A 144,179-nucleotide genomic window follows, 5' to 3' on the forward strand; every position below is an offset into this window, starting at 1 on the left:
ACACTATCCCTTTAAAGACTTTTCCCTCTTTTTCAACGGACATTCCCCTAGGGCCACGGACCGGGTCAGCCACCGTGACAACACCATTGAGAACAGAAGGGCCCGGATCCGAGTACCCCACTGCCCTACTGGGGGGGGGGGCGATCCAATTCCACCTGCAGATGTTGCGGGCACATGTCAGCTGTATAGATCAGCTGTCATGTGCTGGAAAGGTATGGGCTCAGAGGTGGAGCCTGCACAAAACAGGAGGAGTCCGACATTGGTGTACTATTACACCCGATGTCAGAAAGGGACACTGGATTCCACCTTCTCTGTGACAATAATTTGCAAGGCAGAACCATAGTGAGACCCCTACCTAGGTCCGTGCCTATGAACACATTGGTAGGGATGGTGTCTGATACACCCACCTCCCTCAGTCCTTTCCCTGCTCCCCAGTTCAGGTACACACAGGCCATGAACACAGCAGGGCTAATTGCTAAAGTTCAGAACAGTTGCTTGTAACAAACTTTCTGACGGACAATGATTTCAATTTGTTTTCTGCACATATATTGTGTTGGTTTATTGTTTTCTAGTGTATTAAGAATGATGAAAAAACTGTATTTGTAATTCAAATGCAGCAGGACAAATGTCAGCTACACCATCTCATTGATCAGTGATACCGAGTTTGGCACTGCTGCTGTCACCGCTCCTGTCTCTCTCTAAATCAGAGGTCTCAAACTGCATTCCTCAGGATTTTCTTGTCTTGTACATGTGATAATTTAATCACCTACACACATAATGATTACAGCACCTTGTACAATGCGAAGGTAATCTTGAAAACAAGCATGGTTTGCGGCCCTGGTGGAATGCAGTTTGAGACCCCTGCTCTAAATCAACTGAATCTCCATATTATTGAAAGACTACTACACTCATTTTTTCAGGTCTGCAGTTATACAATTAATCAATGTCTGGAGAATTTGCTAAATGTTTTACGGCTTTCTCTTCCTTTATCTATTCCTAGAATATAAGCACTAACATTTTTCACTATTCCAAATCACCGTTAAATGGCTGCTGCATTACCTTCTTTGGCTTTTATATAGGCTGTAATTGTCTGTCCTGACTGGCTGCATTATATCATGTTATGATAACTGCAAGGCATTATGGGGAAGCCTACTCCTGAGGTCACATCAGCCTTCTGCAATATATAAAACAGAATCATGCATTTCTTGTGCGATAATAGCAAAATGAATTAGAGATTTTTCCTATATGCAAATTGCCTCTTCTGAGAAAAAGAGGACTTAAATTCTATAGCGCCACCTGTTGGAAGTAGCGATCCTACAAGTCACAATCAACTCTTTAACGAGTCGTGCAATATGACTTAGGATTAAAGCCAAGTCAGTATCTCAATTCGCAGACACGGTGTTTCGGGCTGTTGGCCCTCATCAGTGCGAAGCATGAGAACTGATTTGGCTAGGTGAGAGGCTCTGGACTGGGGTCTAAGGGGTATCGTTTCTCCTTGTGGAGAGTGACATACCATCTCTGGCTTGTCAAGGTAAGGAGGCTTATTCACCATGCAACGCTCCTCTGGGAAATTAAATATGCAAATTGCCTCTTCTGAGAAAAAGAGGACTTAAACTCTATAGCGCCACCTATTGGAAGTAGCGATCCCACAAGTCACAATCAACTCTTTAATTTTTCCTATTCGCCGGGATTTGTGAATTTCATAGTATTCAGCACAACTTAGGTTTGCATCAAAGTGATTTGCTCATCTCTATTTTTTAATATTAATATTATTATTATTGTTCCCAATAAGCACAATTTAATTTATTATGGAACAGTGTGTGCAATGAAAACAGAATTGCAGAGCTGCCTACGTACAAATGTCTTTGTAAAGTTTAGCAAGAAATCAGAAAGCATAAAGGTATAACATGAGCTTATGTCAAAGTCTTGTTCCAGATATAATCTTGCCATTAGCTCATGGAAAAAATGTGCATGCAGCATTCTGAGAATAAGGAGAATATTGTGCTGCTGTCCCCAGCAATTACTGACTCCGTGAGGATATTGAAGAGCTGCATTTGCACCCACAATTATTTTTAATATATGAACCAGATGGCTGCGAGTACTTTAATTAAAGTGATAATTAAATTCAGATTTAAATGATAAGGGTTTTGAACATATATAGTAAATCTAGCTAATTGTACATATTTCTGCAAGCTGCTTTACTTTGATATTTGCCAATTACAATTTAAGCATATGCTGACTGATAAACTAGGTATACCAAAATGCAATGTTAAAAGAAATCTGAAAATGCATTCAATACACAACAATGGAAAAAAGTTGTGGTAGCTTGAGTGGCCCTGATTATAAACCGAGTGGCCAAATAATAAGAAATATCTACCAGAAATAATTATTAGTCAATAAGACTTTGAATGATGGTGATCATTAGTGTTGAGCATTCCGATACCGCAAGTATCGGGTATCGGCCGATACTTGCGGTATCGGAATTCCGATACCGAGATCCGATATTTTTGTGATATCGGGTATCGGTATCGGAAGTGTAAAATAAAGAATTAAAATAAAAAATATTGTTATATTCACCTCTCCGGCGGCCCCTGGACATCAGCGGGAGGATCCGGCGTCCGGCACGGCTTCTTTCTTCAAAATGCGCGCCTTCAGGACCTGTGGAATGACGTCCCGGCTTCTGATTGGTCGCGTGCCGCCCATGTGACCGCCACGCGACCAATCAGAAGCCGCGACGTCATTCCTCAGCTAAAGTCCTAGAATGAGCGCCTTCTAGGACCTGAGGAATGACGTCGCGGCTTCTGATTGGTCGCGTGGCGGTCACATGGGCGGCACGCGACCAATCAGAAGCCGGGACGTCATTCCACAGGTCCTGAAGGCGCGCATTTTGAAGAAAGAAGCCGTGCCGGACGCCGGATCCTCCCGCTGATGTCCAGGGGCCGCCGGAGAGGTGAATATAACAATATTTTTTATTTTAATTCTTTATTTTACACTTTAATATGGATCCCAGGGCCTGAAGGAGAGTTTCCTCTCCTTCAGACCCTGGGATCCATGAGGATACATTCCGATACTTGATGTCCCATTGACTTGTATTGGTATCGGATATCGGTATCGGCGATATCCGATATTTTTCGGGTATCGGCCGATACTATCCGATACCGATACTTTCAAGTATCGGACGGTATCGCTCAACACTAGTGATCATCATGGTTCTCGGATACAGCCCCTAATGGCTGTACCTACTGTAATATTTCTTAACAAAGACAATTCACAGTTTAGTATTTAGAAGACAAGTCACTCCTAAAATATGGGGTACCTCATATCAATACATAAAGTCACACCTCAAACCATTGTAATTCCAAAGCAACCAGCCAGTAAAGTATTAATATCTTAAATACCCAATCTGTTTTTACAGCTTTAAGCAGCTGCTGCCAGAACACCATCATACTTCATTCAGTGGGGAAATCTACTTATGCAACTCTAAAGATTTGGATTTGCAGCCTACATAAATAGCTAAATCTTTGTCCAAAAATTGTAACGTAATCGTCTAAATAAATCTGCAAATACGAACTAAGCAAGGATGTAACACATTTAGATCACCATTCAAGAATGCCAAAGTGGATTAAGTTATTGGCAGCAGTTTCTACAGACATTATAAATAAGAATGCATGAGCAAAGCTCAGTGACTAACGGTGCCGTCACACTCAGCGATGCTGCAGGGATATAGACAACGAGCCGACCTAAACTAGATCGCTGCAGCGTCGCTGTTTAGGTCGCTGTAGAGACGTCAAACACAGCAACTCCAGAACGATGCAGGAGTGATCCAGTGACATAACGGCGACTCACTTCTCGTTCTCGCTAGTTGTTAGCTCCATGTCAAACAGCCAGAGTGTACTGATCCGACACACATCTAGTGGCCCTATGCTCGTTGCTGGAGTCGTTGCTTTTGATGTCAAACATGACGATACACGCCGCTCTGGCAATGAAATAAAGTTCTGGACTTCTAGCTCTGACCAGCGATGGCACAGCGGGATCCAGATCGCTGCTGCGTGTCAAACACAACGAGATCGCTATCCAGGACGCTGCAATGTCACGGATTGTTGTCGTTCTCTTTGCAAAGTTGCTGAGTGTGACGGTACCCTAAGGCTCGGTTTACTTTCATCTATGTGCCGCATTTAATGACCTCCGATTGACAACTTGTTTGCTGATTGGCGGTCATTTAATTGCTTGTTTATACAGGCAGACGGCTGTAAGATAATCGTGAAATAAGCGTTTCTAAAAATGTTCTTCCAGAATATATCTTGCAGTGTAAATGCATTTTAAGATAGTCAATTGGAGGCCCACTAGAAGCTTTCCTTAACAACCATGGCTTTGAGATATAAGAGGGTGACCAAAGAAACAATAGGCATAATTTAGCAAAGTCAGAGATGGTTTGAAACCTATTGTTTCCTTCTAAAAGTATATAAACATTAAAGAGTAACCGTTATGCTATTTTTTATTTCGAAACTCAATAGTACATGTAAAAAGTTACTCATTTTGTAATATATCTCATCAGATAAATCTGCTTCTTTCTCCGTCAGTATATAACATTCATAGTTATATAGGTTGAAAATAGACACAGGTTTCAACCTTTCTCCTCCAATTATAAATTCTTTGTCACTAAATTATCTACAACCCACAATGTTATGTGTACTGAGGAAATCATCCAGCCTTTTTATAAAGCTATAGTTTCTGCCATTGCTACCTCTTGTGGATGGCATTCCACAGTCTGACTGCTCTAACTGTAAGGAAACCTTTCTTTTTGTGCTGCCAAAATTGCTTTTCTTCCTTCTGTAGTGAGTGTGCCCTAATACTTTGTATCGTCTATAAAAGGGATAAGTCACGTACCAGTCCTTTGTATTAACCACACATACAGGTCCTTCTCAAAAAATTAGCATATAGTGTTAAATTTCATTATTTACCATTATGCAATGATTACAATTAAACGTTCATATATTATAAATTCATTATCCACCAACTGAAATTTGTCAGGTCTTTTATTGTTTCAATACTGATGATTTTGGCATACAACTCCTGATAACCCAAAAAACCTGTCTCAATAAATTAGCATATCAAGAAAAGGTTCTCTAAACGACCTATTACCCTAATCTTCTGAATCAACTAATTAACTCTAAACACATGCAAAGATACCTGAGGCTTTTATAAACTCCCTGCCTGGTTCATTACTCAAAACCCCCATCATGGGTAAGACTAGCGACCTGACAGATGTCAAGAAGGCCATCATTGACACCCTCAAGCAAGAGGGTAAGACCCAGAAAGAAATTTCTCAACAAATAGGCTGTTCCCAGAGTGCTGTATCAAGGCACCTCAATGGTAAGTCTGTTGGAAGGAAACAATGTGGCAGAAAACGCTGTACAACGAGAAGAGGAGACCGGACCCTGAGGAAGATTGTGGAGAAGGACCGATTCCAGACCTTGGGGAACCTGAGGAAGCAGTGGACTGAGTCTGGTGTGGAAACATCCAGAGCCACCGTGCACAGGCGTGTGCAGGAAATGGGCTACAGGTGCCGCATTCCCCAGGTAAAGCCACTTTTGAACCATAAACAGCGGCAGAGGCGCCTGACCTGGGCTACAGAGAAGCAGCACTGGACTGTTGCTAAGTGGTCCCAAGTACTTTTTTCTGATGAAAGCAAATTTTGCATGTCATTCGGAAATCAAGGTGCCAGAGTCTGGAGGAAGACTGGGGAGAAGGAAATGCCAAAATGCCTGAAGTCCAGTGTCAAGTACCCACAGTCAGTGATGGTGTGGGGTGCCATGTCAGCTGCTGGTGTTGGTCCACTGTGTTTCATCAAGGGCAGGGTCAATGCAGCTAGCTATCAGGAGATTTTGGAGCACTTCATGCTTCCATCAGCTGAAATGCTTTATGGAGATGAAGATTTCATTTTTCAGCACGACCTGGCACCTGCTCACAGTGCCAAAACCACTGGTAAATGGTTTACTGACCATGGTATTACTGTGCTCAATTGGCCTGCCAACTCTCCTGACCTGAACCCCATAGAGAATCTGTGGGATATTGTGAAGAGAAAGTTGAGAGACGCAAGACCCAACACTCTGGATGAGCTTAAGGCCGCTATTGAAGCATCCTGGGCCTCCATAACATCTCAGCAGTGTCACAGGCTGATTGCCTCCATGCCACGCCGCATTGAAGCAGTCATTTCTGCCAAAGGATTCCCGACCAAGTATTGAGTGCATAACTGAACATTATTATTTGTTGTTTTTTTTGTTTGTTATTAAAAAACACTTTTATTTGATTGGATGGGTGAAATATGCTAATTTATTGAGACAGGTTTTTTGGGTTATCAGGAGTTGTATGCCAAAATCATCAGTATTGAAACAATAAAAGACCTGACAAATTTCAGTTGGTGGATAATGAATCTATAATATATGAAAGTTTAATTGTAATCATTACATTATGGTAAATAATGAAATTTAACACTATATGCTAATTTTTTGAGAAGGACCTGTATATTTATACAAATAAATGAGATCTCCTCTGAGAAATCTTTTTTCTAAGCTAAACAAACCCAACTTTCACAACCTCTCATGATTTGAGAGGCCTTCCATCCCTTGTAATATTCTAGTTGCCTGCCTTTAAATTGACTCAAACTTCCCGAATATCCTTTTTAAAATGTGGAATTCAAAACTGGATCCCAGTTTCTAGATGTGGCCTCATCAGTGATTTATAAAGGGGCAACAAAACACTGGTATCACAGGATTTTATCTCTGCTTTTATTCACCCTAAAATGTTGTTTGCTTTTGCAGCTGCTGCTTGACATTGAGTACTGCTGCTCAGCTTATTTATAATCAGAATGCCAAGTTCTTCTCCTGTTCTGTAGTCTCAAGTATACTCCTATTAAATGTATATGCAGCAATAGGATTACATCCAGAATTGACATATATATTCACCCTGATCATGAAGGGGTTAAATATGTTTGGTTTTGTTTGTTTTTTTAAAGATACTCCTTTAAAAATTGTCTAGAATTTGCATATAACATTAATTATTTTTATGTATCACATATATGATAAAACGTATGTGAATTGGAAGGATTTGACAGGTTATAGTACAGTAGTGCTGTAAAAAGAATTCCCAGTCATCTAGAGGAAAACATTTACTGTATGTGGCCTCATTGTGGCATGGGCATTACTTTAATTTACTGAGCACATAGTAGAAAATATAGCATTCTAGATGGTATAAAGAACATATGGCACCGATGTCACCACATGGGCATCTGATTTAAAAAGCTTCCTAAAACTGTTTAAAATGTTTTAAATGCAAATTATGCAGCAATTAAAAGCAAAGTAGAAAATTGTATAGTTGCTGTTTCTTCAATGTTGCCCAACCATTAAATATGAATATTTAAAGGGTTTAAAAATATAAGAAATAAAATTATATTTGAAAAGCATGAGTTACAATGCACTCACACAATATAATAAACAAATGATTTCCAGTGCAAAAGAGAAGCAGAGAACAATCTTTTTAAATCAAGTTAGATGCAATCTAGATAAAACACTTTCTCATGGTACATTCCCTCTACAATCACAAAAGAGAAGAAAAGAGAAAAAATAGGTGATGCTAGATAGTGGTGGGTTTACGAAATAAATGTGCATGAATTTAAATATACTGAATAGGTGGACAAAATTATATCTAATCTAATCTAACAGGTTAGCCTTACTGTAGAGATAGTTCTACAGGGTGACCCATGTATATGGATACACCTAAATATAATTGGAATGGTTGGTTATACCAACTTCCTGTTTGTGGCACATTAGTATATGGGATGGGGAATGGCGACGATTTTGAAGTTTACGATTTTGGATCCAACTTTATTTTTTCCAATGGGAAGAGGGTTATGTGACACATCAAACTTATTGAGAATTTCATAGGAAAAACAATGGTGTGCTTGGTTTTAACGTAACTTTCATGAGTTATTTACAAGTTTCTCTTTGTTTACAGCCACTGACATGTCGCAGATGTTAACACGTGAGGAGCAGAGAAAAATTGTGTTGAAGGCTGGTGAACGCAGTACCAGGGTCATTGCAGCCGATTTCAATGCAAGACACCCTACGCAAGAAAACTGTCACCATTCCCATGTTATTTACGTGTATCCATATAAATGGCCCACCAAAAAAAGTTTTCCTCATTGCTGAACATAATGTTCTGTGTAAACTGAGGGTCCTGTTCCATTTTTTGTTTTGCCCTTTCTGCAAATTCAGCGCGCTGATCTGGGTCATCCTCGTTGAGATGCTGCAGCAGCTGGATTTTATAAGGGTGCCATTTGTGAGTAGCTAATGTCTGCCGAAGGGATGTTCGACTGATGCCAGATGGGAGCGCTGAATTTGCAGAATGGGCAAAACAAAAATTGGAACAAGACTCTTATAGTCAGCAGAGTCCTCTCTCTGTCCTGTAGACTGTAACTCTTATAATCAGCTGTCCTCTCTCTATATTCTGTAGAGTGGAAACTCTTATGGTCAACAGAATTCCTCTATGTCCCTCTTACAGAATGTAAATTTTTATGATCAGCATTGTCATCTCTCTCTCCTCTCTCTATTCTGTAGAGTGGAAGCTCTAATGGTCAGCTGGGTTCTCTCTCTTTCTCTTCTACCTCACGTGTATTTTCCTAGACATTACACGCTTTCTAGTATTGAGATTTGTGTAAATTTATTCCTCATCAATCAATTTTTGGGGAAAATTTGTCAAAGTCAGTGAGTTCGAACTTCAAAAGATCTGTTCATCTTTAGGTCCAAGTTATGACAAATATAACTTGAAATCAGGAATATATTGGCAAAATATAAAACAAACAAAGAAAACAAGAAATAAAGAAATAATCACAGGGATTGACATTGGATGGATCCGTAGAGGTCAGGAGTGGAGAGACAATAGGTTTGAGCAGGATTGCAATACCATATTAAAGAAACCTGACAAGAGGAATTTCTTCCTAAAACTAAAATTATTTATATGATTGTAAAGACGCTGTTACCCTAAGTAAAGTGATACATTTCTGGTAGAAATCCACCCTGCCATTTCTGAGAAATCTGCCATTTAAGTTTTAACAAATTTAGCTGCAAGTGCATTGGGCATATGAAAGCACTTCCACTTTTCCAGCCCTCATGTCTTATTCCCTCTCTTGCACCAGAATCCTGGCTCCTGTGTGTTAGGAGTCGAGTTTCCTCTGCTGCACAGGGGGAATATCGATCCGTGTCTGCTGCGGTCTCCCATTCTGCTTCGGCCGCAGTGGGCTCTGCTCAGCGGAGGCGTCGCTCCCAGCGTCTCGCTGGGACTGGATCTGTGCAGAGGGTTACTGCTGCCTTTTCTGGCTCTCCTGTTGTACCCTGCACTGATCTGCGGCGAGCGAGCTTCTCTGGGACTAAGTCCTTATTTGCACACACTGAGCATGCCCAGGGCAAGATCTCCCGTTGGAGATCGAGGGTCACATGCTCAGGTGCTGCAGCACATCCCATTGGTCCTCTTGGCAGGTCCTGAAAGGGCAAAACTTCTGTAGCAGCTTCCTGTGCTGCAACTATATAAACTGCGCATGACCGCACGGCCATGCGCTAGTATTGTCTTGATAATGTGTGTGTGTAGATGGATGTATGTCGAAGGATGAAAGCTCCTAAGTATCCCTCCCTAGTGTTGTTGACTGCTCGTGGATGATGGTAGCTATCTAGCGCCCGACTAGCCATCTGCACGTAACACACATGACAGCATCCAGTTGCTGTGTCCGCCTGTACGGCGCCGTGCGCTTCCTCTGCGCTTTCCTTACCCAAGCCTGGGTGGTTAGTGGCGTCCGTCAGTGCGGCACCGCACGCACTCTCGTGCCTTTATATTCTATTTATTAGTTTCCTTACACACCCAGTTGCGGTGTTGTGCCAGCAAGTGTCTAATCGGACTTCAATCCTGAGTAGGGGTTGAGTTCGCTGACTTCTTGCTCGCGCTCTATGTGCGGTACTGCAGTCCTGTGACGCAACAGGATCGCTTCCTTCACGCAGGGTGAAGTTAACCCATGTGTGTATACTTAGTACCGCCATATAGTCCGTCTTACTAGCAGCAGGGTCTTTACCTGCACGGTGGACCTCGGACTGCGAACGCACCTAGTTTCATTCCATCTATACTTGGTGCGTTCCGCCGGTCCCTAACATAATACTAGCGCCAAGGTCTGGCTAGTAATGACGGACGATCAGCGTCTACAGCGGTACATCCAGCAGCTGGAGGGAAGGTTGGTGGCTCTAGAGCGTTCAACCTCAGCTGTGGATGTTACTGCTGTCGCTGTTCAGGCTGCAAGTGTGGCTGCAGCTACCTTGTCCACTGCCGCCCCTGTACCGACGCTATCTCGCCTCCCGCTACCAGAGAAATTTTCTGGTGAAAGTAAGTCCTGTAGGGGTTTCATGAGTCAGTGCTCAATACATCTCGAGCTTCTGGCCTCTCGTTTCCCTACAGAGCGGGCTAAGGTGGGCTTTATAATTTCCTTATTGTCGGACAGGGCGTTGCAGTGGGCTGCGCCGCTGTGGGAGCGTGGCGATCATGTGGTGCAGAGTGCTCCGTTATTCCTGAGCACTCTGAAACAGGTCTTTCTAGGACCTCGTGTCACCCATGATACGGTGCTCCAACTGTTGGCACTGACTCAGGGCTCGTCCTTGGTCAGCCTTTTTGCCGTCCACTTCCGCACTCTAGCATCTGAGCTGGAGTGGTCGGATAAAGCCCTTATCCCTATATTTTGGAGGGGGCTGGCTGACCACGTTAAGGATGCTCTGGCAACTAGGGAGATTCCCGCCACACTGGAAGAGTTAATAACAGTATCTACTCGCATTGACCTCCGTTTTCACGAGCGGAGGTTAGAGCGAGCCCAGTGTAGGCAGAGGTTTCGGCTGGCTCCCACCTTCGCCAAACCTTTGGAATCTCCAGTCCAGGCTCCTGAGTTCCATAATAATAATAATCTTTATTTTTATATAGCGCTAACATATTCCGCAGCGCTTTACAGTTTTGCACACATTATCATCACTGTCCCTGATGGGGCTCACAATCTAGAATCCCTATCAGTATGTCTTTGGAATGTGGGAGGAAACCGGAGTGCCCGGAGGAAACCCACGCAAACACGGAGAGAACATACAAACTCTTTGCAGATGTTGTCCTAGGTGGGATTAGAACCCAGGACCCCAGCGCTGCAAGGCTGTAGTGCTAACCACTGCGCCACCGTGCTGCCCATGAACCTAAGGTGGTGTCACGAGCGGGATCTAAGTCCCAGACCGCTCGTGCACTCCAGGGTTGCCATGTATGCCAACAGTCAGGACATCTTGCCACCAGATGTCATTAGCGGTCGAGGAAATGTCAGCGTCTATTGGTAGTAGGTGGAGGTGCACTAGACACTGCGACGCTTGCCTCCAAATTGTCCTTTAAGGGGACAATTACCTTTGGCTCATCCTCCCACTCGGTAGACCTCTGCGTGGATTCTGGGGCGGAGGGCAATTTTATGTCTTCTGCCTTCGCCCAACGTCATGCAATACCCCTGGTTATGCTACCTCAACCAGTAACGGTATGAGTGGTGAATGGGTCGACACTCCCCGCACAGATAACACATCAGACCATCCCTTTTACTCTGTCCATGTCGCCATCCCATCAGGAGATTATTTCTCTGCTCATCATTCCTGAGGGTATTGATGAGGTCCTGTTGGGGATACCTTGGCTACGGTACCACTCTCCTCACATCGAGTGGTCCTCAGGCAGAATTCTGGGATGGGGTGAATCATGTGGGGGTAGGTGTCACCAAGAGTGCGTTCAGGTTGCTACTACTGAGGTACCCGCAGATCTATCCTCTCTCCCCAAGCAATACTGGTCTTACGCAGACGTGTTCTCCAAAAAGGCGGCGGAGACCCTTCCGCCCCATCGCCCCTATGACTGTCCTATCGATCTCTTGCCTGGTGCGGAGCCTCCCCGGGGTCGAGTTTATCCATTATCTCTCCCGGAGATGGAGGCCATGTCTCAGTACATTCAAGAGAATCTGGCAAGAGGGTTTATCAGGAAGTCAGTGTCACCTGCTGGGGCAGGGTTCTTCTTCGTGCAGAAGAAGAATGGGGAACTACTTCCATGCATAGACTACAGGGGTCTTAACGCTATCACCGTTAAGAACAAGTATCCTTTGCCCTTGATATCCGAGCTCTTCGATAGGCTTCGGGGAGCTAGAGTGTTTACTAAACTAGATCTGCGGGGTGCTTACAACTTGATTCGCATCCGTGAGGGGGACGAATGGAAAACGGCGTTTAACACCAGAGATGGGCACTATGAGTATCTGGTGATGCCCTTCGGGCTCTGTAATGCCCCAGCCGTTTTTCAAGACTTTGTCAACGACATTTTCCGGGATATGCTTTCCACCTCAGTTGTAGTCTATCTGGATGATATTCTCATCTTTTCTCCAGATATTGACTCCCACCGGAGAGATGTTGGCAGAGTCTTCGACCTCCTACGGGCAAACTCTCTTTACGCTAAGTTGGAGAAGTGTATGTTTGAGCAGGAGTCTTTACCGTTCCTGGGCTATATCATCTCCGCCCAGGGATTGGCTATGGATCCTGCCAAACTACAGGCTGTGATGGACTGGCAAGAGCCCCATTCTCTTAAAGCGGTGCAGCGCTTTATGGGGTTCATTAACTATTACCGCCAGTTCATTCCCCACTTCTCAACTCTGGTAGCTCCCTTGGTGGCCCTCACCAAGAAGGGAGCGAATCCTAAATTGTTGTCGGAAGAGGTCTCCAAGGCCTTCACTTCTATTAAGTCCCACTTTGCTAGCGCTCCCATCTTACATCGTCCCGATGTGGATAAGCCGTTCCTAATGGAGGTGGATGCCTCATCCGTTGGTGCTGGAGCAGTCCTCTATCAGAAGGATGCTCAAGGTCGGAAGCATCCATGCTTCTTCTTCTCTAAGACCTTCTCGCCAGCGGAGAGAAACTACTCCATCGGGGATAGGGAGCTGCTAGCAATGAAGTTGGCCTTTTCAGAGTGGAGACATCTTCTGGAAGGTGCGCGGTTTCCCTTCCAGGTTTACACGGACCACAAAAATTTGGTCTACTTACAAACAGCCCAGCGGCTAAATTCTCGCCAAGCCAGATGGTCCTTGTTCTTTTCCCGGTTCCACTTTTCTCTTCATTTTCTCGCCGGGGAGAAGAATATTCGTGCTGACGCTCTCTCTCGCTCCCTTATGTCAACTGAAGAGGAGGAAGAGGAGCCTCGGCTTATTGTCCCTTCTGAGAGCCTGAGAACCGTAGCGCCGGTTTCGCTGGAGTCTGTGCCTCCGGGCAAGACTTTTGTGCCCATTAATTTGCGACCGGAGGTTCTCTCTTGGGCTCATTCGTCCAGGGTGGGTGGACACTTTGGGACAAAGAGGACATCTGAGCTACTGGCGAGGACGTACTGGTGGCCACATATGGTCCGGGATGTCAGGGATTATATTCTGGCGTGTGTCTCCTGCGCCAAAAATAAATCTCCGCGTCAAAGGCCAGCTGGGTTGCTCTATCCCTTGCCGGTGGCAGATAGGCCCTGGGAGATGGTCGGGATGGACTTTGTCGTGGGTTTGCCCAAGTCTCGCGGCTGTACCATCATTTGGGTCATCACCGATCATTTCTCGAAAATGGTGCATTTGGTGCCGCTACCACGGTTACCTTCTGCACGGGCCTTGGCTGCGTTGTTCATTAAGCACATCTTCCGCCTACATGGTATGCCTGACAAAATTGTCAGTGACTGGGGTCCCCAGTTTGCGTCTTGGTTCTGGAGAGAGCTGTGTCGTCTTCTCAGTATTGAGTTGAATCTCTCTTCCGCTTATCATCCCGAGACGAATGGGTTGGTAGAGAGGGCCAACCAGACCTTGGTCACATACCTGCGACATTTTGTTTCAGCCAGGCAGGATGACTGGGCATCCTAGCTATTATGGGCAGAGTTTGCGCTGAACAACGCCGTAGCCGACTCCACTGGACAAACTCCATTCCTCCTCAACTATGGTCAGCATCCACGGGTACCTGTGCCTATGCCCGTGTCTTCCGCAGACTCCAGGGTGGCAGACTGGGCTGTGGAGGCACGGGATATTTGGGACCGCACTCAGGATGCCATTCGGGCCTCTAAGGAGAGAATGAGGTCCTCCGCCGATGCTCATCGGCGCCCCGCCCCGACCTTTGCTCCTGGCGACTTGGTGTGGCTCTCCGCCCGTAACATCAGGCTGCGAGTTTAGTCCACTAAATTTGCTCCTCGCTACTTGGGTCCCTTCAAGGTCCTTGAACAGGTTAATCCTGTGGTCTACCGTCTGGCCCTTCCTCCACGCCTTGGCATCACCGACACCTTTCATGTGTCCCTCCTTAAGCCCGTATACATGTCCCGGTTTTCTGAGTCATCTGCCGGGACATCGGGTTCGTCTACGGACGATTTCGAGGTGAACGCTATCTTGGGGTGCAAGGTGGTACGTGGCAAAAAATTTTTTTGGGTGGACTGGAAGGGTTACGGTCCTGAGGATAGGTCCTGGGAGCCTGCTGAGCACATTCGGGCTCCGCAGCTTATTGCTGCCTTCGAATGTAGCGAGGCCCCAGAAGGGGGGGGCCCTAGGAGGGGGCGTAATGTTAGGAGTCGAGTTTCCTCTGCTGCACAGGGGGAATCTCGATCCGTGTCTGCTGCGGTCTCCCATTCTGCTTCAGCCGCAGTGGGCTCTGCTCAGCGGAGGCGTCGCTCCCAGCGTCTCGCTGGGACTGATTCTGTGCAGAGGGTTACTGCTGCCTTTTCTGGCTCTCCTGTTGTACCCTGCACTGATCTGTGGCGAGCGAGCTTCTCTGGGACTAAGTCCTTATTTGCACACACTGAGCATGCCCAGGGCAAGATCTCCCGTTGGAGATCGAGGGTCACATGCTCAGGTACTGCAGCACATCCCATTGGTCCTCCTGGCAGGTCCTGAAAGGGCAAAACTTCTGTAGCAGCTTCCTGTGCTGCAACTATATAAACTGCGCATGACCGCACGGCCATGCGCTAGTATTGTCTTGATAATGTGTGTGTGTAGATGGATGTATGTCGAAGGATGAAAGCTCCTAAGTATCCCTCCCTAGTGTTGTTGACTGCTCGCGGATGATGGTAGCTATCTAGCGCCCGACTAGCCATCTGCACGTAACACACATGACAGCGTCCAGTTGCTGTGTCCGCCAGTACGGCGCCGTGCGCTTCCTCTGCGCTTTCCTTACCCAAGCCTGGGTGGTTAGTGGCGTCCGTCAGTGCGGCACCACACGCACTCTCGTGCCTTTATATTCTATTTATTAGTTTCCTTACACACCCAGTTGCGGTGTTGTGCCAGCAAGTGTCTAATCGGACTTCTATCCTGAGTAGGGGTTGAGTTCGCTGACTTCTTGCTCGCGATCTATGTGCGGTACTGCGGTCCTGTGACGCAACAGGATCGCTTCCTTCACGCAGGGTGAAGTTAACCCATGTGTGTATACTTAGTACCGCCATATAGTCCATCTTACTAGCAGCAGGGTCTTTACCTGCACGGTGGACCTCGGACTGCGAACGCACCTAGTTTCATTCCATCTATACTTGCTGCGTTCCGCCGGTCCCTAACACTGTGTTTGCGAGGTTAACTCAGCCGCTGTCATCTGCTGGACTCACACACTGACTTGCTTGGGTGTGTTTTTGATGATGATGCCAATGACAGAGGCTGGACTGAACTGTCAATCAAACATAGGAGCCAAATGTTGGGTGTGGAATAAGTGGTAAGGACTAGATAGCTAGATGTACTTTTACATGCTCCAATGAACTTGCAACTAAAACTTCAGTCATCTACCTCAACATACCCACTGTGCTCATTGCATGGCTGCAGCAGTCGCATGATGTAGACAGAAGATCTCAGCTGCAGTCCTGTGAACAAACACTAGTGGGAAAAACAGAGGGGAGCAGCAATGGCAACAATAGTAACTATTGTTTGGTTTGTTATCTTACAGAAGAAACAAAATGTATTTGCTTGCTTAAATAGCATCATTATTTCCACATATATCCATAATCACTGTCCCCCTTGGGACTTACAATCTAAATTCCCATTCAGTGTTAATCTTTGACATAGTAACATAGTAACATAGTTAGTAAGGCCGAAAAAAGACATTTGTCCATCCAGTTCAGCCTACTGTATATTCCATCATAATAAATCCCCAGATCTACGTCCTTCTACAGAACCTAATAATTGTATGATACAATATTGTTCTGCTCCAGGAAGACATCCAGGCCTCTCTTGAACCCCTCGACTGAGTTCGCCATCACCACCTCCTCAGGCAAGCAATTCCAGATTCTCACTGCCCTAACAGTAAAGAATCCTCTTCTATGTTGGTGGAAAAACCTTCTCTCCTCCAGACGCAAAGAATGCCCCCTTGTGCCCGTCACCTTCCTTGGTATAAACAGATCCTCAGCGAGATATTTGTATTGTCCCCTTATATACTTATACATGGTTATTAGATCGCCCCTCAGTCGTCTTTTTTCTAGACTAAATAATCCTAATTTCGCTAATCTATCTGGGTATTGTAGTTCTCCCATCCCCTTTATTAATTTTGTTGCCCTCCTTTGTACTCTCTCTAGTTCCATTATATCCTTCCTGAGCACCGGTGCCCAAAACTGGACACAGTACTCCATGTGCGGTCTAACTAGGGATTTGTACAGAGGCAGTATAATGCTCTCATCATGTGTATCCAGACCTCTTTTAATGCACCCCATGATCCTGTTTGCCTTGGCAGCTAGTGCCTGGCACTGGCTGCTCCAGGTAAGTTTATCATTAACTAGGATCCCCAAGTCCTTCTCCCTGTCAGATTTACCCAGTGGTTTCCCGTTCAGTGTGTAATGGTGATATTGATTCCTTCTTCCCATGTGTATAACCTTACATTTATCATTGTTAACATTGACATGTGAGAGGAAACCGGAGAACCCAGAAGAAGCACAGGGAGAACATAGAAACTCCTTGTAGATGTTGTCCTTGGTGGGATTTGATTCCAGGACCCCAGCGCTGCAAGGCTACAGTGCTATCCACTGAGCTATTTTCTGCAGTCTTTACACCAGTGGTGGGGAATCTTTTTTCTGCCAAGGGCCATTTGGATATTTATACCATCCTTTGGGGGCTACACAAACTCCACCCACAAAGTACATCCAGACTCTGGCACTGGTTTCAGGACATAATCTTTCATTGCATGCCCTTCAGTGTTCAGTAGTGAACACTATATGTGTGTGCTAACAGAGCAAGAAAAAATTAATGAGCTGGTGGTAATCAGAATACAGCTCCCTGCCCAAGAATGTTATCCCTGAGAATCTGCTTGGGGGCCTGATAAAAGGTCATTGATGGCCGTAAATGGCCATAGGGTCTGAGGCTCCCCACCCCTGCTTTACATGATTAGTGCCATTAGTCCGGACTACTCCTTTAAATCTACCTTTTATGGTTATTAAAAGGTTTTTATATTTATATAGGATAGATTTATGGTGCATTAAAAACTGCAGACTTCTAACTTAACATCTTTAAGCATCTTTTGCTAACTCAATATCTGCTTATAGCTAGTTCTGTTAATGTAAAAAATATTATGTTCACAAAATTATTTTCAAACACTAATTTTAAAAAGAAAAAACTAACTATCCCTCAAAAATATAGGAATTTATCTAAGCATCGATGGCTTTCTAAGTCAACAAGATTGAGGGCAGTTTCCTATGACAACTGATAAAATTGTACATCTCTGAGCTTTAGTGCAGTTTGATACAAGATACTATAAGAATGAGATAAGTAACAAAATATTACAAAATTAATGAAAATTGCATATGGTGTGCTCAAGAAAACATGTTCTGTGGTAATTAGACATGGAATTATGATTATCACTAAACTGATTGAAGATAAACTTGAGTAAGTCTGAGTTTGTTGCTGATAAAGCCCTTGCAGCCATATATATATATAATTACTTGGTCGAAAATGCAAGGCACCAGATGTTGTCCTACAATAAATCACTGTATACACAGAGCAGATGACATGCAACGTTTCAGCCACATAAGGCTTTTCTCAAGCAATTGATGTCCCCCCTTGTTTTGAAAAAGGCCCTATGCAGCTGAAACGTGTCATGTTATCTGCTCTGTGTTTGCTGTAATCAATAAAGTGATTTATCGGAGGAGAATATCTGGCGCCTTGGATGCAAGATCTTGTTTGATTTGACAGCTTTAAGGAGAGTTGTATCAAGACAGCATAGACTACGGAGTGGTGCATGGGAGTATATCATTTTTTAATGTATGTATACTTACTGTCAATCAGTTCAATAATTCGCATTTCAATATTAAACCCTCAAAAAATGCTATTTACTTGTATAAAATGTTTCCTGCTGGTACTAATTTGTATGACCTTCTGGTGTTTTGGAACTGGAAAAAATGTCTCTCTAATGACTGACACAGTTTGCATTTAAGAAAAAGCCTGTTCAGCAAAGATTACATTGGATTTAGTTTAGCAGCATGAAGCAACGTACACTGGTGTGAATGTCAGTCTCCAAACAGACCAAAAGCTTCCACAGAGATATGGAAATGTTTAGCAAACATGTGGTGTTTGCTTTATTCCGTTTGGTACACTTGCTTCAGTAATGCAAAGTAAATGAATACAGTTTAAGCAAACTCCGGCAATTTCATTTAACTTATATTTTTTAAACATGCACAGTTATTCAGAAACTGTGTAACAAAAATTGAATGAAAACCCCAAAAGGCTAAAAAAGTTTAATATATAAAGAGTAACTATACTCTCAAGAAAAGATACTTTCTTTTTTTTCTTAGATAATTTCATGTAACATTTCAGAATAAGCTGTTATGTGTACTGTATATGAGGCATAAAACAATTTCTGGCAAATTTATATCCTGCATATTAGAAATTTTTACCCTGTGCAGGCTGTGTCTCTTAGGCTAAGTTCACATTAACGTTCGGGGGCTTTGCAGAGGGCTGTGACCTCTGTTAAGCCCTGCCTACTTCCGCATACTTTTACATGTGTCCTGCGTACCTATCTTTAACATTGGTTACCCGGCCTTACAGGGATTTGTACAGCCTAAACTGAAAAATCTTCAGACTTCTAACAAAGAACGTGTCTGTTGCACAAATTGTCACTATTGTCTAAGTGGGTAAGCTGCCAGGTAACCACATGCTAGCAATTTGCAAACTTATGTTGAGGGAGAATCTGAAGTTACCCTTCAGGGTTGACAGTGATTTTCAAATTGATCCACAGGGCGTTGCCGGCAAGTGAAAATGGCAAGACAGAGACGTGTGTCTCTGTTTGGGGGGATTGAGCAGATCTCTAAGCCCCGTTTATTGTGTCGCACTTTTCATAATTTTAGAAATTAAGCTTCAACCAATCAACATAAGAACACGCTCACAGTTCTTAACCTATAACAATGCAGGAACAGCCTGTATGTCAAGGTCTCATAGAACAATACACCCTCAGTGTCATATCTTGTTCAGGCTGGAATAATCAAGGTCTCATAACAACTATGAACTTTTACCTAGTAACAAAAATGTATCTTAAAACATCAAGATGGAGTCAAAAAGCACAAAATGAAGCCTGCTTTAATTTTTCTTAGTTTAACCCTTCACACTTATTCTAACAGATGAAAGACTAGTCAGCATGTGACAGCGCAGGGGAAGTGGTACTGTGCAGTGTATACATGGAGGAATTAAAGGTACTGAGAATTACACCCAGTATACAGGACAGGAGACGTGGTACTATGCAGTGTGTAAATACAGAAAAATTCACATACTGAGAATCATACCCGGTAGACAGGACAGGAGAAGTGGAAATTTGCAGCGTACAAACACAGAATAAGGCCATAGTCACACTAACCTATAACACAGCTGAGTACTATATGATAACACATCTGGCACTCAGCCCAGAGTTATAATATAGGGCAACTTACATCTATGATTATTTTCTCATGCCGACTTGGCAGCCCACGGCTGTCTACCTATCTAACCAGCTGGTGATTAATTACAGGTGGACCCTACATAATTTTTTTGAGGGGTCTCCCATTTTAATAGCTAGTAGAGGCTAAATATACATCTGTGAGCTGATATTAATAGCCTGGGTAGCTCCATGGTTATTACCCCTTTCCAAAGCTATAAACATCTGCCCACAACCATCTGGTTTCCATCTGCTGGTTAAAAAAATTATGTCTGCGCCATTTTTGTCTGAAAAATTTGCTTTTAATGATTAAATACATGTACAGCAAGTTGCACACACACTGTACTAATTGTATATGTCACCAACATCTTTATATCTATCTATCTATTCTATCTGTGTAAACTGTATGTAATATATCTATTCTTTCCTGTCGAGTTCCGCTGTAATTTTACTGTATGCGACTGCTGAATTGTGGCTTTTCAAAGGACATCGGTGTGTAAAAATCGGACAGCACGGTTCGAGTGCTATGCGATTTTTTTCTCGCACCCATTGACTTCTATTGCAGAATGCTATCCGATTTCTGATTACAATCACATCATGCTGCGATTTTTTTCCAGTCCAATCGTGACCTGACCTGAGATGTAAAAAAAAATTGCAGATAAACACACAATGATAGAATAACATTGGTCTGAATGCATTCAGCCAATTTCATCGCAAGTGGAAATGAGCACTATCTGTAAAATTCGGATTCCATACTGATGGTCTGTATGTGATTTTTTTCTCGCACTGTATGGATTTCAGAGTGAAATTTAAGCATGCTGCTTTTTTCTCATGCCAAATACAGATAAGAAAAATTATGCAGATCTGCACTACCTTATTGAATAACATTGGTTCAAGTGCAAGTTGATTTTTTTTCAGATTGTTATAGTCTGATTTATACATTAGTGTGAGTGAACCCTAAGGCCGGAGTCACACATAACGTATAAAATATTGGTCCATTTTTCACTACCAAGAATCGCACAAATGTTCCCTGAACAGTGATCCATATGTTATCCATGTGCAATGCGAGGATGCAATTTTGTTGCATCTAAGCATCCGTGTGACATCTGTATGGTATCCGTATGGCGAGATTTTCTCGCCAGCTTACAAAACGGACAAAGAATAGATCCATGGACTCAAATATTCATGAAAACATATATACACTCTATATATACTATATATATGTATGTATATATATATATATACAGTACAGACCAAAAGTTTGGACACACCTTCTCATTTAAAGATGTTTCTGTATTTTCATGACTATGAAAATTGTACATTCACACTGAAGGCATCAAAACTATGAATTAACACATGTGGAATTATATACTTAACAAAAAAGCATGAAACTACTAAAATTATGTCTTATATTTTAGGTTCTTCAAAGTAGCCACCTTTTGCATCTGTAAGATGCGCCTATTCTAGCACTTAGCCTCTTTCTTCCCATTGCTGTTATGATCTGGTGGCCTAGGAGCAGCATGAGACGGACTCTGGAGAAGGTGGTCCCTGTACTGACCGCAAACCCTGAACCTAGCAGCGCAACTAGAAGCAGCCGTGGGGGGTACCTAACACTCCCTAGACCCCTCGACACAGCCTAAGTTCCAACTTCCCCTAAAGACAGAAACAGGAAACCTATCTTGCCTCAGAGAAAATCCCCAAAGGATAGATAGCCCCCCACAAATATTGACTGTGAGAGGAGAGGGAAATAACATACGCAGATATGAAATCAGATTTTAGCATAGGAGGCCATACTAGCTAAAAAGAAAGAATAGAACAGAGTACTATGCGGTCAGTATTAAAACACTAGAAAATATCCACCACAGAAAATACAAATCACCACATCTGACTAAAGACATGGAGGGTATATCTGCATCTCCAGAGACACAGCTTGGCTGCAAAAAATCCTTCACAGACAAAGCTGGACAAGACAAAAACATGAATATGCACAGAACTATAAGGTCCACAGCAGGTGGACAGCAAAAACAAAGCCAGGACTTATCTTTGTAGAAAAGCACAGCAAACTGGAGAGACCAGCAGGGAAGTGAATCCTCCAAAAACAATGGACAACTGGCAGGGACTAAAGAGTCCTGCAAAGGTATATATCCCAGTCAGTTTTGCAATTAGTAGATACTACCCTGTCCAATCCTGCATTCCAGGCACAACTGCATTACCCTCTACAACCACCGGAGGGAGCCCAAAAGCTGAATTCACAACACAATGCTCTGTGACAGTGGCATATGGGGTAATAAGGGGCTAATGTCACCTTGCTCTTGTAAGGTTAAATTAAGCCTGGTTAATAATGGAGAAGTGTCAATAAGACACCTGTACATTATTAATCCAATAATATGAAAGGGTTAAACATACACACACACATTAAGAATAAAGTCTTTAAATGAAATAATGAAACACACAGGTTTAACATCTTTATTGCATTCTCAATCCAAGCGAAGCCCTCATTCTTCTGTAAAAAAATGCAAAATAAAAAAGCGACACTATCCCATACCTGTCCGCCGTACAGTCAAGTCCCACACTGCAATCCATCTCAAAGGGTTAAATAGTTTACAACCTGGATTTTCCCACGCTGTCAAGTTCACCTCGTCAGGCGGGGATTCAGAGCAGCCTAAGTGGACGTCAGTGGTAGTCAATGAGACTGTGCAGTCTCCCTGCCTGACGCGGTGAACTTGACAGCATGGAAAAATGTTCAGAAACTTTCCCATGCTAATGAGTTCATGTCCGGTCAGGCTGGGAGGTTGCACAAGCAGCTTTTCATTCATTCCTTCGAGGTTTACAGTCCGGCCGGTAGCATTAGCACCGTTCCGGGTTGTAAACTATTTATCTTTTATTCTGACATCTGAAGGTGAAGTGAGTTCACTGGCTGTGAACTCCCGGGACCTGTCAGACTGCACTGTGAGCAGGAGAACTTTCTCATGCTCGCAGTGCCCTCAGACAGGGAATAGCAGTTCACACAGAAACACTGAACACACGGTGCTCAGTGTGTCTGCTGGATGACAGGCTGCATGGTCGCATCATGCAGTCTTCTATATAGCTGTAACAGAGCTGGACCCGTCGTGGGACAAATAGATTAAAAGCATCTATGCAAAAATGTGAGAAATACTGTTGTTTGGGTGGGGGGTATACCTCTTTTGCAGATGAAGAGGGCATCGGGGGATGGGCAAGGTCATAAGTATGGTTTAATTAAGAATATTAAAGGAGTCTGTGTCATTCTTTCATCAAAGGACTTTTTCTGGGTGGCTGTGTTTTCTTATAATGTGACTATGGGGTTATTAATGGGGGCGTCTTATTGATGCCTCTCCAATACTAACCTCGGGACTTGATGTCACCTGATGGTGACACCAACCTCACCAACTATCACCCCACTTGCCACTGCTACAGTGCCAGAATTGGCGCATCTTAAGATGCACCTTTTCTGAGGCGGCTGAGGGCTGATGTTTTTAGCCTGAGGTGCCAGTATCCATGGCCCCTTCCTAGGCTTTAATATCAGCCCGCAGATGTCTACATAGCCTTTGCTGGTTATTAATTATAGGGGGACCCTACATCATTTTTTGGGGGGTCCCCCATTTTAATAGCCAGTGAAGGCTATGCAGACATCTGCCGATCAACCAAACCGCTGCACAACCAGCTCTACCCTCACCTATTGTATCCTCACCCATCCCTTGTAGATTGTGAGCCCTCGCGGGCAGGGTCCTCTCTCCTCCTGTACCAATTGTAACTTGTATTGTTTAATATTATTGTACTTGTTTTTATTATGTATGCCCCTCCTCACATGTAAAGCGCCATGGAATAAATGACGCTATAATAATAAATAATAATAATAATTTTTATTATACAGCTGTGAGCTGATATTAATAGCCTTGGAAGCTCCATTGGTATTACCCCCTTCCCAGGCTATAAACATCTGCCCCTAGCCGTTGGCTTTCCCTCTGCTGGTTACGAAAATTGCATAGGAGTCCACGCCATTTGTTTCTGAAAAATAATCTTTTATTAAATACATGTCCAGTAATTTGCACACACTGTACTAATTGTATTTGTCACTGACATCTTTATATCTACCTATTCAATTTGTATTTACTGTATGTAATCCATCTCTTCTATCCTGTTGGCTGATTTTTCAGAACATGGCAGATGAATTACCAGCTTTTTCTTCAATAATAATAATAATAATAATAATCTTAATTTTTATATAGCGCTAACATATTCTGGAGCGCTTTACACACATTATCATCTATCTATCTATCTATCTAATATATATACATATACTGTATATACAACCCCTGGCAAAAATTATGGAATCACCGACCTTGGAGGATGATCAGTCAGTTGTTTAAATTTTGTAGAAAAAAGCAGATCACAGACATGGCACAAAACTAAAGTCATTTCAAATGGCAACTTTCTGGCTTTAAGAAACACTAAAAGAAATCAAGAACAAAAAATGTGGTAGTCAGTAATGGTTACTTTTTTAACAAAGCATAGGGGAAAAATTATGGAATCACTCAATTCTGAGAAAAAAATTATGGAATTACCCTGTAAATTTTCATACCCAAAAATAACGCCTGCATCAAATTAGATCTGTTCGTTAGTCTGCATCTAAAAAGGAGTGATCACACCTTGCTTAAAAAAAGTAACCATTACTGACTACCACATTTTTTGTTCTTGATTTCTTTTAGTATTTCTTAAAGCCAGAAAGTTGCTATTTGAAATGACTTTAGTTTTCTGCCATGTCTGTGATCTGCTTTTTTTCTATACAATTAAACAACTGAAGGAGCATCCTCCAAGGCTGGTGATTCCATAATTTTTGCCAGGGGTTGTATGTGTGCGTCACTGACATCTATATATCTATGTATTCTGTGTGTATATATCTATTCTATCTATTCTATCCTGTCAGTGTGATTTTACTATATGCGGCACATGAATTGACGGCTTTTCAAAGGACACCGGTGTGTAAAAATCGGACAGCATTTGCTTGCCCCGAGTGCTGTGTGATTTTTTTTCTCACACCCATAAGCTTGCATTTGCGAGTCTCAGACAATATACGGGTACAATCGCAGCATGCTGTGATTTTACACGCACGTCAAATATGCCTGAGAAAAAATACGGTGATGTGAGCTGCCCCATAGATTAACACTTGTCCGAGTGCTGTGTGATGTTTTCTCGCATAGCACTTGTCCGTATTCTACGCTAGTGGGACCCCGGCCTAAGAATAAATGTGGTATCATCACAGATATTTTTATGCACTATTGCTTTTTACTTACTGATTGCAAGGTATATGTTCATATTATTTCTATCTTAGGTTTCATTTGTTTAATGATCAGTGTCAACATGCTACGACACTTTTCATGTATATCAACTTATATTCCGGGTCATTTCTTTTGATTTTATTTACTACAAAAAGTTGTAACAGTGAATGAATAAGTTTGAACTGTTGAACTCTCAATAATGAATAAGTTATGAATAACTTTCATAAAATAATTCCCAATACTTTATACTCATAGCCTAGTACTTTTGTTTTCATGGTCGAGCAACCTGCATACTTAAGGCATAACTTAAATTATCGTCTACATCAGAGCAGACAAAGCACCATGGTAGACATCATACAACTGATAGTAAAGCTTTTTTGGTGTAAGATATCCCGAAAACTTTACTTCTATTGACAGTGAGAATAAAGTAATTCAGATCCATAATATCAGATTTTGAAGATTTGCAGATGCAATAGGATAAAAGGGAAGCTCTAGAGAAATTTCCTATGGATTCTCTGCAGAATGTCAGCAATAGACAGTGACACCAATTCTGCTGATGGATTATTGGATAAATCTTGCAGACTGGTTCTGACAAGAGACATATATTAAAGAATTGCTGTACATGCAATTTATTAATACATAAGTCACAAAAGGTGAACCAACACCTTGTAGGAATTTTCTGATTTTATTCAATGCTTAAATCATGCCTGTCATTACGGGTCTTTTTCCCATGAATATATGTAATATATCTTACAAATGGAAAATGGCGTCTTCTGTAAGTAAGCTGTATATAGGGGAGAGAAAAGGAAGGAAAAGGGATGCAGCTACAGTCACTTTGTCAGTTTTTGGGTAAGGTTGCAAGTTGTAAAGTAAGAAGAAAAAGCAGCAGGAGGAAAACAATGCTATGTAGGGATGTGGTCTGCCTTAAACTGATTCTGCCCCTGGAGACAACAGAGGCACTATGTGAATACCATTGTGCAGATTTATATGTGAAAAGTAACATGTGTCTAATGTAATGTGGTATAATGTATTATGGTGATGTACAGTGTTTAAAATGTTAGAGCATAATGTGAATACAACATAAGGATAAGTTAAAGACAGCAAAGGATATAGAAGAAGGTAGCACGTAGATAGGAAATGATACAGGAAAGATATATATCTTAGTACCATGATAGTGAACAAGTCATAAATAGTGTTGAGCGATACCGTCCGATACTTGAAAGTATCGGTATCGGATAGTATCGGCCGATACCCGAAAAATATCGGATATCGCCGATACCGATATCCGATACCAATACAAGTCAATGGGACATCAAGTATCGGAATGTATCCTCATGGATCCCAGGGTCTGAAGGAGAGGAAACTCTCCTTCAGGCCCTGGGATCCATATTAAAGTGTAAAATAAAGAATTAAAATAAAAAATATTGTTATATTCACCTCTCCGGCGGCCCCTGGACATCAGCGGGAGGATCCGGCGTCCGGCACGGCTTCTTTCTTCAAAATGCGCGCCTTCAGGACCTGTGGAATGACGTCCCGGCTTCTGATTGGTCGCGTGCCGCCCATGTGACCGCCACGCGACCAATCAGAAGCCGCGACGTCATTCCTCAGCTAAAGTCCTAGAATGAGCGCCTTCTAGGACCTGAGGAATGACGTCGCGGCTTCTGATTGGTCGCGTGGCGGTCACATGGGCGGCACGCGACCAATCAGAAGCCGGGACGTCATTCCACAGGTCCTGAAGGCGCGCATTTTGAAGAAAGAAGCCGTGCCGGACGCCGGATCCTCCCGCTGATGTCCAGGGGCCGCCGGAGAGGTGAATATAACAATATTTTTTATTTTAATTCTTTATTTTACACTTCCGATACCGATACCCGATATCACAAAAATATCGGATCTCGGTATCGGAATTCCGATACCGCAAGTATCGGCCGATACCCGATACTTGCGGTATCGGAATGCTCAACACTAGTCATAAACCTAACAGGCTAATTAAGGTCTGAAACATTGGTAAAAGTTAACCGAGTACACAAATCTCCAAGAGTGCACAAACTTTAGTATTGGCCCATTTTCCTATTTGTAATTTTTTAAATGAAAAAAAAAGTGTTATTTTTAACTTTAGGCCTTTTAGAGATCACTTAATCTTCCACTTGCTTAACTGTTCCCAATAATTATAATTTTGACCAAGGGTGCCCAAATTTTTTACATGCCACTGTAAGTGCTTACTCCACAAGTGTACTCTAAAGTGCACTCCACAAATACAGGCACTTCATTCCCTTCATAAACACTTCAGGGCCTGGCTGCATCCTGCAAAAATGAAAAATACAAGGTTCATATTTCCCTGACGGCCCTGCCTGCTTGCGTTACACGGCCGCTCCTGCGATGGTTCATGGGTTGCCATGGCGGCGGCGCATGTGCCGCTGTTACCGGATATCGCCGGACGTCAGCACCGGCAGTTCTGCATGAGTGGACATGCATTTGCAATTAAGATCAGTCTTTTCATTCCTATTGGCCAGACACTGTATAAATAGTTGGAACCCCCCCCCCAATGCATGCCTCCTGAGGAAGTCTCGACGAAACGTGCGTTGGGGTGGCAGGGACCATTCTGTTACCGACACCTAGCTTTTCATTTACTTAGTAAGCATATCATGCCTCCATTTCGTCAGCTTTGTACAGCATCCTACAGTTATATGAAACAGTTTGGGCACCCCTATTAATCTTAAGCTTAATGTTTTATAAAAATTGTTTTTTTGCAACAGCTATTTCAGTTTCATATATCTAATAACTGTTGGACACAGTAATGTTTCTGCCCTGAAATGAGGTTTATTGTACTAACAGAAAATGTGCAATCTGCATTCAAACAAAATTTGACAGGTGCATAAGTATGGGCACCCTTATCATTTTCTTGTTTTAAATACTCCTACATACTTTTTACTGACTTACTAAAGCACTTTTTTTGGTTTTCTATCCTCGTTGAGCTTTGAACTTCATAGCCAGGTGTATGCAATCATGAGAAAAGCTACTTAAAGTGGCCACTTGCAATTTGTTCTCCTGTTTGAATCTCCTCTGAAGAGTGGCATCATGGGCTCCTCAAAACAACTGTCTAATGATCTGAAAACAAAGATTATTCAACATAGCTGTTCATGGGAAGGATACAAAAAGCTGTCTCAGAGATTTAACCTGTCAATTTCCACTGTGAGGAACATAGTAAGGAAATGGAAGAACACAGATACAGTTCTTGTTAAGGTCAGAAGTGGCAGGCCAAGAAAAACATCAGAAAGGCAGAGAAGAAGAATGGTGAGATCAGTCAAGGACAATCCTCCGACCACCTCCAGAGAGCTGCAGCATCAACTTGCTGCAGATGGTGTCACTGTGCATCGGTCAACTATACAATGCACTTTGCACAAGGAGAAGCTGTATGGGAGAGTGATGCGAAAGAAGACGTTTCTGCAAACACGCCACAAACAGAGTCGGCTGAGATATGCAAAAGCACATTTGGAAAAGCCAATTTGGAAGCAGGTCCTATGGACTGATGAAACCAAGATTTAGTTATTTGGTCATACAAAAAGACGTTATGCATGGCGGCCAAAAAACACAGCATTCCAAGAAAAACACTTGCTACCCACAGTAAGATTTGGTGGAGGTTCCATCATGCTTTGGGGCTGTGTGGCCAATGCCGGCACCGGGAATCTTCTTAAAGTTGAGGGACACATGGATTCCTCTCAGTATCAGCAGATTCTTGACAATAATGTTCATGAATCAGTGACAAGGTTGAAGTTACGCAGGGGATGGATCTTTCAGCAAGACAATGATCCAAAACACCGCTCCAAATCTACTCAGGCATTCATGCAGAGGAACAATTACACTGTTGTGGAATGGCCATCCCAGTCCCCAGACCTGAATATCATTGAACATCTGTGGGATCATTTGAAGAGGGCTGTCCATGCTCGGCGACCATCAAACTTAACTGAACTGGAATTGTTTTGTAAAGAGGAATTGTCAAAAATACCTTCATCCAGGATCCAGGAGCTCATTAATTGTTGACTTGCCTATACACTATTCTCCTATTGACTTCCGGTGTTGTTGATGCATTTTGAGTGATCATTGACCCAAGCAGGTTGATGTCTGTTGCAACTTCCATTAAATCGTCATCAATATAAAATGTGCATATGACTACTTACCTGCATTAAATCTATACTATGTAAATCATACATTGATGTGTAAAAACAAGAGGTATAGCATTAAATCCATGCTTCACACTTACTGTGACAATTTGATGACAATTTATTTTCCAGGCATATGTAACTTATTCAGAAAAGTTTATAGACACAATTTCATTTCAATTGTAATACTGAAAGTTTAAGAAGGAATCCATTTCATAAACGTTTCAGCCCACTCTAAATGAGATTTGTGCTTTAAGGATGTGCTTCCACATAAACAGCTTGATGAATCACCCTGAAGCCCCAAAATTTTATGATAACGCTGATTGTAAAAATGCTGTTTAGACTCCAACTGGAAATGTATCTGCAAAACAGTTACTGTTCTCCTGTGATTTCCCTTTGCAGGCATTAGATATTTTTGTTGATGTATCTTAGGCTGATCTGCTGCAGATTACTGATACTGAAATGTGAAAACTCAAATGCAGTTTATATGTTTTATTGAATGCTATATGATTGAGCTGTCTATAAAAGCATACTGGTAGTGACTCAACCCCGTAACTATATTTGTCATTCCACAACTAAGAATTAGAAAATCTCAAAACTTTCTCCAAGACACTAGATCATTGAGTTGTATAGGGATTATCTACAAAACAAAGTGGACAATTTAGTTAAATTAAGCTTGTGCCTCTTCCCTCTCAAATCCCTTTAAACTCTCTGCTACAAAGGTAATCAATGGATTGGATTATAATGGAGATCTGCTTCACAGTGCACACAATTATTGCAGCAACTTTCTCCATTCATAACACAGGAAATCCTTAGTTTATCCATATATTAACTCCCAAATCTGAAATGGCATGTACATTGCATATAGAGAGCAGTTAACAAAGATAACAATGTTAATACTGAGCAGCACAAATATTTTATATTTTTCTCAGGAGATATTAGAATTCCAGATTTGTTGTAGTTGTCAGGCCCATTTTCAAAAATTGAAATGAAAGTTATTTTAGCACCTAGAGCTTAGATAACTGTGCCTTTAGATGTTATGTCACACACAGTGGAGAAAATAAGTATCATATACATTGCTGATTTTGTAAGTTTTCCTACCTACACAGAATAGAGAGGTTTGTAATTTTTATCGTAGGTACATTTTAACTCTGAGAGACAGAATCTTAACAAATTTCAGAAACTCACATTATATGATTTTTATTAATTAATTTGCATTTTATTGTGTGAAATAAGTAATTGATATGATAGAAAAACAAAGCTTAATATTTTATACAGAAACCTTTGTTTGCAATTACAGAGGTCAGATATTTCCTGTAGTTCTTGAACAATTTTGCACACACTGCAGCAGGGATTTTAGCCCTTCGTCCATACAGATATTCTCCAGATCTTTCAGGTTTCAGGGCTGTCACTGAGCAACATTGAGTTTCAGCTCCTTCCAAATATTTTCTATTGGTTTCAAGTCTGGAGACTGTCTAGGCCACTCCAGGACCTTGAAATGCTTTTTACTTAGGCCACACCTTAGTTGCCCTGGCTGTGTGTTTCAGATTATTGTCAAGCTAGAAGACCCATCAATGACTCATATTAAATGCTCTAACTGAGGGAAGGAGGTTTTTAGCTAAAATCTTGTGATTCATGACACCATCCTGTCCCCTTTGCGGAAAAGCAACTCCAAAGTATGATGTTTTCTCCACCATGCTTCACTGTTCGGATGGTGTTTTGGGGTTGTACTCATCCTTCTTCCAAACGCGGTACGTGGAGTTCATACTAAACAGTTTAATTTTGGTCTCATCTGACCACATGAACGTCTCTTATGCCTCCTCTGGAACATCCAAATGGTAATTAGTGAACTTGAAACAGGCCTGAACATGTGCTGGCATGAGCATGGGGACCTTGTGTGCCTTGTAGGATTTTAATCCATGATGGCGTAGTGGGTTACTAACAGTAATATTTGAATCTGCAATCCCAGCTCTCTTCAAGTCATTGACCAGTTCCTCCCATGAATTCTGGGCTGATTCCTTACTTTTCTCAGAATCATCCTTACCCCACGAGGCGAGAACTTGCATGGAGCTCCAGACAAAGGAAGATTGACAGTCATCTTGTGTTTCTTCTATTTTCAAATAATTGCGCCAACAGTTTTTGCCTTCTCACCAAGCTGCTTGCCTGTTGTCCTATAGCCCATCCAAGCCTTGTGCAGGTCTACAATTTTGTCTCTTGTGTCCTTAGCTCTTTGGTTTGACCATGATGGAGAGGTTGGCGTGTGATTGATTGTGTGGACAGCTGTCTTTACACAGGTGACAAGTTCAAACAGGTGCAATTAATATCTGTAATGAATGCAGAGCAGGAGGGCTTCTTAAGGTACCGTCACATTAAGCGATGCTACAGCGATATAGACAACTATGCCGATCGCTGCAGCATCGCTTGTGTGGTCGCTGGAGAGCTGTCACACAGACAGCTCTCCAGCGACCAACAATGCCGAGGTCCCCGGGTAACCAGGGTAAACATCGGGTTACTAAGCGCAGGGCCATGCTTAGTAACCCGATGTTTACCCTGGTTACCATTGTAAAAGTTAAAAAAAACAAACAGTACATACTTACATTCTGGTGTCTGTCCCCCGCCGTCACCTTCCCTGCACTGTGTCAGCGCCGGCCGGCCATAAAGCAGAGCACAGCGGTGACGTCACCGCTGTGCTCTGCTTTACGGCCGGCCGGCGCTGACACAGTGCAGGGAAGGTGACGGCGGGGGACAGACACCGGAATGTAAGTATGTACTGTTTGTTTTTTTTAACTTTTACAATGGTAACCAGGGTAAACATCAGGTTACTAAGTGCGGCCCTGCGCTTAGTAACCCGATGTTTACCCTGGTTACAAGTGAAGACATCGCTGGATCGGCGTCACACACGCTGATTCAGCGATGTCAGCGGGTGATCCAGCGACGAAACAAAGTTCTGGCCTTCTAGCTCCGACCAGCGATGTCACAGCAGGATCCAGATCGCTGCTGCGTGTCAAACACAATAATATCGCTATCCAGGATGCTGCAACATCACGCATCGCTATCGTTATCGTTCTAAAGTCGCTCAGTGTGAAGGTACCTTTAAAGAAAAACTATCAGGTCTGTGAGAGCCAGAATTCTTGCTTGCTGGTGGGTGATCAAATACTTCATGCAATAAAATGCAATTTAATTATTTAAAAATCATACAATGTGATTTTCTATTTTTTATTTTTAGATTCTCTCTCTCACCGTTGATGTGTACCTACAATAAAAAAATACAGACCTCTCCATTCTTTGTAGAGGGGGAAACTTGCTAAATCAGTAGTGAAACAAATACTTATTTCCCCCACTGTATGCAGTTAGAAATACATACCTTTTTTGGGATATGACATCATTGGTTAAAGTTTGATAATCCTCAGCAGCATACCTACCATTGTGGCAGACAATCACTTCTCAACACACAAGGTTACTCTACTCATCTCTCATGGAGAAGAATAAGATTGAGGACCCAAACATTAATGTGTGAAAATACAATTTCTAACTCAAAAAAAAGTTTTTTTATGGGCTCACCTGGTGAGGCTGATTCTCTAATTCACAGTTCAACGTGAGAAGCATGTACTGGAGGTGATAGTGCAGGATTAAAGTAGCAGGATATGCATGAAGGCAAATAAACAAGTGGAGCAGGAAACACCAGAGGAAGCAGAGCCAGGTATGTAGTTACACACAGGAACAGTAAATGTATGCAATTAAGAACCTGCTGCAGATGGTTATTAGCAGATATGCAAGCAATCAGGGATATATGAAATTAGGTATTCATAGCAGGGAAGTGATTAACCATACAAAAGCAGTTATAAATAAATTACTTGCTTGAATTGATGTAGTTACACACAGAAATAGTAGATTTATAGTAATCAGATACCTTACTTGCAAAGACATGAGAACAGAACCATTATTAGCTATTATGAGTCCAGTTACAGATAGTTGCAGATTGTTGTATTGCAGATAGGAGTTTGCTGGTGAGATGAATGGACATCTGAGTGAAGTGGATGGTGAGGAAAACTCAACTTCCTCAATACTCAGACAGAACATGGCTTTCTGAGCTGATAAAGAGAGCATGTCGCTAGAAACGGGTGAAAAGATGCTTGTACTTTCTTTATTTTGAACACACAATTTTAATCTTTACTTCATGTATCTTGGAAAATAAAATGCACTTTTTTGGACTTCATCTGTGAGCTGGATTTTTCAGCTTTCATCATTGGATGTTGCACCCTACCCGGGTGCTATCCATGCTCTAGAAATTTGGAATCACGGGTGGTGAGCTGGCTTTTCTTCTATGTTTCTGAGCTGACCTTAAAAGGCCTTGGCTAATGATGTCAGAGGTGTTTGCTTGGTTACCATACTAACCGGGCATTGACTAGCAGAGAGGGAGGTAGCAATGGGGAACGAAAGCAACTTCGGCTCTTCAGCAATAGCAAGTCACTGTTCTACTAATGTAAAAGAGCTTGTCCACTTTTCAGTGATTTTATATATTGTATCCAGTGTTTGTCCAACATACTTGTTAAAAAACATTACAGGATCAGCACTAATTGCTCCTTAGTTCATTCTTCACAAACCGCTCAGTGCTCTTGTTCTCAAAATATCAGTTGATGAAGAGACATGCGATCAGACATATTATCTTCCTCCAATTGAAAAATAACTTAATTATGTAAAGTGTTTTCCATTTGGAGGAGGATCATGGCGCCATTTTCCTGAAGACTTAAAAGAGATCAATCTGCGCAAGCCTTGTATGAGTCCAGAGTGAAATTTTAAAGAACAAAAGAAAAAGAGACACCCAGACACAGCTGAAGGAATGGAACAAAGCTGAAGGCCCTACTCACAGTCCTGCCCACATGCCAGCCCCAATGCACAAAGATGTGAATACAAGCAATCTTCAAACACATTAAAGAAAATCTGCAAAACGGATTTATTCACCTGAGGTATTATGTTAATCAGTATGACTGCACCAATGTGGCCCTTTCTGTACTTTATTTAGTAAAATGCTCCTGACAGATTCCCTTTAAATAAGGCTAAAAACCCTTTAGTGCCAAATGAAAGGTACTAAAGGGTGCAAGTTTACAATATGTAGGGGAGTTGTGACATTATATATCTGCAGGACATCTATCTATCTATCTACCTCTATCTCTCATATCTTTCTATCATCTATCTATCTATCTGTCTATCTGTATCTGTATGTAAGATTGCTTTATTAGTTTTGTAAACTAGCTTTAAGTTACATAGAGTATTATAGTATGTGAAAGATTATGTTAAAAACATATTGCCTACGAATTGCATTCGCATGTCATACGGACGTCCTACAGATGCTATTCGAGAAAAAAATTGCACACTGGCATTGCACTCACATGACATATGGAGTGACATACGCAAGACATACGCATAACACTCAGCCAACTAGTAGCAGTTCCCTGCCTCTAGAAGTGGAAATAAAGAACAAAAACAAATAAAGACATAAAGAAATAAAGAATAAAAAAAACAAATTCTGGATGAAAATAGAGGAGCTAGAGAAACCAACTACAAACCTTACAACCAAATACAAACCTTGAAGGCTACAACTTATTTATTAGAAACAGGATTGACAAGAGGGTAAGAGGTGTTGCATAGTATGATAGGAAAAAGCATATCTCCACAGAGATCCAAGCTTCAGCGACTAGTAGCTGTGTAGAAACTGGATAAGTATACAAGAAGAGAAGAACAGAAAGTACATTATTGTAGGTGTTTACTATAGTCCGCTTCGACAGAATCAAGATATGGGTGAATTCATTTTCCATCAGATATTGCTGTTCTCAAAAAAGTACGACAAAGTGATCATGGGAGATTTTAACTATCCAGATATTTGTTGGGAAACTCTCTCAGGCAAAAGTAATGGGTCCAGAAAATTCTTATCTTTTCTTGCTGACAACTTTATAGTTCAAAAGGTAGAAGATAGAACAAGAGGACCTGCAAACTGGGACCTAATTCTTACCAACAGGGAGGAAATGGTTGAGGAAGTAAAGGTGGCTGGGAATTTAGGAGGCAGTGGTCATGCTATCCTCGAATTTTGGATGACAAAAATTGGAAGACCTGCGAGGACTCAGACATTAAGGTTTGGCTTCAGAAAGGTAGAGTTTAATCGACTGAGAAAGAGGGTATGAAAGGTCCAATGGCTAAATATTCTAAAGGACTGAAAAAATAAAGAATGAAGCATTTCAAAAGAACAGGATGAATGAACACAGAGCTTAATCACTTGTTAAAAAGGAAAAAAGAAATCTATATTAAATGGAAAAAGTGGGACATATCTAAAGATCTTCACAGTGCCATTGAAGTAATAAATGAATGCACACTATCTATAAACATAGAGATGGTGAGGGAACACTTAGCTAATTTAAATTAATTTAAATCTCCTGGTCCAGATAAATTACATCCTAGGGTACTGAAAGAATTAGCAGAGGAAATTACAAAACCACTAGCTAGAATCTTAGAAAAATCTTGGAGAACAGCAAAGGCCCAGAAGGACAAGGGCAAATATTGTCCCTATCTCCAAAAAAGGGAAGAAGACAGAGGCAGGAAATTACAGGCCAGTGAGCCTTACTTCGATACCAGGAAAGATATTTGAACAAAGTATTAAACAGCATGAATGTAAGTACTTGGCTAAGAATACAGTAATTTACCAGAGCCAGCATGACTTTGTAGCAAACACTTCATGCCAGACTAATCTAATTTGCTTCTATGATGCAATTACTGACTGGGTGGATCAGAGAAATGCAGTAGGTATAGTATAGCTCAACAACAGCAAAGCATTTGATAAAGTATCTCATACTAACATTTTTTAAAAAAATGACCAAGTGTGGGATTGACAAGGCTTCAGTTAGGTGGATTCCTAACTGGCTCAGTGATCGTACTCAAAGAGGGATAGTGATAATAATAATAGAGTGTTTCAGGTTGGGTACCACAAGGCTATGTCCTGGCCCCAGTGTTGTTCAACCTTTTTATAAAAGATCTAGATAAGGGAGTTGTAAGTAAACTAATCAAATTTGTAATGCTAGCAAAGCTAGGAAGGATATCTAACACTAGAGAAGACAGAAAGGATTTAGACGGATCTATATAAGCTCAAACAATGGGCAGCGACTAATAGAATGGTATATAACAGAGAGAAATGCAGGATTATACATCTGGGCAATAAAAATTTAAATTACATACAAAGACTGGGAGGAATAGAACTAAGCAACAGCACATGTGAAAAGACCTAGGAATAGATCACAGATTGCACATGAGTCAATAGCAAAAAAGGCAAACATTTCTAGGATGTATTAAGAGAAGGATAGAGTTTATATCTTGTCCAGTAATTATCCCCCTTGGTCAGGCCTCATCTGGAATACTGTGTCCAGTTCTGGGCATCACATTTTAAAAGAGCCTTTGGAAAACTGGAGCAAGTGCAGGGAAGAGCTACCAGGATGGTTAGTGGATGGCAAAGTATGTCCGACGAGGAATGGTTAAAGCAGTGTTTCCCAAACTTCAGTCCTCCCGGACCCCAACAGGTCATATTTTCAGGATTTCCTTAGTATTGCACAGGTGATAGAAGTATCAGGAGTTCTCTCACTTGTGCAGCACTAAGGAAATCCTGAAAACATGACCTGTTGGGGTCTGTGAGGACTGGAGTTTGGGAAATACTGGGTTAAAGGATCTGAGAATTTTTAGCTTTCAAAAAAAAAAGGCTAAGAAGTGACTTAATAGATGTATACAAAATCTGAAAGAATGTCACAGTATAGAGGGATCGTTCTTATTCTCATTTGCAAATGGAAACATGAGAAGCAATGAAATGAAACTGAAAGGGAGAAGTTACAGATGAGATGTTAGAAAAAACTTTTGACAGTAAGGGTGATCAATGACTTGAACAGGCTGCCAAGAGAGGTGGTGTTTGCCCCTTCAATGAAAATATTCTACCAGAGGCTGGACAGACATGTGTCTGAGATGGTTTAGTGAATCCTGCATTGAGCAGGGGGTTGGACACAATGACCCTTAATGTCCTTTCCAACTCTAAAATTCTTTGATTCTATGATTTAACTTTTTGGGATGAACATCAAAGCAATTTTTTATGCAGATGTGAGCAAGGTCTACGGTGCAGAGTCGCAGAGTTGCATGCAGAGATAAATAAATCTGTCAAAATGCAAAAGTGGGAGATTTGCTCAAAATTGTCCAGGATGTTCTATTTAGATCAAATCTGTTTGAGTCAAATCGAAAGAGCCCCAATTGCTGCTAAAAAGAAAAACACAAACTAAACCCCAAAGCAGAATAATAATAAACAGAAGGGCTTAAAAAGAAATAAAAAAAAACTAGACCATCTTCTGATCTCACCACAGCAGTTCCCTTCCTATTCTCCTCTGGCTTCCTAGGTCCTCTTCACTTTTGACAACACTACTGCTACCTCTTAGGCCTTAACACACATTCTGACATTCATCATCCCATGCAGTCCCACCATTGAAGTTTGAAGAGGAGGCTGGTGCCTAGGAAGCTGCAGCGGCAGGGACAGATGTGGAGCTAGCCGATTATGATATTTTATTGATTTTAACATTTCCAATCCTATATGAATCCAGCAACATTGTGTCCATTTAGCTGCAATCATGTTGAATTTGTATGAATTGCATTCCCCAAAATTCGAGTTCAGAAGAATCTGTTAATTTTTACAAAATTCTAAGATAATCTGATTTATTTTGAATAGATTTGCTCATCCTGCTTGTTTTATTGTCCAATGAATAATTACACAAATGTTTAACCTTCGGCTCTTCTTTAAAACTACTTTATGAGTAATGAAAAGTTCACTTTGTAATGTGGTATTTTCTTTAGCTTTACTTAATCATGTACCAATCACATCCTTGAAGTCAGAAACTGTCAGTTTGATGAATTGTATAATCGAGGATGACATACATTATTTAATTTCTTAATTGTTTTAAACAGTATTTCTGCAAGAAGAACAATGATTATTAATGTTCGATGGCACTGTGAGTATTAAGGTTTTTAAGAAGCTCATTCATCAAACTAATTAAGGGTTTTAGTAGAAAAAGAACTCCATGTTTAAAAGATTAGCTATGTTTTCAACAGAAAGGTACATGTGGTATTTTTTTTCCACAAATAATCACTTTGCAACATATCAACTTATCAATCACAAGTGGTATTATCACAGATGGTAGTTTCCTTGTCAAATCCCAGTAATCCTTGGGTGTAAGATGATATAATGTTCGGGAGTTGAATCCCTCTTGTCTTCAATTAAGGTACACTAACTTCTCAGCATTACATTTATTCAGGGATAGTTTTAGACAAAGTGGGGCCCTTGGCATAAGTTTAAAGTGGAGCGCCAAATGCAAATATATTGCACCATCACACAAAAACATTTTGGTCGTATTTACATGCACTGAGTTCAGTCTGTTAAACAAGTGTGATCAACAAAATTGAAGTCATTCAACGCTTGCTTACTGGCCTCTTTCTATCAGCAGAGGACGAATGATGAGCACAGAACAATCACTAGTAGATCAATCTGTCCCCATACAGTATCATGTTATCAGCAGCATTTCTGCAGTTTTCACCGGACCATGTGCTGCTGAGAACAATTACTCCTTTTATAATGCACACCCCATAGTCCTTCATATAGAATAATGTGCCCCATAGTCCTCTACATAGTATAATATGCCCTATTGTACTCCATTTAGTATAATACATTCTCCATAGTCCTCCATGTAGTATAATACACTCTCCATAGTCCTCCATACAGTATAATACACTTCCCATAGTTCTCAATAAAGTATAATGCATCCCATAGCCCTCCATATAGTATAATGCATCCAATAGTCTTCCATATAGTATAATGCACCTCATAATCCTACATACATCTACATCCTACATAATAATACACTCCACATAGTCCTCAATATAGTATAATGCAAGCCATAGTCCTTCAAATAATACAATGCACTCCCCATAGTATAATGCCACTAGAGTACTTCATATAGTATAATGCATTTCACACAGTCCTCCATACAGTATAATGTAGCATAGTAACATAGTAACATAGTTAGTAAGGCCGAAAAAAGACATTTGTCCATCCAGTTCAGTCTATATTCCATCATAATAAATCCCCAGATCTATGTCCTTATACAGAACCTAATAATTGTATGATACAATATTGTTCTGCTCCAGGATGCACTATCAATTGTCCCAGATAGAGTATAATGCAACCCCCATAGAGTATAATGCAGTCTAATAGAGCATAATGCAGCTACCATAGAGTGTAACACAGCCTCAAATTGTATAATGCAACCCCCATAGCGTATAACGCAGCTCCCATAGAGTATAATGCAGCCTCATAGGGTATAATGCAGCCCCCATAGAGTATAATGCAGCCTCAGAGTATATTGTAACCCCAATAGATTATAATGCAGCCCCCATAGAGTATAATGCAGCCCCATAGAATATAACGCCGCCCACTAGATTATAATGCAGCCCCCATAGAGTATAACGCAGCCTCATAGAGTATAGTACAGCCCATATAGTGTATAACACAGCCTCATAAAGTATAATGCTGTCCCCCTAGAGTAGAATTCAGCCCCCATAGAGTATACTGCAGCTTCCATAGAATATAACGCAGCCCCTAGAGTATAATGCATTCCCCATAGACTATAATGCAGCCTCCATAGACTATAATGCAGCCTAAAATACTATAATGCAGCCCCCATAGAGCATAATGCAGCCCCATAGAGTATAATGCAGCCTCATAGAGTATAATTCAGCCCCATAGAGAATAATGCAGTCGGATATAGTATAATGCAGCCCCCTAGAGTATAATGCTGCCCCATAGAGTATCATGCAGCCCCCATAAAGTATAACACAGCCACTATCGAGTATAATGTAGCCCCATAGAGTACATAAAGTATCATGCAGCCCTCACAAAGTATAACGCAGTTCCCATCAAGTATAATGCAGCCTCACAGAGTATAAAAGAGCCCCCATAAAGTATAACACAGCCTCATATAGTATAATGCAGCCCTCATAGAGCATAATGCAGCCCCCCTAGAGTATAATGCAGCCTCACAGAGTATAATGTATTCCCCATAGAATATAATGCAGCCCCCATAGAGTATAATACAGTCACCGTAGAGTATATTGCAGCCCCATATAGCATAATGCAGCCCCATAGAATGCAATGCAGCACCACAGAGTACATAGAGTATAATGCAGTCACATTAGAATATAACACAGCTCCCACAGAGTATAATGCAGCCCCCATAGAGTATAATGCAGCCCACATATGGTACAATACAGCCCCATATAGTACAATGCAGCCCCATAGAGTATAATTCAGCCCCCATAAAGTATAATGCAGCCCACATATGGTATAATGACGCCTCAAATAGCATATTAGAGCCCTATAGTCCGTCAGTATTATGACCACCATGTACTCACTGATTTAAAAATAAATACATACTTACTTCTGCCCATTCCCTACTGCTTCAGTCTCTGCAGTGCATTTTCTCAGCAACTCTACTGATTGGCAAAGCATGACATACGATAAAGTGACGTCACTGCACCCACTGAGTCAGATACAGAGGGTGAATGATGAGAGAGGGAACATCACCTGACACTCTCTGCACCATCATTGATTTCATCCATGTCGGCATCTATGATGCTGATACAGTAGAATGCGCGAAGAGGAGTAGGCAGAGCAGGCGCTGGTACCAAGCACCCCTGACTCACGGGCCCCAGTTGTGTGCTGCTATTAGTGGTATGCCACTGGCTTGGAGCCCCTAGGGGAGTGGGGGCCCTAGGCAAATGCCTAGTTTGCCTGCCCTTAACACTGACCCTGCATTTATTTGGTTGTGGAACCAGTGGTATGGCCATTTCTCCAAGGTGTCCCAGGAACCATTTTTAAACACGACAATGGCAAGCCACATGTTGCTTGTCCTACTGTGATCAGCCAGTGTGATCTAAATGTGCTACCATGGCCTGTAGCATCTCCAGATTTGTTTCCCATCAAGTAAAAACTGAACATCAATAGTAAGCAATTGCAATGGGAGCTGCCAGCAGCAGCTTTTGATCTGTTATTTGTAGATGTGAAATTTCTGTCACTCCAGCTCTATTCCCTGCCCAGTACCACCTCCTCCTGTTTGAATGACTGCCTCTATGCTATGTGACTTCAGGCATCTGCAGCCTATTGAAGCCCTACATACACCTTTGTTTGAGGTAATTTGCAATCAGATTTACTCTGCATTACTGGGTATAGCTGGCCTGAGTTTCATGGTTTATGCTATGCAAATTGCCTGTTCAGAGAAAAAGAGGACTTGAACTCTATAGCGCCACCTGTTGGAAGTACAAGTCACAGTCAACCCTTTAACGAGTCTTGCAATATGACTTAGGATAAAGCCAAATCAAAAAGCCTTCAGCAAGGCTGGAATTGGGCAGTTTATTATTTGCGAAGAACATATGAATCAAGCCGCATACAAGGTTATCCTGGAAAAACAGTTGATTCCTTCTGCTCAGGCAATGTTTCCCAACTCCGAGGACTGTTTTTTCCAGCAGGACACACAGCTAGGTCAACCAAGGTGTGGATGAAGGACCACCACATCAAATCCCTCTCATGAAGAGCCCAATCTCCAGACCTGAACCCCATTGAAAACCTCTGGAAAGTAATCAAGAGGAAGATGGATAGTCACAAGCTATCAAACAAAGAACTGCTCATATTTTTATACCAGGAGTGGCATAAGGTAACCCAAAATCAGTTTGAAAGACTGGTGGAAAGCGTACCAAGACGCATGAAAGCTGTGATTAAAAATCATGGTTATTCCACAAAATATTGATTTCTGATCTCTTCCTGAGTTAAAACATTAGTATTGCGGGAAAGTCAAAGAGCCCTGGCACCTGAGCACTGCAGTACTTTGCTCTGACCTCAACAGGGCAGACAAAGTACGCCTGTGCCGGAGCCGCAGCGTGAATACAAGAAGAGGACGTCATCGTAAGAAGAAGGGAGGCCCCGGACTGGACCGCGACGCCCATTGGACCAGAACCGGACCGGGACCGCCCCTGGGTGAGTATAATCTAACCTCTTTTTCTCATCTTTCAGGATACATTGGGGACTTATCTTCAGCATTACAGAATGCAGTAGATAAGCCCCTGATGCTGGTGGGCTTAGCTCACCTTCAATTTTGGGGGTGACAGGTTCCCTTTAAACTACCTTCCTAACTTTAAATTAGCTTTATAATTGGCACAGGCAATCCCTTTAGTGACTAAAGTACTATATTTATATGACAGAAATGATTGCAGATACAGATGAGCCTTCCAATATGTAGTTCTTTGAGATCGCTTGCTCATCATTTGCATTAGAAAAGTAATTTGAGAGAGGAAAAAACTTACATCACAGGTTACACATGAACTAATAGCGCCATCTTGTAATGTAGCAAAGTTTAGTTCTGTCTATATCGTATATGCATTTATTTGCAGGCTAATCTTACTATTGCTGACATATGACGGCTATGAGCCATCTATTATTATTTCAGATGCCAAATTGTAAAAGGTCTTCCTGGCTCACTCTTCAAACGGCATTTGTCACTGAATCATTGCAAGAAAGAAGCTGTCAGGATTTCTTCATTGAAGTCACTGAAAAGAGCAGAAAGAGCAATATTGTGGAGTCCACAGGGAACTTAAACACCAATCTGTCTTCTATGTGTACAGTCTCAGTGAACTAAGTGCCAAAGAGATGAAAGCACTAGAAGCAAGTGTCTGATAAGGCCTTTCTGCACTTTCCCTTCTGGAGTTATTGAACTGCCCAGCTGCGAATCCCAAAGAGAGATTCAAAAACAGATTTTGACTTTAAAGACTAACTTTGCTGTAAGCTAAAACGCAAATGCTTTGTCTTTTATATTTTAATTTATTCCTAATGTTCTCTAAATGGCATCAAAAATTGGATTTCAAAGAAACGTGTTTTATGCGAGATAGCACGCGTCAGAAAAGCAGTAAAGGATTATGTAAAACATATGCCTGCCCTTTCAAACATACACCTTAGAAGCTTTTTGGCAACTACAGATTTTTTTTATCACAATGCAGATAACTGAGAAATTGACTTTGTAGACATCTGTTATCGTCTTGTTTTCTTCAGACAGAAATAGCCTTAAAGGGGATGTTATATTAAAAATGTACCCCTTGAATATTAATATGCCATCCATTATGTATTGTGTATATTTAGCGATCAGACAATCGGTATGTTCAAAGCAGGTTCAGCTACAAACCCACGCCCCCACGAAGATTGACACATGAATCTTTCATCATAAAACAACTGTATTGTTTGAGATTCCTGAATAGCAAATTAAAATTTTTTAATTCTACAGTAGATTTTGTTTCAAATTATTACAAGAAATGTAGTTTATTGTTAGGCCCTAAATGATAAAAAAAAACTGTCAGAAGACACTTGCTGTACAGGTCCTTCTCAAAAAATTAGCATATAGTGTTAAATTTCATTATTTACCATAATGTAATGATTACAATTAAACTTTCATATATTATAGATTCATTATCCACCAACTGAAATTTGTCAGGTCTTTTATTGTTTTAATACTGATGATTTTGGCATACAACTCCTGATAACCCAAAAAACCGGGGCAACACGGTGGCGCAGTGGTTAGCACTACAGCCTTGCAGCGCTGGGGTCATGGGTTCTAATCCCACCCAGGACAACATCTGCAAAGAGTTTGTATGTTCTCTCCGTGTTTGCGTGGGTTTCCTCCGGGCACTCCGGTTTCCTCCCACATTCCAAAGACATACTGATAGGGAATTTAGATTGTGAGCCCCATCGGGGACAGTGATGATAATGTGTGCAAAATGTAAAGCGCTGCGGAATATGTTAGCGCTATATAAAAATAAAATAAAGATTATTAGCATATCAAGAAAAGGTTCTCTAAACGACCTATTACCCTAATCTTCTGAATCAACTAATTAACTCTAAACACATGCAAAAGATACCTGAGGCTTTTATAAACTCCCTGCCTGGTTCATTACTCAAAACCCCCATCATGGGTAAGACTAGCGACCTGACAGATGTCAAGAAGGCCATCATTGACACCCTCAAGCAAGAGGGTAAGACCCAGAAAGAAATTTCTCAACAAATAGGCTGTTCCCAGAGTGCTGTATCAAGGCACCTCAATGGTAAGTCTGTTGGAAGGAAACAATGTGGCAGAAAACGCTGTACAACGAGAAGAGGAGACCGGACCCTGAGGAAGATTGTGGAGAAGGACCGATTCCAGACCTTGGGGAACCTGAGGAAGCAGTGGACTGAGTCTGGTGTGGAAACATCCAGAGCCACCGTGCACAGGCGTGTGCAGGAAATGGGCTACAGGTGCCGCATTCCCCAGGTAAAGCCACTTTTGAACCATAAACAGCGGCAGAGGCGCCTGACCTGGGCTACAGAGAAGCAGCACTGGACTGTTGCTAAGTGGTCCCAAGTACTTTTTTCTGATGAAAGCAAATTTTGCATGTCATTCGGAAATCAAGGTGCCAGAGTCTGGAGGAAGACTGGGGAGAAGGAAATGCCAAAATGCCTGAAGTCCAGTGTCAAGTACCCACAGTCAGTGATGGTGTGGGGTGCCATGTCAGTTGCTGGTGTTGGTCCACTGTGTTTCATCAAGGGCAGGGTCAATGCAGCTAGCTATCAGGAGATTTTGGAGCACTTCATGCTTCCATCGGCTGAAATGCTTTATGGAGATGAAGATTTCATTTTTCAGCACGACCTGGCACCTGCTCACAGTGCCAAAACCACTGGTAAATGGTTTACTGACCATGGTATTACTGTGCTCAATTGGCCTGCCAACTCTCCTGACCTGAACCCCATAGAGAATCTGTGGGATATTGTGAAGAGAAAGTTGAGAGACGCAAGACCCAACACTCTGGATGAGCTTAAGGCCGCTATTGAAGCATCCTGGGCCTCCATAACATCTCAGCAGTGTCACAGGCTGATTGCCTCCATGCCACGCCGCATTGAAGCAGTCATTTCTGCCAAAGGATTCCCGACGAAGTATTGAGTGCATAACTGAACATTATTATTTGATGGTTTTTTTGTTTGTTATTAAAAAACACTTTTATTTGATTGGATGGGTGAAATATGCTAATTTATTGAGACAGGTTTTTTGGGTTGTCAGGAGTTGTATGCCAAAATCATCAGTATTAAAACAATAAAAGACCTGACAAATTTCAGTTGGTGGATAATGAATCTATAATATATGAAAGTTTAATTGTAATCATTACATTATGGTAAATAATGAAATTTAACACTATATGCTAATTTTTTGAGAAGGACCTGTATATGTAACTGTAGAGCAACAGATGAGTCAGAGGGCCTATGCTAAAAGCACGTAAAACGAGTAAATGGAACATTGAACAATTTTAAAATGTGACCTGGTCTTATGAATCATGTTCACCTTTACCATAATATGGCTGGCTGAAAGAATGTGCATCGCCAAGTACTGTGCAAAAAAACAAAGGACCCAATTCATTAGATGGACTTAAAGTCTTCCTTCAACCTTAATAACTATGTATTAACACTGGTGATTTTCTCATCCGTAGTGCTGACGAAGCGTGGTGGAGTCACACGTCCTTGTTTCATGAAGAGGTGCACACTAGTGATGAACGAACGTGTTCAGATAGCGTGTTTTTCCGAGCATACTCAGGTGTTATCCGAATATCTTGGGCATGCTTGGATAATATGTTTGCGTTCTTTGCAGTTGCATGTTCTGCGGCTGTTAGACAGTATATACACCAAAAGCAGGAAGTAGTAGGAGAGACACGTGGGGAGACAACGTCATGGGGCTAGGACAGTGAATAAGCCAGAGTCCCTGCATGGAAGGGGACACTATGCTAGGACATCGGCAGAAGCGTTACAGTATTCCCCCTATGCCCTCTCTTCTTCAAGCCCGCAAGAACGCTCTGGTTGGAGGCCAACACCTCTTCATGGACTCCCATGACTTCTCATCAGGACCACGACTTCCGTCCACTAGAAGAAAAGTGACACCTCTCACCATATTCACAACTAGGATGCTTCTCTCCATCAAACCATGATTAGCATAGGACAAAGGCAGGCATAGTACTAGGAACAGGGCATTGGAAAGTATCTCTCCATAGGTTGATAACAGATACCACCCTGGAAAATTCAAGGACCAACTAGAGTTACTATGCCTGGTTGGTGCATTGCAAGGACTTGGCAGATGCCACCATCTTGACATTCACTTTACCAGACTTATTAGAGATTGAAGAAACCTGCTTTGGGTCCATCGTCAGCCAAGTCTCCAAGATGACACGTTCACAAGGTGGGGAGATTCTTGCAGACAGATGATTGGAACAATCATCGGCACTGTGTGGTGACATTGTCTCCGCTTCCCTTTCTTCGAAGACACCAGCATACAGTGACTTGGCGAATGGCAGACTGGGTGGAGAAGCTAGTGACACTGCTGGCTGACCTGGATGTATTGGGACAAGACAACTCTTGTGGCCCAGCTGTTCCAAATGAAGCACCACCCGGGGTTTCCAGACTAGAAAATGCACCTGAGTAATACCAGAGAGCACATGGAAGGCAATCTTCTCAGTGTATAACACTCCTATCTGGAGCTTAAGCTGTTCAGACCTGACTTGACTGTTTCTGAGTAGGGGTCATCCTTCATCTGACAACACCCTCACCGGATTCTGGAGTTGTCAGCTGGGAGTCTGACACGGACTCTTCACGGCTTGCAGCACGAACTCTCCTGCCGAATTGAAGCCTCTACTTGCCATGGATACAGTCACAGTCATCTGTGAAGAGGTAATACTCCCACGAAGGACAGCCTCTCCTACTGGCCTAAGGATTTGGTGTTTTTTAGGTTTTACTGGACAAAAACTGTCAGGATGTTCCACACAACCGCAGCAGTACCGCAATCCTATCTCACAAATGAGTTCTGGCTTCTGCTTGGCCAGCCAAACACAGGAGACCTTCACGGATTCTACATGGGTAGCTGCACCAACAGGCTGGCAAATGGGTGGTCTTTGAAAGGACAGGGCCTGAAGCGACGGTTTCCTCACACGCATCACCCGTCTGGTTGGCTCCTGGAAGCTGGGAAGGGAATTTTTTTCAGGAGATTCTGAGTTCAGCTAGCCGAAGACCATTTGGAAAGCCAACAGGAATTCGTGCAGGTCTGAGGTATAAGAGCCCATATTCTTTATTCCCATAAGGGAATGAGTCATGCCAGAGCATCTCCTGATAAGTAGGACATTAGGAATCGCACCTTGGCCCGACCTGAGTAAAATTGCAGGCTGATAATTTCAAAGTGCCATATGTACTGCTCCAGGAACCTATGGCACTGCTTCGAATCCCCATAGTATCAAGGTTGATCAGACAGGACAGGTTCCATTAAAGGAGAGCAAATTTCAGATTGTCCAGATTTCAGGGCTTCTAATCGTGCATCTAATGACATCAGATCAAACAAAAAATTTTCCTGGCTTTCTCGCTGGTAGCACAGCTGCCAATACAGTGCAGAGAGGATTGAGAATCAGTGGGGTCCAAGGCCAAGGAAACTGTTGTGGCCATGGCTGGGCTGAGCAGACTGTTACACATAGCCGTGGCGCACATGGATTTATGGACCAACTGTGCCACAGGGCTGGGCCTATCCAGGAAAGAATGTAACTAAGCGGCTATCTTGGCGTTCACTGGAGCCTCTAGTGTTCAGGTCATGTTGGTGTGGCAGGTAGCCATCAGGTACCACTCCTGGGCAGAACCTGGTACTGCAACTGCTGATCCCAGGGGTTAGGTAATGGATACTAATTTAGGGATTAGTTCAGACACACTGTTCTAGGATTCAGGAACAGGGTTAGGCCACCCATGGACCGGGAAATAGTATTTATACACTGTATGCACTAGGACCAGGGGACTTCAATAACAGGAGCCTCTAGTAGTGACGTCAGGCTTGTGTGGTAGGTATCCACCAGGTACCACTCCTGGGTAGAAACTGGTATTGCAGCTGCTGATCCCAGGGTTCAGGTAGTGGACACTTATTTAGGGCTTAGTTCAGACACACAAGTCTAGTATTCAGTATTCTAGCTACTCCTGTGCCGTGGAATAGGCACTGAACACTCCAGGAACAGGGGACAAGGTTCAGGCACTGGGTGGTCCGGCAACAGGGGACGAGGTTAAGGAACTGGCCGCTCTGGGACCAGAGGATAAGGATACAGGACTGGCCACACTGGGACCAGGGGACTACAGACACAGGTCTGGCCACCCCTATACCAGGGTATAACTTTTAGGCTCTGACCACACTGGGACAAGGGGACCTTACAACTTCCTAGCAATACACCTGACTAACTAATAATTCAATACATTGCTTGGCTACTCCCTGGGGGAGAGGGACTGTTTAATACAAGATGTCTACCAGCTATTGGCTGGGAGCCATCTTGCAAAAATACTACTTATGCTAAGCATCTCTCAGCAACAGGCTTACAGCATTTAGCATAATGTGCTCACTATCCCTTTAATAAAAGGGAAGCACAGGCATGTAAGTACTAGGAGTGCCCCGGACTGCGGTGCGCACTGTTATGACCTGGTGGTCAGGACAAAAATGGACCTGGTGGTTAAGAGCAAACGGAATGACCTGATAGTTACTGATAATAAAGGACGAGCTCTGGGACGTGGGAACTCTGCTGACCGCAATCCCTAATCTTATCAAACACACTAGAAATAGCCGTGGATTGCGCCTAACGCTCCCTATGCAACTCGGCACAGCCTAAGGAACTAGCTAGCCCTGAAGATAGAAAAATAAAGCCTACCTTGCCTCAGAGAAATTCCCCAAAGGAAAAGGCAGCCGACCAAATATAATGACTGTGAGTAAAGATGAAAATACAAACACAGAGATGAAATAGATTTAGCAAAGTGAGGCCCGACTAACTGAACAGACCGAGGATAAGAAAGGTTACTTTGCGGTCAGCACAAAAACCTACAAAAAGACCACGCAGAGGGCGCAAAAAGACCCTCCGCACCGACTCACGGTGCGGAGGCGCTCCCTCTGCGTCCCAGAGCTTCCAGCAAGCAAGACAACAATAAAATAGCAAGCTGGACCGAAAAATAGTAAACCAAAGAAATACAAGCTGGAACTTAGCTTCTGCTGGGAAGACAGGTCACAAGAACGATCCAGGAGTGAACTAGACCAATACTGGAACATTGACAGGTGGCCTGGAGCAAAGATCTAAGTGGAGTTAAATAGAGCAGCCAGCTAACGAATTAACCTCGTCACCTGAGGAAGGAAACTCAGAAACACCCACCAGAGGAAGTCCATGGACAAAACCAGCCGAAGTACCATTCATGACCACAGGAGGGAGCCCGACAACAGAATTCACAACAGTCCTCCCCCCTTGAGGAGGGGTCACCGAACCCTCACCAGAGCCCCCAGGCCGACCAGGATGAGCCAAATGAAAGGCACGAACCAGATTGGCAGCATGAACATCAGAGGCAAAAACCCAGGAATTATCTTCCTGACCATAACCCTTCCACTTGACCAGGTACTGGAGTTTCCGTCTCGAAATACGAGAATCCAAAATCTTCTCCACCACATACTCCAACTCCCCCTCAACCAACACCGGGGCAGGAGGATCAACGGATGGAACCACAGGCGCCACGTATATCCCCAATAACGACCTATGGAACACATTATGGATGGCAAAAGAAGCAGGAAGGGCCAAACGAAATGACACAGGATTGATAACCTCAGAAATCTTATACGGACCAATGAAACGAGGCTTAAACTTAGGAGAGGAAACCTTCATAGGAACATAACGAGACGACAACCAAACCAAATCCCCAACACGAAGTCGGGGACCCACACAGCGCCGGCGGTTAGCGAAACGTTGAGCCTTCTCCTGGGACAATGTCAAATTGTCCACCACATGAGTCCAAATCTGCTGCAACCTATCCACCACAGTATCCACACCAGGACAGTCCGAAGACTCAACCTGCCCTGAAGAGAAACGAGGATGGAACCCAGAATTGCAGAAAAATGGTGAAACCAAGGTAGCTGAGCTGGCCCGATTATTAAGAGCGAACTCAGCCAATGGCAAAAAGGACACCCAATCATCCTGATCAGCAGAAACAAAGCATCTCAGATATGTTTCCAAAGTTTGATTAGTTCGTTTGGTTTGGCCATTTGTCTGAGGATGGAAAGCCGAGGAAAAAGACAAATCAATGCCCATCCTAGCACAAAAGGATCGCCAAAACCTCGAAACAAACTGGGAACCTCTGTCAGAAACGATGTTCTCCGGGATACCATGTAAACGAACCACATGCTGGAAAAATAATGGCACCAAATCAGAGGAGGAAGGCAATTTAGACAAAGGTACCAAATGGACCATCTTAGAAAAGCGATCACAAACCACCCAAATGACCGACATCTTTTGAGAGACGGGGAGATCTGAAATAAAATCCATAGAAATATGCGTCCAGGGCCTCTTCGGGACCGGCAAGGGCAAAAGCAACCCACTGGCACGAGAACAGCAGGGCTTAGCCCGAGCACAAGTCCCACAGGACTGCACAAAAGAACGCACATCCCGTGACAAAGACGGCCACCAGAAGGATCTAGCCACCAAATCTCTGGTACCAAAGATTCCAGGATGCCCAGCCAACACTGAACAATGAATCTCAGAGATAACTCTACTAGTCCATCTATCAGGGACAAACAGTTTCTCCACTGGGCAACGGTCAGGTCTATCAGCCTGAAATTTTTGCAGCACCCGCCGCAAATCAGGGGAGATGGCAGACAAAATTACCCCCTCTTTGAGAATACCCGCCGGCTCAGGAACACCCGGAGAGTCAGGCACAAAACTCCTTGACAGGGCATCAGCCTTCACATTCTTAGAGCCCGGAAGGTACGAAACCACAAAATCAAAACGGGAGAAAAATAACGACCATCGAGCCTGTCTCGGATTCAACCATTTGGCAGACTCAAGATAAGTCAAATTCTTGTGATCTGTCAAGACCACCACGCGATGCTTGGCTCCTTCCAGCCAATGACGCCACTCCTCGAATGCCCATTTCATGGCCAACAACTCACGATTACCAACATCATAGTTACGCTCAGCAGGCGAAAACTTTCTAGAAAAGAAAGCACATGGCTTCATCACCGAGCCATCAGAACTTCTTTGCGACAAAACAGCCCCTGCTCCAATCTCAGAAGCATCAACCTCAACCTGAAACGGGAGCGAAACATCTGGCTGGCACAACACAGGGGCAGAAGAAAAACAACGCTTCAACTCCTGAAAAGCCTCTACAGCTGCAGAAGACCAATTGACCACATCAGCACCCTTCTTGGTCAAATCAGTCAACGGTTTAGCAACAGTAGAAAAATTAGCGATGAAGCGCCGATAAAAATTAGCAAAGCCCAGGAACTTTTGCAGGCTCTTCACAGATGTCGGCTGAGTCCAATCGTAAATGGCCTGGACTTTAACAGGGTCCATCTCGATAGTAGAAGGGGAAAAAATGAACCCCAAAAATGAAACCTTCTGAACTCCAAAGAGACACTTTGACCCCTTGACAAACAAGGAATTTGCACGAAGGACCTGGAACACCATTCTGACCTGCTTCACATGAGACTCCCAATCATCCGAAAAGACCAAAATATCATCCAAATACACAATCAGGAATTTATCCAGGTACTCTCGGAAGATGTCATGCATAAAGGACTGAAACACAGATGGAGCATTAGAAAGCCCGAATGGCATAACCAGGTACTCAAAATGGCCCTCGGGCGTATTAAATGCTGTTTTCCATTCATCGCCTTGTTTAATACGCACAAGATTATACGCCCCTCGAAGATCTATCTTGGTGAACCAACTAGCCCCTTTAATACGAGCAAACAAATCAGACAGCAATGGCAAAGGATACTGAAATTTGACTGTAATTTTATTAAGAAGGCGATAATCAATACAAGGTCTCAATGAACCATCCTTCTTGGCCACAAAAAAGAACCCTGCTCCTAACGGTGATGACGACGGGCGAATATGGCCTTTCTCCAAGGACTCCTTTATATAACTCCGCATAGCGGCGTGCTCTGGCACAGATAAATTGAACAATCGGCCCTTAGGAAATTTACTACCAGGAATCAAATTGATTGCACAATCGCAATCCCTATGAGGAGGTAGGGCACTGGCTTTGGGCTCATCAAATACATCCCGATAATCCGACAAAAACTCTGGAACTTCAGAAGGAGTGGAAGACGAAATAGACAAAAATGGAACATCACCATGTACCCCCTGGCAACCCCAGCTGGACACAGACATAGATTTCCAGTCCAATACTGGATTATGAACCTGTAGCCATGGCAACCCCAAAACGACCACATCATGCAGATTATGCAACACCAGAAAGCGGATATACTCCTGATGTGCAGGAGCCATGCACATGGTCAATTGGGTCCAGTACTGAGGCTTATTCTTGGCCAAAGGCGTAGCATCAATTCCTCTCAATGGAATAGGATACTGCAAGGGCTCCAAGAAAAAACCACAGCGCCTAGCATACTCCAAGTCCATCAAATTCATGGCAGCGCCTGAATCCACAAATGCCATTACAGAATAGGATGACAAAGAGCAAATCAGAGTAACAGACAATAGAAATTTAGACTGTACCGTACCAATGGTGGCAGACCTAGCGAACCGCTTAGTGCGCTTAGGACAATCGGAGATAGCATGAGTGGAATCACCACAGTAAAAACATAGCCCATTCCGACGTCTGTGTTCTTGCCGTTCAGCTCTGGTCAAAGTCCTATCACATTGCATAGGCTCAGGCCCATGCTCAGATAGTACCGCCAAATGGTGCACAGCTTTATTCTCACGCAAACGTCAATCGATCTGAATAGCCAAGGACATCGACTCATTCAGACCAGCAGGCATGGGAAACCCCACCATGACATCCTTAAGGGCTTCAGAGAGACCCTTTCTGAAGATTGCTGCCAGGGCACATTCATTCCACTGAGTGAGCACAGACCACTTTCTAAACTTCTGACAATATATCTCTGCTTCATCCTGACCCTGACACAGAGCCAGCAAGATTTTCTCTGCCTGATCCACTGAATTAGGTTCGTCATAAAGCAATCCAAGCGCCAGGAAAAACGCATCAACATCACGCAATGCCGGATCTCCTGGCGCAAGGGAAAATGCCCAGTCTTGAGGGTCACCACGTAACAAAGAAATAATGATCCTTACTTGTTGAACAGGGTCACCTGAGGAGCGAGGTTTCAAGGCAAGAAACAATTTACAATTATTTTTGAAATTCAAGAACTTAGATCTATCACCAAAAAACCAATCAGGAATTGGAATCCTAGGCTCTGACATCGGATTCTGAACCACAAAATCTTGAATGTTTTGCACCCTTGTAGTGAGATTATCCATCCAAGAGGACAGACCTTGAATGTCCATGTTTACACCAGTGTCCTGAACCACCCAGAGGTAAAGGGGAAAAGAGAAACAAAACACACTGCAAAGAAAAAAAATGGTCTCAGAACTTCTCTTATCCCTCTATTGAGATGCATTAGTACTTTGGGCCACCTGTACTGTTATGACCTGGTGGTCAGGACAATAATAGACCTGGTGGTTAAGAGCACACGGAATGACCTGATAGTTACTGATAATAAAGGACGAGCTCTGGGACGTGGGAACTCTGCTGACCGCAATCCCTAATCCTATCAAACACACTAGAAATAGCCGTGGATTGCGCCTAACTCTCCCTATGCAACTCAGCACAGCCTAAGGAACTAGCTAGCCCTGAAGATAGAAAAATAAAGCCTACCTTGCCTCAGAGAAATTCCCCAAAGGAAAAGGCAGCCCCCCACATATAATGACTGTGAGTAAAGATGAAAATACAAACACAGAGATGAAATAGATTTAGCAAAGTGAGGCCTGACTAACTGAACAGACCGAGGATAGGAAAGGTTACTTTGCGGTCAGCACAAAAACCTACAAAAAGACCACGCAGAGGGCGCAAAAAGACCCTCCGCACCGACTCACGGTGCGGAGGCGCTCCCTCTGCGTCCCAGAGCTTCCAGCAAGCAAGACAACAAATTAAATAGCAAGCTGGACAGAAAAATAGCAAACCAAAGAAATACAAGCTGAACTTAGCTTCTGCTGGGAAGACAGGTCACAAGAACGATCCAGGAGTGAAATAGACCAATACTGGAACATTGACAGGTGGCCTGGAGCAAAGATCTAAGTGGAGTTAAATAGAGCAGACAGCTAACCTCGCCACCTGAGGAAGGAAACTCAGAAACACCCACCAGAGGAAGTCCATGGACAGAACCAGCCGAAGTACCATTCATGACCACAGGAGGGAGCCCGACAACAGAATTTCACAACAGCGCACACACCGAATGCAGAGAGTAGCAGGAGGGACACGCCGGGAGACAACGCTGTGGGGTTGGGGCCGTGAGTAAGCCAGAGTCCCTGCATGGAAGGGGACACTATGCAGGGGTGCCAGCCGCAGCGTTGCAATTACTATATAGTGGGGCGGGGACAACACGTATGTGGTTATTGGATTTAGAATGCTAGAAGGGCTTATATATCTGAAAAATATGCGGGACAAGGTTAAAATTTTGCATCGGGACCCATCGGACTCTAGATACAAAACTGTTACCTGTTATTGTAATCCTGCCTGTGATAATAAGTCTGCATAAAATTCTTCTGAAAGAAAAGACTTCTGTAAGAAAGAGAAAGTATGTTAGCTCTAGTGGCCAGTGTGAAAATTAATTTTAACACAAAAACCTGATTTACACCATACACAATTTTTGGAGGATACATTTTCTTTAAGATAGTTTAAATTAAACAGAAAAGCCTACTTATAATCGTGCATTTAATGTAAATTGCTATTGACATGATATAACATTGAAAACTTCATCATAAAACACCTAGCAGATTACCTACATTATCAATTTTTTTTTAAATGGGTAAAAAAAAAATTTAGGTTATCCTGTGAAGGTCAGACATAGGGTGAGCCTCATAGAGAAACCATGATTATAATATACGCTACAAAACTATTACCATATATACTCGAGTATAAGCTGACCTGAGTATAAGCTGAGACTAGGGTTGAGCGAAACGGGTCGTTCATTTTCAAAAGTCGCCGACTTTTGGCAAAGTCGGGTTTCATGAAACCCGATCCGACCCCTGTACGTGGTCGGCCATGCGGTACGCGACTTTCGCGCCAAAGTCGCATTTCAATGACGCGGAAAGCGCCATTTCTCAGCCAATGAAGGTGAACGCAGAGTGTGGGCAGCGTGATGACATAGGTCCTGGTCCCCACCATCTTAGAGAAGGGCATTGCAGTGATTGGCTTGCTGTCTGCGGCGTCACAGGGGCTATAAAGGGGCGTTCCCGCCGACCGCCATCTTACTGCTGCTGATCTGAGCTTAGGGAGAGGTTGCTGCCGCTTCGTCAGAAGCAGGGATAGTGTTAGGCAGGGTCCATTAACCACCAAACCGCTTGTGCTGTAGCGATTTCCACTGTCCAACACCACCTTAGGTGTGCAGGGACAGAGGAAGCTACATTTTTTTTTTCTCAGCGCTGTAGCTCATTGGGCTGCCCTAGAAGGCTCCCTGATAGCTGCATTGCTGTGTGTACGCCGCTGTGCAAACCAACTGCTTTTTTCAAAGCACAAATCCTCTTGTTCCTTCCTTTCTGCACAGCTATCTTTTTTGTTTGTCCACACTTTTTATTTAATTTGTGCATCAGTCCACTCCTTATTGCTGCCTGCCATACCTGGCTGAGATTACTGCAGGGAGATAGTAATTGTAGGACAGTCCCTGTTTTTTTTTTTTTTTTTTTGTGGGAGATTAAGATTGGCATTTCTGCTAGAGTGCCATCCCTGTGTGTGCCATCTCTCACTCAGTGGGCCATAGAAAGCCTATTTATTTTTTTGCTTGATTTGGGTTCTAAAATCTACCTGAAAAAATCACTACATCAATCAGTGGGAGAAAAATATTGGCCTCAGGGCTTGTGTGCCACTCCTGACTCCTGTGTGTGCCATCTCTCACTCAGTGGGCCATAGAAAGCCTATTTATTTTTTTTGCTTGATTTGGGTTCTAAAATCTACCTGAAAAAATCACTACATCAATCAGTGGGAGAAAAATATTGGCCTCTGGGCTTGTGTGCCACTCCTGACTCCTGTGTGTGCCATCTCTCACTCAGTGGGCCATAGAAAGCCTATTTATTTTTTTGCTTGATTTGGGTTCTAAAATCTACCTGAAAAAATCACTACATTAATCAGTGGGAGATAAATATTGGCCTCAGGGCTTGTGTGCCACTCCTGACTCCTGTGTGTGCCATCTCTCACTCAGTGGGCCATAGGAAGCCTATTAATTTTTTTGCTTGATTTGGTTTCTAAACTCTACCTGAAAAAATCCCTACATCAATCAGTGGGAGAAAAATATTGGCCTCAGGGCTTGTGTGCCACTCCTGACTCCTGTGTGTGCCATCTCTCAGTGGGGCATAGAAAGCCTTTTTTTTTTTTTTTGGTTTCTAAATTGTCCTTGAAAAAATCATTTTATTTTATTTGGTTTCTAAATTCTTCCTGAAAAAATCATTTTATTTTATTTTGTTTCTAAAGTCTCCCTGAAAAAAAATAAATAAATAAAACAGTGGGAGATTAATATTGCCCTTTCTGCTTGTGTGCCAGTCTTGACTCCTGGGTGTGGCATCTCTCTCTCTCTCTCTCAAATTGTGGGCTATAGAAAGCCTATTTATTTTTTTGCTTGATTTGGGTTCCAAAATCTACCTTAAAAAATCACTACATCAATCAGTGGGAGAAAAATATTGGCCTCTGGGCTTGTGTGCCACTCCTGACTCCTGTGTGTGCCATCTCTCACTCAGTGGGGCATAGAAAGCCTTTTTTTTTTTTTTTGGTTTCTAAATTGTCCTTGAAAAAATAATTTTATTTTATTTGGTTTCTAAATTCTTCCTGAAAAAATCATTTTATTTTATTTTGTTTCTAAAGTCTCCCTGAAAAAAAAATAAATAAATAAAACAGTGAGAGATTAATATTGCCCTTTCTGCTTGTGTGCCAGTCTTGACTCCTGGGTGTGGCATCTCTCTCTCTCTCTCAAATTGTGGGCCATAGAAAGCCTATTTATTTTTTTGCTTGATTTGGGTTCTAAAATCTACCTGAAAAAATCACTACATCAATCAGTGGGAGAAAAATATTGGCCTCAGGGCTTGTGTGCCACTCCTGACTCCTGTGTGTGCCATCTCTCACTCAGTGGGCCATAGAAAGCCTATTTATTTTTTTGCTTGATTTTGGTTCTAAAATCTACCTGAAAAAATCACTACATCAATCAGTGGGAGAAAAATATTGGCCTTAGGGCTTGTGTGCCACTCCTGACTCCTGTGTGTGCCATCTCTCACTCAGTGGGCCATAGAAAGCCTATTGATTTTTTTGCTTGATTTGGGTTCTAAAATCTACCTGAAAAAATCACTACATCAATCAGTGGGAGAAAAATATTGGCCTCTGGGCTTGTGTGCCACTCCTGACTCCTGTGTGTGCCATCTCTCACTCAGTGGGACATAGAAAGCCTTTTTTTTTTTTTTTTTATTTGGTTTCTAAATTGTCCTTGAAAAAATCATTTTATTTGGTTTTTAAATTCTTCCTGAAAAAATCATTTTATTTTATTTTGTTTCTAAAGTCTCCCTGAAAAAAATAAATAAATAAAACAGTGGGAGATTAATATTGCCCTTTCTGCTTGTGTGCCAGTCTTGACTCCTGGGTGTGGCATCTCTCTCTCTCTCTCTCTCTCTCAAATTGTGGGCCATAGAAAGCCTATTTATTTTTTTGCTTGATTTGGGTTCCAAAATCTACCTGAAAAAATCACTACATCAATCAGTGGGAGAAAAATATTGGCCTCTGGGCTTGTGTGCCACTCCTGACTCCTGTGTGTGCCATCTCTCACTCAGTGGGGCATAGAAAGCCTTTATTTTATTTGTTTTATTTTTTTTTTTGGTTTCTAAATTGTCCTTGAAAAAATAATTTTATTTTATTTGGTTTCTAAATTCTTCCTGAAAAAATCATTTCATTTTATTTTGTTTCTAAAGTCTCCCTGAAAAACAAAATAAATAAATAAAACAGTGGGAGATTAATATTGCCCTTTCTGCTTGTGTGCCAGTCTTGACTACTGTGTGTGCCATCTCTCACTCAGTGGGGCATAGAAAGCCTTTTTTTTTTTTTTTTATTTGGTTTCTAAATTGGCCTTGAAAAAATCATTTTATTTTATTTGGCTTCTAAATTCTTCCTGAAAAAATCATTTTATTTTATTTTGTTTCTAATGTCTCCCCGGAAAAAAAAAAAAAACAGTGGGAGATTAATATTGCCCTTTCTGCTTGTGTGCCAGTCTTGACTCCTGGGTGTGGCATCTCTCTCTCTCTCTCTCTCAAATTGTGGGCCATAGAAAGCCTATTTATTTTTTTGCTTGATTTGGGTTCCAAAATCTACCTGAAAAAATCACTACATCAATCAGTGGGAGAAAAATATTGGCCTCTGGGCTTGTGTGCCACTCCTGACTCCTGTGTGTGCCATCTCTCACTCAGTGGGCCATAGAAAGCCTTTTTTTGTTTTTTTATTTGGTTTCTAAATTGTCCCTGAAAAAATCATTTTATTTTATTTGGTTTCTAAATTCTTCCTGAAAAAATCATTTTATTTTAATTTGTTTCTAAAGTCTCCCTGAAAAAAAAAAAATAGGTGGGAGATTAATATTGCCCTTTCTGCTTGTGTGCCAGTCTTGACTCCTGGGTGTGCCATCTCTCTCTCTCTCAAATTGTGGGCCATAGAAAGCCTATTTTTTTTTTTTGCTTGATTTGGGTTCCAAAATCTACCTGAAAAAATCGCTACATCAATCAGTGGAAGAAAAATATTGGCCTCTGGGCTTGTGTGCCACTCCTGACTCCTGTGTGTGCCATCTCTCACTCAGTGGGCCATAGAAAGCCTTTTTTTGTTTTTTTATTTGGTTTCTAAATTCTTCCTGAAAAAATCATTTTTTTTTATTTTGTTTCTAAAGTCTCCCTGAAAAAAAAAATAAAAAATAAAACAGTGGGAGATTAATATTGACATTTGTGCTTGAGTGACAGTCCTGCGTGTGTGGCATCTCTGTGATTTGGTGCCACAGAAAACAGAGTGTGTAACATTGTGCCTGATTTTCCTTGTGGTCTCACCAACCTGTAAAGGGATATTGAAATCATACTGAAGTTATAGGTCACCGTGTAAGTTGTTTGACAGCAACAAATAAAGTTACTTTGGTTAAGTTTTTAAAACAATGAGGAAGTCTGGTGCAAGAGGTCGTGGCCGTGGGCGTTCATTGTCAGCTGGTAATGATGGTAGTGGTAGTGGAGCATCAGGTGGTCGTGGGAAAAAAAATATTCCACCTAAGTCTGGAGCTGTGGAGCCAGGTTCGTCGTCTGGCTACACAAGGCCTCGAACGCTCTCTTTTCTGGGAGTAGGAAAACCGCTTTTAAAGCCGGAGCAGCAACAGCAAGTTTTGGCTTACCTTGCAGACTCAGCCTCTAGCTCTTTTGCCTCCTCTTCTGAAACTGGTAAATGTAAAAGCAGCGCGTCGCTTGTGGATGTTCACGGTCAGGGACAAGTCGCTTCCTTGTCCTCTTCAGCAAAAACAACAACAAGAGAGAAGGATGCAGCAGGCGACACAACGGGTTACTCCATGGAGCTCTTTACACATACCGTCCCTGGCTTAGAAAGTGAAACACTTAACAGGCCATGCCCATTACAAGTAGATTCTGACATGGAGTGCACTGATGCACAGCCATAGCCTGACTACTATGCTGGTCCTTTGACTCAGACCACAACATTGCCCTCTCAGGGTACTGATCCACAATCAGACCCTGATGAGACTATGTTGCCCAGTCATGAACGCTATACCACCGACCGACACGGTGACACAGACGAAGTTGCACACGAGCTAGAAGAGGAGGTAATAGATGACCCAGTTGTTGACCCCGATTGGCAGCCATTGGGGGAACAGGGTGCAGGCGGCAGTAGTTCAGAAGCGGAGGAGGAGGGGCCGCAGCAGGCATCAACATCGCAACAGGTTCCATCTGCCGGGCCCGTATCTGGCCCAAAACGCGTGTCAAAGCCAAAACCTGTTGGAGGACAGCGTGGTCATCCAGTTAAAGCTCAGTCTGCAATCCCTGAAAAGGGATCCGATGCTAGGAAGAGTGCAGTCTGGCATTTTTTTAAACAACATCCAATTGATCAGCGCAAAGTCATCTGTCAAATATGTTCAACTAGCTTAAGCAGAGGTCAAAATTTGAAAAGTCTCAATACAAGTTGCATGCATAGACATTTAACCACCATGCATTTTCAAGCCTGGACTAACTACCAAACGTCCCTTAAGGTTGTAGCACCCTCGGCCAATGAAGCTAGTCAGCAACGCAACATCCCTTCCGTCACTGTAAGGCCACCATTTTCCGCACCACCGGCAGTATCTGTGCAGGTTTCTTTGCCAGCCAAAAGCAGTCAGGGTCAGGGAATCACCAGTTTTGTAGGAGGAAATATTGCATCTAGGGCACCGGTGGAAACAATACGGTCTCCAACCGTCTCTCAGTCTGCCATGTCCACCGGCACACCCGCAAGTTCCACGATCTCCAGCTCTCCAGTCCAGCTCACCCTACATGAGACTCTGGTTAGAAAAAGGAAGTACTTATCCTCGCATCCGCGTACACAGGGTTTTAGCGCCCACATAGCTAGACTAATCTCGTTAGAGATGATGCCCTACCGGTTAGTTGAAAGTGAAGCTTTCAAAGCCCTGATGGAGTACGCTGAACCACGCTAAGAGCTACCCAGTCGACACTATTTTTCCAGAAAAGCCATCCCAGCCCTGCACCAGCATGTTAAACAGCGCATCGTCCATGCACTCAGGCAATCTGTGAGTACAAAGGTGCACCTGACTACAGATGCATGGACCAGTAGGCATGGCCAGGGACGTTACGTGTCCATCACGGCACACTGGGTAAATGTGGTGGATGCAGGGTCCACAGGGGACATCAATTTCGGGACAGTTGCGCCTAGCCCACGGTCTAGGAAACAGTTGGCTGTAGGCGTTCGCACCCCCTCCTCCTCCTCCTCGTTCTCCTGCAGAAGCGACAGCTCTTCCACAGACCGCAGTAGGCCAACCACTCCATCGGCAGCTGACACTGTTGCACACCAGTTGTCCCATTATGGGCCAGCTACTGGCAAGCGTCAGCAGGCTGTATTGGCTATGAAGTGTTTGGGCGACAACAGACACACCGCGGAAGTTCTGTCCGAGTTCTTGCAACAAGAAACGCAGTCGTGGCTGGGCACAGTAGATCTTGAGGCAGGCAAGGTAGTGAGTGATAACGGAAGGAATTTCATGGCTGCCATCTCCCTTTCCCAACTGAAACACATTACTTGCCTGGCTCACACCTTAAACCTGGTGGTGCAGTGCTTATTGAAAACTTATCCTGGGTTCTCCGACCTGCTCCTCAAAGTGCGTGGACTTTGCTCACATATCCGACGTTCGCCTGTACACTCCAGCCGTATGCAGACCTATCAGCGGTCTTTGAACCTTCCCCAGCATCGCCTAATCATAGACGTTGCAACAAGGTGGAACTCAACACTGCACATGCTTCACAGACTGTGCCAACAGAGGCGGGCTGTTATGTTTTTGTGGGAGGATACACATACACGGGCAGGCAGTAGGATGGCAGACATGGAGTTGTCAGGTGTGCAGTGGTCGAAGATACAAGACATGTGTCAAGTCCTTCAGTGTTTTGAGGAATGCACACGGCTGGTTAGTGCAGAAAACACCATAATAAGCATGAGCATCCCCCTAATGTGTCTGCTGATGCAAAGTTTGAAGGATCAGGCGTCTGCACCAGAGGAAGAGAAAAGCCTTGATGACAGTCAGCCATTGTCTGGTCAGGGCAGTGTACAAGACGAGGTAGCGGGCGAAGAGGAGGTGGAGGACGAGGAGGATGATGGGGATGAGTATATTTTTAATGAGGAAGCTTTCCCGGGGGCACTGGAAATTGGTTGCGTGGCAAGGCCGGGTTCTGGTTTTTTGAGGGACACAAGTGACGTAGATTTGCCTGAAACTGCCCCTCAACCAATCACAACCACAGATTTGACAACTGGAACTTTGGCCCACATGGCGGATTATGCCTTACGTATCCTCAAAAGGGACACACGCATTACTAAAATGATGAACGATGATGATTACTGGTTGGCCTGCCTCCTTGATCCTCGCTATAAAGGCAAATTGCAAAATATTATGCCACATGAGAACTTGGAACTAATATTAGCAACCAAACAATCAACTCTTGTTGACCGTTTGCTTCAGGCATTCCCAGCACACAGCGCCCGTGATCGTTCTCACACGAGCTCCAGGGGGCAGCAGACCAGGAGTGTTAGGGGTGCACACATCAGAAGTGGCGTTGGACAGAGGGGTTTTCTGACCAGGTTGTGGAGTGATTTTGCTATGACCGCAGACAGGACAGGTACTGCTGCATCAATTGAAAGTGACAGGAGACAACATTTGTCCAGTATGGTTACTAACTATTTTTCATCCCTTATCGATGTTCTCCCTCAACCGTCATTCCCATTTGATTACTGGGCATCAAAATTAGACACCTGGCCAGAATTGGCAGAATATGCATTGCAGGAGCTTGCTTGCCCGGCAGCTAGTGTCCTATCAGAAAGAGTATTCAGTGCTGCAGGTTCAATATTAACCAAAAAAAGGACTCGTCTGGCTACCCAAAATGTTGATGATCTAACATTCATTAAAATGAACCACAACTGGATTTCGAATTCTTTTGCCCCACCTTGCCCGGCAGACACCTAGCTTTCCTACAAAAAGCTCTTGCCTGTGGACTACTGTGAATTACTTTTCGAATGTCTAATTTGCTGCAGCTGATTGTCCAGCATACGACATGTTTACACCTCCCTAAATGGCCAAACTCCCCACACGGGGCCGTGGTATCGCGACTTGGTGCAAGCACCCGTGAGAGTGCTGTTTGTCTGAAGAGGTGGGTGTGCCCGCTTTTGGTCGACGGCACTGCCACTGGGTCCCTCATAGTACAATAAAGTGTCTCTGGCGGTGGTGGTGCGCACCCAACGTCAGACGCACTGTTGTAACATGAGGGGCCCTGGGCCTGTACCGCCGTCCACAAGAGAGTTCACCCAACCCCAGGTCAAACATTGCTCTACCACTTCCACAGTTATCTCTCACACTTCCACCAGTGTTTAGTCTATGCGCTGACATCCTTCCATTCCTGCCACTGACCATTGTGTTGACATGTATGATGGTACTTAACATAGTCAGGGGCAGTGTCCTCTATTTACCACAGTAAATACTTTGCGCTAAATTAGTAGGTCTGAAACTACGCAGAGGATCCCACCCCTGAACCTAATGATTGCACCCTTTAGTGTTTTCGTTTTGTTTTAATGCGAGACATTCACATTTATTTATTGTTTTGGACTACTAACTGGCAGACACTCATTACAATCGGCCTCCTCTGACCAGACCACTGCTGCCCGTCGACCCCTGGAACCAATTTTAAATTGCCTACAGCCAGCCCATTTTATTATCTTAGGCCTTCGAAGCCTGTCTGCGGCCCGTTCTTTCAACTACTACTACACTGACCATTCTACTGCTGCCCGTGTACCCCTGGAACCAATTTTAAATTGCCTACAGCCCAATTTTTTTATGTTAGGCCTTTGAAGCCTGTCTGCGGTCCCTCCTTCCACTAGGCCTCCACTGACCATTCTACTGCTGCCCGTGTACCCCTGGAACCAATTTTAAATTGCCTACAGCCAGCCCAATTTTTTTTATGTTAGGCCTTCGAAGCCTGTCTGCGGTCTCTCCGTCCACTAGGCCTCCACTGACCATTCTACTGCTGCCCGTGTACCCCTGGAACCAATTTTAAATTGCCTACAGCCAGCCCAATTTTTTTTATGTTAGGCCTTCGAAGCCTGTCTGCGGTCCCTCCTTCCACAAGGCCTCCACTGACCATTCTACTGCTGCCCGTGTACCCCTGGAACCAATTTTAAATTGCCAACAGCCCTATTTTGTTATGTTAGGCCTTCGAAGCCTGTCTGCGGTCCCTCCTTCCACAAGGCCTCCACTGACCATTCTACTGCTGCCCGTGTACCCCTGGAACCAATTTTAAATTGCCAACAGCCCTATTTTGTTATGTTAGGCTTTCGAAGCCTCTCTGCGGTCCCTTCTTTCTACTACTACTACACTGACCAGACCATTGCTGCCCGTGTACCCCTGGAACCAATTTTAAATTGCCAACAGCCCTATTTTGTTATGTTAGGCCTTCGAAGCCTGTCTGCGGTCCCTTCTTTCTACTACTACTACACTGACCAGACCATTGCTGCCCGTGTACCCCTGGAACCAAATTTAAATTGCCTACAGCCAGCCCAATTTTTTTTATGTTAGGCCTTCGAAGCCTGTCTGTGGTCCCTCCTTCCACTAGGCCTCCACTGACCATTCTACTGCTGCCCGTGTACCCCTGGAACCAATTTTAAATTGCCAACAGCCCTATTTTGTTATGTTAGGCCTTCGAAGCCTGTCTGCGGTCCCTCCTTCCACAAGGCCTCCACTGACCATTCTACTGCTGCCCGTGTACCCCTGGAACCAATTTTAAATTGCCTACAGCCAGCCCAATTTTTTTTATGTTAGGCCTTCGAAGCCTGTCTGCGGTCCCTCCTTCCACAAGGCCTCCACTGACCATTCTACTGCTGCCCGTGTACCCCTGGAACCAATTTTAAATTGCCAACAGCCCTATTTTGTTATGTTAGGCCTTCGAAGCCTGTCTGCGGTCCCTCCTTCCACAAGGCCTCCACTGACCATTCTACTGCTGCCCGTGTACCCCTGGAACCAATTTTAAATTGCCAACAGCCCTATTTTGTTATGTTAGGCTTTCGAAGCCTCTCTGCGGTCCCTTCTTTCTACTACTACTACACTGACCAGACCATTTCTGCCCGTGTACCCCTGGAACCAATTTTAAATTGCCAACAGCCCTATTTTGTTATGTTAGGCCTTCGAAGCCTGTCTGCGGTCCCTTCTTTCTACTACTACTACACTGACCAGACCATTGCTGCCCGTGTACTCCTGGAACCAAATTTAAATTGCCTACAGCCAGCCCAATTTTTTTTATGTTAGGCCTTCGAAGCCTGTCTGCGGTCCCTCCTTCCACTAGGCCTCCACTGACCATTCTACTGCTGCCCGTGTACCCCTGGAACCAATTTTAAATTGCCAACAGCCCTATTTTGTTATGTTAGGCCTTCGAAGCCTCTCTGCGGTCCCTTCTTTCTACTACTATTACACTGACCAGACCATTGCTGCCCGTGTACCCCTGGAACCAAATTTAAATTGCCTACAGCCAGCCCAATTTTTTTTATGCTAGGCCTTCGAAGCCTGTCTGCGGTCCCTCCTTCCACTAGGCCTCCACTGACCGTTCTACTGCTGCCCGTGTACCCCTGGAACCAATTTTAAATTGCCAACAGCCCTATTTTGTTATGTTAGGCCTTCGAAGCCTCTCTGCGGTCCCTTCTTTCTACTACTACTACACTGACCAGACCATTGCTGCCCGTGTACCCCTGGAACCAATTTTAAATTGCCAACAGCCCTATTTTGTTATGTTAGGCCTTCGAAGCCTGTCTGCGGTCCCTCCTTCCACAAGGCTTCCACTGACCATTCTACTGCTGCCCGTGTACCCCTGGAACCAATTTTAAATTGCCTACAGCCAGCCCAATTTTTTTTATGTTAGGCCTTCGAAGCCTATCTGCGGTCCCTCCTTCCACTAGGCCTTCACTGACCGTTCTACTGCTGCCCGTGTACCCCTGGAACCAATTTTAAATTGCCAACAGCCCTATTTTGTTATGTTAGGCCTTCGAAGCCTGTCTGCGGTCCCTCCTTCCACAAGGCCTCCACTGACCATTCTACTGCTGCCCGTGTACCCCTGGAACCAATTTTAAATTGCCTACAGCCAGCCCAATTTTTTTTATGTTAGGCCTTCGAAGCCTGTCTGCGGTCCCTCCTTCCACTAGGCCTCCACTGACCGTTCTACTGCTGCCCGTGTACCCCTGGAACCAATTTTAAATTGCCAACAGCCCTATTTTGTTATGTTAGGCCTTCGAAGCCTGTCTGCGGTCCCTCCTTCCACAAGGCCTCCACTGACCATTCTACTGCTGCCCGTGTACCCCTGGAACCAATTTTAAATTGCCTACAGCCAGCCCAATTTTTTTTATGTTAGGCCTTCGAAGCCTGTCTGCGGTCCCTCCTTCCACTAGGCCTCCACTGACCATTCTACTGCTGCCCGTGTACCCCTGGAACCAATTTTAAATTGCCAACAGCCCTATTTTGTTATGTTAGGCCTTCAAAGCCTCTCTGCGGTCCCTTCTTTCTACTACTATTACACTGACCAGACCATTGCTGCCCGTGTACCCCTGGAACCAAATTTAAATTGCCTACAGCCAGCCCAATTTTTTTTATGTTAGGCCTTCGAAGCCTGTCTGTGGTCCCTCCTTCCACTAGGCCTCCACTGACCATTCTACTGCTGCCCGTGTACCCCTGGAACCAATTTTAAATTGCCAACAGCCCTATTTTGTTATGTTAGGCCTTTGAAGCCTGTCTTCGGTCCCTCCTTCCACAAGGCCTCCACTGACCATTCTACTGCTGCCCGTGTACCCCTGGAACCAATTTTAAATTGCCAACAGCCCTATTTTGTTATGTTAGGCCTTCGAAGCCTCTCTGCGGTCCCTTCTTTCTACTACTACTACACTGACCAGACCATTGCTGCCCGTGTACCCCTGGAACCAATTTTAAATTGCCAACAGCCCTATTTTGTTATGTTAGGCCTTCGAAGCCTGTCTGCGGTCCCTTCTTTCTACTACTACTACACTGACCAGACCATTGCTGCCCGTGTACCCCTGGAACCAAATTTAAATTGCCTACAGCCAGCCCAATTTTTTTATGTTAGGCCTTCGAAGCCTGTCTGCGGTCCCTCCTTCCACTAGGCCTCCACTGACCGTTCTACTGCTGCCCGTGTACCCCTGGAACCAATTTTAAATTGCCAACAGCCCTATTTTGTTATGTTAGGCCTTCGAAGCCTGTCTGCGGTCCCTCCTTCCACAAGGCCTCCACTGACCATTCTACTGCTGCCCGTGTACCCCTGGAACCAATTTTAAATTGCCATCAGCCCTATTTTGTTATGTTAGGCCTTCAAAGCCTCTCTGCGGTCCCTTCTTTCTACTTCTACTACACTGACCAGACCATTGCTGCCCGTGTACCCCTGGAACCAATTTTAAATTGCCAACAGCCCTATTTTGTTATGTTAGGCCTTCGAAGCCTGTCTGCGGTCCCTTCTTTCTACTACTCCTACACTGGCCAGACCACTGCTGCCCGTGTACCCCTGGAACCTATTTGTTATTGCATAGAGCACCCTTTTTTTAATAGTAGGCGTACAAAGTCTGTCTGCGGTCCACTATTGAAATTGTCCTCCACTGCCCAGAGCAATGCTGCCTGTGTACCCCTGTAACCTTTTTAAGCTGCAGTGAGCCACAATTTTTGGTTTAAGGCCTACTACCTGTGTCTGTCTGCGCCACTCATTTCAGCTGTGTTCCTTTGAAAAAAGCTGAGCGTCAATAGTCTTGTTTTCAGCCTTTAGGAATTTTAAAACTGCATTGGGGGTACAACTTTGGTAGGGCCTACTAACGGTGTCTGCCGCCCCAAGGTGTGCCCCAGGTTTCGTCCACATTGCTTCGGTCTTCCGACTCTCGTTTAGTAGTTGTAGAAAACTACACTGCATTAGGCCTACAAATTGGGTATGGGGTGTAGAGACGGTGTGTTCCACTCCAAGGAGTTCTCCAGGTTGCCTTTCCTGAGCTTCTATCTTCAGGCTCTCGTTTAGTAGTTGTTGGAAACTACACTGCATTAGGCCTACAAAATGGGTATGGGGTGTAGAGAGATGGTGTGTTCCACTCCAAGGTGTTCCCCAGGTTTCCTCACCATTGCTTCGATCTTAATGCTCTCGTTTAGTAGTTGTTGGAAACTACACTGCATTAGGCCTACAAATTGGGTATGGGGTGTAGAGACGGTATGTTCCACTCCAAGGTGTTCTCCAGGTTGCCTTTCCTGAGCTTCTATCTTCAGGCTCTCGTTTAGTAGTTGTTGGAAACTACACTGCATTAGGCCTACAAAATGGGTATGGGGTGTAGAGAGCTGGTGTGTTCCACTCCAAGGTGTTCCCCAGGTTTCCTCGCCATTGCTTCCATCTTAATGCTCTCGTTTAGTAGTTGTTGGAAACTACACTGCATTAGGCCTACAAATTGGGTATGGGGTGTAGAGAGATGGTGTGTTCCACTCCAAGGTGTTCCCCAGGTTTCCTCGCCATTGCTTCGATCTTAATGCTCTCGTTTAGTAGTTGTTGGAAACTACGCTGCATTAGGCCTACAAATTGGGTATGGGGTGTAGAGAGATGGTGTGTTCCACTCCAAGGTGTTCCCCAGGTTTCCTCGCCATTGCTTCGATCTTAATGCTCTCGTTTAGTAGTTGTTGGAAACTACGCTGCATTAGGCCTACAAATTGGGTATGGGGTGTAGAGAGATGGTGTGTTCCACTCCAAGGTGTTCCCCAGGTTTCCTCGCCATTGCTTCGATCTTAATGCTCTCGTTTAGTAGTTGTTGGAAACTACACTGCATTAGGCCTACAAATTGGGTATGGGGTGTAGAGACGGTGTGTTCCACTCCAAGGTGTTCTCCAGGTTGCCTTTCCTGAGTTTCTATCTTCAGGCTCTCGTTTAGTAGTTGTTGGAAACTACACTGCATTAGGCCTACAAAATGGGTATGGGGTGTAGAGAGATGGTGTGTTCCACTCCAAGGTGTTCCCCAGGTCTCCTCGCCATTGCTTCGATCTTAATGCTCTCGTTAAGTAGTTGTTGGAAATTACACTGCATTAGGCCTACAAATTGGGTATGGGGTGTAGAGACGGTGTGTTCCACTCCAAGGTGTTCTCCAGGTTGCCTTTCCTGAGCTTCTATCTTCAGGCTCTCGTTTAGTAGTTGTTGGAAACTACACTGCATTAGGCCTACAAAATGGGTATGGGGTGTAGAGAGCTGGTGTGTTCCACTCCAAGGTGTTCCCCAGGTTTCCTCGCCATTGCTTCGATCTTAATGCTCTCATTTAGTAGTTGTTGGAAACTACACTGCATTAGGCCTACAAATTGTGTATGGGGTGTAGAGACGGTGTGTTCCACTCCAAGGTGTTCTCCAGGTTGCCTTTCCTGAGCTTCTATCTTCAGGCTCTTGTTAAATAGTGGTTAAATGGAACAACTGCATTTGGCGTACTAGATGGTTTGGGGCCTACTAACAGTGTCTGCCGCTCCTTGCTGTTCTCCTGGTTTCCTGTCCTGAAATTCCATTTTCAGGCTCTCGTTAAGTAGTTGTTAATGTTAAACTGCATTTGGCCTACTAGTTGGGTTGGGGCCTACTATCGGTGTCTGCCACTCCTTGCTGTTCTCCTCCACTGAACAAAGCTGTGCCGCCTGTTTACTACGGTTGCCAATTTTGAACTGCATTTCGACTACTTACTGATTTGGGCCTACTCTCTGTGTCAGCCTCTCATTCCAGTTGTCCTACACTGAACAAAGCAATGCCCCCTGGTTAGTCCTGTTACCAATTTTGAACTGCATTTAGCCCACTTTATTCTTTGGGCCTATATCTGTGTTTCCTCCTCATCCTGCCCATTGCCCAGCCAGTGATAGATGAGTCTGCTGGTACATTGACCCATAACGCAAAATTCCCCGTGCACGCTACACAGCAAGATTGTGACCCTGCTGAAAGTCAGGTTCCTCTTCCCGCATACCATACCACCTTACACGGGAACAAAGAGGAAGGTGCAGATGAAAGTGCAGGTTCCTTCATCAGGTGTGGGGAGGAATACTAGTTGGTGATGTCACTGGCACAGGGCCTCTCATAGTACGCAAAAGTGTTGCTGCCGGTGGGAGGCACCCCCGCCGTGCAAACACACCGCTGTACTTTGAGGGGCCCTGTGCCAGTGCCAATGCCAACGAGTGGGCCCCCCCTGCTTGCTCAGGATCTCAGCACTTGCAAAGTTGAAATACTTACCTCTCCCTGCTCCACTGCCATGACGTGTTCCAGATTTCCTGGGCCCACTAATTACTTGAACCAGCCCTACCCCCCACAACTTTAGCCAAATGACCCACAATATCAAATGCCTTCCAATTATTAAAAGGTAAATTACGATTGACAAGCTTCTGTAACAAGAATGGATGTTTTTGCCATTAAAATGGGCAGTGTAGGTGTTTTCCTGGCCTCCACTCACTGTTTCGTGTTTCGGGCGATACCCGACTTTTCGCGATAATCGGCCGATTCCACTCGACTCGACTTCTAAGATAGTCGGGTTTCGCGAAACACGGCTCGACTCTAAAAAGGTCAAGGTCGCTCAACCCTAGCTGAGACCCCTAATTTTGCCACAAAAAACTGGGAAAACTTATTGACTCGAGTATAAGCCTAGGGTGGGAAATGCAGCAGCTACTGGTAAAATTCAAAAATAAAAATAGATACCAATAAAAGTAAAATTAACTGAGACATCAGTAGGTTAAATGTTTTTAAATATCCATATTGAATCAGGAGCCTCGTGTCTACAAAAAGTAGGTATTCATCTATAGAAGGCACTCGTTACCCAGCAAGTTTTTACTACACAGACTGTGCCTACTAGTAATCGAAAGCCACCACCCAGTAATATTCAGTCAAATTATTTCACAATGTAGTACATTTGCTGCAATAATTTGAAAATATGCAAATGAAGTCTACCTTATTTCCTCTAAAGTACGGCCATTAAGACTTAATTTACATACAAATATAACTAGAGCCATCAAGAAGCCATAATGCGCTGCAATTTCACAGAAATAGCATGTAATGAAAGTGAAGTTAATTTTACAGATCTTGCATAATGTCTTTAGGAGCCGTTTTTTTAGTGTGCATAGAATCAACAGTAAGAACTTTATATTATGTATAAAAAAATTAAGCTAATTAATATTATGAAGTACCAAATATGATTTTAGCATAATAGAAGAATTATGTTGATGACTGTATTATAACAAGAGGTAACATATTATTTTAGTGTTATAGCTTGACAGCCAGTTATATAGTGATAAATGAAACCTATATTTCTGCAGCACTGGCATAGACCACATTAAGATGCCTATGTAGAGGGGTAAATGAAGGCATCCTGGCATGGAGTTAATGGTAATAGTGTTATATGATAATGCGTTATGCTATATATTTGATTAAAAGTTTTGCATTTTACCGTTATGACCAGTTTGTATCTCAGTTCTCCTAGAGGATGTGCCTCAAGGCCAAATCCTGGGAATTGGGGAGATCTGTCCACTAGTGGAACAATTACAAAACACAGGAATATAGTTTCCATCACACAGGGTAGTATACAGTTAATAGGAGGGGTTAGATCGGATAAGAAGAGGAAGCACTTCCTGCTTTAGTCAGTGTGGAGTTTAGGAGAGAGTCAAATTTAGAGTCCTGTGTGTGAGGGGCATTCAAAGGAAGTACAAAAAAGGGACAGCGTTCTACAGGTTCCAAGAAATCAGATGCAGGACAGGTGAAAGGGTTCTGTCAGTGCAAATCTCCAAACAGTATGAGGACATATCTTAAGCTTCATCAGGAATCCGGGGCAGTCTTGGGTTTAGGGCCCGGCAGAGGTATTGAGTGTCATATCTCTGTCTCATCTGTGAGGGAGATGTCAGCCAGGTCTCAGCAAAAGGGCAGGATAGTGAGCCTCATGGAAGTTGTTATGCCAGATATAAAGTTCCTGGTACCAACAAGAGCTGTTGATGCAGAGGCAGGTTGGGCAGAACAGAGTCAAGGACTGATAGTACACTGGACAAAGGGAAATTCATCTGAAGGGGATTCTGCCTCACTCTGTGTGCCACAACCTCATGTATCCAAATTGCACAGTAAAGCTGACCCTGTTGAACCGGACTTAAGGTCTCCTGTAATGTTTTTAGCTGAAAGTGGTCTCATGTATGGGGAGGTAGCAAGGACTCCCAAACAACAAGTAAGTAAAGAGAACACCCCAGAGCACATCACACTCAACTCTGATTCCTGTTTAGAAGAAAGGTTTCAGAGCAAAGAGAAATCAGTTCAGGCCCACAGCTAGCGGCCACATGCCCCTTTGTCCTTACATACCAGTTTTCATTCATTACAAAGAAACAGGGCTGCAGAAACCATGATAAATGATCCTCATAATCTGCTATTACCGCCCCAGGCTTTTTATTTAGCTTTTAAATATCATCTTTAACTTTTATAATGCGAGGTTTCATAATGAACTGCTTAATTAGCTTTACCATGAAATACCATTAAGCGTAAAATGATCTGATTGCAAACAATTTAAATGTTAAGGGTTAAGGTTCAATGTTTGCCTTTCCTTTCTGTGTGTTAGTTTGTGATTACAGGCACAAATTATTTTAAAAATTTAAGTCACTTTCTTTACTCATAAATTTCCTTACAATCAAAGCTTGCTGAGAGATTTTTTTTTTGCTCCCTTCTTGGTGAAGGCAACCAAGGGAGCTACCAAAGTTGAGAAGTGTGGAATGAACTGGCGATAGTAATTAATTAATGAACTCCATAAAGCGCTGCACCGCTTTAAGAGAATGGGGTTCCTGCCAGTTCATCACAGCCTGTAGTTTGGCAGGATCCATAGCTAATCTCTGGGCGGAGATGATATAGCCCAGGAAAGGTAAGGACTCCTGCTCAAACACACATTTCTCCAATTTTGCTTTTAGGGAATTTGCCCGTAAGAGGTCGAAGACTCTGCAAACATCTCTCCGGTGGGAGTCAATATCTGGAAAGTAGATGAGAATATAATTCAGATAGACTACGACCGAGGTGGAGAGCATATCCTGGAAGATGTCATTCACAAAGTCTTGGAAAACGGCTGGGGCATTACAGAGCCCGAAGGGCATCACCAGATATTCATAGTGCCCATCCCTGGAGTTAAAAGCCGTCTTCCATTCGGCCCCCTCACGGATGCGAATCAGGTAGTAAGCACCCCGAAGATCTAATTTTGTAAATATCCTTGCTCCCCGAAGCCTATCAAAGAGCTCAGATATCAGAGGCAAAGGATGCTTATTCTTAACGGTGATGGCGTTAAGACCCCTGTGATCTATGCATGAACTTAGTGTTAGGGGTCAAGTTCCCGCCTCTGCACAGGGGGAATCTCGGGCCATCTCCGCTGCGGTCTCCCATTCTTCTCCTGCCGCAGTGGAGCCTGCTCAGCGGAGACGTCAGTCCCAGCGTCTCGCTCAGTCTGACTCTGTACAAAGAGTTACTGCTGTTTTTCCTGCTTCTGCCATTGAAGTCAGTGCTGGGCAGCGGCGAGCAGACACTTCTGGGACTAAGTCCTGCTTTTCTCGTTCTGAGCATGCCCAGAGTAAGATTTCTCAGTGGAGATCGAGGGTCACATGTTCAGATACTGCAGCTAAAGCCATTGGTCCTTCAGGAAGGTTCTGTAGGTGCTCAGGCTCTGTGGCAGCCTCTCATTAGTCCTTCTAGGAAGGTCTTGTATGTGCTGCAACTATTTAAGGCTCGCATGGCCGCAAGGCCATGCGCTAGTATCTTTCTATGTTATGTACTTTGCGCCAGTGTGGTCATGTAAGTTTGTGTTCAGGGACCCGGCTGAAATAAGCCCCTAGAATGCTGGCACCTTTGGCGAGGAGATTGTGTGTGTATGTATTCAGGGACCTGGCTGAAATAAGCCCCTAGAATGCTGGCACCACGAGTGAGGAGTTTTGTGTGCATGCATGACCACTGACTGCTCTCAGTTGGGTAGTTAGCCTGTGCCTCTGTGAAGTCTAACAGGGCACAGAGCATTGCTTTCATGGCTACTCTGTGAAATAACAGAGTTTGTTGATACCGCCATATAGTTCTGCCGTTTGCTAGCAGCAGGTTCTCCTGCACGGTGGACCCCGGGCTGCGAAGGCATCAATTTCAATAAAACATCTATATTTACTCGGTGCGTTCCGCTAGCCCTAACAGAATACTAGCGCCAGGGTCTGGCTAGTAAATGGTGGACATTCAGCAATTCTTGCGGTATATCCAGCAGCTTGAGAGTAGGTTTGCAGCTCTCCAGAGCACAACTTCAGCTGTGGAGGTTACCACAGTTGCTGTACAGGCTGCTAGCGTGGCTGCAGCAACCTTGTCCACTGCCACCCCTGTTCCAACATTATCTCGCCTCCTGCTGCCAGAAAAATTTTCTGGAGATAGTAAATCTTGTAGGGGATTCATGAGTCAGTGCTCTATTTACCTCGAGCTCCTGGCTGCACGTTTTCTGACAGAGCGGGCAAAGGGAAGATTTATTGTGTCTCTCTTTTCGGACAGGGTGTTGGAATGGGCTACGCCGCTGTGGGAGCGTAGCGATCATGTGGTGCAGAGTGCTCCGCTGTTCCTGAGCACTCTGAAACAGGTCTTCTTAGGACCTCGAGCCACCCATGACACGGCGCTCCAGCTGCTGGCATTAACTCAGGGTTTGTCCTTGGTCAGCCATTTTGCCATCCACTTCTGCCCCTTAGCATCTGAGCTGGAGGGGTCGGATAAAGCCCTTATCCCCATATTTTGGAGGGGGCTGGCTGATCACGTGAAGGACGCTCTGGCCACTAGGGAGATTCCCGCCACACTGGAGAAGTTAATAGCTGTCTCCACTCGTATTGACCTCCGTTTTAACGGGCGGAGGTTAGAGCGAGCCCTGTGTAGGCAGAGGTTTCGGCTGGCTCCCACCTTCGCCAAACCTCTGGAATATCCGGTCCTGGTCCCTGAGTCACATGAGGCCATGGAAGTGTCACGAGCGGGATCTAAGTCCCGGACTGCTTGTGCACTCAAGGTCTGTCATGTTTGCCAGCAGTCAGATCATCTTGCCACCAGATGTCCCCAGCGGTCGAGGAAACGTCAGCGTACAGCGTAGTAGATGGAGGTACACTAGACACGGAGAAGTTTGAGTCCAAATTGTCCTTTAAGGGGACAATTACTATAGGCTCATCCTCCCACTCGGTAGAGCTCTGCGTGGATTCTGGGGCGGAGGGCAATTTTATGTCTTCTGCCTTCGCCCAACGTCATGCAATATCCCTGGTTATGCTAGCTCAACCAGTAATGGTACGAGTGGTGAATGGGTCGACACTGCCCTCACAGATAACACACCAGACCATCCCTTTTACTCAGTCCATGTCGCCATCCCATCAGGAGATTATGTCTCTGCTCATCATTCCTGAGGGAATTGATGAGGTCTTGTTGGGGATACCTTGGCTATGGTACCACTCTCCTCATATCGAGTGGTCCTCAGGCAGAATTCTGAGATGGGGTGAATCTTGTGGGGGTAGGTGTCAGAGGGAGTGCGTTCAGGTTGCTACTACAGAGGTACCCGCAGATCTATCCTCTCTCCCTAAGCAATATTGGTCCTATGCGGACATGTTCTCCAAAAAGGCGGCGAAGACCCTTCCGCCCCATTGCCCCTATGACTGTCTTATTGATCTCTTTCCTGGTGCTGAGCCTCCCCGGGGTCGAGTCTATCCGTTATCTCTCCCGGAGACGGAGGCAATGTCTCAGTACATTCAAGAGAATCTGGCAAGAGGCTTCATCAGGGAGTCAGTGTCACCTGCTGGGGCAGGGTCCTTTTTCGTGCAGAAGAAGAATGGGGAACTACGTCCATGCATAGATTATAGGGGTCTTAACGCCATCACCGTTATGAATAAGTATCCCTTGCCCCTGATATCTGAGCTTTTTCATAGGCTTCGGGGAGCAAGGGTATTTACTAAATTAGATCTGCGGGGTGCTTACTACCTGATTCGCATCCGTGAGGGGGATGAATGGAAGACGGCATTTAACACCAGGGATGGGCACTATGAATATCTGGTGATGCCCTTCGGGCTCTCTAATGCCCCAGCCGTTTTTCAAGACTTTGTGAACGACATCTTCCAGGATATGTGTTGTGAATACTGTGGCCAAGCTCCCTCCTGTGGTCGTGAGTGGTACTGCGGCTGGTTCTGTCTATAAGCTTCCTTTGGTGGATGAGAGTGGTACTGCGGCTTCTGAGTTTCCTTCCTCAGGTGATGAGGTTAAGTCGTTAGGTGCTGCTCTATTTAACTCCACCTGGTGCTTTGATCCTGGCCTCCAGTCTATGTTCTAGTATTGGTCTTGCTTCCTCCTGGATCGTTCCTGTGGCCTGTCTATCCTACATAAGCTAAGTTCTGCTTATGTTATTTTTGTTTGCTATATTTTCTGTCCAGCTTGCTATATTGGTTTTTCTTGCTTGCTGGAAGCTCTGAGACGCAGAGGGAGCACCTCCGTACCGTTAGTCGGTGCGGAGGGTCTTTTTGCCCCTCTGCGTGGTTGTTTGTAGGTTTTTGTGTTGACCGCAAAGCTATCTTTCCTATCCTCGGTCTATTCAGTAAGTCGGGCCTCACTTTGCTAAATCTATTTCATCTCTGTGTTTGTATTTCATCTTTACTCACAGTCATTATATGTGGGGGGCTGCCTTTTCCTTTGGGGAATTTCTCTGAGGCAAGGTAGGCTTATTTTTCTCTCTTCAGGACTAGTTAGTTTCTCAGGCTGTGCCGAGTTGCATAGGGAGCGTTAGGCGCAATCCACGGCTACCTCTAGTGTGGTGTGATAGGATTAGGGATTGCGGTCAGCAGAGTTTCCACGTCTCAGAGCTCGTCCTATGTTTTTGCTAAATGTCAGGTCACTTTGTGTGCTCTGAACTTCAATGTCCATTGTGGTTCTGAATTACCTGTTGATAACAGATATGCTCTCCACCTCGGTCGTAGTCTACCTGGATGATATTCTCATCTACTCTCCAGATATTGACTCCCACCAGAGAGATGTTTGCAAAGTCTTCGGCCTCCTACGGGCAAACTCCCTCTATGCCAAGTTGGAGAAGTGTGTGTTCGAGCAGGAGTGCTTACCTTTCCTGGGCTATATCATCTCTGCCCAGGGATTGGCTATGGATCCTGCCAAACTACAGACTGTGATGGACTGGCAGGAACCCAATTCTCTTAAAGCATTGCAGCGCTTTATGGGGTTCATTAACTACTATCGCCAGTTCATTCCGCAGTTCTCAACTTTGGTAGCTCCCTTGGTTGCCCTCACCAAGAAGGGAGCAAATCCCATATTGTGGTCTCAGGAGGTCTCCAAGGCCTTTAACTCCATTAAGTCACATTTCACTAGCGCCCCCATCCTACATCGCCCCGATGTAGATAAGCCATTTATAATGGAGGTGGATGCCTCATCTGTTTGTGCTGGAGCAGTCCTTTTCCAAAAGGATGCTCAAGGTCGGAAGCATCCTTGCTTCTTCTTCTCTAAGACCTTCTTTCCAGCAGAGAGGAATTATTCCATCGGGGACAGGGAGTTGCTAGCTATGAAGTTGGCTTTCTCGGCGTGGAGGCATCTCTTGGAGGGAGCTCGTTTTCCCTTCCAAGTCTTCACAGATCACAAAAATTTGGTATACCTGCAGACAGCCCAGAGGTTAAATTCTCGCCAGGCCAGATGGTCCTTGTTCTTCTCCCGCTTTCATTTTACCCTCCATTTTCTTTCTGAGGAAAAGAACATTTGTGCCGATGCTCTCTCTCGCTCCGTTGTATCATCTGTGGAGGAGGAAGAGGAGCCTCGGCTTATTGTCCCCACCGAGAGCCTGAGAACTGTGGCCCCGGTTTTGCTAGAGTCTGTGCCACCGGGCAAGACTTTTGTACCATCCAGTTTGCGACCGGAGGTTCTCTATTGGGCTCACTCATCCAGGGTGGGTGGACATTTTGGTTCCAAAAGGACATCTGAGTTACTGGCGAGGACATACTGGTGGCCGCATATGGCTCGTGATGTCGCAGACTATGTTCGGGCGTGTGTCTCTTGCGCCAAGAACAAGTCTCCTTGGCAATGGCCAGCTGGGTTGCTTTACCCCCTGCCGGTGGCGGACAGGCCCTTGGTGATGGTCGGGATGGACTTTGTGGTGGGCTTACCCAAGTCTCGTAGCTGCACCATAATCTGGGTGATCACTGACCAATTTTTCAAAATGGTTCATTTGGTGCCTCTTCCACAGCTACTTTCTGCACGGGCTCTGGCAGCGTTGTTCATCAAGCATATCTTTTGCTTACACGGTATGCTGGACAAGATTGTCAGTGACCGGGGTCCCCAGTTTGTGTCTCGATTCTGGAGAGAGCCATGTCATCTACTCAGTATTGAGTTGACTCTCTCCTCGGCTTATCATCCCGAGACGAATGGGTTGGTTGAGAGGGCCAATCAGACTCTGGTCACATGTTTACGACATTTTGTTTCTGCCAGGAAGGATGACTGGGCATCCTTGTTACCATGGGCACAGTTTGCCCTTTACAACGCTGTAGCCGACTCCACCGGTCAGACTCCTTTTCTCCTTAATTACGGCCTGCATCCGCGGGTTCCTGTGCCTATGCCCATGTCCTCTGCTGACTCCAGGGTGGCAGACTGGGCTGTGGAGGCACGGGACATTTGGGACCGCACTCAGGATGCCATCCGGGCCTTCAAGGAGAGAATGAGGTCTTCCGCCTATGCACATTGGCACCCTGCCCCGACCTTTGCTCCTGGCGACTTAGTGTGGCTCTCCGCCTGTAACATCAGGCTGCGTGTTGAGTCCACTAAGTTTGCACCTCACTACTTGGGTCCCGTCAAGGTCCCCAAACAGGTTAATCCTGTGGTCTACCGTCTAGCCCTTCCTCCACGCCTAGGTATCACCGACACCTTTCATGTGTCCCTCCTTAAGCCCGTATACATGTCCTGGTTTTCTGAGTCATCTGCCAGGACATCGGGTTCGTCTATGGACGATTACGAGGTGAACGCTATTTTGGGGTACAAGGTGGTACGTGGCAAAAAATTTTATTTGGTGGACTGGAAGGGTTACGGTCCTGAGGATAGGTCTTGGGAGCCTGCTGAGCACATTCAGGCTCCGCAGCTCATTGCTGCCTTAGAATGTAGAGAGGCCCAAGGAGGGGGGCGTAATGTTAGGGATCAAATTCCCACCTCTTCACAGGGGGAATCTCGGGCCATCTCCGCTGTAGTCTCCCATTCTTCTCCTGCCGCAGTGGAGCCTGCTCAACGGAGACGTCAGTCCCAGCGTCTCGCTCAGTCTGACTCTGTACAAAGAGTTACTGCTGCTTTTCCTGCTTCTGCCATTGAAGACAGTGCTGGGCAGCGGCGAGCAGACGCTGCTGGGACTAAGTCCTGCTTCTCTCATTCTGAGCATGCCCAGAGTAAGATCTCTCAGTGGAGATCGAGGGTCACATGTTCAGATACTGCAGCTAAAGCCATTGGTCCTTCAGGAAGGTCCTGTAGGTGCTCAGGCCCTGTGGCAGCCTCTCATTGCTCCTTCTAGGAAGGTCCTGTACGTGCTGCAACTATTTAAGGCTCGCATGGCCGCACGGCCATGCGCTAGTATCTTTCTATGTTATGTACTTTGCACCAGTGTGGTCATGTAAGTTTGTGTTCAGGGACCCGGCTGAAATAAGCCCCTAGAATGCTGGCACCTCTGGCGAGGAGATTGTGTGTGTATGTATTCAGGGACCTGGCTGAAATAAGCCCCTAGAATGCTGGCACCACCGGCGAGGAGTTTTGTGTGCATGCATGACCACTGACTGCTCTCAGTTGGGTAGTTAGCCTGTGCCTCTGTGAAGTCTAACAGGGCGCAGTGCTTGCTTTCACGGCTATTCTGTGAAATAACAGAGTTAGTTCATACCGCCATATAGTTCCGCCTTTTGCTAGCAGCAGGTTCTCCTACACGGTGGACCCCGGGCTGTGAAGACATCAATTTCAATAAAACATCTATATTTACTCGGTGTGTTCCGCTAGCCCTAATACGTAGTTCCCCATTCTTCTTCTGCGCGAAGAAGAGCCCAGCCCCTGCAGGTGACACTGACTTCCTAATGAATCCTCTTGCCAGATTTTCCTGGATGTACTGTAAGTGACATTGCTTCCATCTCCGAGAGAGATAACGGATAGACTTGACCCCGGGGAGGCTCAGCACCAGGCAAGAGGTCAATAGGACAGTCATAGGGGCGGTGAGGCGGAAGGGTCTCTGCAGCTCTTTTGGAGAGCACGTCCGCATAGGGCCAATATTGCTTGGGGAGAGAGAATAATGTAAGTCTATGGGAGGCCCGAGTATTTTTACCGCGATCCCCCGGGGATCCTTCTAAGGTCTAAAAATGTCTGAAAATGATGGGAGCACTGCTCAAATGACACAGGGACATCATGGGGATCGCCCCTGGAAGCATTCCTAACTCCTAGTTCACAGCTTTAATTATTTGTTTCCGAGATTCATGCCATTTTTCTCGGTGTTAAAAAAAACACATGAAAACAAAACTAAAATGGGTTTTGCTTGGAAATATGTCAAGGTACATCCTTTGCAGGTTAATGACTTGCCTGTAAGGCCAAATATTTCACCCCAGACCTCTCCCACTTAGGCTTAGTTCAGATGCAGCGTTTTTGAAGCGTTTTTCAACTGTAACATTGCATTCAACCTCTGCAAATGCATTCACTGAGAAATGTAATTGTAACGTTTAACACCCCTAGCTGGCCATGTGGTGTGTGACACATAAGCAGACCCATCTTGTTTCATTTATGAAGGAGGGACTCTTAAAGTCACAGAGCCTATTTTTACTGGTGCATCAGGCGGCATTAATCTTCTTAAAGGCCATTATGAAACAGTGGGTGTCCTAAGCTGTTGTAGCCTATGCTATGAGTGGATGGCCTGCCAAGAATTACGACACACCACAATACCCCTGTCATAAGATGTCCAGGGATGACTCCTGAAAAAGTGTTGCATTGAATTTAAGGCCTGCCCTGCTACCAATTCATATGCACCCCAATAGGCCTTTGAACCCACATAGTGGATGGGCCCATGAAAATACACTTCACAATATGCATTTTGTACTCCTTACTCCTTTGTTTTACACATTGGCGGCAAGGTCAGCCCTGCTGCATAGTCATATGCACTCCATTAGGCCTTGGAACCCACACAGTGGATGTGCCCTTGAAAATCCACTTCACAATATGCATTTTGTACTCCCATACACCTTTGTTTTACACATTGGCAGGAAGGCGAGCCCTGCTGCATAGTCAGTCATATGCACCCCATTAGGCCTTGGGACCCACATAGTGGATGGGCCCATGAAAATCCACTCGTATTTTGTAATGGTATGATGATTCCCTCTTTGCACAATTATTTACAGGAGAATTTGGTAATTTTATTTGCCATGTTGTTAAAACTAAGGTTCAGATGTGGCTTTAAAAAGGCTAATACTTGCAATAAAACACAATTTTATTACTAACAAAAAAATTCAAGGAATAGTATGATTGAATAGTGTGAGTGTGTACACTATTGTATATGTTAAGATACAAAGGTTAATAAGTACATATAAGGATTAAATAAATATAGTGATTACATATATATGAAGATTAACTACATACAATATAGTTATATCATCACCAAGAGGCTTTTAAACATCATCTGTCTGGAATATCAGAGACGCAACACCAAGACAGAGAACCCCTGGCAGATTACCTACACTGCATGGGCGTCCCCAATTATGCAGGTATCAGCACACTTTACATGTACAGGTACCCCAGTTTTGGCATCTGTCTTAGTCATGTTTTTCTGGTCTTATATAGTGATTTACACAGTAACTCTAGTTTCACCCAGACCTTCAAGTGGCCGCTTTTCAAGGTTGGAAACCGAATGATGCATGCACAGTTCTCAAGTCTATTTAGCCTGAGATGGTTGAAAGATGATGTATTCTGTTTAGTCCATGTCCACTTTTTGAAAGCGAGCACAAAACAAGGATGAATTAGCGGGAAGACGTGTGATTTTGGACGGTAAGGAGGTGATGTCAGGTCCAGATAGGTAGATACGCATGTCATCGGCGTACTGATGAGATTGCAAACAATGCCATTACATCAGCTGGCCAAGGCCGAAGGTGTAGATGGAGAAGAGTAGGGGTCCTAGAACGGTGCCTTGGGGAACATCAAAAGACCGGGGTCGAGGTGAGGAGGTGGTGTGGGAGAGGGAGACACTGAATGTCCCCATAACAGCCTGGCTGCTTTTTAAAGACTCTGCCGATAACCCCAAAAAGGCCATTTGCACCACCGGCCATGCCCGCATCAGCAGGGGTATCAAAACTCCCATCCTAACCATCACAAGCATGATCAGGCACATGGCAGGAAAGCACCTGACTTTGTGGGTTGAACACCAGGCTCCACGAACAATGTGTGCGGGTGATGCCACTGCTTCTTCTGATGTTGTGCGTGCAAGCCAATCCCCTATCCATGCTGCATGCAAACATGCCTCATGCCCTGCATCTGCAGTTGCACACAAACTCAACTACCACCATCAACGAGCACGTCCACGTCCTTGTCCCAGCGCACCGTTCAGTTGTCCATACCCCAGTCCTTGGAACGCAAGTGGAAATACGCAGGCAACGTCACAGTACTAAATTCACACATTTCTCGTCTGCATGCGCTCAAAATGTTGCATTTTAGGCCCATGTGAGGCCTAAGCTTTCAGCAACCTGATGGCGGTGACCATCACAAGGTACTCGCTACCCAGCCACCACAATTTTGCCCGGTCTGCCATCACATCATTACACAAGCAACGACATGTCCCACAACATTACCTGGGCCCTCAACAATGCTGTCACAGGGAAAGTGCACCTAACCACCGACACGTGGACAAATGCTTGTTGGCAGGCATGTTACATCTCACTGACGGCATGCTAGGTTAGCGGAGAGGAAGTCATGACCCAGTTGGACATTGGGAGACCATGTTATAGATGTATGGAGACAGGTTGTGGAAGGCTTTGCATGTCATAGTTAGGGTTCTGATTTTGAACTGTAGCCTCTGGGCAATTGGAAGTCAGTGAAGGGCCTAGCAGAGAGGAGAGACCGGGGGATAGTTGGATTACCCAGGCATCAGACTTTAGGATAGATTGGAGTGGTGCAAGAGTACTAGAGGGGAGGCCTGACAGTAGAAGGTTGCAACAGTGGAGGCGGGAGATCATGAGGGCGTGCACAAACACTTTTGCAGTTTCTTGGAATGTATGGATCGTAGAACTGTTTTTGAGTTGTAGTGGGCAGGAGGAGGCAAGGGCTTGGATATATATTGAAAGAGAGGGCAGAGTCAATGATCACACCAAGGCCATGGACATGCGGGACTTTTTGTGCCTGTGTGGCGTCCCGGCATTACACAGGCACGTGTCCCAAAACATTACCCGTGCCCTCCAAGATGCTGTTATTGGCAAAGTCAATCTAACGACAGACACGTGGACAAGTGGTTGTGGTCAGGGATGGTACATCACACTAACAGCACACTGGGTTAACATAGTGGAAGCCGGGACCCAGTCCGACCTTGGGATGGTGCACGTCCGACCAACCACGAGTATTGCGGGACCTTAGTCAATCTGGGTTGCCCACACAGTCTTCAGCTACACCACCTCCTCCTCTTCAGCCTCCATTTCCGCAAGTAGCACATCAGTCACAAGCTAGAAGCACTGCAGCATTGCCTCAGCCAAGCGGCAACAGGCTGTGTTGAAGTTAATATGCTTAGGTGACAACCCGCACAATGATGAAGATTTGTGGACACTGGACAGCTCTAAAAGAGCAGGCCAATCTGTGGCTGACACCGCTGAACCTACAGCCAGCCATGGTCGTGTGGGATAATGGCTGGAACCTGGTGTCTGCTCTGTGTCAAGGCAAGCTCACACACGTGCCATGCCTGGCCCATGTGCTTAATCTCATTGTCCAACATTTTATGAAAAGCGACACGGAGCTGCCAGATCTGCTAGGAAAAGTACGAGGCTCTGCGTACACATTTTAGAAAGTCAGCTAGAGCTTCATCCACCTTTGACGTGCTTCTGCAGCACTTGCAGCTTATGTCTCACCGACTGTTGTGTTATGTCCTCCCCATGCATTGGAACTCTACACTGCATATTTTGTAAAAAGGATTTGTGAGCGGTAGAGAGCAGTTGTTAACTACCAGCATCAACAAGGCCGTCAGCATTCAGTTCTGAATTCACACATAAGATCTCATGAGTGGACATGGATGTCAGACATATGTGCCATCCTCCAAAACTTTGAGGAATTCACCAAGATGGTGAGCGGCAATGACGCCATAATTAACATCTCCATCCTGCTTCTCTGTGTTCTAATATTAATATTTATAGTTATTTATATAGCGTAAACATATTTACAGTTTCAAACACAACAGTCCTAAGTAACAATGATAGCAATAATACAATAATTAAACAGAAATAAAACTACCCTGCTCGTGACAGCTTAGAATCTACACTAACTTATAACGATAACAATAATTAAAATGAAAAAAAAAAAGGTGACAATTTAAAATCTACTATGTGGTGGGGGAAATAAAAACTACAGGGGAATGTATTTAAAATGAAGTATTTACAATGATATTACTGAGGTTTGTTGAAAGTATTGGAGACCTGAAGACAAGGAGGAAAGGGAGACCATGGTCAGTTGTGCTTTTGGTGAGGACACAGAAGTATCGACTGTTTGCAGTCTATGACACATGGCTGAATTTCGGTTACGCTGCCTTTCCCGTCACCCTCGCATTCTCCAAATTTTGGGTGACAGGCAATACTGATTGGTGTTGTTGACACTTCTAGACCCACGCTACAAGGAGAACTTTATATCTCTTATTCCAGAGGCAGACAGGTGTGCTACAAGGTTGTAGGACCATAGGGCCCTTCTTGCTGAATTATTTTAAAAAATCCCATCTGAAACCACTGGCAGAAGAGGTCACAGTTCATTGGCCAAGTAAGGAGTACAGGTGAGAGAGACACAACTCCAATCCAGCAGAGGCAGTGGAACACTGGCAAAGTTCAGGGAGAGTTTTCTCAGACCCTCCCATCGCCCTGGCCCTGAGGCATGGTGGACTCTCACAAGACGTGCAAAGTTTGGGAAAATGCAGAGGCAGTACCTCTCTGACTGTACCAACGTCCTCTGTGCCCTTTAATTATTGTTTAGCAAAGCTGAACACAGAGCATGAACTGTTTCTCTCTACTGCGTACGTGCGCTGTACTCACGTTCATTGAGCGCTCGGTGCCTTGCTCTCTGGCGGTCATTGGGCACCTGTCTCCTCGCTTTATGGCAGTACCGCTTTTAGTGGTGGGAGAAAATGCCTTCATAATACAGAGACAGAGTATAACACTGCCCAAGCGTTCACACTCTGCTCCTCAGACTTTGTATGTGCGCAGTGACTGCCTGTAGGCAGAAGATGAGGATGGTGGTAGTAGTAGTTTGGAGCATTTAACACAGTCATGAAGCAGCCATAACAACTTGAAAGAGAAGTATTTTTAACCATTTTTTGAAATGTGGCCTGCATTTTTTACTTTTTTAAACTAAAATAGTGTACTGAACTAGGGTAACAGACAGCAACTTTTTACTGAGGAAAAAAAGGCCTAAAATGCGGTAACTTGGAACACGCACATATGAGTCCTGTCACAGAAATAACACACTGCCAAATAGGTGGTTTTTTTTAAATGCAAAATAGTGCTGCATATATGTAATTAGTGTATCAGACAGCAAAAAAAGTGGTCCACCGGCCAAAAATACGCTAACTTAGAGCACTCAGATATATCAGGGCTGACACGGAAATACCACACTGGCAAATCTGTGGCCTTTGAAATTTTTTTTTATGCGAAATTGTGCTGTATTGAATTTGAGTATCACACAGCCAAAAAATAAGTACACCGGCCACCAATGGCCAAACTTGGAGCACAGAGATATATGATGGCTGTAACAGAAATACCACACTGGAAAATCTGTAACCTTTCAATTTTTTTATGCTAAATAGTGCTGTATAGAATTTGAGTATCACACAGCCAAAAAAAAAAGTTTGCCGGCCTCCAATGCCCAAACTTGGAGCACAGAGATATATGACGGCTGTAACGGAAATACCACACTGGCAAATCTTTGGCCTTTCAATTTTTTTATGTTAAATAGCGCTGTATAGAATTTGAGTATCAAACAGCCAAAAAATAAGTACACCGGCCTCCAATGCCTAAACTTGGAACACAGAGATACATGACGGCTGTAACGGAAATACCACACTGGCAAATCTTTGGCCTTTCAATTTTTTTCATGCTAAATAGAGCTGTATAGAATTTGAGTATCACACAGCCAAAAAATAAGCACACCGGCCGGCAATGCCCAAACATCGAGCACAGAGCTATATGACGGCTGTAACGGAAATACCACACTGGCAAATCTGTGGCCTTTCAATTTTTTTTTATGCGAAATAGTGCTGTATAGAATTTGAGTATCAGACAGCCAAAAAATAAGTATATCAGCCTCCAATGACCAAACTTGGAGCACGTAGATATATGAGGTCTTTTTTGGTGATTTTAAAACACCAAAAAAAAAAGGGGGCACAAGGGTAGCATGCACAACTATGCTATGTATGCCTGACAACAAGCTATAACTTTTCAACAGGCCTCAGTCTGACAGAGCAGACTGTATTTTTGGGGGGGGAATTTTTGGAAAAAAAAGGTATAGAAACAGAAAATAAGCTGCAGCAGCAGGCAGTTATGGGGCTTTGGGAAGGATGCAGTGGGACCAATGGATGCACATATAGTGCCTGCAGGCCTTGCACTGATGTGGATATGCTGTGCACTGCCTACCTAGCACTGCAATATCGGGACCCAGGAATTAGCCCTAAAAAGTACTTTTGGTTTCTGAGGAGTTGTGGATGTAAGAGTTGCAGACCTACACTAACTCTAAAACCACGATTCTGACCCTATCTCGGCAGCAGCTCTCCCTACTCTCGCTGAAACAGGAACAGAATACGGAGAGCAAGGCGGCGCCAGGTCTCTTATACTCGGGATGATGCTGTACGGCCCAGCGAATCACTGCGCAACCACAACAAAGATGGCTGCAGCGTTTCATGGCCTGGCAGACAATCCCTGCACCGTGATTGGGTCTCTAAAGTCTGCCAAAACTGCTGGGTGGAGACTGTGGTTACCGCCGAATAATATCAGAAATGCTCACTGCTCGCCGAGTAAGCCGAACATAGCGATACTCGGGCGAGTAGCGAGTAGTGGCGAGCATGTTCGCTCATCACTAGTGATGACCGAATATACTCGGTACTCGAGATTTCCCGAGCAAGCTCGGGTGTCCTCCGAGTATTTGTAAGTATTCGGAGATTTAGTTTTCAGCGCCGCAGCTGAATGATTTACATCTGTTAGTTATCTGTATTTTCTTTCATATAGAGCCCTCCAAGTGACTTCAAATATGAGGTGGTCCCTAAAAAAAATAATTTGTTGAAAAAATGAAAAATCGCTGGGCAACTTTTAACCCTTATAACATCCTAACAAAAAAAAAATTGATTCCAAAATTGTGTTCATGTAAAGCAGACATGTGGGAAATGTTATTTATTAACTATTTTGTGAAATTTGACTCTTTCATTTAAGGGCATAAAAATTAAATTTTGAAAATTGCAAAATCTCCAAATTCCCGTTTTTTTGTGAAAAGTCATATCAAAGAAATGCTAGTACTATCATGAAGTACAATATGTTACAAGAAAACAAACTCAGAATCACTGGGATCCGTTGAAGCGTTCCAGAGTTATAAACTCATAAAGTGACAGTGGACAGAATTGTAAAAATTGGCCCGGTCACGATGGCAAAAACAGGCCCGGGCGCAAAAGGCTTAAAATGAAAGACTATAAGGAACCTCCTTGTCAGGAAATTGAACCCTGGACTCCTTTGTACAGACAGGGATACTAACCACTATACTAACATGGATTGGCTTTATGTTACTGTACAATTACTGTACATTACTTTATATATACTGTAAGATGCCCTTAGGCTCTCATTCACCAAACGAAGGCTAAATGTCAGGCAGGTATGTTCCTGCCTACCATTTGGCAAGTATATGTCTGCATACTATGGCTTAACTGTATATGAAGTCACAGCAAACTGTACTTTCCTATACTGAGGTCTCTGTTGGGCACATACCTCCTGAGGATATGCATACAACATTGGGCACAAATGTACCGTGTTTTTCAAACTATAAGACACACCGGACCATAAGACGCACCTCAAATTTGGGGTGAAAATTGCAGAAAAAAAAGATTTTTTATAAGATGGGGGTCCGTCTTATTGTCCGAATTTACAGTATCTTACTTGGGGGCTGGAGGTGGCAGAGCAGGGTCACAGGAGGTATGGTGTCGGCAGAGGTGCGGTGATGCAGTGGGCGATATGGTGTGCACCTGAGCAGGGTCCCTTCCTGTTTAGGTGGGCAACGCCACGGCCTGGTGTCCATGGGGGGGTTGCAGCAGTGCTGTAGTGGCGGCAGAGGTGTGGGGATGATGAGGCGCAGTGAGCGGTATGGCGTGAGCAGGGTCCCTTCCAAAGGTGAGGTGACGCAGCGGCCCGGTATCCAAGGTAAGCAGCAGAGCCAGGTGAATCATGGCCTTATCGGTGGTGACGGCCATCTTCCTGAGTTCGCAGATTTAGATCTTGGCTTCAGGAAAATGGCTGCTGCGATCCCCATCTGCGCATGCGCAGCCTCCCGTGGCCATTTTCCTGAAGCCCCTGGAAGCAGAGCACTCCATCTGCGCACACGTGGCCTCAGGAAGATGGCCGTCACCACCGATAAAGCCATGAGTCACCCGGCTCTGCTGCTTACCTTGGATACCGGGCCGCTGCGTCACCTCACCTGTGGAAGAGACCATACTCACGCCATACCGCTCACTGCGCCTCATCATCCCCGCACCTCTGCCGCTACCGGTAAGCCTGCATTCCAACTATAAGACATACCCCCATTTTCCTCACATTTTTGGGGGGGGAAAAATTGCATCTTATACGGTAATGTGTACCTTGCCAAAGTACTTTATTTATACAAAGTTTTAAAAACAATTGATCACTAGTGATGATGGAATAGTGAAACATTCGAATTCTGGAAATTCGGTCCGAATAATTTGTAATATTCAGGTAATCGTACCGAATAACGAATCCAATGCAAGCAAATGAGAATTCCAAGTATTTTTCTGCTGGAGCCAACAAACAGGTCTGGGAGCCTCAGAAAAAGCTGAAATGGATGGGAAAGTGTTAAAACCAAATGCAAACAGCGTCTGTGGAGTATATTACTCAGATTGACAGGCAGTGCTACAGAGCTCAGGTGGAGGCCTTAGCGTGGCAATTATCATGTTCTAATATGTGTAAGGCCGGCATCACACTACTGTTTAAATAAAAATTAACATTTAACTTTTTTTCACAAAAAATTTACTCTGGAACTCTCGACCACAACACATCAGACTCTCGCCTACCATCGAAACCTTCAATAAGAACCTGAAGACCTACCTCTTCCGACAAGCCTACAACCTGCAGTAACCACCGATCACCCAAACCGCTGCATGACCAGCTCTACCCTCGCCTACTGTATCCTCACCCATCCCTTGTAAATTGTGAGCCCTCGTGGACAGGGTCCTCTCTCCTCTTGTACCAGTTGTGACCTGTATTGTTCAAGATTATTGTACTTGTTTTTATTATGTATACCCCTCCTCACATGTAAAGCGCCATGGAATTAATGGGGAAATAATAATAATAATAGTAATAATAATACTTCCTATAGGTGTCACTAGAGTTCTAGTCCTCTTTCACAATTTGCATATTTCACAGAGGAGCGTTGTGGTGTAAAAGTCTCCTCATCTCGGAGTGCTTGACATGTCACTCTCTGTAAGGAGAAATGTTACCACTTAGATCCCAATCAGATGCCTCTCACACAGCCAAACCAGATCTCAGACTTTGCACTGACGAGGAGCAGTACCCCCAAACACAGTGTTTTTGTAATTTGAGATTCTGGTTTTGGCTTTTATCCTACATTATGTGACAAGGCTCACTTTTAGGATTTTTACTTCCTATAGGTGGCACTACAGTTCTAGTCATCTTCCTCTCTGAAAAGACTATTTGCACAAGTCACAGTAGAAAGCCACTGATAGTGGGGATGGGTTGGGGGCATGTTAGTAATCACAAGAAGCCCACCATAAAAGTACAATTTATTCATAGTATTCATAAAAACTACAACCAATAATCCAGTCAAAACATATACAAATGAATGCCATGGGCAGCCAATATTGCACATAAAGGGGCAGCCAAAAAAGAAGGCTGAGTAATCAATGTTGCACTAAAAGGAGCATAATAAGGAAAAACAGATTAATTAGACAAAAAAATAATATTAATATCTAGTATGTTAAAGGTATTTAAAATTGTGAGTACTCATTTTTGTGCCTCAACTATTATCGGACTGATATTGTGTATGACATCTAGATTATATACAGCTCTGGCAAAAATTAAGAGAACCCCATATCAAAACACTGTCATGGGCAGTCCAATCTCCAGACCTGAATTCTATTGAAAACCTCTGGAATGTAATCAAGAGGATGATGGATAGTCACAAGCCATCAAACAAAGAAGAACTGCTTACATTTTTTAGTCAGAAGCAGTGTGAAAGACTGGTGGAAAGCATGCCAAGACGCCTGAAAGCTGTGATTAAAAATAAATATATATCACCTTGGTACATCAGATCGAAAAGGATTCAAAGGTGACAGATCGGTTATATACAGCTCTGGCAAAAATTAAGAGACCTCTGCAAAATGTTCAGTTTGTCTGACTTTTCTCTTTCTAGGTATATTTTTTAGTAAAATGTAAATTGTTCTTTTATTCTATAAACTTCTGACAATATGTCTCCGAAGTTCCAAGTAATACATTTTGTATTTTTTTCTGACAAAGAAAAATGGTCAACATAAAAAAACAGTACTTTCAGACGTCAAATAATGCAAAGAAAATAAGTTCATAATCTTTTGCAAACAACAATACTAATGTTTTAACTCAGGAAGAGTTCAGAAATCAATATTTTGTGGAATAACCATGATTTTTAATCACAGCTTTCATGCGTCTTGGCATGTTTTCCACCAGTCTTTCACACTGCTTCTGATGCAAAAATTTAAGCAGATGGCTTGTGACAATCCATCATCCTCTTGATTACATTCCAGGGTTTTCAATAGAGTTCAGGTCTGAAGATTAGGCTGCCCATGACAGTGTTTTGATATGGTGGTCTCTTAATTTTTGCCAGAGCTGTATTTCTTCCTATCTGATAATTTTTAGAATCCTTCTAAGTTGGATCATGTGAACTCATAGTGAATGATAAGCTTTGTGCTCTCAATGGGTCACCAGATGGTCCAGTATGATGGTAGCTGCATGGACTATACTATTGATGCTCTCTTCACAGATACTGATGAACATTAGACAGCTCCTGTCATATTTAAGAAGATGAACGTTCAGTGTCCATGACCGTACAATTCTAGTCTCTTAGGCTATTTAGAAAAAAGTACATGGTAGGACAATTACACGATTACTGGTAGATATGGTGCTGGCTCTCGCTTACCATGTGATGTTATGCTCATGCGTAAAAGAAGTACAGAGTGTTTGAAACAATCAGGTGGAGGCTGCAGGAATGGAAAAAAGTGTCTCATAAAATACCTGCAAGAATGTCATCTCTAAAACACAATGGAAATTTTAAGCATACAACTCATGTGGTTTTTATTGTAATAATAACTTCCTTATTCAAGTCATTGCATAAAACTGCTGATAGGGCATGCTGGGAATCTGATTTTCAGGAGCACACTCTCAATTTTGTGAAACAATATGCAGTCATTAGAAAACGAAGTTTAATTCTATGCTCCTCAAATCTATAATCCTTAGAAAGTCTTAAAATTATGCATCTAAAACCTCAGATAAACGACACATGATAAATTACAATGTGTCATTACTTATTTACCAAAAGCTAGGCCAAGGTCCAGACCCAGTGTGTGAAAAATGTAGTTCACCCTATGAATCAACATCTTGTAGAACTACCTTTTTGCAACAACCAAGTAAATGTTTTCTGTATGTGTTTATTAGTAGAGATGGGCGTACCCCTGAATGTTCGGGTCCAGACGGTTGGGCCGAACATTTTAATAAGTTTGGGTTCGGGTACTAGATCAATACCCGGACCCGAACCAGAACCCCATTCACTTGAATGGCAGCCCAAACATCCAGTGTTTATCATGCTGTCATGTGCATGACAGTGCCACAAGCACTGCTTCAGATCGGCGGTAAAATTATTATCGTCAGTCAGACAGCCACGGTTCCCAAGCTATCAAATGACCTCCGTGACATCACCGCTAGTCACTGGGGCTGCATGCTCATTCTTCCAGTAGTTTTCAGCATGGACGGTCACATCTTGGCACAATCTAAATTGAAAAGTGTTTACACCCCAGTCATGGATTACGGCGTGGGACAGAGCGACGGACAGGTGATATGGATATGGTTGTTATTTATTTCTGTGCTACTACAGGAGATGAGAGCTTCAATGGAATGGGAGATGACAAGAGTGTGGTTTAATTTAGAATCATTAAAGGAGTCTGTTTCATTATTTCAATTAACCCCTTAGCGACCGCCGATACGCCTTTTAACGGCGGCCGCTAAGGGTACTTAAACCACAGCGCCGTTAATTAACGGCGCTGTGGAAAAAGTCCATAGCGCCCCCCAGAGGCCGATTTTCTCCAGGGTCTCGGCTGCCGAGGGTAGCCGAGACCCCAGAGAGCATGATTCGGGGGGGTTTTAACCCACCCCGCATTTGCGATCGCCGGTAATTAACCGTTTACCGGCGATCGCAAAAAAAAAAAAAAAGCGATCTCTTTTTAATTTCTCTGTCCTCCGATGTGATCGCACATCGGAGGACAGAGAAAAGGGGTCCCAGGTGGCCCCCCAATACTCACCTAGCTCCCCCGATGCTTCTCGTGTCTCCCGGTGGGCGCCGCCATCTTCAAAATGGCGGGCGCATGCCCAGTGCGCCCGCCGGCCGGCACCGGGAGAATCTTTGGGGTCTCGGCTGCCGGGGGTAGCCGAGACCCCAAAGAGCACGATCGGGGTCGGTATTACCGACCCCTGTTTTGCGATCGCCGGTAATTAACTGTTTACCGGCGACCGCAAAAAAAAAAAAAGTAAAGTGTAATTCTCTGTCCTCTGATGTGATCGCACATCAGAGGACAGAGAAATAGGGGGATTCGGGGACCCTAGCATACTCACCTAGGTCCCTGGATCCTCTTGCTGCTCCTCCTGGCCGCCGGCAGCAGAACATGGCGGACGCATGCCCAGTGCGCCCGCCATCTGTCTCCATCTGCCGGCCGGCAGGAGAACAGCAGTTGGGGCTAAAATTAGGGTTAGGGGTAGGGTTAGGGGTAGGGTTAGGGTTAGGGTTAGGGGTAGGGTTAGGGTTAGGGGTAGGGTTAGGGTTAGGGGTAGGGGTAGGGTTAGGGGTAGGGTTAGGTTAGGGTTAGGTTAGGGTTAGGTTAGGGGTAGGGTTAGGTTAGGGTTAGGGGTAGGGTTAGGGGTAGGGTTAGGGTTAGGGGTAGGGTTAGGGGTAGGGTTAGGGGTAGGGTTAGGTTAGGGTTAGGTTAGGGTTAGGTTAGGGGTAGGGTTAGGTTAGGGTTAGGGGTAGGGTTAGGGGTAGGGTTAGGGTTAGGTTAGGGGTAGGGTTAGGGGTAGGGTTAGGGGTAGGGTTAGGGGTAGGGGTAGGGTTAGGTTAGGGGTAGGGCTAGGGTTAGGGCTAGGGTTGGGGCTAAATTTAGGGTTAGGGTTGGGGCTAAATTTAGGGTTAGGGTTGGGGCTAAACTTAGGGTTAGGCTTCTTTCACACTTACGTCGGTACGGGGCCGTCGCAATGCGTCGGCCCGACATACCGACGCACGTTGTGAAAATTGTGCACAACGTGGGCAGCAGCTGTAGTTTTTCAACACATCCGCTGCCCAATCTATGTCCTGGGGAGGAGGGGGCGGAGTTATGGCCATGCATGCGCGGTCAGAAATGGCGGATGCGACGTACAAAAAAACGTTTCATTGAACGTTTTTTGTGCCGACGCTCCGCCAAAACACAACTGATCCAGTGCACGACGGACGCGACGTGTGGCCATCCGTCACGATCCGTTGGCAATACAAGTCTATGGGCAAAAAACGCATCCTGCGGGCACATTTGCAGGATCCGTTTCTTGTCCAAAACAATGGATTGCGACGGAATGCCAAACGACGCAAGTGTGAAAGTAGCCCTAGGGCTAGGGTTAGGGTTGGGGCTAAAGTTAGGGCTAGGGTTGGGGCTAAAGTTAGGGTTAGAGCTGGGATTAGGGTTAGGGTTTGGATTAGGGTTGGTATTAGGGTTAGGGTTGGCATTAGGGTTACACTTGGGATTAGGGTTAGGTTTGGGATTAGGGTTAAGGTTAGGGTTGTGATTAGGGGTGTATTGGGATTAGGGTTAGGTTTGAGGTTAGTGTTGAGATTAGGATTAGGGGTGTGTTGGATTTAGGGTTTTGATTAGGGTTATGGTTAGGGTTGACATTAGGGTTGTTTTGGGGTAAGGGTTGTGATTATGGTTAGGGTTAGTGATTAGGATTATGGATGAGGTTGGGATTAGGGTTAGGAGTGTGTTGGGGTTAGGGTTGGAGCTAGAATTGGGGGGTTTCCACTGTTTAGGTACATCAGGGGGTCTCCAAACACGACAGCCAATTTTGCGCTCAGAAAGTCAAATGGTGCTCCCTCCCTTCTGAGCTCTGCCGTGCGCCCAAACAGTGGGTTACCCCCACATATGGGGCATCAGCGTACTCGGGATAAATTGGACAACAACTTCTGGGGTCCAATTTCTCTTGTTACCCTTGTGAAAATAAAAACTTGGGGGCTACAATATCTTTTTTGTGAAAAAAAAAATATTTTTTATTTTCAAGACTCTGCATTCTAAACTTCTGTGAAGCACTTGGGCATTCAAAGTTCTCACCACACATCTAGATAAGTTCCTTGGGGGGTCTAGTTTCCAAAATGGGGTCACTTGTGGGGGGTTACTACAGTTTAGGTACATCAGGGGCTCTGCAATCGCAACATAATGCCCACAGACCATTCTATCAAAGTCTGCATTCCAAAAAGGCGCTCCTTCCCTTCCGAGCTCTGCCGTGCGCCCCAACAGTGGTTTACCCCCACATATGGCGCATCAGCGTACTCGGGATAAATTGGACAACAACTATTGCAGTCCAATTTCTCCTGTTACCCTTGTGAAAATAAAAACTTGGGGGCTACAATATCTTTTTTGTGGAAAAAAAAATATTTTTTATTTTCACGACTCTGCATTCTAAACTTCTGTGAAGCACTTGGGCATTCAAAGTTCTCACCACACATCTAGATAAGTTCCTTGGGGGGTCTAGTTTCCAAAATGGGGTCACTTGTGGAGGGTTTCTACTGGTTAGGTACATCAGGGGCTCTGCAAACGCAACATAATACCCGCAGACCATTCTATCAAAGTCTGCATTCCAAAACGGCGCTCCTTCCTTCCGAGCTCTGCCGTGCGCCCAAACAGTGGTTTACCCCCACATATGGGGTACCAGCATACTCAGGACAAATTAGACAACAACTTTTGGGGTCCAATTTCTCTTGTTACCCTTGTGAAAATAAAAATTTGGTGGCTAAAAAATCATATTTTGTGGAAAAAAAAATATTTTTTATTTTCACGGCTCTGCATTATAAACTTCTGTGAAGCACTTGGGCATTCAAGGTTCTCACCACACATCTAGATAAGTTCCATTGGGGGTCTAGTTTCCAAAATGGGGTCACTTGTGGGGGATTTCTACTGTTTAGGCACATCAGGGGCTCTTCAAACGCGACATGGCGTCCGATCTCAATTCCAGCCAATTCTACATTGAAAAAGTAAAACGGCACTCTTTCTCTTCCAAGCTCTGCGGTGCGCCCAAACAGTGGTTTACCCCCACATATTGGGTATCGACGTACTCAGGAGAAATTGCTCATCAACTTTAGTGGTCTAATTTCTCCTGTTACCCTTGTGAAAATAAAAATTTGTGGGCAAAAAGATCATTTTTGTAGAAAAAATGCAATTTTTTTTTTTCACGGCTCTACGTTATAAACTTCTGTGAAGCACATGGGGGTTCAAAGTGCTCGCCACACATCTAGATAAGTTCCTTAAGGGGTCTAGTTTCCAAAATGGTGTCACTTGTGGGGGGTTTCCACTGTTTAGGCACATCAGGGGCTCTCCAAACGCGACATGGCGTCCAATCTCAATTCCAGCCAATTCTACATTGAAAAAGTAAAACGGCACTCCTTCTCTTCCAAGCTCTGCGGTGCGCCCTAACAGTTGTTTACCCCCACATATTGGGTATCAGCGTACTCAGGAGAAATTGCACAACAACTTTTGTGGTCTAATTACTCCTGTTACCCTTGTGAAAATAAGAATTTGTGGGCGAAAAGATCATTTTTGTGTAAACAAAAGCGATTTTTTATTTTCACGGCTCTACGTTATAAACTTCTGTGAAGCACTTGGGGGTTCAAAGTGCTCACCACACATCTAGATAAGTTCCTTAAGGGGTCTAGTTTCCAAAATGGTGTCACTTGTGGGGAGTTTCCACTGTTTAGGCACATCAGGGGCTCTCTAAATGTGACATGGTGTCCGATCTCAATTCTAGCCAATTCTGCATTGAAAAAGTGAAACGACGCTCCTTCACTTCTAAGTTCTGCGGTGCACCCTAACAGTGGTTTACCCCCACATATGGGGTATTGGCGTATTCAGGAGAAATTGCATAACAAAATTTATGGTTACATTTCTGTTTTTACACTTGTGAAAATAAAATAAATGGTTCTGAATTAAGATGTTTGCAAAAAAAAGTTAAATGTTCATTTTTTCCTTCCACATTGTTTCAGTTCCTGTGAAGCACGTAAAGGGTTAATAAACTTCTTGAATGTGGTTTTGAGAACCTTGAGGGGTGTAGTTTTTACAATGGTGTCACACTTCATTATTTTCTATCATATAGACCCCTCAAAATGACTTCAAATGTGATGTGGTCCCTAAAAAACAATGGTGTTGTAAAAATGAGAAATTGCTGGTCAACTTTTAACCCTTATAACTCCCTAACAAAAAAAAATTTTGTTTCCAAAATTGTGCTGATGTAAAGTAGACATGTGGGAAATGTTATTTATTAACTATTTTTCATGACATATCTCTCTGATTTAAGGGCATAAAAATACAAAGTTTGAAAATTGCAAAATTTTAAAAATTTTCGCCATATTTCCGTTTTGTTCATAAATAATCGCAAGTAATATCGAAGAAATGTTACCACTAACATGAAGTACAATATGTCACGAAAAAACAATCTCAGAATCAGTGGGATCCGTTGAAACGTTCCAGAGTTATAACCTCATAAAGTGACAGTGGTCAGAATTGCAAAAATTGGCCTGGTCATTAAGTACCAAATTGGCTCTGTCACTAAGGGGTTAAAGGTCTTTATTCTGTCTGTGTGTTTATTTACAATATAACTATAGGATTAGTAATACAGATGTGCTCAAAAGTTTACATACCCCAGCAGACTTTTTGCTTTCTTGGCCTTTTTTTCAGAGAATACGAAGGATAGTGTTATGCTGTGCTATCAGGCAACACAGTGTGCAGTAATCAGCGCACATACAGTGATATGGCAATAACCCAAAAACAATAGAACAAGCTCTGAGACGTGGAATCTCTGCAGACTGCAATACCTGAACCTATCCTCACACAACTAAAAGCAGCAGTGGATTGCGCCTAACACTACCTATGCAACTCGGCACTGCCTGAGGAGCTGACTAGCCTGAAGATAGAAATACAAGCCTGACTTGCCTCAGAGAAATACCCCAAAGGAATAGGCAGCCCCCCACATATAATGACTGTTAGCAAGATGAAAAGACAAAACGTAGGAATGAAATAGATTCAGCAAAGTGAGGCCCGATATTCTAGACAGAGCGAGGATAGCAAAGAGAACTATGCAGTCTACAAAAAACCCTAAAGCAGAACCACGCAAAGGGGGGCAAAAAGACCCACCGTGCCGAACTAACGGCACGGCGGTGCACCCTTTGCGTCTCAGAGCTTCCAGCAAAAGAGAATAGCACAGCTGGACAGAAAAAACGGCAACAAAAACAAAGTAACACTTATCTAGCAGAGCAGCAGGCCACAGGAAAGATGCAGTAGCTCAGATCCAACACTGGAACATTGACAAGGAGCAAGGAAGACAGACTCAGGTGGAGTTAAATAGCAAGGCAGCCAACGAGCTCACCAAAACACCTGAGGGAGGAAGCCCAGAGGCTGCAATACCACTTGTGACCACAGGAGTGAATTCAGCCACAGAATTCACAACAGGATAGCACCAAAACTTTTTCTCCAGTCATGGTTAGTGGTTGGGTGAAGCCATTTATTGTCAAACTACTGTGTTTTCTCTATTTAAATTATAATGACAACCCAAAAGATCCAAATGACCCTAATCAAAAGTTCACATACCCCATTTCTTAATACCGTGTATTGCCCCCTCCAACATCAATGACAGCTTGAAGTCTTGTGGTAGTTGTGGATGAGGTTCTTTATTTCTCAGATGGTAATGCTGCCCACTCTTCTTGGCAAAAAGCCTCCAGTTCCTGTAAATTCCTGGGCTGTCTAGCATGAACTGCACGCTTGAGATCTCCCCAGTGTGTCTCAATGATACTGAGGTCAGGAAACTGAGATGAGCACTCCAGAACCTTCACTTTGTTCTACTGTAGCCAATGACAGGTTGACTTGGCCTTGTGATTTGGATCGTTGTCATGTTGGAATGTCCAAGTACATCCCATGCGCAGCTGATTATTGCAAATTTGCCTCCAGTATTTGCTGATAACGTGCTGCATTCATCTTTCCTTCAACTTTGACCAAGTTTCCTGTGCCTTTGTAGCTTACACATTCCCAAAACATCAGCGATCCACCTCCGTACTTTAGAGTAGGAATGGTGTTCTTTTCATCATAGGCCTTGTTGATTTCTCTCCAAATGTAACGTTTATGGTTCTGGCCAAAAACTTCAATTTTGGTTTCATCACTCCAAAATACCTTGTTCCAGAAGTTTTGAGGCTTATTTCTGTGCTGTTTTGTGTATTGTAGGGAAGATACTTTTTGGCATATGTGCAGAAATGGCTTTCTTCTGGCGACTTGACCATGCAGCCCATTTTTCTTCAAGTGCCTCCTTATTGTGCATCTTGAAACAGCCAAAACGCTAGTTTTCAGAGAGTCCAGTATATCAGCTGATGTTGTTTGTGGGTTTTTCTTTGCATCCTGAACAATTTTCCTGGCAGTTGTGAACAAAATTTTTGTTGCTCTACCTGACCGTGGTTTTGTTTTTACAGAGCCCCTGATTTTCCATTTGTTAATCACAATTTGAACGCTGCTGGCTGGCATTATCAATTTCTTGGAAATCTTTCTGTATCCCATTCCTGTTTTATACAGTTTACCTACCTTTCCCTGAAGATCCTTTGACAATTCTTTTGCTTTCCCCTTGACTCCCAATTCAGAAACACCAGTAGCTGAATGAAAGATGGAAGAGTCTGTCAGGATCCCAGAAACTCACTCAGCTGTTATGCACACACTGATTACAAGCAAACAGGTCACAGGTGAGGATGTTACCTTTACTAGCCATTCAAACCCATTTGTGTCAACTTCTGTGCATGTTATCAGGCCAAAATCACCAGGGTATGTGAAGTTTTGATCAGGGTCATTTGCAGGGCCGTATTTAGAGTTTCTGCTGCCCTAGGCACTTTTCGTGCTGCCTCCCCCATTGGTGAGTATGACTAATGCAGACACTATCGGCAGTGACTTAGGCTACTTTCACATCAGCGATTTTTCCCATTTGCGGCAGATCCGGCAGTTTTTCCGCATCCGTAACGGATCACTTATGGCAACACTGTGTTCGGCCTCATTCATTCCCTATGGGACTTGCGGCACTTGCGGTTTTGCAGCAATCTTTGCAGCAATCCGGCAAATGCGGTACTTGCAGCAACAAGAAAAAAATGCTGCTAGCAGTGTTTTTTTGTCTCACCTCAAGTGCTGCACATGTCCGCAAGTCCCATAGGGAATGAATGAGGCTGAACCCAGAGTTGCCGGCCTGTAAGTGATATGTTACACGACAGAGGCGGAAAAACTGCAGTATCTGCCGCGAACGGAGAAAATCGCTGATTTGAAAGTAGCCTTAGCAAACCTTTCCATTAGTTGTCATGTGAGAATCTGGTGGATCTCATACACAGTACATGGTCAGTTGATTCTGCCATGGTTGCAATGTTTGGCTGACAGGTTTTTAAGGGGAACCTGTCAGTCGATTCATACTACCAAAACCACGGGCAGCATCACTCAGACTGCAAACAGGGAAGTTTATCTCTGCAATGCTGGGACGTTTCAGAGAGAGTAGTTTGAAGAGCTGGATGGGTAATTTAGTGAGAGAACGGACTAATCTGTTGCTATCGTATGTGGGCTTCTCACTCCATGTCTCTAGATCAGGGGTGGGCAATTTATTTTCCCGAGGGGCCAGATGAAAGACCATGACTGTTGTGGAGGCCGAACCAATAGCATGAAAATAATTCTACTCAATATTAATTAATATTAATTGTATCACTTAATATTGAGCAGAATTAAGTATGCTGACACCCCCTATATATCTTTAAACCCCCACAGCCCCTTAAATACAGCATGAGCCCCACACAGCCTCCCCATATACAGCATGAGACCAGCCTCTCATCTCCTCTCCTCTCCAGCCTCTCCTCTCCTTTCCAGCCTCTCCTCTCCAGCCTTTCCTCTCCTTTCCAGCCTCTCATCTCCAGCCTCTCATCTCCTTTCCAGCCTCTCCTCTCCTTTCCAGCCTCTCATCTCCTTTCCAGCCTCTCATCTCCTTTCCAGGCTCTCCTCTCCTTTCCAGCCTCTCCTCTCCAGCCTCTCCTCTCCAGCCTCTCCTCTCCTTTACAGCCTCGCATCTCCTTTACAGCCTCTCATCTCCTTTACAGCCTCTCATCTCCTTTACAGCCTCTCCTTTCCAGCCTCTCCTCTCCAGCCTCTCCTCTCCAGCCTCTCCTCTCCAGCCTCTCATCTCCTTTCCAGCCTCTCCTCTCCAGCCTCTCATCTCCTTTCCAGCCTCTCATCTCCTTTCCAGCCTCTCATCTCCTCTCCAGCCTCTCATCTCCTCTCCAGCCTCTCATCTCCTTTCCAGCCTCTCATCTCCTTTCCAGCCTCTTATCTCCTTTCCAGCCTCTCCTCTCCTTTCCAGCCTCTCCTCTCCTTTCCAGCCTCTCATCTCCTGCCTCTCATCTCCTTTCCAGCCTCTCATCTCCTTTCCAGCCTCTCATCTCCTTTCCAGCCTCTCCTCTCCAGCCTCTCCTCTCCTTTCCAGCCTCTCCTCTCCTTTCCAGCCTCTCCTCTCCTTACCAGCCTCTCATCTCCTTACCAGCCTCTCCTTTCCAGCCTTTCCTTTCCAGCCTCTCCTCTCCTTACCAGCCTCTCATCTCCTTACCAGCCTCAACTTTCCAGCCTCTCCTCTCCTGCCTCTCAGCTCCTTTCCAGCCTCTCATCTCCTTACCAGCCTCTCCTTACCAGCCTCTCATCTCCTTTCCAGCCTCTCCTCTCCTTACCAGCCTCTCATCTCCTTACCAGCCTCTCCTTTCCAGCCTCTCCTCTCCTGCCTCTCAGCTCCTTTCCAGCCTCTCCTCTCCTGCCTCTCAGCTCCTTTCCAGCCTCTCCTCTCCTTACCAGCCTCTCATCCCCTCCCCTCACTCACTCACATCAGCAGACTCCCGTCTCCTCTCTGCAGCTTCCTCTGAGTCCTCACACACTGCCCGCCTCCTCCTCTCCCTGCTCACCGCCGACTTCAGTATCTTCTCCCACAAACATTACCTGCTTCTCTGCAGTCTGCTCCATCCAGTGCTTACAGTAAGAAGAACGCACAGCGTGTGACATGACCGGCTTCAGGAGGACCATGATGCACTTGGGCTGCTGCTGCTTAAAGGTACAGCACCCATTTCTGCCCCATACAGTAGTCAGTGCAGCAATGCCCTGATGGTTGGCTTGTGCATGAGACCCCCTCCCCCAGCAGCAGCTGGGACTGAGGTGGGTGGGCGGGGGGACCCCCGGACTTAAAAAAAAAAAAAAAAAAAAATTTTTTTAAACTTGCTCAGGTGCCGCCCCCCTGCATTGTCCCCGCCCTAGGCACGTGCCCTCAAGTGCCTAGTGGCAAATACGGCCCTGGTCATTTGGATATTTTGGGTTGTCATAATGTTTTAAAAAGAGAAAACACAGTAGTTTGACAATAAATGGCTTGACCCAACCACTAACTATGAGTGGAGATAAAGTTCTGGTGTTATCATTCATATTTTCTACAAAAAGGCCCAGAATGCAAAAATTATGCCTGGGTATGTAAACATTTGAGCACAACTGTTTATAGGTATCTTATAGATGCCTCTCCATTACTAACCCATGGGCTTGATGTCACTGGGCAATACAAAGGTGACATTAAACCCACAAATATGAACCCAACTTGCCACCACACGGGGCAGACTTGGGTAAAGCGCCAAAATTCATGCATCTAATAGCCTTTTCTGGGTGGCTGCGAGCTGCTGTTTTTAGAATGGGGGCCAATATCAATGACCCCTTAGAAGCCTAAGAATACCAACCCCCAGCTGTCTGCTTTAGCAAGGCTGGTTGTCAAAAATAGGGTGACCCCATGTCATTTTTTTAATTAATTATTTAAATAAGTAAAAAAAAAACAGCATGGTGACCCCTCTATTCTTGATAACCAACCTTGCTAACGGTGACAGCAGAGGGTTGCAGCCCCCAGCTGCCAGTTTTACCTGGCTGGTTATCAAATATACAGGGGAACCCATGCCATTTTGCTTTTTAAATTATTTCTTTAGAGCGCAGGCGCTGGCTGATAAGTTCTCCCATCAGCCACTGCCTGCTCTTGCTGTTAGTATTGGCAGCAGGTGTAGGTTGATGAGACCAGTAGTCCCAGCAGCTGAGCCCGTAACTGTAGGTAAATGTTTTACCTCCGATCACAGCTGCAGTCTCATGTTGTCATTTGACAGCTTTGGAACTGCGTCTGTCTGACCAGTGGTAATGATTTTACCGCCATTTTGAAGCAGTGTTTGCAGCACTGTCATGAACATGACAGCGTGTCAAACACACAGTGTTTGGGAAGCTGAAACCGAACAGTAACACAGACTTCCTGGTGAAATCTGTGTTCGGTGCTTGTGCCCGAACAGTAGATGTTCAGTGCGGATTCCGATCTTTACTGTTCGGGTTTGCTCATCTCTATTTATTAGTCTCTCACATCTCTTATATAATTCTGGAATAATTTTTTCTTTATTTTTTTCTTTGCTTAAAGGGGTTTTCTGTTTTTGTCTGTTGAGCAGAGCAAGGCTATGCAGCCTCCTTTCAATTTCGTTACCTCCTGACTTCTGGCATGGCCAGCACTGCTCCTTGAGTAATAATAATGAATAGAGCCATAAAGCTCAGCACAAGTTTTGCTATAACACATTCAGCAACCAGTGTTTCTTCTGCAGTGTACACTGCTATCACTATATTAACATATAAAGATAACAGGGCATTTGAACAAGAAAATGGTGCTTTTGCTAGATTTATAACAGCAGTTTGTCAGGAGCTGAAAGTGACGGGGGAAGGAAGTGAGCAGCTAACTGCTACATTGAATTCAATCGGCTGCAAAGAGAAGGCTGGAATATTAGGGATTAACTCATCACCTGGAATATAACTACTGCACACTCATGGCCAGGGTAAAGGCAGGCTCAAGTGGTCAAGCTCCACTGAAACCAGCTGTACACTACAAATGATAAAAGCTCTTGTTGCAAGTGAATGCTAGCAGATTTTAAGAGCAAGTCAGTTACACACTTTCTTAATTTCATGCTAACTAAGTAACTTAAAATGGTACTCTACAGTTGTTAAAGTTTATTGAGATCTGTGTGCATTCATTTCTGCAAAGCTTTCTTAAAGGGACACTGTCACCTGAATTTGGAGGGAACAATCTTTAGCCATGGAGGCGGGGTTTTGGGGTTTTTGATTCACCCTTTCCTTACCCGCCGGCTTCATGCTGGCTGCAATATTGGATTGAAGTTCATTCTCTGTCCTCCGTAGTACATGCCTGCACAAGGCAATCTTGCCTTGCGCAGGCGTGTACTATGGAGGACAGAGAATGAACTTCAATCCAATATTGCAGCCAGCATGCAGCCAGCGGGTAAGGAAAGGGTAAATCAAAAACCCAAAAACCCCGCCTCCATGGCTGAAGATTGTTCCCTCCAAATTCAGGTGACAGTGTCCCTTTAAGGTACCACTGCAACATTTCTATTGGGTTGAGGTCATTTTAATTTTTTTAAATTGTTTCCTTTTTCATTCTGATTCAGATTTTCTGTTGGGCTTGGATTAAATGTCGTATTGCATGACCTAGTTTTGGCCAAGCATTAGATTTTGGATGGATGGCCTCACCTTTGACTAAAGAATGCTTTGTTATACAAAGGAGTTCATGGTGAAAACAATGACTGCAAAATGCCCAGGTTTTATGGATGCAAAACAAACATAAATCACCACCCACACATCACTGTCCATGAAAATTGTTATCAGGTGTTTGTGTTGATATGTTGGTTTTGGTTTTCACCAAACTTGATTTTGGTCAAATGTCTCCACTACCGTGCATACAGTCAATGTTACTAAGAACTATCTTTAGTAAAAAGAAGAAAACGAGTTCTGGAAGTGATGATATGGTCCCCACAGAGCTTTAATGTCAACATCTAGTCTGCCTGGGATTACATGAACAGACAGAAGGATTTGTACAAACCTACATTCACAGGAGATCCGTGGTTCATTTACCAAGATGTTTGGAACAACCTCCCTGCCAAGTTTCTTCAAAAACTATGTACAATTGTACCTAGAAGAATTGATGCTTTGATGTTGAAGGCAAATGGGAAATGTGTGGTCCCTCCAAATATTGAGTTGACTTAGATTTCTATTTTGTTAATTTACTTTGCATTTTGTTAATTGAAAAAAATAAACTACTACTGTAACACTTCTATTTTTCAAAGCATTCTAACTTTGCAGCATTTTTTCACACCTGTCTAAAGTTTGTGCACAGTACTGTAGCTATAATGATAAAGATAAAACTTGAAAATGATTTTTGTATAAAACATATTGATCACCTGTTTACAAGATGGTTGATAAATGTATGATCGCGAGGTGCTACACTTTTATGACCTCCATAGATCATCAGTATGGAATCCTGACCCCATTTCTACTCACTCTCCTCACATTGATCGAAACTGAACAGAGCAGCAGCACAGGATAATTGAGTAGAGTGCTCAATCGGTCCTATCGATACTAAATGGAGCAGCAGCAGTCTAGCATGACCATAGCAATACAGTAATCCTAACTGCAAAGAGAAAGCAAAATCAGGGCTCCTGCTCTCAAGGATGGTCGAGTCGAATTATTGCCATCCATCCAGGAATTCCACTCACTTTTTTTGCCCTTTCTGTAAAAAAAAAAGTTTTACGGACACCAAGATTTTTTTTGAAGCTAACGAACATGTACAAATGATGTTGACTGTAATTATCATAATTTTACAGTTTACAGTGAATGTAGCTGATTTATCCATATCAGAATCATGGGCTGTAGACATGGATCACTTATGATCTCAATGTTTTATTAGGGTTTTCCTATGTGTCTGTAAAAAAATATTGTCTGTCCAGGATTTTTTGATAAGCTGTCCATAATAAAATAAAAAGTCACGTTGGCAATTCTGGTGGTGTGGCTGCCCAAGCAATCATTTACCATCTGTGGATAAATGTTAAATGTCTTACAAGGGAAATCATGTTTATTTGAAACTCTAATCCTTTACCCATGTATTTATTAAGAAGGTAAAAATTCACATGCAATATTGTTTTCTGTTAATTTCTCTTAGACTATTTATCTTTATTTCTGGACTTTGACTATGCGCTTTCTTACATGATGTCTTTTGAACTTAGGAACAAGTGGTAAAGAGAATGCGTTCCTGTTGATAGCAGTATGGCAATATGTTTTGGCATCTGACATTTGTTTATAGGAAAGAACATTTTTTTCTCTGACACATTAATTATATCATTAAGCACCAACATATCAGAGCAGTTATATGAGGTCATTGTACAGATGCTAGAAAGTACATAATTATTGAAAATGTATAATTTACTTGTCAGAAACAAAATATTGACATTAGCATGTCTGATGCAATTTATTGTCATTACTGTAGGTCCATCTATTTTAGCTGTTCTATTGTTATGTTGATGGAAAAGAAAGAAAAAAACATGAGACAGATGTGAATTTTTCTCATCTTTAAATATACTCCATTTAAACCATGACCTGTGGCAGAGAGTTCTGTAAACTCACAATAGACAAAGAATGCCCCTCTATGCTGGTGTCAAAAACCTTATTTCCTCTAAACCAATGTGTCAAACTCAAATACACAGACGGCCAAAATTAAAAGCTTGAACAAAGTCACGGCCAACCTTGATGGTTAAAAAAAAAAGTCTATAATTGATAAAGTTTTTCCTTATCAAATATAACGATGAACATTTTCATATGGAAACAAACTTAGGCTAGTTTCACATTTGCGTTTAAAAACGCAGTGTTTTAAACGCAAACGCAGGTGGTGAAAAAACCGCATGTAAACGCGTGCAAAAGCTGCGTTTTTTAGACGCATACGTTTTTGCATGTGGTTAAAAAACCGGGGCGTTTTGACGAATTTACATACGTTTTTTCCTGCGTTTGCGTTTTTGAAATGCATGATGAGAAGTGTGTGACAGCTGCCAATCATCAAAATCAACTAGAAAACTCACTATAAACAGAAATAGCTAGGGTTAGGGTTAGGGTTAGGATCCTTAGGGTTAGGGTTAGGGTTAGGATCCCTAGGGTTAGGGTTAGGGTTAGGATCCCTAGGGTTAGGGTTAGGGTTAGGATCACTAGGGTTAGGGTTAGGGTTAGGATCCCTAGGTTTAGGGTTAGGGTTAGGATCCCTAACACCTCTAGAAATTACTACAGATTGCATTTCCGCAACAAAACGCAAGCATAGAAACGACGCATGCATCGTCAAAATGCATGCAAAAAAAGCATGCATTTTTAATGTTAAGTATAGAAAAAAAACGCATGCGTTTTTTTTGCGCTAAAACGCAGGGGCAAAAAACGCAAATGTGAAACCAGCCTTAAAGAGGTTGTCCCACAAACAAAATACATTTTAATTAATAGATATTATAGTAAAATATTGAAATAATATAGTTTGTTATGTAAGAGCTGTAAAAAGTATATGTCCCAACGACAAAATTTAAATATGTAATAACTAGTGATGAGCAAGTATACTCGTTGCTCGGGTTTTCCCGAGCACACTTGGGTGATCTCCGAGTATTTGTTAGTGCCGGGAGACTTAGTTTTCGTCGCCTCAGCTGCATGATTTACGGCTGCTGAACAGCCTGAATACATGTGGGAATTCCTTAACAAACAGGCATTCCTCACATTTATTCAGCCTGTCTAGCAGCTGTACATCATGCAGCTGCGGCAACGAAAACTAAATCTCCTAGCACTAACAAATACTCGGAGACCACCTGAGCAACGAGTATACTAATAAAATATGATGGAAACAAAAGTGCCCCAAACACAGTATGATACCCCTGCAGGGAATTCCTCTGCAGTACCCTTGACACTCATGGTATGATGACCCTGCAACTCAACCACCCCCACAAAGAATGGTGATCGCATCATAGTATGATTTTCCAACTGTAATCCTCACACAGCCCTCCATACAGTACAATGGGCACGACATAGTCCTCCATACAGTATAATGGGGCCCTGTATTGCCTTCCATGCAGTATAATGGCCCCACATAGTGCTCCAGACAGTATAATGGTCCCACAAAGTGCGCCATACAGTATAATGGCCTCACATAGTGCTCTATGAGATTCTTAATGAATGGGATGGTATTCTTTCAGATTGTTCTGTAAAGCTGCTGAACCTTCTACTATATAATTGTCTAAGGGTCACTTCCGTCTTTCTGTCTGTCCCGGATATTCATTGATCGCGGCCTCTGTCTGTCATGGAATCCAAGTCGCTTATTGGTCGTGGCAAAACGTCCACGACCATTGCCACGACCAATCAGCGACGGCCACAGTCTGGCGGCAATATGGCTGCTCTTTCCTCCCCGCAGTCAGTGCCCGCTCCATACTCCCTTCCAGTCATCCAGTCAGCCCTCACACAGGGTTAATGCCAGTGTTACCAGAGCGCGGTGTAACGCACTCCGGTTACGCAGCTATTAACCCTGTGTGACCAACTTTTTTACTATTGATGCTGCGTATGCAGCATCAACAGTAAAAAGACCTAATGTTACAAATAATAATAATAATAATAATAATAAATCGTTATTCTCACCCTCCGACGTGTCGCCCTGCCTTCGGCAAGAAGGACCTGCCATGACGTCATGGTCATGTGACCGCGACATCATCACAGGTCCTGCGCTCATACCAACCCTGGGACCGGAAGCTGCTGCGTGCACCGCACACAGGCGACAGAACTACAAGGAGCCCTCGGAAGGTGAGTATATGTTTCTTTTTTATTTTTTAACCTGTTACATACCTGGCTGGGCAATATACTACGTAGCTGGGCAATATACTACGTGACTGGGCAATATACTACGTGACTGGGCAGTATACTACGTTTCGGTGCTGCATACTACGTGGCTCTGTGCTGTATACTATGTCGCTGTGCAATATACTACGTGGCTGGGCAATATACTACGTGGCTGGGTAATATACTACGTGACTGGGCAATATACTACGTGAGTGGGCAATATACTACGTGGCTGGGCAATATACTACGTGGCTGGGCAATATACCACGTGGCTGGGCAATATACTACGTCACATGGGCAATATACTACGTAGCTGGGCAATATACTACATGGTTGGGCAATATACTACGTGGCTGGGCAATATACTACGTGGACATGCATATTCTAGAATACCCGATGCGTTAGAATCGGGCCACCATCTAGTATTATTATAAATGAGAAGAGCAAAATGGTCTCCACTGAAATTAACATTAAGGAAATTGAAAACGCATCTAAAAACAGGATTAATGACAACTAGAGGGTTCCATAACTTCCATGAAACAAACAAAATTCAGTAGGGATGTATGTAGACTTTCTGCAGTGTGCAGATGGGCAAGGAGGGCAGGAGTGGGGAGTGGGTGGAAGATGATGCCGGGATGATGAGGTCCTAGACCCCCATGGAGTGAAGGCACGCCTAGTGATGTGCATAGTCCAGAGGAAGATGAGTTGGCCACGCAGCCCCAACAGCACAGCAAAAGAGGGTACAAAGGCACAGCGGGTGGCCGCTAGCCAGAACTTCGGCTGCTACTGACTACCACACCACTGAAATAGGTATGGACTGCGACTGAATTTCAGCCCTGGCATTTGAAATCATACAGGCCCATGCTGTCCCCATCCCTAAGCACCAGATGGAATATATTACTAATATTTCCCTGGATGGAGGTAAGTAAGATTTACTGCAAGACCAATATACTTATGTTACCTGTGGCCTGCTAGGGTAAGTGATGGAGTCAGCGACTTTGTGCTACATCACAATTCTTAACAGTATGGCTGTCTTGAGAACACTGTTTTTGTTAACAATGTTGCAGACAAGGCAGCCCACAACCAGACAGGCCCTTCTGGCATTTTCCAGAATTGCCAAATGGCCAGTCCGGCCCTGCACTGAAAAAGCCATAGCCTGCTTAAAAGAACTCCCTGATGCGGCATTTCTTCAGGGAATATGCTGCTGAAAGTGCAGGTAGTGTGTGCGCGCTTTTGGCTCTCTCATGCCGCTGCCACTCACTGCTTCATATGAGTTATATACCAACAAGGTGACACACCACCTTGCACATGCTGGAGAGACTGTGTGAGTAGCAGCAGACAATAGTGGAGTTTTAGCTGCAACGTTCACAGCGGAGTCGCTCTGCAGAACAACACCACTTTACCACCAATGAGTGGGCCTCCATGCGGGATGTGTGTGTTGTGTTGCGCTGTTTCAAATACTCCACCAAAATGGCCATCGCTGCTGATGCCATCATCAGCGTCACTATACCACTTATATGCATCCTGGAAAAAAGAATTCAGGCGATGATGGATGAGGTGCTGGCACAGGAGGAAGAGGAGCAGGCCCAATTCACACCGTTATCAGTCCTGTCGTCCACTTATGGCTTGGAGGGTGAGTAATTGTCCCGAAAGCGGCAAGGTACTGAACTGTACAGACAGTGTGTGAGGAGGAGGAGGTACTCAAAGCATCTCACGGTATCACTGGAGCATGGCTGGGAGAAACTAGACGATCCAGACAATACACCTCCCACCGAGGACAGGTTGTCTTTGCCTCTGGTCAACCTGGCACACATGAGCCAATACATGCTACTATCCACGCACAACAACAGCCAAGTTGACTGTATTGTTATCAGAGCTGACTGCTGAGTGGCCACTCTGCTGGATCCCCACTACAAGGACAACGTACCATGATTTCTTCCGTCACTGAAGCGGGATTGCAAAATGCACACACCACAGTGGTAGAGAAACTATTGATGGCTTTCCCTCCTGACAGCGGGGGCTCAGTGGAAGAACAAGGCAGAGGAGAAAGTCACCAATGCAGCTGTGGCACAGCTGCCACTTCAGAAGGCAAGGTTAGCATGACCAAAATGTGGCAAAACTTTATGAGCACACCACATCATCCAGCAGCACCATCGGATATGGTCAATATTAGTGTATTAGCAGGAGGCATATTAACAATAACATGGTGGAAGAGTACCTGTCCACATGTATCCAAGTTCTAACTGTTGGGTCTCCTCATTTAACTTCTGGGTCTCTAAATTGGACACCCAAAAGTTTTTCTAATCTGCAACTTTATTTGTGGGAATCATGTGCTTCAAAACAATTTTTTTCTAGTCTTACACACCCATGTCTGTAGAAGTACTGTACGTAAAAATATCTTTTTCTAATCTACAATTTTGTTTGTCTGAGTACTTTGCCTAAAAACTACTTAAAAAAGGTGGATAGCATCAAATAAGGGATGTTGACGTGGCCATCAAGTTCTTGCTTTTTGCAATCTTGTGTTACTACTAGTTTCAAATCAGTATCATCTGCTAGAAATGAGTGTTCACTCTGTTCACATACATCCCTTCCACAGTCCACAACATGTTAGTTGCTTCCCATACATTTCTTTACCGGTTCATAATTTTACTACAATCTGTAGACAGAAATTGAAAAATGTAATCCAAATTGACTGATTTTATGACCATTTGTAGTTTCACTGTGCCATCTAGTTTCACAAACTTTTAAAATTTGCTCCAAATTTAGGAAGAATGGGAAGTTTGTTCGAATGCTGCCATCATTGGATGTGGTACCCGTTTATCAGGCTCCCTCTCCAGATTAATATCCTGATTGTCGCAAGGGTGTTATGTCACTCTGAAAGACCTGGAGTTAGACGGTCATGTCGGGTAAGGAATCGCAGGTCTTCTTTAGAGATGATAAGATTTGTGTCCCATATTAATTGATTTTAGTTTCCTTTGGTGCTGAAGAGGTTAACAACCCTTTTTATGCTGGTCAGAGCTGGTCAGAAACATGCAGCTCCATTTCATCTGCTTCTGATCTGGTCAATTCCTCTTCCTAGATTAACTGGTCAGACCTTCTTGTCGCTGCGGGTAAAATATTCATCTTCCTGTGCTGCTTGCTAAAGTTAAGTGGTTGTAATAGAGATGTTGTAGAGGTTCTGTGGTTTGCTGTAGTACGTGTGTGTTTATCTCCTGGTCCCTGTTCCATTTAGTATATTCCTCCCTGTCCCTATACTCCTACCTATTGTTGGTTAGTGCTTTTGTATGATAGAGGTTTTCTGCTATCTCTGTTTTGTCTTTGTATCTTGTTTACCTTATATTTCTGTCGGATGCCTCATGTGGTGGGGAGGCGACAGATCAGGGTTTAACAGGAGCATAGTAAGGTCAGAGACTCAGGCCTCTCTAACTTCAAGACTACCCTCGGGACAGGGATAGTTAGGGTTGCAGTTCCAGGGACAGTTTGAGATCCCCCTTCCTTACCGAAGACCATCACAGAGTGACACTGATTCAATGAACTCCAAGGACACCACAATGTAACGAAGCCCATATGGCACATGGGTGGTCGGAAGGGAGAGCGGCTTTCTATAAAGGCAGGTGAAGTGGCAAGCAGAGAGAAAACATCCCTTGTCAATCAACGCACCCAAGGCAATACACAGGGTTGCTCTGGAGAGGAGCAAGGGTATGGAGGCCTATAATTTAGATAATATCTTTTGCTCTAATTTTTAGTCTTATGTTTAATGTTCTTCTGCTTTTTGTTCTGCGGCTTCTTGTTCTTCTGCTTCTTGGTCTTCTGTCTCTTGTTCTTCTGTATCTTGGTGGTTGTCTTCTGGTTCTTTGTCCTTTTCGTCATCTTCTTCAGGGTCATCTTCTAGGTCTTCTTCGGGGTGGTCCTCATGGCTGTTATCTCCGGAGTCGTCGTCTTCTTCGGGGTGGTCTTCAGGGTTGTCGTCTTTAGGGTCATCATCAGGGAGATCCAGAGTGATTACCAAAAACCTTTTCAAAAAGCTTGAACTTGGAAATGTAGCAGAAGGTACAAGAAGGCTGAGGAACAGCCGAGAGCCAGCTGACGGTACTGGAAGCCGGATAGGTAGCCGAAGGTACAAGAGCCAATGGAACTATTGAGCACCAGCTGACGGTACTGGAACCCGGTTACTAAGCAGGAGGTACACATGCCAGAAAGCACTACCAAGGACCACCAGACGTTGCTGGAACTTGGATACCGAGAAGGAGGCGCCTAAGCCAAAGGCTCTGCCAGGAACCAGCTGACGGTACTGGAACCCAGTGGGACCTAATCAAGATTGACTTCCAAAGAACCAGCTAATGGTGCTGGGACTCAGTCAGCAGAAGGTCCACATGAAACAAAAATTGCAAGGCCGCGAGCCGGCCGGAGTTACCAAAAACCCACAGTCCTACAGGGGGAGCTAATCCTATTGGCACTACGGAACCAGCCTTGATTGCCAGATCCCGCAGAACTCACAAAAATGCTACTTACAACCACCGGAGGGAGCCCAAGAGCGGAATTCACAACAGAGCTAGTCCTATTGGCACTACAGAACCAGCCTTGATTGCCAGTTTCACATAGGAAGCACCTAAACTGCAGGCACCATAGAGTCGGCTAACCCGACCGCAACCCAACAGGACAACGTACTGGAGGCAAAGTGACCTTGACACTACCCGGAAACAGCTGGCATGCTGGAACCAGGCTGTGCAGGAGGGAGTACCCGTGCCAAAGACACTGCTGAGAACCAGCTGATGGTACTGGAACCCGGATGGGTAGCAGAAGGTACAAGGGCCAATGGAACTACCGAGGACCAGCTGACGGTACTGGAACCCGGTTACTAAGCAGGAGGTACCCATGCCAGAAAGCACTACCAAGGACCACCAGATGTTGGTGGAACTCGGATACCCAGAAGGAGGCACCTAAGCCAAAATCTCTGCCTGGAACCAGCTGACGGTACTGGAACCAGGATGGGGAGCAGAAGGTACAATAGCCAAAGACACTGTCGAGAACCAGCCGACGGTACTGGAACCCGGATGGGTAGCAGAAGGTACAAGAGCCAATGGAACTACCGAGGACAAGCTGACGGTACTGGAACCCAGTTACTAAGCAGGAGGTAGCCGTGCCAGAAAGCACTACCAAGGACCAACAGACGTTGGTGAAACTCAGATACCGAGAAGGAGGCACCTAAGCCAAAGGCTCTGCCAGGAACCAGCTGATGGTACTGGAACCAGTTTGGGGAGCAGAAGGTACAAGAGCCAAAGACACTGCCGAGAACCAGCTGACGGTACTGGAACCAGGATGGGTAGCAGAAGGTACAAGAGCCAATGGAACTACCGAGGACCAGCTGACGGTACTGAAACCTGGTTACTAAGCAGGAGGTACCCGTGACAGAAATCACTACCAAGGACCACTAGACGTTGGTGGAACTTGGATACTGAGAAGGAGGCACCTAAGCCAAAGGCTCTGCCAGGAACCAGCGGACGGTACTGGAACCCAGGGGGACCTATTCAATATTGACTTTTAAAGAACGAGCTAATGGTGCTGGAACTCAGATAGGCAGCGGAAGGTCCACATGAAAAAAAATTGAAAGGCCACGAGCCGGCCGGAATTAACAAAAACCCACAGTCCTACAGGGGGAGCTATGCTATGGTCTGGTGATTAAGGAGCGACATGCGACTAGCTCTGAGCAGGTGGTAACTATACTGACCGCAGTCCCTAAGCTCGACACAACACTAGAAGTAGCCGTGGAATGCTCCTAACTCTGCCTAGGCATCTCGTCACAGCCTAAGAGCTAACTACCCCTAAGATAGAAGCAGAAAAACTATCTTGCCTCAGAGAAAATCCCCAAAGGATAGATTAGCCCCCCACAAGTAATGACTGTGAGAGGACAAGGAAATGACATACGTAGTATGAAACAAGATTAAGCACAGGAGGCCACTTCTAGCTAGATAGAAATAGTACAGGACAGAACGCTGTGCGGTCAGTAATAAAAACTAGAAAAAGTCCACCGCAGAGCAATGACTCCAGGCAGGAACAATTGACAACTGGCATTGAATGAGGGATAAGGCCAGACTAATATAGCCGAGCCAGAAAGATGATCAGTGAAAACAGCTGCAGAAGCTAAATCCAAGAAGCAGCCATACCACTCAAAATCACAGGAGAGAGCCCAAGAGCAGAACTCACGAAAATGCTACTTACAACCACCGGAGGGAGCCCAAGAGCGGAATTCACAACAGTACCCCCCCCCTTGAGGAGGGGTCACCGAACCCTCACCAGAGCCCCCAGGCCGATCAGGACGAGCCAAATGAAAAGCACGAACCAAATCGGCGGCATGAACATCGGAGGCAACAACCCAAGAATTATCCTCCTGGCCATAACCCTTCCACTTGACAAGATACTGAAGCTTCCGCCTCGAAAAACGAGAATCCAAAATTTTCTCAACCACATATTCCAACTCCCCCTCAACCAACACCGGGGCAGGAGGATCAACAGATGGAACAATGGGCACCACATATCTCCGCAACAAAGATCTATGGAAAACATTGTGGATGGCAAAAGAGGCTGGAAGGGCCAAACGAAAAGACACAGGATTGATAATCTCAGAAATCTTATAAGGACCAATAAACCGAGGCTTGAACTTAGGGGAAGAAACCTTCATAGGAACATGACGAGAGGACAACCAGACCAAATCCCCCACACGAAGCCGAGGACCAACACACCGACGGCGGTTAGCAAAACGCTGAGCCCTTTCCTGGGACAACGTCAAATTGTCCACCACATGAGTCCAAATCTGCTGCAACCTGTCCATCACAGAATCTACACCAGGACAATCAGAAGGCTCAACCTGCCCTGAAGAAAAACGAGGATGGAAACCAAAATTACGAAAGAAAGGCGAAATCAAAGTAGCCAAACTGGCCCGATTATTAAGGGCAAACTCGGCCAACGGCAAGAAAGTCACCCAATCATCCTGATCAGCAGACACAAAGCATCTCAAATAGGTCTCCAAGGTTTGATTAGTTCGCTCAGTTTGACCATTTGTCTGAGGATGGAACGCCGAAGAAAAAGACAAATCAATACCCATCCTAGCACAAAAGGCCCGCCAAAACCTGGAAACAAACTGGGAACCTCTGTCAGACACAATATTCTCCGGAATGCCATGCAAACGAACCACATGTTGAAAAAACAATGGAACCAAATCAGAGGAGGAAGGCAATTTAGGCAAAGGTACCAAATGGACCATTTTCTAAATTTCTGGCAGTATAATTCTGCCGCTTCCTGACCCTGACACAAGGCCAATAGTGTTTTCTCAGCATGCTCTACAGAGTTAGGTTCGTCATACAATAATCCGAGCGATTGAAAGAATGCATCTATATTGAGCAATGCCGGATCCCCTGACTCAAGAGAGAATACCCAGTCCTGAGGGTCTCCACGCAGCAGAGAAATAACTATCTTTACTTGCTGAATGGGGTCACCAGAGGAACGGGGTTTCAGAGCAAAAAACAATTTGCAGTTATTTTTAAAGTTCAATAACTTAGATCTATCCCCGTAAAACAAATCCGGAGTAGGAATTCTAGGCTCTAAGGCCGGAGTCTGAACAACATAATCTTGAATACTCTGTACTCTTGCAGCAAGCTGATCCAAACGAGAAAACAACCCCTGAACATCCATGCCTGCATCCAAATCCTGAATCACCCAGAGATAAGAGGAAGGAAAATGACAAAACAAACTAAAGAAAAAAAAATGGCTCAGAACTCTTTTTCTTTTCCTTCTTTTGAGATGCATTCAGCTCATTTTTGGCCAGTTGTACTGTTATGGTCTGGTGATAAAGGAGCGACATGCGACTAGCTCTGAGCAGGTGGTAACTATACTGACCGCAGTCCCTAAGCTCGACACAACACTAGAAGTAGCCGTGGAATGCTCCTAACTCTGCCTAGGCATCTCGTCACAGCCTAAGAGCTAACTACCCCTAAGATAGAAGCAGGAAAACTATCTTGCCTCAGAGAAAATCCCCAAAGGATAGATTAGCCCCCCACAAGTAATGACTGTGAGAGGAGAAGGAAATGACATACGTAGTATGAAACAAGATTAAGCACAGGAGGCCACTTCTAGCTAGATAGAAATAGTACAGGACAGAACGCTGTGCGGTCAGTAATAAAAACTAGAAAAAGTCCACCGCAGAGGAATGCAAAATTCTCCACACCTGACTAAAGGTGTGGAGGGCAAACTCTGCTGCCCAGAGCTTCCAGCCTAGCTGAATAGATCCATACTGATGAGCTGGACAAATGAACAAAACATAGAAAGTGCTGAACAACAAAGTCCACAACAAGAGAACTGCAAAAGGACAAGCAAGGACTTACCTTTTGCTGAACTGGTCAGAGTGTCAGGAAAATCCTAAGAGCAATGACTCCAGGCAGGAACAATTGACAACTGGAATTGAATGAGGGATAAGGCCAGACTAATATAGCCGAGCCAGAAAGACGATCAGTGAAAACAGCTGCAGAAGCTAAATCCAAGAAGCAGCCATACCACTCAAAACCACAGGAGGGAGCCCAAGAGCAGAACTCACAAAAATGCTACTTACAACCACCGGAGGGAGCCCAAGAGTGGAATTCACAACAGAGCTAGTCCTATTGGCACTACAGAACCAGCCTTGATTGCCAGTTTCACATAGGAAGCACCTAAACTGCAGGCATCATAGAGTCAGTTAACCCGACCACAACCCGACAGGACAACGTATTGGAGGCAAAGTGACCTTGACACTGCCCGGAAACAGCTGGCATGCTGGAACCAGGCTGTGCAGAAGGGAGTACCCGTGCCAACGACACTTCCGAGCAGCAACTGGCGGTGTTGGAGCCCAGGGATTACAGGAGAAACAAAGTGTAGGCCGAAGCCTAATTGGAGCAAATTTAAAGTCTGTAGTAGTGTAAATGTGGAGGGAGCAGGAGAAATTGCCGCACACACAGCTGGAGATCAGCTGACGTTACTGAACCCCAAAACACTGGAGCATGTGTTGACTGTGCAGACAGCACTTCCGAGCAGCAACTGGTGGTGTTGGAGCCCAGGGATTACAGGAGAAACAGAAGTGTAGGCAGAGGCCTAATTGGAGCAAGTTGAAAGGGAACCTGTCACCCCCCCAGGCATTTGTAACTAAAAGAGCCACCTTGTGCAGCACTAATGCTGCATTTGGACAAGGTGGCTCTTTTAGTTATGCTCCTTGCACACGCTGAACTAAACACTTATAAAATGTGGCCCCTCATACCGTGAAACTGTCCCAGAGGCGTGACTTTCCTTCTTAATCAGACGCAGCACAGCCATCATTCATACCCCCTTGGCACCGGGCGCCGCCTCCTGAGTGTTGTTTGAATCTGTCCCGGAGCCTGCGCTGTTATGTTATCCCTTGGGTATGCGCAGTTAGCGCTGCCCTTCTTCTGACATCATTTGATGTCAGGCTGACTGGGCCTGTGTGGCCGCGCTGCCCGAGATCCCCCCCCACAGTGTCTTCTGATTTATTCACACTGTTATGTATATCTATTCACCAGTGTTATGAGGCTTTGCAAGTTGTCCTGGTAGCAAGGATCTAGGAGGGTGTACACCCAATAATCAGCCATGTTGAGAATGTGGGCGATGCGGCGGTCGTTTCCCAGGCACTGCAGCATGAAATCAACCATGTGCTGCAGAATGCCAACTGGCCAAGAAACGCTGTCCCCTGCTTGAGGGGTGGTCTCTGCCTGCTCTGCATCACTCCACCCTCACTCTACAAACTGACTACTAGAGCATTGTGTAACTTCCTCTTCTGGACAAATGTCTTCCTCCTCATCCTCCTCACAAAGTGTTCCCTGCCTAGGACTTTGTGAGGAACCATGTTGTGCAGACTGTCAAAGCAGATGTCATTTGTGACTCCTCATACTCCACCTCTTCCACAACCTCCTCCCTTAGCACTTGCAGTGTTTTTTTAAAGCAGGCAGATAAGGGGGATAAGGGGGATAGTCATGCTGACTAGTGCATCATCTGCACTCGTCATCTGCGTGGAATCATCAAACGCTCGCAAAACCTGGCAGATGTCCTTCATAGTGGCCCACTCAGTGGTGGTGAAGTCTGAATGGCAACTTTTTTGCGCCTAATGCCGCTGGTACTCCATTACTGCTGCCTGCTGCTCACACAACCGCTCCAACATATGTAAGGTTGAATTCCACCTGGTGGGTAGGTCACATATGATGCGATGTTCCGGAAGGCGGAACCGGCGCTGCAGAGCTGCAATGCGCGATCGTGCCATGCTGGAACACCGCAAGTGAGCGCACTCTAGGCGGACCTTGTGCAGCAGTGCATTAAGATCCGGATAGTCCCTCAAAAAACTCTGCATGACCAAGTTGAGCACATGTGCCAGACATGGGATGTGAGTGAGGTTGCCTAGGCCCAGGGCTGCCTCCAGATTTCAGCCATTGTCACACACTACTATGCCTCGCTGGAGATTTGCTGGCACAAACCACACTTTGCTCTCCTGCTTGATGGCATTCCAGAGCTCCTGCGCTGTGTGGCTTTGATTCCCCAAAGAAATTAATTTCAATACGGCCTGTTGACATTTTTCCATGGCTGTGCTCATATCGGTCAGATCAGGTAAACGTTCACAGGTCCATGTGAATGTAGACTGTGACGGCTCCCGCAGCGCTGATTCTGAGGAACTGGAGTATGAGGAGGAGTCAATGTGTACAGACTAGATTCCTGCAATCCCTGGAGTTGGCAGAACACGTACAGCGCCACTCTCAAGATTTGTACCCAGCACCACAACATTTACCCAATGGGCAGTGAGGTAAAGGTATCATCCCTGTCCATGGTGACTGGTCCACGCATCGGTGGTGAGGTGGACCTTGCTACTGATGGCGTTTAGTAGCGCATGTTTAATGTTTCCCTCCACATGCTTTTGCAGGACAGGGACAGCTTGCCTGCTGAAATAAAAGTGGCTGGGCATGTTGTATTGTGGGACTGCCAATGCCATGAAGTTACGGAAGGTGTCAGTCCCCACCAGCCTGAATGAGAGCATTTCAAGGGACAGTAGTTTTGCAATGCCAGCATTCAGAGCCTGTGCTCGGGGGTGGTTTGCCGAGAATGGCCGCCTTTTCTCCCATGCCTGTGCTACTGATGGCTGTAGACTTGGCTGGGAGTGTGAGGATGACAGGGATCGTGGTGCTGTGGGTGGAATTACACTGAGTCTCTGTACAACCGTGCCAGAGGTTCTTCCATGGCGATCCTGTGATGAAGACAAACCAGCTGTGTGTGAGCTAGAGGAAAAGGCTACAACACGAGCTGAAGAGGTGGTAGGTGCTGCTGTAGGTTGACCTAGGTCTTCAGTGTGTTTTTGTAACTCCACCACGTGCTTGGTCCGCACATGTTTCCACATATTTGTGGTATTGAGGTTGCTGACACTTTTCCCTCTTTTGACTTTCTGATGACAGAGCTTGCATTTGACAAAGCAAATGTCATCTGCAACTGTGTCAAAAAAGGACTAGGCACTGCAAGTCATGGGGGTGCCTGTTTTGGGTTTTGGAAGAGGCATGCTCCTAATGGGTGCCGAAGTGGAGGCTACAGGCAACCAAGTCTGCCCCCTCCCTCTCCCTTCTTTTTGGGCCCTTCGGGGAATCTCTTCCTCAGAGCTGCTCCCACCACCTTCCTGTACCTCACACCATGATGGGTCAAGGACCTCATCATCTACACTACCCTCTTCCAACAACTGCTTCTCCTGGGTAGTCTCGGCAGCACAGTGCGCAACAGAAAGTGGCACCTGAGTTTCATCATCAGATGCGTACTGTGGTGTGCTGACTGTAGGCACTGGCCCACACGCTTCTTTTGATTCAGAGAGACAAAGCAGTTGCGCATCACTGCATACTGCCTCTTCTTCAATTTCTCGAATGCTGCTTGTCTGGCCCCCTCTTTCCAAGCCAAGAGATTCAGAGAACAGAAGTAGAGATGGCTCCTGTCCAGAACTCTCTGACTGCCTGGGCAATTTGGCAGGTGGTGAAGAGACAGATGAATGCTCTTCAGTGCTCTGGACCTGAGAGGATGTGGCACTAATTGAAGTCGATGCATTAGCTGCCATCCATCCGACAACAGCTTCAATTTGTTCGTCCCGCAGCAGTGGGGTATGGCGAGGTCCTACAAAGATGCGCATAAAGGACTGTTCCTGGGTAAAACTGGGGGATGCTGAGTCACTGGTGCCCACAGCAGGCACAGAATCCCCATGCCCTCTCCCTGCAGAAACTCCACGCCCACGCCCACATGCCTTACTCCCTGCCTTCTTCTTCTTGGTAGACTGATAAAGATAGGCATAAAAGTACTAAGGGCTTAGTGTGCTTATTCCTGAACAGCTGCCAACAGGTATAAGAAACACTAATTTTATAAAATGTGGACTAGACTTTAATATGAGGTAATGTGGCCTACACAACTGTAAAGTGGAGTGTTTGGTGTATTTTATTTAGGTTTTTTTGTGTAAAAAAAAATGGATGTGCCCAAAGATGTAAAACCGATAGTATCACAAACTTTTTGTAGCTATTACAATGCAGGAAGGTATCCTACAATGCAATAGATGAGGCTCCAAAAATAGGCTAAAACTAATCTGGCTGGGGCTGCAGGGCGCAAGGCTGCAGAAATGCTCCTCTATCTACTCCTATATAGTGCACGCAATCTACCTGGATACGGATGGAAACACACCACTAATAGGAGAAATCAGGAAAAATGGGCTGCACTAATTAAAAAAAGGACAATGTGTGAGGCAGTGACGCACGCTGAGCGGACTACAACCAGATGTGGCTGCAGAACACACTGCAGCGAGAGCTGCACTCACACACACAGACCTTGCAGACAGCCGTGAACGGCGCTACAAGGCTGCAGAAAAGCTCCTCTATCTACTCCTATATAGTGCACGCAATCTAGCTGGATACGGATGGAAACACACCACTAATAGGAGAAATCACGAAAAAATGTGCAGCTGCACTAATGAAAAAAAGGACAATGTAACAGTATGACGCAGTGACGCACGCTGAGGGAACTACAACCAGATGTGGCTGCAGAACACTAACATTAGTAGTGTGTAATATGCAAAAAAAATGGGAATATGACATAGTTTACTGTATGTAAACCATGTCTCATATCAAGTCGGGTTTAGGAAGGAGAAATGAAAAGCCGGCAATTGAATTACCGGCTTTTCTGCTATATCGCGCTGAAGTGAATATAAATATATATATATATATATATATATATGTCTCAATGACATATATATATATAAAAACGAAAACTGACTTTGGTGCGAAGATCGCCCACCGCATGGCCGATCCCACACTAGGATCGGGTCGGGTTTCATGAAACCCGACTTTGCCAAAAGTCGGCGACTTTTGAAATTGTCCGATCCCTTTCACTCAACCATAACCACAACTAAAAGAATTTTTTTTACTGTTGGTAAAAAGGTATTATGCTCAGAGGAAGTGCTGCACTTGTCTCTTTTTTTCCCTCTTTCCCTAAACCATAGTGTAACGGGGTCTACCAAGCTGGAGTACCTCTTTCAGTACCACCCCGTGTTTCAGGAGGTCCACTCTGCTCTGCCTGGAGTCTGAATGAAGGATGCTGGCTGGAATTGCTTGGTTACATGGGTGCATATAAAGATCACTGCTTCTCCACGTATTTCCAGTCTGACAACACTTTACTCACAGGACACAGAATATATCACACAGATACAGAGGGCAGGCCAATAGAAAAGCGGCAGGCCAGACATACATTACAACAGCCGCAGGTCGCCAGAGCCTGTGGATATTTACTGTGGGAATTACAAAGGTGGGGGGCGGACAGAAGGGGAATATCGTGTCCCCTCTGCCCAGGGGCACAGCCTGTGGGCTGATGCATTAGGGACATGCATCTCACATGAAACCTATTATACATACATATAACTGCACAACATATTCTGGGTGCTGAGTGGTTCCGTAACACGTAACGCAGGGTATTTCTAAAGATCATTTTCAGTTGACAGGCAGATATGCCTATCGGTTATAATACTATAATATATAATACTCCCGGCAGCACTAAAAACCCACACTGACAAAACGCTAGTGGCAAGGCAGGAAAGGACCTCCTAGGCATAGAGACAGTTCATGCCACATGTCTAGCTTGGATACCCAATAGTTATAATGTACAGAGGAATCATGGAGGACACTGGTATGGTCAGCAAGGTATTCATTCAGCATCTTCCAAAACTTTTTCCTCCTTGTCAGAGTGCCCCACGCATCATGGCCAGGGAGATGGGAAGGTCTGATAAAACTGTCCCAGACCTTTGATAGTGTTCCCCTGCCTCTGCTGCATCTGGTGTGTGTCTCCATCATCTCTACTCCTTGGTTGTCCAAGGAACTGTGACCTCTGCCGCCAGCATTGCCAGATGGAAATTTTTGTATTAATTCTCCTACTAGGGCCTTCTGGTACTGCAACATGTTACTAGACCTCTCTGCCACGGGAAGGAAAGCCTAGAAGGGTGACCAACCAGTAATTAGTGTTGCCCAAAATGCATACCACGCAAGGGTCACGGGAAAGGCAGCGGAGCATAAACTCAGCCATGTGTGCTAGACTGCCAACAGCCAAGACTTCCCTGCCCCATCAACAGGATGACTGTCTATCTTCTCCTTCTCATTCTCATACTCATCCTCCCTCTCCTTCTAGTCTTCACACCATCCACGCTGAACAGATGGGATGAAGGTGGTGTGGGCAGTACCATCGGTAGCATAGGCAACCATCTCCTGTTCCTCCTCCTCCTCATTATAACTCAATCCCAGTTGAAAAGATGAGATGAGGCAGGGCTGTGTTTCATCACCCTGTATAGTGTCTTCCTCCATTTCAACTTGCTCTGCCTGCAAAGCCTTCTCTTTAATTCTGAGTAGGGAGTGTTTCAGTACACAGAGAAGCAGGATGGTTACGCTGATCAAGGCGTCATTGCCGCTCACCATATTGTTCAAGTCCTCACAGTTTTGGAGAACCACACAGATGTCAGACATCCATGTCCACTCATCAGCTCTTATGTGTGGAGGTTGACCGGAATACTGATGGGAATGTGCTGCTTACAAAGCCTTGCCAACATATCTAACATTGAGTTTCAACGAGTGGTGATATCACACACCAGTCGGTGAGTTGGAAGTAGCAAAAGCTGATGCAGCATTGTCATGGTGGCAGCAACTGTAGCTGGCTTGCAGAAATGGGCACATACGTGGCCATTTCTGCAGTGTGCAGTGCAGTACTGCAGTGTGCAGGCGCCGGGCCTCTCTGACCATTTCCGGTGCCTGCGCACTACAGTACTTTGCTCTGCCCTCAACAGGGCAGACAAAGTACACCTGCGCTGGAGCCGCAGCGTGAATACAAGAAGAGGACGTCATCATAAGAAGATGGGAGGCCCCGGACCGAACCGCGCCACCCATCGGATCAGAACCGGACCAGGACCACCCCTGGGTGAGTATAATCTTACCTCTTTTTCTCATCCTTCAGGTTACATTGGGGGCTTATCTACAGCATTACAGAATGCTGTAGATAAACCCCTGATACTGGTGGGCTTAGCTCACCTTCGATTTTGGGGGTGACAGGTTTCCCTTTAATATTGTGGCCTGTGGGTGTGTGGACTGACCACTGTGCTAAAACAAAGAAGTTTATGTGGTTGCTGATGGTGGTGGCAAGTTTGCAACGACAGGTGCAGGGTGGGAGGCATAATCGCCTGTGTCATGGAAAGGGGATTGAAACAAGAAGAAAAGAACATGCAGAAAGATCTCTAAATATACCAATTAGAGAAAAATATATTTGTATATTACAACTTTATTACACAACTGATAAACAATTAAAAACACATAAAAACCACAGAAAGAACCTTCACTGGCACCACGCATACCTTTTCTAGGGCAGTTTTCTCCATTAATAGTCTTCAACTTGACTCCTGAACAATATATCTTTGTCTCTTTCCCATAGTCAGACATTAATCCCATTTTTCCTATATAACCTTCTTTTGCTTTCAAATTATATACTTTTATCAGTTTACTGTTTCTAATATAGACCACATTTCAGTTTCTCCTCAGGAGACTGCTATAGATGAGCTGGATGATGCTGTTTCTCTTTTCTAGGAAAATCATCTTCATGGCTGCTCCTCGATTCGAAAAAATGACCTTTCACTTGGGAATCAACCTAACAATACACTGAGCTATTAGGGAATGTGAGAACAGGTTGTATTTTGCAGTATTCAGGAAGAAAAATATTTTTCATCCATCAGGAACAAAACAGTAACACTGCAGTGACATCACAAGAATCTGCATATCTAATCAAATGCTAAATAGTTGCAAGTCAAATTTATGTATGACATAGCAAGGTGATTGCCTATAAAATGATGGTAGTCTCACAATCAAAGCAGTAGTGGATGGTGAGATAGAGCCTGAAAGTCAAAAGTTCAAAACATTATTACTCTTTTGCTCTTCACTGAATGTGTGCTAAAGGAATTTGAAGAAGGGGCAGAAAGAGAAAGAATGGGAAGAAAAACGAGTTGAGGGAACACAAAAAACCCACAAAGAGGGTCAAAACTTGATTACTTAAATTTTAAGGACTTTGTGTGTCTTTATTACAATTCACTATGGGGTTAGTAATGGGTGTGTCTGATAGATACCTTTCCAATACTAACCTTGACCTTGATGTCAGCATACATAAACAGCTGATATGAACCCCACAATTGTTACCCCAATTGCCACCTCACCAGGGCAAGTGTAAAGAGCCAAGGCTAAGAGCCAGAATTGGTGCTTCTAATGGATGTGCCATTTCTGGGGCAGCTGAGGGCTGATGTTCCTATTCTGGGAGGGGGCCAGTATACATGGCCTCATCCCAACCTAATAATATCAGCTTGCAACTGTCTGTTTAGCCTTTGCTGGTTAGTAATAATAGGGGGGAATCCATTTCAATTTGGGGGGGTTTGCCCTATAATAACAAACACTGAAAAGATGATACTAGGTCGGAAATGGTATAAAAAAATATATAATTTTATTATTAAGAACATCAAACACAGGTGAACAAAGTGATAAAAAGAGCCGTGTCTAATAGAATGCTGTGCAGGAGGCACATGCCCAGGGAATCAAGTGCAACCAAAAATTCCTAATAATAACAGATCCCACATCTCCAATTTGCAGACATCTCTATTGTTCTTTCTATAATCAATCAATAATAACCCAATCTAGGTCTATTGAAGTAAAAAGGTATATGGGAAACTGAACTATTCATTGCAATAACGCATGACAGGCAGCGCCCCTGTGGATGATTACCGAAACAATCACCCACAAACCAGAAATAACGTATAGCAGAATACAAGAATCATTTACCTGTCAAAATATAGTCGCTAGCTCCCGGGAATGGGCCTCTGCCCCAATGCGCGTTTCGGTGAACTACCTTCGAAGGTTGATAGGTCAAATAGTCCTGTCTTATATAGGTATTGATTATTAAAATCATTAATATACCATGCCGAAATACCATATAAGCTGTTACCTAAAATAACAAGTAAAGGATAAGCAAATAGCTGTGAGCTGTTATTAAAAAGCTTTATGGCTTTTCCCAGAATATGAATACCAGCCCCCAGCTGTCGGCTTTACCTCAGCTGGTTAGGAAAATTACTGGAGACCACATGCCTTTTTTTAATTTAATTATTGATTTAATATGTGTGATATACAGACAGCCGATGCTGACAAGTCTCATCAGCGTCGTCTAGTCTAGTTAATTACAGGGAGACCAGATAGTAACATAGTTTTTAAGGTTGAAGGAAGACTTTAAGTGCAACCCATATCCTAACCTAACTTGCCCTAACATGTTGATCCAGAGGAAGGCAAAAAAAAAACATGTGGCAAACAGTAAGCTCCACATTGGGGAAAAGTAATTCCTTACCGTCTTCACGTACGGAAATCAGACAAGTTCCCTGGATCAGTGCACTATCAAGTAATCTAGTGTATATAACATGTAACATTATACTTTTCAAGAAAGGTATTCAGTCCCTTCTTAAATTTTAGTAATGAGTCACTCATTAGAACATCATACTGCAGAACATTCCATAGCCTCGCTGCACTTACAGTAAAGAATCTGCATCTGTTATTATGATTAAACCTTCTTTCCTCCAGACGTAGATGACAATTATTTATATCATCTGCTGTTATTATTGGCTTTTAGAATGCAGATTCCATTTGAACAGATTGAGGACTTTATTAGCAGAGCCCGTGAAATGCCAAAACAGCAAAAACCCCCCTCAAGTGACCCAATTTTGGAAACTAGTCTAGTCATCTAGGGAGAAATTGAGTAGAGATGAGTGAACTTGTTGGAAAATGTTCACCAATCTCAAATTCGGCAGGAATGTAGCACATTCGGATTCGTGTTCGGTTTCCTGAGCATTTTTACTCAAAGATGGCATAATTTGTTCACAGTTCAGTAAATCATTGCGTTTCCACTATTGCTTTTGTTTTCACTTTGTCTAGGATAGTGGTGCTGCATGATGAGAAGGGGTGATTGGGGGACGTGTTTGATGAGGGGAGGTGGTGTGGAAAGGTTAGAGGAATGGCGGACTATTTTTTATATTTATTTATTTATTTTCCCTTAACTTAATGTGTGTACATTCCGGTAGCTAATCAGAAAGCAGAAACCAACCTCAACTTCATGACACAAGGTCTTGTGTGATTGGCTGCCGAAGTCACATGTCCCTGTCCATATGAAAGAGGACATCTTGCTTTGCTGTTGCTATTTTCTTGGAGTCACAGTGCAAAGAATCTGCTCCTGCTAGTGCTGCTGCTGAAAGTAAACTTTTCAGTTAGCTAGATAGGATCCTGTCCTGTGTGAAATCGATCTCCCAGCACCTAACTAGATTGTGCTAAAACTGTGTTGCAGTCTCAGGAGGCCCCATTTGCTAATCAAAATCGTTTGGGCAAAAACTGTGTTGCAGTCAGGAATCAGAAGGTCAAATTTCCTCTTAAAACTCATTAGTCCTAATATAGGGGCTCAGCCAGGAGGCTGTATTTACTAATACAAATCATTTGGAATAAAACTGTGTTGCAGTGAGGAATCAGAAGGCCAGATTTTCTCTTAAAAATCGTTAGGCCCTATATAGGAGTTCAGACAGTAGGCCGTATTTACTCATCCAAATCGTTTGGGATAAAACTGTGTTGCAGTGAGGAATCAGAAGGCCAGATTTCCTCTTAAAAATCATTAGGCCTAATATAGGCATTCAGCCAGGAGTTCCTATTTGATAATCCAACTCGTTTGGGATAAAACTGAGTTGCAGTGAGGTATCGAAGGCCACATTTATTCATCAAAATCGTTATAAGAGTGTTGTTCAGGCACACTATCTAGAAAAATAAATAGTTATTGTTCATTTAGTGACAGGTGACTAACACGTGTGGGTCTAAGGTTGTGAAACAAGCAGGTTAAAAGAGGGGAAGGGTACACACAACTTGAATGGGAAAAAGCGAGTTTGTGGTGGGAGGGGGAATAGGATCGGTTTTCGAAGTGTACATGGGTTATGTGTTAATGTTAATGAAAGCTTAACTGAAAAAACACCTTTTCGTCCTATCCAAAGACCACTAACAACATCTGTTACTGGATGGGCTACTCAACTCCCTTTCTTTGGCAGCCACACAGGGGTACGTCTTGTAGATGAGGCTCCGAAAGAGAATGTGCTCCAGTGGATAGCAAGCGTTGCATCAAGTGACCACTCCTCCTCTTCCTCCATTTTAACATCACATACAGTACAATCCTCAGAGGTGGCACTCCAATCACCCTTGTTTCCACTCTGCGTCATGAATTTCCAAATACCAAACTGACTGTAAGGAACCACAGATAGGCCATTTTGCAGATCTGTTCACACATCCATGGGCATCAGAGGTATGCTCCAAAGATTCACAGAATGGTATTGCGGATACTTTAAATACATTTCCAGTAACGTGTTTTATCTGTTTTCACAAAGCATGAACCAGACCCTGTCAACATTTCTCAATTGTTATAGAAGTAATCTTACCAAACTGTTGTGAATGTTTGTAATAAATCTATCTGCCCAAAGCAAAATTTTACTCCCCATCTCTTTCTCTAAAAAATACAGTGTTTATAGATACACATGTATAAGCCTATTTGTTATACTGAAAATTGCTTTCCCCTTTTCAGATTAGTTGACACTTCTCAACCAAATCATAATAGTAAATCATGGGCATGCAAATAAACAGTATCCTAAGGGAATTTTTTTAGCGCTCTTAGATATAGTTAGAAAATTGTTAAGGTTATAGGACAGTTGTTTATCATATTTGTAAAAAATACAGAAAAATATGAAAGTATGAACAAATTATGTTAAATCAATGCTGTGACATATGCTGCTAAAGTGGCAAGTGACACATTGGTAAAATACACTACTGAACATTAAAATTGCAACACAAAGAAAAGTCATGAGATAAGGGGGACTTGTCTTTCACTAGGGGGACTTGTCAGGGAGTCACCAAAACACTGAACTTTACGAAGGCAAAGTTTGACCAGCTTAGAGATGCCCTTAATCTGGTAGACTGGGACAATATCCTCAGAAATAAGAATACCGATAATAAATGGAAAATGTTTAAGAACATCCTAAATAGGCAGTGTGAGCGGTTTATACCTTGTGGGAATAAAAGGACTAGAAATAGGAAAAACCCAATGTGGCTAAACAAAGAAGTAAGACAGGCAATTAACAGTAAAAAGAAAGCATTTGCACTACTAAAGCAGGATGGCACCATTGAAGCTCTAAAAAACTATAGGGAGAAAAATACTTTATCTAAAAAACTAATTAAAGCTGCCAAAAAGGAAACAGAGAAGCACATTGCTAAGGAGAGTAAAACTAATCCCAAACTGTTCTTCAACTATATCAATAGTAAAAGAATAAAAACTGAAAATGTAGGCCCCTTTAAAAATAGTGAGGAAAGAATGGTTGTAGATGACGAGGAAAAAGCTAACATATTAAACACCTTCTTCTCCACGGTATTCACGGTGGAAAATGAAATGCTAGGTGAAATCCCAAGAAACAATGAAAACCCTATATTAAGGGTCACCAATCTAACCCAAGAAGAGGTGCGAAACCGGCTAAATAAGATTAAAATAGATAAATCTCCGGGTCCGGATGGCATACACCCACGAGTACTAAGAGAACTAAGTAATGTAATAGATAAACCATTATTTCTTATTTTTAGGGACTCTATAGCGACAGGGTCTGTTCCGCAGGATTGGCGCATAGCAAATGTGGTGCCAATATTCAAAAAGGGCTCTAAAAGTGAACCTGGAAATTATAGGCCAGTAAGTCTAACCTCTATTGTTGGTAAAATATTTGAAGGGTTTCTGAGGGATGTTATTCTGGATTATCTCAATGAGAATAACTGTTTAACTCCATATCAGCATGGGTTTATGAGAAATCGCTCCTGTCAAACCAATCTAATCAGTTTTTATGAAGAGGTAAGCTATAGGCTGGACCACGGTGAGTCATTGGACGTAGTATATCTCGATTTTTCCAAAGCGTTTGATACCGTGCCACACAAGAGGTTGGTACACAAAATGAGAATGCTTGGTCTGGGGGAAAATGTGTTTAAATGGGTTAGTAACTGGCTTAGTGATAGAAAGCAGAGGGTGGTTATAAATGGTATAGTCTCTAACTGGGTCGCTGTGACCAGTGGGGTACCGCAGGGGTCGGTATTGGGACCTGTTCTCTTCAACATATTCATTAATGATCTGGTAGAAGGTTTACACAGTAAAATATCGATATTTGCAGATGATACAAAACTATGTAAAGCAGTTAATACAAGAGAAGATAGTATTCTGCTACAGATGGATCTGGATAAGTTGGAAACTTGGGCTGAAAGGTGGCAGATAAGGTTTAACAATGATAAATGTAAGGTTATACACATGGGAAGAAGGAATCAATATCACCATTACACACTGAACGGGAAACCACTGGATAAATCTGACAGGGAGAAGGACTTGGGGATCCTAGTTAATGATAAACTTACCTGGAGCAGCCAGTGCCAGGCAGCAGCTGCCAAGGCAAACAGGATCATGGGGTGCATTAAAAGAGGTCTGGATACACATGATGAGAGCATTATACTGCCTCTGTACAAATCCCTAGTTAGACAGCACATGGAGTACTGTGTCCAGTTTTGGGCACCGGTGCTCAGGAAGGATATAATGGAACTAGAGAGAGTACAAAGGAGGGCAACAAAATTAATAAAGGGGATGGGAGAACTACAATACCCAGATAGATTAGCGAAATTAGGATTATTTAGTCTAGAAAAAAGACGACTGAGGGGCGATCTAATAACCATGTATAAGTATATAAGGGGACAATACAAATATCTCGCTGAGGATCTGTTTATACCAAGGAAGGTGACGAGCACAAGGGGGCATTCTTTGCGTCTGGAGGAGAGAAGGTTTTTCCACCAACATAGAAGAGGATTCTTTACTGTTAGGGCAGTGAGAATCTGGAATTGCTTGCCTGAGGAGGTGGTGATGGCGAACTCAGTCGAGGGGTTCAAGAGAGGCCTGGATGTCTTCCTGGAGCAGAACAATATTGTATCATACAATTATTAGGTTCTGTAGAAGGACGTAGATCTGGGGATTTATTATGATGGAATATAGGCTGAACTGGATGGACAAATGTCTTTTTTCGGCCTTACTAACTATGTGTTATGGCTGGCAATCAGGCAACACAGCGTGCAGTAATCAGCGCACATACAGAGATCTGGCAATAACCCAAAACAATAGGACGAGCTCTGAGACGTGGAATCTCTGTAGACTGCAGTACCTGATCTATCCTCACACAACTGGAAGCAGCAGTGGATTGCGCCTATCACTACCTATGCAACTCGGCACTGCCTGAGGAGCTGACTAGCCTGAAGATAGAAATACAAGCCTGACTTACCTCAGAGAAATACCCCAAAGGAATAGGCAGCCCCCCACATATAATGACTGTTAGCAAGATGAAAAGACAAACGTAGGAATGAAATAGATTCAGCAAAGTGAGGCCCGATATTCTAGACAGAGCGAGGATAGCAAAGAGAACTATGCAGTCTACAAAAAACCCTAAAACGAAAACCACGCAAAGGGGCAAAAAGACCCACCGTGCCGAACTAACAGCACGGCGGTGCACCCCTTTGCTTCTCAGAGCTTCCAGCAAAAGATAATAACAAGCTGGACAGAAAAAACAGAAAACAAACTAGAAGCACTTATCTAGCAGAGCAGCAGGCCCAAGGAAAGATGCAGTAGCTCAGATCCAACACTGGAACATTGACAAGGAGCAAGGAAGACAGACTCAGGTGGAGCTAAATAGCAAGGCAGCCAACGAGCTCACCAAAACACCTGAGGGAGGAAGCCCAGAGACTGCAATACCACTTGTGACCACAGAAGTGAACTCAGCCACAGAATTCACAACAGTACCCCCCCCTTGAGGAGGGGTCACCGAACCCTCACCAGAACCCCCAGGCCGACCAGGATGAGCCACATGAAAGGCACGAACAAGATCTGGGGCATGGACATCAGAGGCAAAAACCCAGGAATTATCTTCCTGAGCATAACCCTTCCATTTGACCAGATACTGGAGTTTCCGTCTAGAGACACGAGAATCCAAAATCTTCTCCACAATATACTCCAATTCCCCCTCCACCAAAACAGGGGCAGGAGGCTCCACAGATGGAACCATAGGTGCCACGTATCTCCTCAACAACGACCTATGGAATACATTATGTATGGAAAAGGAGTCTGGGAGGGTCAGACGAAAAGACACCGGATTGAGAATCTCAGAAATCCTATACGGACCAATAAAACGAGGTTTAAATTTAGGAGAGGAAACCTTCATAGGTATATGACGAGAAGATAACCAAACCAGATCCCCAACACGAAGTCGGGGTCCCACACGGCGTCTGCGATTAGCGAAAAGCTGAGCCTTCTCCTGGGACAAGGTCAAATTGTCCACTACCTGAGTCCAGATCTGCTGCAACCTGTCCACCACATAATCCACACCAGGACAGTCCGAAGACTCAACCTGTCCTGAAGAGAAACGAGGATGGAACCCAGAATTGCAGAAAAATGGAGAGACCAAGGTAGCCGAGCTGGCCCGATTATTAAGGGCGAACTCAGCCAACGGCAAAAATGACACCCAATCATCCTGGTCAGCGGAAACAAAACATCTCAGATATGTTTCCAAGGTCTGATTGGTTCGTTCGGTCTGGCCATTAGTCTGAGGATGGAAGGCCGAGGAAAAAGATAGGTCAATGCCCATCCTACCACAAAAGGCTCGCCAGAACCTCGAGACAAACTGGGAACCTCTGTCAGAAACAATATTCTCAGGAATGCCATGTAAACGAACCACATGCTGGAAGAACAAAGGCACCAAATCAGAGGAGGAAGGCAATTTAACCAAGGGCACCAGATGGACCATTTTAGAAAAGCGATCACAGACCACCCAAATGACAGACATCTTTTGAGAAACGGGAAGGTCAGAAATGAAATCCATCGAAATATGTGTCCAAGGCCTCTTCGGGACCGGCAAGGGCAAAAGCAACCCACTGGCACGTGAACAGCAGGGCTTAGCCCTAGCACAAATTCCACAGGACTGCACAAAAGCACGCACATCCCGTGACAGAGATGGCCACCAGAAGGATCTAGCAACCAACTCCCTGGTACCAAAGATTCCTGGATGACCGGCCAGCACCGAACAATGAAGTTCAGAGATAACTTTACTAGTCCACCTATCAGGGACGAACAGTTTCTCGGCCGGACAACGATCAGGTTTATTAGCCTGAAATTTCTGCAACACTCTCCGCAAATCAGGGGAGATGGCAGACACAATGACTCCTTCCTTGAGGATACTCGCCGGCTCAGATAACCCCGGAGAGTCGGGCACAAAACTCCTAGACAGAGCATCCGCCTTCACATTTTTAGAGCCCGGAAGGTATGAAATCACAAAATCAAAACGAGCAAAAAATAACGACCAACGGGCCTGTCTAGGATTCAAGCGCTTGGCAGACTCAAGATAAGTAAGGTTCTTATGATCAGTCAAAACCACCACGCGATGCTTAGCACCCTCAAGCCAATGACGCCACTCCTCGAATGCCCACTTCATGGCCAGCAACTCTCGGTTGCCCACATCATAATTACGCTCAGCAGCAGAAAATTTCCTGGAAAAGAAAGCACATGGTTTGAACACTGAGCAACCAGAACCTCTCTGTGACAAAACCGCCCCTGCACCAATCTCAGAAGCATCAACCTCGACCTGGAACGGAAGAGAAACATCAGGTTGACACAACACAGGGGCACAGCAAAAACGACGCTTCAACTCCTGAAAAGCTTCCACGGCAGCAGAAGACCAATTAACCAAATCAGCACCCTTCTTGGTCAAATCGGTCAATGGTCTGGCAATGCTAGAAAAATTACAGATGAAGCGACGATAAAAATTAGCAAAGCCCAGGAATTTCTGCAAACTCTTTAGAGATGTCGGCTGAGTCCAATCCTGGATGGCCTGAACCTTAACCGGATCCATCTCGATAGTAGAAGGGGAAAAGATGAACCCCAAAAATGAAACTTTCTGCACACCGAAGAGACACTTTGATCCCTTCACGAACAAGGAATTAGCACGCAGTACCTGGAAAACCATTCTGACTTGCTTCACATGAGACTCCCAATCATCTGAGAAGATCAAAATGTCATCCAAGTAAACAATCAAGAATTTATCCAGATACTCACGGAAAATGTCATGCATAAAAGACTGAAAAACAGATGGAGCATTGGCAAGTCCGAACGGCATCACCAGATACTCAAAATGACCCTCGGGCGTATTAAATGCCGTTTTCCATTCATCTCCCTGCCTGATTCTCACCAGATTATACGCACCACGAAGATCAATCTTAGTAAACCAACTAGCCCCCTTAATCCGAGCAAACAAGTCAGAAATCAATGGCAAGGGATACTGAAACTTAACAGTGATCTTATTAAGAAGGCGGTAATCAATACACGGTCTTAGCGAACCATCCTTCTTGGCTACAAAAAAGAACCCTGCTCCCAATGGTGACGACGATGGGCGAATATGTCCCTTCTCCAGGGACTCCTTCACATAACTGCGCATAGCGGTGTGTTCAGGTACGGACAAATTAAATAAACGACCCTTAGGGAATTTACTACCAGGAATCAAATCGATAGCACAATCACAATTCCTATGCGGAGGAAGGGCATCAGACTTGGACTCTTCAAATACATCCTGAAAGTCCGACAAGAACTCTGGGATGTCAGAAGGAATGGATGACGAAATAGACAAAAATGGAACATCACCATGTACTCCCTGACAACCCCAGCTGGTTACCGACATAGAGTTCCAATCCAATACTGGATTATGGGTTTGTAGCCATGGCAACCCCAACACGACCACATCATGCAAATTATGCAGTACCAAAAAGCGAATAACTTCCTGATGTGCAGGAGCCATGCACATGGTCAGCTGGGCCCAGTACTGAGGCTTATTCTTGGCCAGAGGTGTAGCATCAATTCCTCTCAACGGAATAGGACACCGCAAAGGCTCCAAGAAAAATCCACAACGTTTAGCATAATCCAAATCCATCAGATTCAGGGCAGCGCCTGAATCCACAAACGCCATGACAGAATATGATGACAAAGAGCACATTAAGGTAATGGACAAAAGGAATTTGGACTGTACAGTACCAATAACGGCAGAGCTATCGAACCGCCTAGTGCGTTTAGGACAATTAGAAATAGCATGAGTAGAATCACCACAATAGAAACACAGTCTGTTCAGACGTCTGTGTTCGTGCCGTTCTACTTTAGTCATAGTCCTGTCGCACTGCATAGGCTCAGGCTTACTCTCAGACAATACCGCCAGATGGTGCACAGATTTACGCTCGCGCAAGCGACGACCGATCTGAATGGCCAAGGACATAGACTCATTCAAACCAGCAGGCATAGGAAATCCCACCATTACATCCTTAAGAGCTTCAGAGAGACCCTTTCTGAACAAAGCCGCTAGTGCAGATTCATTCCACAGAGTGAGTACTGACCATTTTCTAAATTTCTGACAATATACTTCTACATCATCCTGACCCTGGCATAAAGCCAGCAGATTTTTCTCAGCTTGATCCACTGAATTAGGCTCATCGTAAAGCAATCCCAGCGCCTGGAAAAATGCATCAACATTACTCAATGCAGAATCTCCTGGTGCAAGAGAAAACGCCCAGTCCTGTGGGTCGCCGCGCAAAAAAGAAATAATAATCAAAACCTGTTGAATAGGATTACCAGAAGAATGAGGTTTCAAGGCCAAAAATAGCTTACAATTATTTCTGAAGCTCAGGAACTTAGTTCTGTCACCAAAAAACAAATCAGGAATCGGAATTCTTGGTTCTAGCATCGATTTCTGATCAATAGTATCTTGAATCTTTTGTACATTTACAACGAGATTATCCATTGAGGAGCACAGAGCCTGAATATCCATGTCCACAGCTGTGTCCTGAAGCACTCTAATGTCTAGGGGAAAAAAAAGACTGAAGACAGAGCTAAGAAAAAAAAATGATGTCAGGATTTCTTTTTTCCCTCTATTGGAAATCATTGAATGGCTCCTTGTACTGTTATGGCTGGCAATCAGGCAACACAGCGTGCAGTAATCAGCGCACATACAGAGATCTGGCAATAACCCAAAACAATAGGACGAGCTCTGAGACGTGGAATCTCTGTAGACTGCAGTACCTGATCTATCCTCACACAACTATAAGCAGCAGTGGATTGCGCCTATCACTACCTATGCAACTCGGCACTGCCTGAGGAGCTGACTAGCCTGAAGATAGAAATACAAGCCTGACTTACCTCAGAGAAATACCCCAAAGGAATAGGCAGCCCCCCACATATAATGACTGTTAGCAAGATGAAAAGACAAACGTAGGAATGAAATAGATTCAGCAAAGTGAGGCCCGATATTCTAGACAGAGCGAGGATAGCAAAGAGAACTATGCAGTCTACAAAAAACCCTAAAACGAAAACCACGCAAAGGGGCAAAAAGACCCACCGTGCCGAACTAACAGCACGGCGGTGCACCCCTTTGCTTCTCAGAGCTTCCAGCAAAAGATAATAACAAGCTGGACAGAAAAAACAGAAAACAAACTAGAAGCACTTATCTAGCAGAGCAGCAGGCCCAAGGAAAGATGCAGTAGCTCAGATCCAACACTGGAACATTGACAAGGAGCAAGGAAGACAGACTCAGGTGGAGCTAAATAGCAAGGCAGCCAACGAGCTCACCAAAACACCTGAGGGAGGAAGCCCAGAGACTGCAATACCACTTGTGACCACAGAAGTGAACTCAGCCACAGAATTCACAACACTATGTTACTATGTTACTATGTTACTATGATAGACATGTTAATTATATCAAAAAGATGACAAAGTAACGAAAAAAATATTAAACATCTCATTTTATCTAGTTTCACGTATTTGTGCCACACACAGAAATGCAAACACTTGAGTGTAATCAATAAGGTTATTGTTGGTTGTTTGAGCAATTTTTTTGCATCACTGAATGTACTAGGGCATGCAGAAAATCATCAAGATCCAATGCTGGCAACTCCCTTTGCTATTGCCAACCAAGATATTTCAGATGCTTGATGGGAGAGAAGTCCAGAGTTGCTGCAGGTCGGGGTAAGGCTGCTTTCACACTTCAGGTTTTTGCCATCAGGCACAATCCGGCGAAATTTGAAAAAAAAACCGATCTGCTTTTTTTCTCATAGAGTTGTACTAGCGCCGAATTGTGCCTGATGGCCTAACGTTTCATCCATTTTTTCCAGTTTTTTATGTCTGGTGAAAAAAACGCCCAGCGATGGCTCCGGCGATAAACGGATGAAACGGGAGGCAAAATGGATGAATCCGGCAACTGAATCCGTTTTTTTCACACTGAGCATGCCCTGTAGCTGCATCTCTCTCTCTCTCATTCCTGCGTTAAAAACAAAAAAAAACAGATCCAGCAGAAAAACGGATCCGTTGCATCAGTTTTTCACTATTTGCGACGGATCCGTTTTTTCTAAAATTTGCCGGATATTGCCTGAAACAAAAAACCTGATGTGTGAAAGTAGCCTAACATGTTTATGCCATGCAGATTGCTCACAGTAGCATGAGCAACATGCGGCCTGGTGTTGGCATTTCGAAAAACGGCTCCTGGGATAATTTGAAGAAATTGCTGTGCCAAATGAATTTAGCACCAAGCCGTTACTATATCTTGAATGAATACTTGAATGGTCTGGCTACCATATATTATTTCATCCCACACCATAGTCCTGAGAGTAGGACCAGGGTGAGAATTCATCATGAAGGCCTCTTAATGATGTTACCAAAGTGATTTTGTCAGATTCAAATAATCACGCTTAGGCCGGGATCATACATGCGAGAAACACGTCCGTGTCTCACATGTGAAATCCCAGCTCTGGCGCCGGCACTCCGGAGTGGAGCGTGCGGCCGCATAGCAACACATGGAGCCGCACGCTCCGCTCTGGAGTGCCGGCGCCAGAGCTTGGATTTCACATGCGAGACACGGACGTGTATCTCGCATGTGTGATCCCGGACTTAGTGATTCATTCTGTACTGAAAGTGAGATTAGACATCACATACCAAATTTAAAGCATAAAACAGAGTCTACACAAACCATCAGAAGGCATTTGCATGAAAATGGGCTATGAGCCAGAAGGACGTCTAGCTACAGTTTTTTCCATTCCCATACCATTGCTCTCAAAAGGTTATCATAGTGCAAAGGAAGACTACGATAGAAGCTAGAATGGGGGTCTACCTTTTCAGTGATGAGTCCCGCTTTTGACTTGGATGCCATGATTGCCAATGATTGGTTTGAAGACAGCATGTACAACACCATAAAAAGGAAGGTGAAAGTGTCCCAAGAGTTGTTTTTCAGATGACAAACACAGGCTTTCATCATTGTTTGTGATACTTGATAAGCCTGCGTAGCATACACATGTTACTATGACCTGCTCATCTCCGGACTTGCCTGCCATCGAGCACATCTTTGATGTCATTAGTGGGCAATTGCTAAGGGAGAATCTTGATGATTTGTCCAAGTGCACTCAACATGGAAGTAATTCCTGAAACCTTAATAACCTCATGGATAGCATGTACCTTTTATGTAAGTTTGTGCAATTCTGCAAGTCATGCTCATACTTAATGCTGAATTAATCAAAATGTTCTGAAAATGTTTCTACTTTTTCATCATTTGCATATCATTAACTCCCATTTCTTAATTACATTTTAAACTAAGGAAAGGGCAGCTTGAAAACGCTTTGCTACCTTCTTATAGCCTTCCCCTGCTTTGTGGGCCTCCACCATTTCCATTTTCAGAGTGCTAGGCAGCTACTTAGAAGAACCCATAGCTACTGTTTTGGGCACAAGGTTAGAAGAGGCTGGGTTTTTTATAAAGGTGGGAAATTTGTATCACCTGGCCTTTAATAATGATGATAGTGAACAAGTCATAACCAGAACAGGTTAATTAAAGGGAACCTGTCAGCCCGTTTTTTCAGTAGGAGATAAAAATACCGTTAAATAGGGCCTGAGCTGTGCTTTACAATATGGTATTTTTTGTCCCCTGATTCCCTACCTATGCTGCCAAAATACCTTACAAAAGTGTCCTTTTTCGCCTGTCAATCAGGCTGGTCAGGTCGGATGGGCATGGTCACAGCGCTGTTTCTCCCCCACATCTTGCTTATGTTCCCATTGGTGGTGTAGTGCTTCTCACATGCACAAGTGCCGAATGCACTGCGCAGCTGTAGAAAAAGAGCGCGCTCGCCGCTATTCAGCGGTTTTTCGGTGGGCGCGGCCATCTTCCTGAGGCCGCGCGTGCGCAGATGGAGTCTCCTGCTTCCCGGGGCTTCAGGAAAATGGCCGCGGGATGCTGCGCGTGCGCAGACGGACATCGCGGCGGCCATTTTCCTGAAGCCGAGTTCGAATCCCACCGAGCGCGCTCTTTTTCAACAGCTGCGCAGTGCATTCGGCACTTGCGCATGCAAGAAGCACTACGCCAGCAACGGGAACATAAGCAAGATGTGGGGGAGAAACAGCGCTGTGACCACGCCCATCTGACCTGACCAGCCTGATTGACAGGCGAAAAAGGACACTTTTGTAAGGTATTTCAGCAGCATAGGTAGGGAATCAGGGGACAAAAAATACCCTATTGTAAAGCACAGCTCAGGCCCTATTTAACGGTATTTTTATCTCCTACTGAAAAAACGGGGTGACAGGTTCCCTTTAAGGTCTGAAACCTTGGTCAAAGTTATCTGAGCACACAAATCCTCAAGGGTGCCCAAACTTTTGCATCAGCCCATTTACCTGTTTTGAAAATTTTACAATGTAAAAGATTAAAACTAATTTTTCTCCTCCTATAATACAAAGGAAATGTGTCATCTTTAACTTTCAGCCTTTTAGAGATCATTTCATCTTCAACTTGCTTAACTGTTCACAATAACAATAATTTTCATCAGTGTTTCCCAAACTTTAACCTGCCACTGTATCAACGCATGGTAATATTTGACAATGCAAGCAAATGGTACAATAATCATATCATCATTTGTTATGTAATTAACACTCTTTTGTGCTGTATTTTATTAACTTGCAGAAGGTTGAAAAAACTTTTTTGTTCTTGTTCAAGATACTTTTTTTTTATTGTTTTTAAATGTTAGTCTTTTCTAAAAACTATCTTTTTTGGTGAAAACAAAATTGGTTTTGTATTGCGTATATTTTGGTGCTATGCGCTATCTATAGTTTGCTACTTTACTCATTTCAATAGTTTTTAAAATCGGGATGTGCCCCTTCACACCAGATGTCGTTAAGGGGGTTAAATAAAAACTTACAAGTATCTACACAGGTAGACTGAAGCATGGCAGACGGAATGTTTGATTGAGTATCTTCAGGTAAGCCTGCATAGAGTGAAATCTCAACATTGATTTTGCACTCCATACAGTCACACAATACAAGTATATTTGAAGTGTAGCGTACTCAGCAATCAACATGCCATGGTGTAAGCATTCAATTGCACTTTTTAGCTTGAATAATTCATTTTCAGCTTTATGGGTTTTTTTTCTCAAGGAATTGCTCAACCTGCTTTGAAATATAAACATTCAAGGCTCTGTGAATTAGACATTTAGCTCACCGTACATCACCGAGATTGTGCAGATCAGTCACAAGCTGTCTAGATAACAGCAGGAACTGAAACCTGTAAAGATGGAAGTATCTGCAAAGGTGACAATAATGACATGGAATCGCAAATCCAGTATGAATTACCTATAATAGTTATGCAAAGCGCTGCCTGGTGTAGTAGCCAAAGCGCAGCTTAAAACGGCAAACACAACATTGGATCCATTTCAGCTTTTTTAGTCACTCTATATCAAAATGTATCTACCATAATCCCTGCATCTATCATATAATAACAGTTAGGCCGGCGTCACACTAGCGTGTTTTACGGACGTATGAGCGCAGAAAATACGTCCAGAAAATAGGCATTGCACACGGCCCAATGATTCTCTATGGGGCAGCTCCTATCTGCCATATATTACGCATCTGAAATATATGGTATGTTACGGGCGTAGAAAATCGCAGCATGCTGCACCCTCTGCTGGATGAACTCATATGAACTCGAGCGTGGGAAAATATTCTGAAAAGTTCCCAGGCTCGAGTTCATATGAGTTCATCCAGCAGAGGGTGCATCATCACGACTCGAGGTAACTACAGTACATTCCCCTGCATTCCATTCATTCACCAAGTTTTACAGCTAGGAGCACAGCTGCATTAGCAGAGCTCCTGGGTGTAAAATGATTTAACCCCTTCAGATGGATTTACAGCGTGGGACAAGACTGAACCACGGAAGGTATGGAATATTGTTGTTTTGTTTTTTTTAACTTTGTTAATAAACTTTGTATAATAAAATATTAAAACACCATGTGTCTTTATTTAATTAAAATACTTTTTGATAATGTGTGTGTGTTTTATTAACCATTTCGTACTGTTGGATTAATAATAGATAGGTGTCAGAATTGACGCCTCTCCATTATTAACCTGGCTTAATGTCACCTTACAATAGCAAGGTGACATTAACCCTTCATTACCCCATAACCCCATAACCCACCGCTACAGGGGAGTGGAAAGGGAGAGGCTAAGTGCCAGAATAGAGCGCATCTTACAGATGTGCCTTTTCTGGGGTGGCTGAGGGCAGATGATTTTAGCCAGGGGGGCCAATAACCATGGTCCCTCTCCAGGCTATTAATATCTGCCCTCAGTCACTGGCTTTCCCACTCTGGCGAAGAAATTTGTGCGGGAGCCCACGCCAATTTTTTCCGGGATTTAACCAATTAATTTAATAGCTAGAAACACCAATTATGACACAAAGACTCTTCTTACATTACTAAAGATGAATATGTAATAAATCAAGGGATATGAGATCGTTTACTGTATGTAAACCATGTCTCATATCCTGTCGGGTTTGTGAAGGAGATAGGAAAAGCCGGCAATTGAATTACCGGCTTTTCTGCTATCTAGCGCTGAATTAAATATAAATATATATATATATGTCTCACTGGCTTTCCCACTCTGGCGGAGAAATTTGCGCGGGAGCCCACGCCAATTTTTTCCGGGATTTAACCCTAATTTAATAGCTAGAAACACCAATTTTGACACAAAGACTCTTCTTACATTACTAAAGATGAATATGTAATAAAACAAGGGATATGAGATCGTTTACTGTATGTAAACCATGTCTCATATCCTGTCGGGTTTGTGAAGGAGATAGGAAAAGCCGGCAATTGAATTACCGGCTTTTCTGCTATCTAGAGCTGAATTAAATATAAATATATATATACTAGCTGAAGAGCCCGGCGTTGCCTGGGCATAGTAAATATCTGTGGTTAGTTATAGCACCTCACTTCTCTTATTTTCCATCACGCCTCTCATTTTCCCAATCACATCTCTCATTTTCTCCCTCACACCTCTCATTTTCTCCCTCACTCCTCTCATTCCCCCCTAACACTTGTCATTTCGACCTCACATCTGTCATTTTCCGATCACTCCACTATTTTCCCTCACTCCTCTCATTTTGCACTCACATCTTTTCATTTTCACCTCACACCCCTCATTTTCACCTCAGTATATACATGTTTGTCATCTCCCTTATATATAGTATACACTTGTATGTCATCTCCTGTATATAGTATATACCTGTATGTCATCTCCCCTGTATATAGTATATACCTGCTGTCTGTCATCTCCCCTGTATATAGTATATACCTGTATGTCATCTTCTATATATAGTATATACTTGAATGTCATCTCCTTCCTTATATAGTGTATACCTGTATGTCATCTCCTCCTGTATATAGTATATACCTGTGTGTCATCTCCTCCTGTATATAGTACATACTTGTAGGTCATCTGCTCCTGTATATAGTATATACCTGTGTGTCATCTCCTCCTGTATATAGTATATACCTGTATGTCATCTCCTCCTGTATATAGTATGTACCTGTATGTTATCTGTCCTGTATATAGTATATATCTGTGTGTCATCTCCTCCTGTATATAGTATATACCTGTGTGTCATCTCCTGTATTAGACCTCGTTCACACGTTATTTGCTCAGTATTTTTACCTCAGTATTTGTAAGCTAAATTGGCAGCCTGATAAATCCCCAACCAACAGGAAGCCCTCCCCCTGGCAGTATATATTAGCTCACACATACACATAATAGACAGGTCATGTGACTGACAGCTGCCGCATTTCCTATAAGGTACTTTTGTTGCTCTTGTAGTTTGTCTGCTTATTAATCAGATTTTTATTTTTGAAGGATAATACCAGACTTGTGTGTGTTTTAGGGCGAGTTTCGTTTGTCAAGTTGTGTGTGTGGTGAGTTGCGTGTGGGGACATGCATTTAGCGACTTTTGTGAGATGAATTTTGTGTGGCAACATGCGTGTAGCAATTTTTTGTGTGTCGAGTTGCATGTGACAGGTTAGTGTAGCAAGTTGTGTGCAGCAAGTTTTGCGCATGG

Source organism: Ranitomeya imitator, chromosome 6, assembly GCF_032444005.1.
Source record: "Ranitomeya imitator isolate aRanImi1 chromosome 6, aRanImi1.pri, whole genome shotgun sequence".
NCBI lineage: Eukaryota > Metazoa > Chordata > Amphibia > Anura > Dendrobatidae > Ranitomeya > Ranitomeya imitator.